Source organism: Artemia sp. Qi Xiang Cuo, chromosome 12 (assembly GCF_049724085.1).
Source record: "Artemia sp. Qi Xiang Cuo chromosome 12, ASM4972408v1, whole genome shotgun sequence".
Classification (NCBI taxonomy): domain Eukaryota; kingdom Metazoa; phylum Arthropoda; class Branchiopoda; order Anostraca; family Artemiidae; genus Artemia; species Artemia sp. Qi Xiang Cuo.
The window spans coordinates 10,640,013-10,784,191 of NC_142805.1; the positions used below are offsets into that span (position 1 = coordinate 10,640,013).

The 144,179-nt window shown below is 34.4% G+C and overlaps 1 protein-coding gene across 1 annotated transcript; it reads right to left on the reverse strand.

Moving 5' to 3' along the window:
• Positions 1–1,096: 1,096 nt before the first annotated feature.
• Positions 1,097–120,300, reverse strand: Chc (clathrin heavy chain). The gene is made up of 25 exons (XM_089098413.1): positions 120,089–120,300; positions 103,565–103,833; positions 98,833–98,994; positions 93,718–94,005; positions 90,773–90,949; positions 84,127–84,249; positions 78,411–78,599; positions 77,411–77,534; positions 70,309–70,505; positions 64,768–65,037; positions 59,287–59,433; positions 55,345–55,563; positions 49,714–49,979; positions 46,664–46,898; positions 41,202–41,531; positions 38,793–38,985; positions 34,139–34,401; positions 30,044–30,211; positions 27,230–27,397; positions 22,674–22,808; positions 17,302–17,448; positions 12,772–13,053; positions 8,922–9,119; positions 6,174–6,273; positions 1,097–2,543 (listed from the first exon to the last, which is right to left on the reverse strand). The coding sequence occupies exons 1-25, from the start codon at positions 120,246–120,248 to the stop codon at positions 2,437–2,439; spliced, it is 4,917 nt and encodes a 1,638-aa protein (XP_088954539.1). The 5' UTR covers positions 120,249–120,300; the 3' UTR covers positions 1,097–2,436.
• Positions 120,301–144,179: the final 23,879 nt, after the last annotated feature.

The window sequence follows — 144,179 nt, forward strand, 5'->3', positions numbered from 1 at the left end:
CTTACAATACGCAAAAACTTTAGATTTGGCAGAAGACATCAACACCTCCCCGCTTGTCCTGTAGTCCTTAACTTGGCAATACGAGACCCAACGATCAAGTGAACCTTGCTATTTCAAAACAATGCAGGGCCGACGCAGGGACCTCAGAAGTCAAGGAGCGTTATAAATCCAATTTCTTATTTACTTACCTCCCTGCCTAGCTATTACAACCACTAAGATTGGTAACAGAGGGAGTTTTAGTGGAGAAAAAGAGGAAGCACTTAACCAGGCGCAGAAATTCTAGGGTAAAATTTCAAATAAATTCTGAAGATACCTACTACTACTAGTTGCAACTCAACGCAGCACCAAGCCACCTGAGGCCAATACAGCTACACAAGCTCCCCTGTCCCAATAAATTTAAAGCCTCCCTCTTTAAACCCTTCCAGGAAGTTCCCATTCCCCTTAAGGCTTTCTTTATGATATTCTCCCACCCCAACCGCGGACGACCTGCTCTTCGTCTAGCCCTAGACCGGTTGGCCGAAAAGGACAATTTTTGGCGATGTGTCATCCTTCATCCGCAAAACGTGCCCTAACCATCTCAACCTTGCTCTCATTATAGTACTAGAAATCGAAATTGAACCACACTTTTCGTATGGCCTACTGTTTGAAATACACTCAGTCATCCGGGTATCCAGAACAATCCGTGGGTAATTTCTCTGGAAAACATCTAGCAAATCTTCATCGGTATTTCGGAGCACCCATGCTTCAGAACCATATTTGACCACTGTGATCATTCTAGCTTCAAAATTCTAATCTTGGTTTGAAGACTTATCCTCCAATTCCTTATTCAAACAAATAAAAAAAGAAAACCGAAAATCATATTTGAATAAATGCAAAATTTTGTTAACAAATGAAGATTATGTTAAAACTGACCCAAAAAATTTTGGGTGACAAAGGAGAGAGGGGGGGGGGGTGCTAATCTCCCCGGGAGCAAGAGAGGCCAGAACCGCCACTGGGTGGTAATATATATAAGTAGTACATGAAAATACACATAAGTAACTCTAGGCTCTCTTTATAACTTTGCTTTTCAAAAAGACTAAAACAAGAAAATTCAAAATACTTTTTTAATTATTTAATTAGCATAGTCTAATTCACATTTTCTAAACAGTGCAACTCATACCAATAAAAAGAAAACAAAAAAAAGGAATTTTCAATACCCTTATGAAGATGATTGTTTTAAGTCCAACTCACAGAAAAAGATAGTATGCTGGATAGCTAGGAATGATTAGATAATATAGAGAAAGTTTCTATAAGCCTGGCTTTAAAATTTCCTTACAATTTATTAATTACAGTAACTGCCTTTTCTCAAAACGCGCAGTAAAACAAATAAAAAAAGGATGTTCTATAAAAAAAAAATCTGGTTTTTTCATAAAACCCGGATTTTAAAAGTATTTATGGAAAGTAATATCATTTACCTTAAGACCAAATTTGATTTGGATTTTTAAGCTATAAATACTTTATGGTGTTACTATCTAAGAAGTGTCTGCGGAAACAATAGTAAAAGTATCCACAGTAATTTACATCTGTAATATTATATTGATGACAACTAGAAAAGGCTACCCCCCAAAAATAAATATAATAATAGCTGTTCCAAATATTTTCTTATATCATAGAAAGTAAATCTTTGAGTTATTCTTAAAAAATTATTCTTAACTCGAGAACATTGCAAGAACAGGTAATATGGTACCTGTTTATATTGGCAATTTCGAATTTGCTTATCGCTATTATGTAGCAAATAACGCTTGCAAGAAAAAGAAAGAGTAAAAACGGCAAAATAATATAACCTATAGTTTTTTTTATTAATAATAATAATGACTGTGGTAAAGATTACCCAAATAACTGATTTATATAAACAGACACAATGTAAACTAAAAAATCGATAACACGTTTATACGATATTATCGTGTAATATGATTTATCGATGTTATCGTATATATCGGTGTTAAAAAAAACCGATAATACGTTTTTTTGCATTAAAAACTAGATTTGTGAATCATTTCTTGAGACCAAAGCATAAAGAAGCTACATCTGTTGTCTAATTTTAACTCTAAGTTTTTTATTTCGTTACTATATTACACGTATTTCATAGAAAGAAAAAGAAGAGAAATGAATATGTGGTTAATAATAATTGTAGCGAAGGCCAACCAAATAAATAAAGTAACAAAAGAGCTTAGGACAAAACTGGAATGAATTCCTAGCTAACACCAAAGCCATCAAATTTTCAACAAAGAATTGCTCCCTTTCGAGATGAAGGAATAAACAACAGGTGATACCAACTAATATCCAATATTCACAAAATAATTTTTTTTGAACACAGAATCAACACTCATCAAAGATGAACACGAAGAACTCACGAAAAAAGAAAAATTACAAATTCACATTAAAGCAGTTCTTCAACTACATTCCATAGCCATATCCAGGGGCGTAGGTGTTGGGATATGCGGCTTGGGGATAACCAGGCGGCAACATACCAGCAGGACCAGAGGTTAGCATCAATTGGGGTTCTGAAATCAAAACATATCTCAAATGTGGCTAAAGAATTGATTAAAGCCTAATAGCATAGTATAGTATATTTGACACGAAAACCCCGCAGGGCCATGGCCACAAAAAAAATATATAATTAACAACTTACAAATACAAGTAATGGATTCAATTTAAACTTTTGATCAAAACGATTAAGGCACAGAAAACCATTCATAAACACTAATACATACAAAGTCATCACATAACATTCTCACGATTACCGCACCAGATTCTTAATACTTGTAAAACAACCATTTCTCAGCAATTTTCCACCCAAGGCTCATCCCCCTCATCCACTTTAAACATTTCTTTCCTCTAGAGTTTTAACTTTTCACACTTCCCCAGAAAATTCAATAATTATTTTCCCACTTTCCGCATTAAGCTAACCTTGTTTAATTTATATCGCTCATAATAAGGAGCGCAATCTAAGTTGCATAAGATGCGATCCACCGGAAACAGTTGTGACGGAATTAAAGAACTATACTTTGCCCGTCAGGCGTCAACCCAAAATCAATCCAATATTTCATCCCTTAGTTCTATGACTATCTACCATAGTTATGCCCTAGGAATGTATGGACGAAGGGATGATAGACTTACCTATCAACAAGTGAAATGACATCATTTTTTTGCAATCCTAAAAATGGCTTATTCCAGATTTGCCTCTCACACATCTTGGATTTTCTACAATTGTACCTATCTACCTTTAACTCAAATAAAATTTTCAATAAGTTTTAGTTTAATTTACTTTACTAAAGATGCCTGTTAACTCTTTTTAGTAGTTTAGCATTAACTATATTTAGTTACTTTTGCATCTCTAGTAGATAGTTTTAGTACACTTTCTTTGGTAAGCTTTTTAACTATCCTTAGAAAATATGTTTATTTTTAGTAGTTAGCAATCTTTAGTTAGATACCTATAACTATCTTTAGTATCATGCAGCTATAGTTTATTAGTTTAGTTTGTATCTTTAGACAGTGGTAACTATCTTCAGTACCTGTAATTAAATATCTTTAGTACTTTGTGTGGAGTAAAGATGATTCGCAGTAAGCGTTTTGTGCTGTTCCAGCTATTATATTAGAATAAATAAGTTAGGCTTTTAACAGCTTTTGTGTGGGGTCTGAAATTACTAAATTTTATTTATTAATGTATTTATTATTGATTTTTATTTATTAGTTTATAAATTTTAGTTATATATTAATTAATTTCATAATTATGTATAATAATCATAATTATACATTATTAAAATTATAGTCTGATTATTCAACAAAATGAGAAATAGGAAAAAATAAATTCTTGCAATGTTTCAAAATTTGACTATCTTGAGGTCTCATCGAAATTATAGCTTGAAAATCGACTCGAAACATGAAATTTCCATAGCTTCCATCTTAAACAACATTTTGCATATGTTAGAGGATCCGTTCACATATTAAGTAAAAATACCTTCAAATTCTTGTTTAGGGATTCCATAAAAAAAAGATATAAATTTGTACTTCAAAGGTGAGTCAACAAAGACGTGCACATGACAACATATGACTCATAATTAATCTACGTTCCTACACGAATAGTTAACCATTAGTAGGCTAATGTACTAGTAATTCAATAATTAGTAGACTAATGAGTACTAGACTGAGCAGTACGAGTTGAACAGCAATAGTCCCATAATTAAAAAAAAATTAGTAGCAAGAATACACTGGTCATAAGGGTTTTTAATGATACTCTCCCTCGTCAATAATTGCACATATTTATTTGTTTTAGTTTAATTATAATAAAAATAATTTGCTTTGGTACTGGTTAAGAAAGCGGTAAACACACGCAAGATAGATACTAAAAGAAAATAGTCAAACGGGTATCTTTCAATAGGTCGCAATACATAAATTGGATCGCAAACCGTGATTTGTCACTGCGTTTACAACTATTGTTTTTTGGGGTTTAGGGGAAAAAAGGTACCTAGGTTAGGTTACGTATTTAATACAGGCTATGCTTTACCCCCCCCCCCCCCCAAGTATACAAATATATAGCCCAAATTTGTTTTTTAACTATTATATTTTCATGCTATTTTGCTTTATTTCATTAGCATTAACCAAACTTAACTTATCGCGTATTTACCGCGTTCTTAACGAGTACCTTTGTTTTTTGCCCACTAACATTCAAGCACAGTAAAGAAAACACACATACAAAACAATATTAGATATAAAAACAACAATACAAGTAAAAATATTCTCACAAGCGAATGAAATGGACCTAACAGCACCCATATTATTCTTTCAATTTGTTTTGGATTTTAAAGTTTTTTTTTTAATTTGACCCTGTTTATATTATTCCAAGTTTTATTATCTATTAAAAGCTGACTTGATAGCCTTTGAGAGCCATAAACTGAATTTTCTTTTTATTTCCTTTTCTTTTGAATTTTATCTTGGTCTCCCGTACGTTAAAGGGGTTTCAGACCCCATTTCCAAAAAGCTAAGAAAAAATTACATTTAAACTTACTGTTGACCCAGAATAACTATCAGTTCCCAAATTTATTAATGTAAAGACTCTATCCCAATAGGTGAAAACTCTGATGTCTACAGAATTCCCTGCTCTTGTGGTCTTTGGTACATCGGAAAAACTGATCAGCGACTTACGGATACATTGACTCAGCACTCTACCTCAATTAATAACACCCTTAAAAAGCGGAAAAAAACAGAAAATTTTGACTCTGCCCTTGCAGAACACATATTTGAGTACCCAGGCCATACTATTTCATTTAACCGAGCTAGCCTAATCTCGCACGACAAAGCTATTGTCCAGCACTACAAAGAAGCTGTTGAAATTTTTAGGTCTAGCTTTGAACAGGGATTCAGGTGATTTAAGAATAAATGAGCCGTATTTCGGTTTCCTCAAAAGAGAAGCCGATACTTTAGTAGTCCTTGAACCACCTTGAACCTTGAACCACCTTCCAAATTACACATTGTAACAAGTCAACAACCCCTTAGGCCTCAAAGGCCATCCGCAAGAAATGCAATTGTTAAGATCAGAAATCAGGTGACCTAGTTTGCCGATTTATTTAATTGCTGTTTCGTTTGTTTCAGTGAATGAAATTTTCTCTTTTATTTCTTCAGTTGTTCGTTAGTATCCGCCGATGGCAGTTAAGAATTCTTGGATTTTGTGCAAATCGCGGATATTGGCGTGTAACTCCTTTCATGGTTGTGAGGTATTTGATTTTAATTCTTATAATTTTTTCTTTCATTGAATTTTATTTATCTCTTAATAATCTGGCTGGTTTTTCATTGATTTTGTTTACTTTCCGCGTTTGTTTTGTTTTTTTTCTTCGGCATTTTCCTTGTTTATATCATTTTGTTCGCGCTGAAGAAGAGAGGCGGTTGTTCTCTCGAAATATTCACTTTTTTTCTTCTTCAGTATTCTCATTTGGCCTTTAAAAAAACCCATTTATGATCGTTTTCCTTCTTTATGTTATGGCAGGCCAAGATGGTTCTAGAAATTATCTTTAGTTGTTTACAGTTTATTCAATAAGGAATTTTCATAATTTAGGTTTCTAGATCTTCCCATTTAAAAGATAATCTTTGAATGCTAGTTTTTGAACGTCTTATAACTCAAACATAAAAATACTTACGCATCATCATTGGTTTGACTTCTTCAGTAGCCTTTTCTTCCGTTCTTTGCGCCTCTAATTCTTCTAAACGCTCAACTTTCGCTGTATACTCTCTGATGGTCTAAAAATAAGAATTGTCTTACGTACGACCATAAGGTGTAAGAATATGCGGAAGGAAAACTAAAAAAATATTTTTAAGGTTTAGGTTCTTTCGAATAAAAACTTGTTAGTCATTTCCCTGCTGACACTTATTTGAGATCCTATATTATGACCGATGTATCTTTCACTGGCTGTTTTTGACAGTTACAATTCCCCGGGAAACATTCGCCTTTGCTCGCTGTTGGCGCTGCGTGGTTACCAACAGAAGATTTTATTTATTTCAGCGAATTTCAAAATTCAGCTAAATAGTCGGTGGTTTCACCACGCCACGTTCTCTCTGACAGTTGTATTTTTTTTTTCCGCTGATCCCTGATTGCAAAGCTAAATCGAGCAGCACTCCTTCTGACATCTACATTTGCTTGGCCACACAGACCACCGACAGCACATATTAACAATAGCCGTCAATGCATGTTCCTGGTAAGACATACCAGGCAATAGGATGAAGAGGGGAGGGTATCAGCAGCAAGCACCGGTACTAAGATGCAGCAGCAAGCACCGGTATTGTACGTACTCCCCGGTATTAAGATACCTATGAATAATGGGTAACAGGTGGGCGGTCCAGACACTTCCTTTATTTCTGTATATTATGTCAGAGTTGGCCGTGACTTCGGAGCTTGGGGGAATCTGTACCACATGTGTAACTAGCAAGACTGGTGGCACTGCATATGCAAAGTTCAACGAATGGTTTCACTTTAAGTGCGGTTAAATACTCTAAACAAACTACAGACCATAGACCTGCACCCTCTATACATGCTACCATTGTTGCGTCTCCAAAAGCGACCGGAAAACCCGCTAAGACAAATACTTTAATTACCAGTTCAGCGGGATCTAGCGGGCTTCCTCGCCCCCAAACAGGTAGTGTTCTCTCCAGGTTAGCAGAAAATTCTATGATCACTAGGCCCTTGTATCCTACTCCTGCCATTACGAACCTTAGTGATAGAGAAAAATCTGAACTTGATCCAGGTTCAAAACCCCGAGTAACACCCACTCCTGAAGTTGTAGCACAATTATTTGAAGCTAACAGAGTACAAACCAGAAATGACTTGCCAGCCATAGACTCGGCTTCATCCGTATTGTTGAAGACCCTTGGTCTCTCACTTGTTGAAGACCCTTGGTCAGTAAACTGTGGCATACCAGCGGGGGGAAGACCCACCTTTGGATGCCGCTCTTGCAAAGATGGCAAACATGGTGCACGCGCTGTAATAGATGCAAACCTAGTACTGGCTTTACGGAAACCGCCATATAGGTACTTTTCGTTCTCCTGTATCGCCTGCTACCAAGGTTCTCCCACATGCCTGAACAGCTAAACCAAAGTACCCAAGCCCCTGCTGTTGAAGTTGAATAAAGCCAAATTCCAAACGAACAAATAAACGCCCTTAGTCTGCTGTTTCTATCTTCGGGGAATTTACAGAAACTTTGTGGATAGCCCCTTACAGCACATATTTTCTATAGGGAAACCGCGGGAACGATAAGTGTATATTGGTCGACATAGAGCCTTGTCTAATTAACCGATGGAAAAAAGTGGTGCTCGGCACTTTCTTGTGAGAATGGTTGCAATTGTCCTACAAAATCGAAACCAACTTGTTCAGTCATGCGGAATAAAGTATTCGAATTCCAAGAAATACGCTGCGGAGCTCCTCAAGGCACAAAATTAGAGCCTCTGATCATTTTCATTGTTTTAAGGTCTATCCTAGCGCAAATACAAAGTCGCTACAAGTTTGCTAATTATCTGTCAAGCATATCATCCCGCATATAGAAAGCCTAATATAGGGAATCACTACTTCATCCATTCTTTCCCAGCTAAAGCATGATTTTGAAGGCATAATATTTGCCGTTAGCGAAACAAAGAGTCAGATTCTATGTGTTGGCTTCTTGAACATTCTCATTCCCTCCCAACAAGATATCGGACTTACCACTAAATATTGAATAAAAGTCCTAGGAGCGACTAAAAGAGCAACCTGAAATAGGATGTACACACACAAGTCTATCTTCCGAAAAACTTCTCTCTGTTTAAAGTAACTTGCATTTCTCATTCGCTACATCATCTAAATTTCCATCACGTGCTCTCTATAATGTATGTAGACTTTATGATAGGGCGAATTACACAACCTATGAGGACAGCCAGCAGACATTGAGGGATTAGAAGCTACCTAAACACCACTACTATCTAACATTGCGTCTTGGAAAAACATACCTAAGTTATGATTATGAATCATAAGCCAGTCGGCTAATGTTAGATATCTAATTAGATAGGCAATTTTTAATAAAATTAGACAGCTAAAATTAGACAAGCCTTTTTTTAAGTTCTCACTTCATCATGCCAATTCTTATGTCCTCCATTCCAAGAGGCATGAAACCAGTAACTATCGTCCTTTTTCCCGTGCTTCATGAAGCACTAAAATGATGGACTTCTTGAAAATGCTGTGTAAGGTTTTGATAGTTCATTTTTAGATTTCCTTCATTTTATCGTGTGTTATACTTTCTTGTTGTTTGACATCTACTACTAGCTGTGTGCTATTATGGTATTAAAAAGTATTTGCTTATTTAATTCAATACTACACATAGACCAAGCCACCGCAAAAATTGAATAGTAATCATGAATATATTCACCTGTATAAGATAAGGCATTGCAAGGTCAGTGATGCCGTTACGCCAAGCCAGTTCAAGGACAACGTCTGGTTTCAGCAAGTCGTAGCATTGGTACAGGCAGGCTGCAAAACACTCCTGATTCTCCGTCTCCAAAAACCAAGCTATCAATTCTTCAGCCAATTGGGAACTCTTCGACTCCGCAGCAAATTCCATAGCATCCTGTCAACAGACAACCAATTAACGTTTAAATATATATATATATATATATACATAAATTATGAATACCATCAAAAGATGTATTATTAATAAAACCTATTAAAGAAATACAAGGGGCTAAGTCATAATGAGGAGGTCACTCATTAAGGTTTTTGTACCCATTAAGTCATGAGGAGGAGGTCACTCATTAGGGTCTTTTATAGCCATTAAGTCATGAGGAGGTCACTCATTAGGGTCTTTTATAGCCATTAAGTCATGAGGAGGAGGTCACTCATTAAGGTCTTTTGTAGCCATTAAGTCATGAGGAGGAGGCCACTCATTAGGGTCTTTTGTAGCCATTAAGTAAGAGAGAAGTATGTACTTATATAACATACTTCATATTTTGAAAAGAAGCAGCATTAAAAAGCTGGAATCCCACCTCCCTTTATTGGCAATATAGCAAGACGTGTTCAGAGAAACACAAATATTTAAATATTTGATATTCCATGAAAAATTAAAAAAATGCAGGATCGACCCACATTTTCTTAGATAGTCTTTATAGTAAATATTTATTATTATTATTTAATAATTGACAATAATATAGTAAATATTACGATGAGTAATTATAATTAATAATAATTAATATAACAATAATTATAATAGTAATATATAAATAGCAATAGTACGTAATAATAATTAAGTAATAAGCAATAATAATTATTGCTTGATATTCTGTCATTCAATCCAATACCTAAACTTTACAAATTTTAATATATACATAAATAAATATTTAATATATGCAATATTTCTTAGATGAGTATCATTCTCGAGGCATTGTTGTACCAAACAGTAGTGTTACCTGCAGTATAACTCAGCTGAATAGATAAGATGAAAGAATAGATATGACTTTCAATATAAAAAAGAGACAGAGGCTACTATCGGTGAAATAGTCGAAACTAAATTAATTTCTTAAAATTAATTGCTAAATTAATTACTAAATTAATAAGCTAATTAATATAAAAAATTAATACAATTATATATAATATAATTAATATTTTTAAATTAATTAATATATTATAATTAATATAATTATATTAATTAATATAATTAAAAATTACTATAATAAAAAAAATAAATACTTAATTAATAAGCTTAAAATCAGCAAAGAGTTGATTAGTAGCAAAGTACTAGACGTGTAGTAGAAAAGAGTACATAGAGTTGATTGTTAATCAGTTGTGATTTTCCCTAATGATTGAAGACCTATTAAACTAGTAACTTTAACTCATCTCACTTGCAAAAACTGAGATACGTCTATGAGTAAAGACTTGGACACTGAAAATTATGATATTAACAGTAGCTAGATGTGGTTCTGAAACGTGGGAGTTTTGAAAGACCAAGGGGAATTTCCTGAATAATTGCCAGAGGAAATGTCTCAGGGTATTTTAAGATACCAGATTGACTTAATGCATGTCAAACAATAAGCCTGATGAAAAATATGAAAAAGTCCCTTTTTGCTTATTTTTTGGCTTCTTAGTTTCATTATTTTATCTCGCACATTGTAAACAAATGGGGAAAGGCAAATGTTTCCGCTTCTATAGTTTGTTTCTTGTGTCTACAACTGAAGAGAATAAGTTCTACAGTTTTTAATATTTCTATGTTCTTACATGTAAAATAAGCCTCTATTTTGCAATTTATTATAACAGTCGGAATAAGGTTTCCCAATATGAAGCCAAAAGAACTCCAATAATTTATTCTCGATAATTCTAGTAATTGCCAAAGAAATAGCGCAAGAGAGGCCAGAACTGCCACTGGTTCTATCCCACTTTTGCGTTACAACGAGAGACAGATTAGAGAATGACAGAGAAAATGATTAGAGACATAGAAACAGGAAAAGCTTTACGGATGAAGGATGACAAATTTACAAAGACTGTTCTTCTTGGCCATCCGCCTAGGGTCTAACAAAAAGCGGGTCGTTCCCAATGGATTGCGAAGAGTCCCCTTGGAGGAAACTGGGACATCAGGGCGGGGGGTAAAGGATGAACTTTTGAACAGATTGGGGTGAAGTTGGAGCCTTCGCAGGTGTGTTGGCCGCAAGCTGTTGATGAAGCAGTTAATTGTCACTATTAGCAATGATATTGCTAATAGTAACTCCCCAATAATAATGATAATATATAGCTAATAGTAATAATATAATAATATTATATAGCAATAATAATAATAGCTAATAGTTTTGGAACACCACTGCATCCGACTGAAAGATTTCACCGTCGTATCCTATATTCCTAAATTGAGGGAAAAAACAGGGAAGCATAAAAAAAAACACAACCTTAACGCCACATTTAAAAATTGAAAAAAATAATCAGAGGTTTTTCAACAGAGGCAAGGAAAAAACCAGCCCTAGTCTGGGTAGTAGTGTTTATGTAACTCTGCTTTGCCTTTGTTTCTTTATTGAAAGGACTTACCAGTAAGTAGGAGAAAGGATATCGGAACACAAATCTTTAATCGGCAGTCATGAAGCTATGCCAAAGCCCAAAATTTGTGTTCCACTTTCTCTCAACACGTCTATGATAAATCAGACCAGTTCATTTTATTTCATAATCCCCCCCCCCCCCCCATTATTATCCCCGTTAAAAAATGTCACACAATTTTCAGCAAGGAAGCTAAAATCAAAATGCGTATGCACAAAAAAGTCGTCCTTATTAGAGATACTGAAAGAACTAATTTAATCCCCATATTTAATGAACTTGTTAGGTCCGACTCAACGCATTTCCTTTTACAAAGGTATATTTCGCTGCCTAGTACTTGTATGATATACACCCTACCTAATGTTCTTTTAATTTGTTTCTCTGACACTCAATCCTAATGAAATATACCAAGTAAGATAAAAATATAATACTTTGGAAACAAATTTGGGCTTTATATTTGCACATTGGGTGGGGTGGGGTGGCGGGTCTGCATGCCTAATGTGTAAGGTACAATTATTCTGCATATTATGTAGTAAGAATTGCTTTTTAACTTCACTGTCCAAATACTTTACCCCCCCCCCTCCCTAATGTGCAAATGCATAGCCAAAATTATATTTTCCATCCATTCTGCCACTTCTCTTTGTCTTGTCTAACGCTGAGCTGGAAGAAACTAATGACAAAAAAAAAAAAAAAAAAAAAAAAAAAAAAAAAAAAAAAAAAAAACAAGTACCCGCAACCTAATAGGATTTCTGATAATACCATGCCTGGTAGGCGATTAGCGTTCAAACTAAATCTCAATTAGTAATAGGTAAGCTATGCTAATTCCACGCTATTAGCACGCAATTTTTATATGGTACTTTATGGAGGCTTAAAGGTAAATTGATCCTCCCAGGATCTGGATATAATATAATTAAAGTTATAGAAAATTTCATTACACATTATTTAAACAACCATTACTAATCAATCCATTAATCAATTACATTAATCACTTCAGTTGTCTATAAAAAATTATGGTAGTCTAGAACAAAAGTACAAGCCTTTTCTTTAGCTTGCTATACCAGTTTAATCAAGTATTATTGGAAATATTGTCCAAGAACCGATTATTTAGCCTATTTTCAGGTTTTCTAGAGTTTTTACATATTTATAATTTATTTTGATTATAGATTTATAAATTTAAATTATAATTTATATTAATTAAAATTTATAGCTACCTTAAAGAGTCTATCCTTTTTGCAGAGTTCAACACTCTGCTTCCATCTGTTATTGCCCTTATAAAGATAGGCAGCAATTCTTCTAAATTCAATCAATTCGTGCCTCTCCAATTTTTGGGCTAATGCAATTGTGTCGAAGTTATCAAACGCATCAATTGAAGCTCTTAAGCCTTGATAATCTTCTTCTTCGACAAGGAGTCCATTGAGGGCTTCATTGATTGCCTTGTTATTTAAACTCTGAACACTTCGCAAGTAGGGTTTGACAAGACGAAGATGGTTCACCTGCAAAATGGATGCAACTCAAATACAAGATCGACTACACTAATCAACGTGCTGCCAAAATGCTGCCAACGTACTGCTAATCAATTGCAAAAGGATTTCAAAAGTGATAAGAATAACGGTTTTTTTTAAGATAACTGAAGAAATTTTCCACTTGAACTGATACCTATCATTCAAACACCCTTCACACTAAATGCATCATTTTCCACGTTAAGTAGTTAATTTATGTTGTGTTAAGTATAACATCAGAAACTGAAGCAAAGGTTTTCACATTAGTTTAGCGTAAAAATTTGTAAAATCATCATAATCATCGGGCGAGATCATTATAATCATCATACACAATACTGTGAAATGGTGATGAAGAATCATGCTCATCAAGCATGAAAATTTTTCTAGAAAAACTTTATTAATTTACTTTCAAAATTTACTAAATTCAGAAAATAAACTGTTGCTACTATGTTGAGTTTTAAATAACATATGCAACGTAAAATTCCATAGATATAGATATATTTCTCACAAAAGCCCCATGAGCCATGGACAATACAAATACAACAAAACGCATAAAACAACAATAATTTCAAACACTTTTGAAAATAACACTACGACAGAAAACCCTCCCTATTTCTCATCCCCACACTCACAAAATTTCCCAAATTCCTAATTTCCGCCTTGCAACTACTTCCTATTTTATTTTCTAAACAACTTCTATCCATGACTTCCCTCCCAAAAATATCCCTTCTAAGTACCTCCAGTTCTTCACAATAACACATAAAATGTTCTCAATCTTCAGACTCCCCACACATCGGACAAGAGAAGGGACTACTCCGTACCTTAATCCTCCCTAAATACTTTCTTCTCCCCCAAGCAGCATAAAATTCTCCCTTACTAATAAGAACCATTTTAAAATATAATTTTGGAGCCCAAATTCTAGATATATTTCTTCTCTCCAGGTTTCTTTAGTTTTTCTGTATATTCCAAGAGATTACGACTTCACCCTGTCTTCTTGCCAAACCTGGATTTTTTGATATTGTAGCGCCTTTTCCACAGTTTTATGCTATCATTCTTGTTTCCACCCCTGTTCTAATTCCGTCATTCCACCAGCCTGATAACCCATATTTTTTTAGTATGCTGTTAATTTGCGCTGGACAATAATATTTTGTTTTGTCTCATTACATCTCATTGAAAGCATTTTTTGTTAACCGATAATGTGGCATAGCAATAATTTTTTCCCAATAACCTTCCATGCGTACTAACCGTTTTATTTCTTAAGCTAAAAAGACCCAGGTCACCCTTTATAACAATGCTATTAAACTTTTTATATAACCGTATTAATCTTTTAAAATAATGTAGCTGTTTTCTCTCCATTTCCATCCCCCCCCCCCCCCGGTATATATAGCTAGAATCTATACGCCAATGCTTACGTTACGGACAAAATTTGATTCATAAGATTACATAATGTAAAGCAGTCTAAGAGAAATTTTCTAAATAATTATAATTTTGTCACTTCCAATAATACCTATCCTTTAAACAGCATTCACACTAAGTGCATCATTTTCCACATTAAGCAATTAAGTTATGTTGCCTAAAGTATAAAATCAGAAACTGAAGCAAGTCCTTTCACACTAGTTTAGCGATAAGAATCCATAAAACCATCAAAATCAACGGGCGAAATCATCACGATGATCATAACGCAACTAGATAATAATTATGTCGCTTCCACTGATGCGTATCCTTTATACTGCATTCACACCAAGTGCGTCATTTCCCACACTAAGTGGTAAAGTCATGTTACATTAAAACATAACATTAGAATTAAGTTTATAATATAACATTAGAAACTGAAGCAAGTCCTTCCACAGTCCTTTAACGTAAAATCCCGAAAATTATCACACTCATTATAGACAACTGTATAAAAATTAAAACTGTGAAATGGAGACGAAGAATTTTTTCTTCGGCATTTTCCTTGATTATATTATTTTGTTCACGCTGAAGAAGGGAGAAGGTTGTTTTCTCGAAATATTCGCTTTGTTTGTTTCTTCAATATTTACGTATGGCCTTTAAAAGCCCCATTTTTGATCGTTTTCTTTCTTTATGTTATGGCAGGCCAAAATGGTTCTAGAAATTATCTTATTTGTTTATAGTTTATTCAATAAGGAATTTCATAATTTAGGTTTCTAGATCTTCCCGTTAAATAGGGATCTATTTAACCATCATTTATACTGCTTTTGGTTATTCCTTAACCTAATATAGGTTGGGAGAGAATAGTAAAAGGTGAAGACTTCAGCTGTACCGAAGATTTTCCAAGTAGAGAGAGGGGGGGGGGGCAAGAGTAGTCGTTTTCTTTTGCCGACGTTTGGCCAGCTATCATAGACAAAGCATGTTTTGGCCTATAAGAGGACAGAGCTGCAGACGAGTTCTTAATATATGTTAAATTGTGTTACCCACACTGACTAATATTGGTAGCTAGTGACGGCTAATGAAAAGAACAGGAGGGTCACAAGGGAAAATGTAATGGAACTTGAATTCCATGGATGGGAATAAAAACTGAAGCTCTGAAGATAATTTAGAGGAGGAGTATACGTGGCTGCGTTGGTCAAACATGTTCAATCATTTTATTATTTACATATACATGTATATATTTGACATAGGCCCATGGGAAGACAGGCTCGAGAAACTAGGCCTAGACAAAGATACAATAGCAAGACAGTAATAAGATAGATAAGACTTATTGTAAAAAGCCTGTGGGCCATAGCAACACATAATACATTCTAAAAACAAAGCTCAGGAAAAAAATACAACTTTAAATAATAAAAATCAAAAAAAGAAAAAAGAACAACAAAACGACAAAAAAAAACACACCAGGGTTCAACATTTTAACCAACAAACACTATATAATAAAATTCAAATCCTAAAAATAGTAACAGGCTATTTCCTCAAACATAGATTCCGTATATTTATTCCTTAAAGGAAAAAACTTATACAACTGTTTAATAGCACACGCGTTCCTCTCAGCCATCCGCTCAATTAACCAGCTTTCACTCCCAAAAACTCGTCCAAAACATTCATTCCGTAACTCAGATAGCGAGATAGCTCTTCACATTCGGATACAAAATGAAATAAGTTTTCATTCACACATTCCACATTGAGCAAAAATAAGGGCCAGCCGCCAGCCTAAATTTTCCCAAAAATTTCCTTCTCTCACCTAAATCCAAACTATCCCCTCTTACCAACAACAGATTCTTCAAGTCCTCTTTACTCAACCCAAATTTAAAGTAAACCTCCTCCCCAACCGTCTTTGGCTTGGGAGTAAAACCTCAAAGTTATAGATAGGTCCTTATGAGCTTGCCACTCTTGGATTTCTTGGCCATTTAAGGTTCGCTGGACTTCCTTCCATACTGACACGGTTTCACCCATAGGGCCTTTTCCTTTATTCCACATCTCCGAAAGTCCATGAAGGTCCAGTATTTTCTTATATCAATTTCTAAGTTCAGTATTTTCGAATATTAAAGTAGCAACTAGCCCAGGATCCATAACAATGTATATATATATATATATATATATATATATATATATATATATATATATATATATATATATATATATATATATATATATATATATATATATATATATATATATATATATATCAATCTTATTTATAAATATGATAATTGTGAGCATCCCAGCCTATTGACATTGACCGGGCTATTGACACAAACAGAGGGAATTTAGTTCTCTCAGTACTATACTTGCCAATGTAGATACTGTTTTTTTGTCGAGTGTTATAATTATGTAAATCTTGTGATTGGGAGAACAAACTTTGATTGAGGTAATATGGCGGTAATTTTTTAATGTTATAATTGAATTTGAAAAGAATTACCCCAAGATTAAATCGTTGAGAAACTGGAAGTATATCTAGATAAATATATAAAGTATATACTCAGGAAGCTTAGTGCTGAAATTAGTTGCTAGAAATAGTAAGTCTAAAGCTATACCCCCTATCTTGCGGGCTAGAATGGGCTTTAGAGGGGGCTAAGAATTAATAAGGCCTAAAACTATACTCACTATCTCTTGGGCTAAGGGCTAAAACTATACTCACTAACTTCAAGGGCTTTTAACCTTGTGATAATTAAAAAATAGCAAAATAAGCATGGATTTTTTCCCGTCCGGCCTGGAGGGGTGGGCGCACCTGTGTTGGTCAAAATAGTCATTTGAGTAGAGGTATAACAAAATGAGTCAAGATAAACATACCTTGGCGAAAAAGTTAACTGCTCTGGTGTGATCCATTCTCGGGGCCAAGACAAGAAGGAGGTCATTGAGGAGCAGAGGTTTGTGTTCAAGATAAAACTGAATTGCCTTGTAATAGAGTTCAATGTTGGCCACTTTCGTAACGACATCCTAGAAAATAAATATATAGCAGCGTGAATAATCACGTCCAGGGAAAACATCTTTATTAATCCATATTGAAATGTAATTAGAAATAAAAGAAATAAAACTCTTCGACAGTTGCCACTAAATTCATGCTTCAAATTATTTTTTTGACTTTTGTGACGCCCTGCTACGACAGCTCAACCCCACTCCCCCCTAAACACGAAAAAGGAGTTGAAATAAATAAAAGTGTAAAAATAAATAGTCTCAACTTTGCATATTGGGAGATTTTCCGCGAGGTGATTTTTTTTGGAGGGGGGGGGGATACGCCTAGCACCTAAAAATTAATGCTAGGAAGACTAAGTCGCTTAGAGTAGAAATAGGTGAAGGTGAAGATTGATCAAGGGGACAGCTTCATCCACCTGGGTAGTGTTGTTAGTAAAGATGGTGGGTGCACTGAAGATGCAAAGAGTAGAATTGACAAGGCATTTTCAGTCCGTTTTTTAGTTATTACTAAATAAAACAATCAAACACTCTTTTTCTTCTTTTTCTTGTATTAAACTGAGAAATATAATTTCTTAGACAATTTCAGTCTTCTCCCAAAGATAATACAATATAGTAAATGGGGAACGGAGGATTCAATGAATAGTTGAAGGATAACAAATTCATATGTGAACATTTTTCTTTTCAACACTTAGTATTATAAGTTATGTCACAGTTTCGTGGTAACAGGCAGAACATGTCAACTTTTTACAAAAAGAAAAAAAAATATAAAACTTGGATTCTTCTTTTAGTCAAGATTATAAATAAAGAAATCACAAACGACAAATACCAAAAAGACTGGGAAACACACAAAAGAACCAGATAAAATTTATAAAATGACCTATATACTACTAATGTCATTTATAGCGCAGCGTCTGACGACTTCACTATTAAAACAACTAATTTTAAGAAATTCGGGTATAATTATGTTTTCGTCACCCGTCCCTGCATTTTAAACCACACGAAAAGACAAGTATGCGCCAATCTGGGATATCACCAAAGTATGGGAATCACCAAACGCAAGATAGTACTTTTTCTTTTCCCCACCAGCACCATTTTCTGTTCTTTTAATCTCCAATACTCTTTGACAATGTTCAATAAATTACGATTTTTTTTCTCAATAGCGCCATTTTAAAAGAAAACTTTTAGAAGTATAAATACTAACAAAACTCAAAAAACAATTTTATCTCAAAATGTGCTTAAAAATAAAATAAAATTAAAAAGTGCACTCATACACAAAAAAATGAGACTTTAATCTTAGTTTCCAAATACACTAAGACGTAAAACATGAGCTTCTTTCCCTGCCACCCCAAAAGAACTGAATTTTTTTAAAGAAAAAATTACGACAACTGAGCAAAAATTAATCTGTATTTGAGGGAGAAACCCCCTGCTAACCACACCTCTTTCCTCTAAAATTAGAATTTGTGTTCTCGATTGTTTAACAATGACCGCTCAAGAAATGGAATAAACTGTTCAGTTTTGGCAAAACCAGCACCAGTTTCTGTTTTTCTAAGTTTCCAATATTCTTTGGCTTATGTGTTGAATAAATTACGTTTTTCTTTTTCTTGATAACGTCATTTTAAAGACATATAGAAATTAAAACATTAAGAAAACTCTAAATAACACTTTTTTCTCCAAATATACTTAACAATAAAGAAAATGTGTACTGATACACAAAGAATTGAGGATTCAAAATAGTTTCCAAAATAAAAGAAGTGAAACATAAGTTTATTTCCCTGCTACCCCAAAAGAACTGAAATTTTCAAAAGACAAAATCAAGGCAAGGGAAATTCACGACACATTTTATGAAAATTTAATGGCGAATTATTATGTCATGACTGACCCACGGTTTTGATGGGTTTTTTTTATTCATTTTTAAACCTGATTTTTCATTATTTAGTCTTCATTTTTAGTTTTCATCCTTAAGGCGATACGGTACTTTAAAGAATCGCCCTATCTCGTCCATCATAAACTTCTCTTTTTAGTTTTTGTGGGCAAGTGCGCATCTAGGATAATTAGGCAATGGGGGGGGGTAAATAAAAGACTTTAAAAGACGCATCAAAATTTGTTTATATAGAGTTGGACAAAAATTTCAATTTTACGGGTTGGACAAAAAATTTCTGGGAGAGGGGTTCAAACTCCAAACCCCCCCCCCCCTCCCTGGATACCGTCTTGTTTGTGGGAAAACTATTTAGAATTGATTGGACGATCTCACCATAACTTGTAGAACTTGAACAAGAGATCTGAATAAACGACAGAAAAATAAAAGTCGATACCTACATTCCCGGAAATCTAAAAAAGGCAATAATTTCTCCCGTTTTGTTCAGGAGATATTCATATTCAATAAAAGTTACATCATTAGTGAGTGTAAGTTTTGTTTTCCAATTAAAATGAACATAATTTTCTTTTTTAAAGTTCAGAAAAGAGAAGTCCCTAAAAAGGTTATTGCCCACCTTCTAAGAAAACGATAAAAAAACAACTCAAAAGAAATATCATTTGAGCAATTCGACAGCTTTGGGAGTTCCCTTTGGTGCCAACTGCTTTCATTAAAAACCTTACCAATACAGGGGACGTATTATTTACGCTGTGACAGCGCTTTGCTTAACAATTAGTAAAAGATTATATTTTTCTTTATTTTAAACCAGCTTCTCATTAGCCTTTCGAACTGTTGACACATTCAAGATCCATTTTCAAAATACTTTAGGGAAATAGCATGTAAATAATTTGGCGGCTTTGGGAGTTCCGTGTTATGCTGGGACAATTAATTTTTGGAGGCTTTGACTAATTGACTTTTTGAGACGTTCAGCCGAACGCTGAGGCTCACAAATTAATTTTTTAGGCATTAAATAGCCTTATAAAAATATATATTTTTCCTGATAGCAGAGAAAAAACTTTTTACTCACTCTTTTTTACATATTAAAATTAGAACTAAAATATACAGCACGGTTCTTGCGGGCACACCCTTTCATGTAGAAAAATGACAGCTTTTTAAAAAGGAAGAAAATTTATTCTTTTAGGAAATCTGTTTTCAAACATCAATTTGAAGTTTTTACTAAATATTTTTTTTTAGGAATTACACTATAATAACACGGGGGGGGGGGGGGTCACTACAACTTATTAGCGTATAAGATATTATTGTGTACCATGTACTATATCAGGGTTGCAGAGTATTTTTTTTCATTGTGGCCTGACGCAAATTTTTAAATCCTTTGCGACCCAATTTATTAAAAAAAAGTTTACTTGCAAAAAAAAGTCAAAACGAATTCAGTTATCTTTTTTTTCCAAAATTCGTGACACAAAGATAATTCCAACAATTGATAAGTAATTATTAAGTCTGTAAAAATTCACAATTGATTCAAAATGAAATAGTCGTTGATCCTACATATTTGTCCTTAGTATGGGGGATGCCGTTGTTTGTCACTACATAACAATTTCAAATTAGTAAGCAATGATAAAAAAATTTTAGAAATTTTTTTCTCTAGAATGAGTTCCTTGATGATAAGATACGTGGGATTTATGGCTGAATGTTTGTTCATATATATCACATCAGAAAGTTTTTCACCAGTATGAGTTCTCTTATGCTGAGTACGGTTAGATCTTTTACTGAATGTTTTTCCACATATATCACACTCGAAAGGTTTTTCTCCAGTATGAGTTCTTCGATGATTAGACAGAGTGGATTTTTGGCTGAATGTTTGTTCACATATGTCACATTGGAAGTCACTGCATAACAATTTCAAATTAGTAAGCCATGATGAAATTTTCTTTCCAAATTAGGGTCGACATCGAATCTGTTTTGTGAGACAGAAATTGTTCCATTGCTCAGAAGCTCCTTCCAGGAAAAACGTGATTAGAAATTCATTAATACTTTTCCGAACGCTCCATAGTTCACTTAATGAAACAGTATAAGCTATTTTTTTTTGGTCGTTTAAGATAGGGAAAACAAAACTTGAAATAGGAAAATTTTGCTCTCACGGAAAGTGTAAACGCGTCAGACCCCCACCCACTAATTGACATTCAATAAAAATATTAAAAAAATGTATTGAAAAAAATATATTGAAAGGAAATATTAAAAAAACGCATTGAAAAAAACTGTAAAAAATATATGCACGTTTTGAAACTACGATTAAATGATACATACAAAAAGGAGTCCGTCCTTAGTGGACTTAGTGAAATTAAATTCCTGCACAGAATACAGATAATTTTCCAAATTTTACTGGATTTAAAAGAGAGCAAAACAAAACAAACTTCCAGTTACTCAGCAACAAAGAGTAGTGCTGGGTGTCTACACAGATTATTCTATACAGTTGAAAATAAACTACGCTGAATATCAAAAGATTTCCTTTGAAATTATTTCAGAGTAAATTATTTTTTTTTTTAAATTATTTGATTCGAATTATTTTTTTAATTTAAACTTGATTTTTTAAATTTAGTTTAAATAATTTTTTAAGTGCCTAGAATTTACTCTTACATTTGCCTTTTGAAAACATAATAAGTTAACCTACTGTTGAAAGTCATAATTCTTACAATTAAATTAGCCAATCATCAAATCAATAGTATTTAAGAGCTAGCGAAAAAAAAAAAAAAAAAAAAAAAAAAAAAAAAAAAAAAAAAATGTTGGATTGAAGGACTAATATTCAAAGTTCGTGTTCGGCAAGGACAATACCACTAAAAAGGGAAAAAGTTGAAATTGCGTTAAGAAAAGGAGTGAAAATTTTACGCGCACTTACCGGGTTTCACACAAATGAGAAGATCATTAAAAACCTTAAAATCACCTTCACCCTAAGCCTCATTAGGTCATCATAATAACCAGGATGTTACTATGTAACCTACCAATAACTATAAATACCAGTTATTTTACCGGTAACAACCAGATTTCCCGAAAATGAGAAGACCATTACAAACCTTGAAGTGACCCTCACGCCAAGCCTCAGTAGGCCAGCATAGTAACTATGATGTTACTGTGTAACATCATAGTTACAAGCAATAACTATAAATACCAGTTACTTTACGGGTAACAATCAGATTTCCCGAAAATGAGAAGACAAGACCATTACAAAACCTTGAAGTGACCTTCACACCAAGCCTCAGTAGGCCATCATAGTAACTATGATGTTACTATGTAACATCATAGTTACAAGCAATTACTATAAATACCAGTTACTTTACCGGTAACAATCAGTTTTCCCGCAAATGAGAAGACCATAACTAACCTTGAAGTGACCTTCACGCCAAGCCTCAGTAGGATGAGCCATCATAGTAACGACAGCATTATCAAACTCTTCATATTTATCATAGAGAAAGACAAGCTCCGCCCACAAGTGAGCCTTCTCAGCAGCACGCAGAACCTAGAAGATACATTTAACCAATAAAGTGAGACCTTCAAATTAAGAAGTTAGAAATTACAAGAGATATCAATCAAAACATGAGTTTTTTTAAATGGCCCATTTAAGTGTTGTTTTCTTTATCTTTTTGTAAAGAAGAGAATATATACAATTATCTATTATTTCAGATTAGTTTTAAATTATACTAAATACAATAAAAATAACTACATTTTAAGCAAAAAAAAGGGCAAAAACAAGAGAAATGACAGTTTAATTAAATAAACAAGATAAAAAAATTAAACAGAATAACAAAATTTATGAAAAAAGACGGATATACTGACATAAATTCAAAAGAAATGAAATTGAATTCGAATATTTCGATTTAACATCCGGAATTTCTTTTTCCTCAATGAAAAACCCAATTTAAACAAAGAGAAAATAGAAGAATTAAAAGAGAAAGGACACAGAAAATATTTGAAGTACACAAGTGCTATATAAAAGAGAAGCCTACCTATGTGCTGTTTCCTTTATCATCTTTAAAGAAGAGACCCTAATAATTATTTCAGATAGTTGCACTCAATAACAATTAAAATATCAAAGAAAAACTTCATTTTAAGCGAATAAAAATGGTAAAAACAAGAGAAGCGGAAGTTTACTTAAGTAAGCGAGATCGATAGAATAAATAGAAGATAATAAACAATAAAATTAAGAAGTCTACATTATCGAGTCTGGTATTTGGTAAATATTTTTGTGATTATCAGTCGAATCTCCTCAAATAGATTTTTCTTTGCAAAAATCCTACCATACGTATGTGTTATGCTAGTACAATACACGATGTGCATGATTGGCAAGCAGAATATTTTAAAAATTGTCTTACCATAATGCGTAGTAGAGAAATATATGGGTAAAAAAAATCATCTTGTGAGGTTTTCAAGCAACTACATATGAAACAAGGCCGTATCAAGGATTTTTTTTGCGGGTGGGGGGGAGGGGGGTGTTGGGGAGAGCGAAGTTTACAAAAAAAATGAGTACTTGTGTTTTATAACCACCACACTCAAGTTCTATCGAGAAGTGAAGTTTGGTTAATGCTAATGAAACAACTGGTTTTTCAGACCATGAGGTGAAATTCATTCAGTTTACGAGTGTTGATAGGAAATAGTGCCTGACCATGGATGTTAAAATGACAATTTGGGATTTGCCAAGGACTGAAGATGAGGTAATTAGACTTTTCTAGGATAAGAAGGTGTTTCCCAAAACAAAACGGTAAGTTAATGGACACAGAGTGACTTTATACTCTTTCACGCGGCAGTAACGGCAGAAGACAGAGCTCATTTCAACACGATTCTTAATGACATTTCTGCGATCTGGGAGCATATTTCTTTGTTGTAGTTTTCATAATTTCGTTGATACATTATTATATTTTCATCATATTTTGTTTTATTTCATTAGCATTAGCCAAACCTCACTTCTCGACAGAACTTGAATATGGTGCCTATAAGACACAAGTACCAAAAACTGTTTACGTGCATTTTCATTACGCTTTTACGAGTCGGAGTATTTTTTTATTTTTTTATTGGAGGGGGGGGGTTCGAACCCCATATCCTCTTCACTAGACAAGGCCATGATATGAGGTTCTAACAAAATCTGGGATATTGGCTTGCACTGACCAGGGCTTATATTACTACCAAAAAAAGACACTTATAAGCATCAGTATATTCGGGTTACCATACTATAAAAAAATAAATAAAGAAAATAAAGACAAAAGTTTGTCAAAGAATGAAACACCTGCAGACAATAATATACCTTAACTGCAAACGAAAGGAATTCCATCAGAAATGGAGAACATAGGACAAATTCTGAAGCATTAGCCTTGAAGCATCTTTAATTTATTCATAGCTGACCTTGACTAGAAAAGAGCAAAGCTATTGCAATACCCAAAGTCTAATTTCATCATCTAAGGTACTGAAATAGTTCCCAACAGAAATGGTACATACAGAACCCAATTAAATAACAATAGTAGAATTTAAATGAACAGATGATTTAGTATAAATAACGCTAAATTACTAAATAGCGCTAAATAAACAATTAAAACAATGCGTGATGAACCTAAAACCTAGAGTTAAAACCACCAAAATCAGCTTTGTGGGTTCATGCTAGTTTTTAATATTTTTTTTGTGTGTGGGGGGGGGGGGGGGGGGGGGGTAATAGACATCAATCTATCCAAGGAAAATCACCTTGTGAGTATTGGCTTGAGACCAAGACATATGTGATCTCCAAGAAAGCACATTGTTCCCCACATAAGAATAATATCCATAAGCAGATACAAAGCTATGTTAATGATATATTTATTACCATCTAAGCAATTAATTTTCTAAGGGATAGCGTCATAGAGATGGCAACACCTTGATCGGTATTTTAGAACCCAATTGAAACGGTGCATTTTTATGAGTATAGCTAGAATCCAACTCAGGGGGGGGGGGCAGCGTGGCAAAGAGCTAGTGTTCCATAGCAGATTTCAACACCACCAGTGGGGACGTGTAATTTCGTGACAATGCTTCGAAATTGTTTTTACAACTTTTTTTAAAATTTTCAACTGGATGATGAACTGGCAATAAAATAGATTTTTATTGTGGGGAGGAGGGCGGGGGAGATAAAGAGATAATGTTCTAAAACACATTTTAGCACTACCAAAGGGGACGCGTAATTCCGTAACAATGTTTCGAAACTTGTACTTGTTTTCAATGGTATTAATGAACGGACAATGAAATAGGTTTTTCTCGTGGGGAGAGGGGAGGGATTAGACACAGCTCGTGGGGAGAGGGTAGACGCATCTCGTGGGGAGAGGGGAGGGATTAAACGCATCTCTTGGGGACAGGAGAGGGATTAGACGCAGATCGTGGGGAGAGGGGAGGGAGTAGACGCAGCTCGTGGGGAGAGGGGAGGGATTAGACGCATCTCTTGGGGAGAGGTGAGGGATTAGACGCAGCTCGTGGGGAGAGGGGAGGGATTAGACGCATCTCTTGGGGAGAGGGGATGGATTAGACACAGCTCGAGGGGAGGGATTAGACGCATCTCTTGGGGAGAGGAGAGGGATTAGACGCATCTCGTGGGGAGAGGGGAGGGATTAGACGCTTCTCTTGGGGAGAGGAGAGGGATTAGACGCAGCTCGTGGGGAGAGGGGAGGGATTAGACGCATCTCTTGGGGAGAGGGGAGGGATTAGACGCAGCTCGTGGGGAGAGGGGAGGGATTGGACGCATCTCTTGGGGAGAGGAGAGGGATTAGACGCAGCTCGTGGGGAGAGGGGCGGGATTAGACGCATCCTGTGGGGAGAGGGGAGGGATTAGACGCATCTCGTGGGGAGAGGAGATGGATTAGGCGCATCTCGTGGGGAGAGGGGAGGGATTAGACGCATCTCGTGGGAAGAGGGGAGGGATTAGACACATCTCGCGGGGAGAGGGGAGGGATAAGACGCAGCTCGTGGGGAGAGGGATTGGACAATCTCGTGGGGAGAGGGAAGAGATTAGACGCAAGGAAGCGTACAAGCTACCGGCCGATAAAAATTAGTTTTAATTTAAATAAAGGTAATCTGACTTCAAGTCTGCTTAAATTCAAGGAGAACATACCATGGAACACAAAATTAAAACATATCACAGTAAAGTGTACGCACTGAAGATTTTGAAATTTACTATTTGCATACAAGCGAAACAACCATCGTATTTATAACTGTCCCAAAATAGAAGATAATAATAAAGGAAGATAAATAAATAAAAAGAAGATAATTTGTTTTATCTTCTTTTTATCCAGGGGAGAGCTATTGCCGAACCCCCACTGACTTCCATGAGGCCTGTTTCAGTTACGAACCTGATAGGAAAGTAAGGACAGCAGGGATTTAATTGTGAATTAAGAGGATGGGAATGGGAGGCTATGGTTAAACTTGCCGAGGATCTGGAAGATCCAGTTAGGCGGCATAATAGGTAGATATTTTTGGAATGTTAATAAACTGAGGGGAAGGAGTCAATTTATTTTGATATTTAATCATATAAAATAAATAAATATAATATAATCAGTAATAAAATGAATATAATCAGTGAACCATTTACCCAAACCAACAAAAGAAACTTTACAATTTCATAAAGAAACATTAAAAAAGCAAAACAAAAAAAAACTTTCCGCTGTAAACAGCACATGTCAGCACGCATATTGGTAACACGTTATAGACAGCACACATATCTGGTTATAGGCATCACGTCGATAAGATGTGCCGATGAAAAGGCAGAATACTCGTAACAGATGTTGTTAATCTCTTTTTGAAACCCTCTTTTGGTGTATATATTTCGTTTGAAGTGCCATTTTATTTTATTTTTAAAGGACCCAATTTTGAGATTTAATGATCCTTAGCTTTATTTATATAGGCTTCGTTTCTCCAAATAATATGAAAACTCACCTTAGGAATATTCACTCGTGACCAAAACAGTTCCAGATGTTCTCTCATTTTCTCTGTTTTGTATAAAGAATAGAGGATTGCCAATTCGGTGAACATACCCATATGGGCACGCTCCAAACCCAAGGCAGCTTCAAGCAGCTGGATAAGTTCTTCAAAATGACCCAAGTCCTAAAAAAAATATGACAGAGTTAACAAAGACAAATTAAATCCAACCGAAGAAAATTCATCAACTTAATTAACCTATTCCATAAATTCAATCTAAATTATACAAAATATGTAGCCAAGTTGATGATAATTTGATTAGTTATACTAAATTTTAAAACGTATAAGAAAGAGAGAGAGAGAGAGAGAGGAGAGAGAGAGAGAGAGAGAGAGAGAGAGAGAGAGAGAGAGAGAGAGAGAGAGAGAGAGAGAGAGAGAGAGAGAATGAACAAAATGACTTTACATTGATAAATAATAGAATTTGATACATAAAATTCTTGGATATATGAAATGTGTTGAAGAGTATCCAATTAGTCGTGATTAAGAGCGAAAACAACGATACTACCAGGTAGCTGTGGAGTATTATTGAGCAATTTCTGAGACCACAATGGTTAAACATAGCAAAACGAGAAAAAATCGCAAGGAAGAGAAAACGAGGGTAATAACAACCAGTGAAAAAGAGAAGAAAACTATACAATTATTTCAGTCAAGACCTCCGCTAAACCGTCTTCAGTGTAGATTAAACTAATAAAAAATACAGATAAAAATCCACAGGACAATATAAAAAAGACAAACCTTAAAACAAACACTAAAATTAAAGAAAAAAAAACCCTTTCAAGTGTTGGCAGGGACTGGCTTTAAATATTACAACATTGAAACTTTATAATCTGGCTAAATCTAGTTTTGAAAAGAAAGTTTGTATTAAGTTTAATCTACCAGCTATAGTTTTATGTCGACGGATTCAACTTAGGGCGAATTGCCCTCCAATCCAGAGCAGGCAAAAGGCGTTTGATATAAAGAGAGGGGTTCCTCAAGGGCGGTATGCGTGTCTTCTCTTGAAGAGGATGGTGAAGATTAAGACCCTTTTCTCCAAAAGTAGCCTGGTGCTCTGATTTAAGGGGAAAATATTTACATGGGATTTGCTGCTTCCTGGTACTCCGTAAAGATCTTTTTTTGTTTTTGTTAAGCATTGAGCTTGTTGAAAACTGGAGGACATTATTGGCTGTTTTTACGTATACCTATACGATAAGATGATTATCTACTTATTGATTATTGTAATAGTTGTTTGTCAGGGCCCAGTGTCTTTTTTATATTACATATTTCGTTATTTGGATAGTTGCAATACCTTCCGTAAATAGCAACGTAAATAGTGCTGCAGTGATATTGTGCTATAGTGATGTAGTGCTATTGTGCTATATGTAGTGATACAGTACTGTAGTGCTATATGTAGTGCGTAGTGCTATTGTGGTTTAGTGCTATTGTGCTATAGTGCAATATGTTGTGCTGTAGTGCTATTGTGCTGTAGTGCTATATGTAGTGATGTAGTGCTATTGTGCTGTAGTGCTATATGTAGTGATGTAGTGCTATGGTACTATATGTAGTTTGGATAGTTGCAATACCTTCCGTAAATAGCAACGTAAATAGTGCTGCAGTGATATTGTGCTATAGTGATGTAGTGCTATTGTGCTATATGTAGTGATACAGTGCTGTAGTGCTATATGTAGTGCGTAGTGCTATTGTGGTTTAGTGCTATTGTGCTATAGTGCAATATGTTGTGCTGTAGTGCTATTGTGCTGTAGTGCTATATGTAGTGATGTAGTGCCATTGTGCTGTAGTGCTATATGTAGTGATGTAGTGCTATGGTACTATATGTAGTTTTATTGTGCTATAGTGCTGTAGTGCTATTGTGTAGTGCATATAAGCCCTTCCAAAGTTCCAAAAACGTCTTTAGTTTATTGGAAAGAAGTTGTCAAGATTTTAGAAAACAGTAGAATGGAGAAAAAGTTAAAGAAAGAAAAAGTCAAATAACAAAATAGAAAAAAATATTGTCAAATACTTTTCAGAATAATTACTAGTCCAAATACGCAAAGGCAAGCAAATTACACAAAACTCCTCACAATTATTAAACAATCACGATCTGTTCTGATATCCCAACTATTCTTTTTCGATTTTTGCATCCTCTTTCTGTTAAGCAATCTATTCTCTTTTCTTTTAATGTTTCTCTTTTTTTTTTTACTAATCTCTTTTAATTTTGTTTTCTCTTTCTGTTAAGTGACCTAATGTCTTTTTAACTATTTTCTTTTAATTTTTGCGCTCTTTTTCTGTTAAACTTTATATCTTATTGAACACGAAATTATGGATAGGATTAATATAATTTTGCTCTTATTATTTGTATTTCCTAAATTAAAATTTATTGATTCATTGGTACAATTTTTTTTTACACATTTTTAATACACTCGAATAGTAAAAGCGATAAATTGCGAAATATAATATTATTATAGTTATAATATTTATAGCTCGGGGCAACTATGATATAATTCTAAAAAAGTAGTTTTAGAATAGTTATAGAATTAATATTTATAACTTTTCATATCATGATTGTTCTATACTGTCTATTTAACACTGGGCTAAGTAATCAGAATCTCATAGTTTTCCAAACTGTCGACACAACAAAAGCGGCAACACTGAATTATCAATACCTAGAAAAATATTAAAAGCTTTGACAAGTCTCAGAATTACATATAATGTGGCTATTTTCTAGTTTTGTCCTTCTTTCTTTTTTAATTTTTTTCTATCTGGTTTTGGGTTTTTTAGTCTAGTCTTTTAGTTTACCTGGTAAAAGTTGATGAGATCTTCTAATTCATCAGCATGCACAACAATGTGCAGTCCACAGGATTGAGCCAATCGGAATTCCCCACTTTCCACACAGGCGAAGCAAACTTCCTTCCAAGTTTTAGTGCTGTTGGCCTTTCTGGCACTGTCCACTGCACCTTGATATTCCTGCAAGGAAAATAACACCATTATTATGTCTCCAAAAGATCAAAAAAAAAAAAAAATTGTAAAAAATTTTTTGTACCGACCAAAAAATTATGTGTAAAATACTTAAATAAAGAGGTAATTTCATCGCTCAATCCTAATGAAATAGACCAAAGTAGGAAAAAAAGGGGAAGTACCTAACGATTTTAGGAAGACCTTAATCAAGCCACTTAATAAGAAAGATTATAAAAGCTAGTGTGGTAATTATCGAGGCATTAGTCTGGTAATTGTAGGTAGTAAATTCCTTAGTATGATGATACTTTTTAGACTGAGAGATGCCGTAGACAAAGTTTTAAGAGAAGAGCAGTGCGGTTTTAGAAAAGGCAGAGGATGTGTCGACCAAATTTTCACTCTCCGGCTAATAATTGAGAAGTGCCTGAGTTGTCAAACACCTTTGGTTCTCAGTTTTATAGATTATGAGCAAGCGTTCGATTCTGTTGATAGAAGCCCTTTAGTAAAGGTTTTGTCCGTGTATGGTATACCAGACAAATACATTATTGTGATTAGTGCTGTGTACGAGAATAACACTGCTGCAGCTAAGGTAAGAAATGAGGTTAGCAGCTGATTTTGTATTAAATCGAGAGTAAAGCACGGTTGTGTTCTATCCACTTTTAAATGGATCATTTTGATGGACTTTGTCTTGAGGAGCACAGGAAAGGCAATGGGAGACCACGGAATCAAATGGGGATGAAAAAGTCTCCTCGACTTAGATTATGCTGATGATTTAAGCATCCTAGAAGAAAGTGCGAGCAAAATGAAAAAACTTTTAGAGGTTATGCGAGTTCAGGGTGCTAGAATAGGTTTGAAAATTCAAACTTACCTTGGTAGTATTATTAGTAAAGATGGTGGGAGCAGTGAAGATGTTAAAAGTAGAATAGCCAAGGATCAGGGTGTTTTTCACAGTTAAAAAAACTTTGGAAGTTATAACTGAATAGGAAGATAAGTCTGCAAACCAAAATTATAATATTAAAAGCTACAGTGATGACAGTGGTCAAATACGGCTCTGAAGCATGGGCGCTTCGAAAAGCGGATGAAGATTTGCTAGATGTTTTCCAGAGAATTGTTCTGGGTACCCGGATGACTGACCGAATTTCAAACAATAGGCTGTACGAAAAATGTGGTTCAATACCGCTCTCTAGGGCTATAATGAAGAAAGGTTGAGATGGCTAGGGCACGTTGTGCGGATGAAGGATGACAGATTGCCGAAGATTATTCTTTTCGGCCAACCGTCTAGGGCTAAACGGAAAGCAGGTCGTCCTCGTCTGGGGTGGGAGGACGTCATAAAGAAAGATTTAAAGGAAATGAGAACTTCTTGGGAGGATGTAAAAAGGGAGGATTTGAATAGATTGGGATGGAGGAGGAGCGTGCGTAGCTGTGTCAGCCTAAGGCGGCTTGGTGCTGCGGTGAGTTTTTGTTAGTTAGTTAGTTACCAGTAGTGCTCTCCGTAACCCTTAGACAAAATCACTTCAGTTTAGTCTTAGAGATCTAGTCTCAAATATTCAGAATGTTTAGTAATATTCTGAATATTGTAATATTCTCAATAAATTGAGACTTAGTATTGAAACATTTAGTCTCAATCACTTTCTTCTTTGCATAGTTGGTATGTTAATTTTTTGAATTCGCTTTTTTAGCGCTTTTTTTCCTACTAAATTGTGTCTTAATATCACCACCCTGACCAAACTGTCTCTGTACTTTTATTTGGTTTAATTCACAATAAATTCAGCAAGCTTTGTTTGTTTTCATCTTTTTTAACATTTTTAACCTTTTAGACATGTTGGGCTTAAAAAAAAAAAATATAAATTATGTTTTGCTAATTATTGACTCTAAGGTGCGAATTCGGCCCATCTGGGCTTGTGATAGCCATTCTTAGAATATAAATCTTATCTCCTCTAAGCCAAAATACTTGGAAATTTATGGGTATGTATTTTCTAGTCTTAATCAAAATTTTAAACGTTATTTTCACATTTTCTATTCATCTCAAATCCGAAACACACTTGGTGTTTTCTATCGATCGGGTTTTATTATGGCCGCTCTAAAATGATGTAGCATTTAAACACTGGGCGGTTAACATTCTACCAACGCCACATCAGGCAATCACAGGTCTGATCTAACAATTAATTCTAATTAACAATTCATTTTAACCAATGATTGAACATTAAGAGAAAAAATCCTTACATTGTGGCTGAGACACAGAAGATAGGTCATGAGGTGTCTGAAGCAAGCTGGAATCACTTTCTTACCTCCCGCGTAGCAAAACTGGTTTTGCTCCCTAATTTGATGTAATTCTTGAGATAAGTTGATTTTACGAAACAGTTGCCTGTTAAGCAGACACAAGTTGGGGCTAATTGTTCCGTATTTTTTCATTGAACAAAGCCTTTTTTTATTTTTATGAAAAATAATTGAAAAACGACAAATCCCCCCTACACATTGAAAAATACACCGTGTACTCCCCTGCCCCTTATATTCGTGTGAATTGACAACACGCCCAGAAAAAAAACGGGAGGGGGGGGGGGAAAGCAGTTAAAACAGAAGCTATTCTGAAAACCAATATATGGAAGTTTTCTTAATGTAAATGTATTCAAATTTTTTTAAAATAGTATTTGGTTTAGAACATATGAATTATATTAGAATTCATTTGTTAATTTATCATAAATAGGCTTTAATTTGTTTAGGGTCGAAAATGGAGGCTAATTTGGGCCTAACCACTCTGGGCTCTGGGAACTTCCTGATCAAATTATCTAGCTTTTTTTTTTCCTTTTGCAACTATCGTCTCCCTTCCCAGGAAAATAAATTCACTTATAACTTCCAGTTTTTTTAATGATATATTCTCTACAAACTCACTCTCTCAATGCAAACAAAACAGTGGTCGTCAGCTGACAGGACGATAAGTTTGCAAACATGTATTTAATCAAACAGGCCACCATTTCGGTGCAGATGATAAAAAAACAAAACAAAACAAAAAAACGGTCGGCGTTAAATAAACCAGTCTTTTATTTTACCATCCAATATGTAAGTCGCATTACCATCCTATTCACCTTTACTGATATGGCGGTAGAGGTGAAAAAAAAAAAAAAATCCCATTTGTGAAAACGTTAAGAGTGTGTTTTGGGCCTTATTTATATTTGGACTAGGCAGTGCAATATGGATACCGAGGGGGTGGCATACCCCCACCAAGTAATTAAAAATACTTAAAACTAAAGCTTTCTGGTTCCATTCTTGGCTAGGCTCCCCCTACCTCCCACGATGTAAACACGCCTCTATAAATGGAACCAATGAAAAAAGCCATTAAGATTTTTTTTTTTTTTTTATAGCTTTTTGAAGGAAATTTTTAGAACAATAAAACACAAAAGCGTCTTTTGTTTGTATAACCCTTAGTAAAAAAAAAAAAAAAAAAAAAAAAAAAAAAAAAAAAAACAGAAATAGAAGAAAACCATTCATCAAAGTTTAAATAAAAATTGTAACTGAATTTAATTTAATACAGTTTCTCGAGAGCTTCTCATCCATTGATATATAATTCCTACAACATAATGAAATTTCCCTCCCATATAGATTTTCAAATTTATTTTGATTTAGTGTCTCTCTATGATTTATTAATTGTGTTTGTTCACTTTCTTTTTTTACATTAGCGTCTTTATTTTCACCTTTTTTGGTATTAACTTGCTCTGTCTGCTTGTTTCTTTGCTTTTCAATTTTTTTCTCTTCTTTGTTTTGTTTTTCGGTTAACACAAGGTATGCTTTTGAGTCTAAGCTAAGTAACTGTTTATTTTTTTTTAAAATAAATAAATTGATTGATTGAAAGATAAAAAAAAGCTCAGCATATTTTTTGTTTCTAAATGACAATAGACTGTAATCTGAGGAAATTACTTATTAACTGTCGTGCAGGGCACTTACCTTCAAATGAACCAAAGTAATTGCCAGTCGAGCAAAGTTGGAAACATTGTTATACAACAGCTTGGCAGGCTCATACATTTTCTCATCGAAGCATCGATCACCGATCCGCTGCACATCGGCATGATTAGGCCCAGCAATAAACTCCTCCAAATCGGCAAATCTTCCTGTTTTGGCGTAGGCATATATCAGCTCTGATTCAATGTAGCTTTCGCGAGACTTCTTACGAGCCATCTGCAGATAACGTACCAAATCCTCCCAATGCCCTGCGATTTAATAAGCAAAATAAAATATAAAACTTTCTATCTGATCTTTGACCTTTTCCACCTACAAAACAGATTGTAAATTCACCATTTGGACTACAAAATATGGTGATCCACTGATGATCGAACTCATAAGAAATGTTATTTCCCTGGTTATTGAGATTGTAAATTCATACTCGAAAGGGTGAATTTGACAATCTTGCTGACAAACAGAATTGTGTTAATGGAATTTCAATTCTAAGGGATTCGTGGACTTCAATTCGTAATTCGACAATCCAGTTCATACACTTGTCTTGTTTTGAAACTCGAAATAATTTACACCTTATCAAATTCTCGACATTACCTTCAGAGAACTTTAGTTGACAAACATCACTTTTCATAATGAAGGTTTCCAAAAATTGCTCATCAAAGCATATGTCAAAGATTATGGGCAACTTATGAGAGTTGAAACTGACAAAAAAAAAAAACTACCAGCGCCATCTAACGTTTGGCAAATGTGTAATAATAACACTAATTAATTTAGTGTAATCGATAAAATTAGGTTAGTAATAAGTGTCTGATCTTACTTCCTGAAAAAAAGAAGTTCTTAGTTCCTGATCACAGAGCTTGAAGAAAAAAAATGCCTAAGTGTGACAAACGCTAGATGGTGTTAATAGTTTGTTTGTTTGTAAAATCTAGCACCAGTTCCCATTCTCATAAGTTGCCCATACTCTTTGGCATATATCAGAATAGGCTGTTGGATGTGAAACAAAGTTGATCAGTTGCAAGAGCTCCTAGTTGTGCCTTTTGGGTATCAGTATTGAGTACGACCTTTGGGAACAGTGGGAGGGAGGTCTCTATTAACAGGAAATCCAGAGGCAAGAGTTGGAGAGTTTCATGTGGCGCAAGCCCCATGGTCTGTAATCATGTAGACCAAAACGTGCACATGATTCTATTTTAACAAAATTGGATTGGGTGACAGGTTCACAAGCTTGGCTACTGTATGCTAAAGGGGAGCAAAAAACCCGAAAAAAAATCAGGTTATTTGGCTGATAATGATGAGTATTGGAACCAGAAAAAACAATTTTTTATACCTCCAAGAAACAAACAAACAATACCAATAAAAGCCACAAGGGCCATTGCTTGAAAAAAAAAAAAAATGTAAAAGCTGGCAGACTCTGCCGAAGAGGTTAGAAGACAATTTTCAAAAGGCAGGTACCTTTGAAATAGTTATCTAATTCAGGAGGTGGGATGAGGGTTAAAATCTAAGCCCCTTTCTTACGTTTCGTCGAATTGGTTAAATATTAAGTTTAATGCACTTGTGACAGGTACTTATTAAGCAGGGTAAAAGAGATGTGTCATATTAAGTCAGGCATTAAGTCGTGTCAGGTCTGACAGTACTTAACAATAAAAAAATACTACTTAGGGATCCAAGTATACTAATTTGAAAATCGAAAAGTGCAATCAGTAAGCCCACATTCATTGATGCAGGTCTGCAGAACAAAGTCACAGCACAAGAAAACTGTTCAAAAGCAGAGGTAGCAAAAAGAAAGCCTTAAAAAACTCGAACTACCTTTAAGGAGGTAGACTTTTTTTTTCTTTTTTCAAAAGACACAACAAACCGAACTGAGCACTTTTTTTGTTTTATTTTCTATTCTTTCATTTCTTCATCATTTGTTTATTTATATATCAAATTTTTGGTAAGCTAGCGGATAGAGAGCCATTAAAGCTAGCTTAAAAATTAGCCGCTCAGTATAGTTTAATGGCACTTGTTTAAAATCCAGTAAACAGTTTTATCAAATATGATAAAAATATAATAGTTTAGAAACAAATATGGGCTATATATTTGCACATTAGGGGGGAGAAGGTAAAGCATAGTATATATTAAAGACAGAACCTAACCTAGGTACCTTTTTTTGCCCATTTAATGCCAAAAAACAAAAGTCTAGATCTTTGACATGGAGTGACCGATACCTTACTGGGCAGCGAAAACCTGTTTTTCATATAGCATCTCTGAGATTTTGATGAGGTCTTTCTCGCGTGTTTACTGGATTCTAAAGAAGTACCATTTTAATATTTCTGTTTAAAACCATGCTCAACGTTCTATATGGTTTAAGATTTTCGGTTTTTTAGCACGTCTCCATGCCAAACCTTGTTGGAAAAGCCTTTCTAGATACATTTTTATGCGTATTAAATTGTTTACAAAACGAATATGTAATTACCAACCACAGGAAAGGAGCGAAAATGTTAAAAAGTTATAAGAAAGAAAAAAAAACCTTCTATGCCGATGGACTGAGTTTATGTGGTCAAGGCGGCACTTCAAGTATTGCCAAAACTAACAGTACCCCTTCTGTCCCTAAAATAATAACAAGAGAAGAGAAGGGGATTACAGGACAAAATTCTGAAAACTACGGCATATTCTGTATGATTTGTCTCTTATTTTCTTTTTTTAACACGCCCTTGTTCCAAATTTTCAATGATTTTTTTTAATAAGCACTTAAACAATTCTGATACGAACTAAATTATTCACACAAGTATTGTGCAAATTTAATGCATAGTATGTCAGCTTAAGACTAATTACTAGTAGTATTCCCCTGTTCAAAGTAACAACTAAACAAACGAATTCCTACGCTATCCCAATTCATTCCAATCCTGCCAAGAGTGGCCTAAGCGGGGAGTTTCGGTGGACCTGTTGCTCCCCGCTTAGAAATAAAGTAAATCAAGCTACTAAAGAAACAAGGGTCAATCCAAGGACAGATCAATCCATGGCTAATTGGAGGAAATACCAAGACAGATAGTCTGACTGAGAGGCACAGCTGGCATAAGCCTTTTTCAGGAATGTATAAAAATAATGTAATTTTTTCTTGTTGATAGATAGTTTATCATAGATAGTCAATGTATAAAAATGATGACATTTTTTCTTGTTGATAGATAGTTTATCATAGATAGTCAATGTATAAAAATAATGTCATTTTTTCTTGTTGATAGATAGTTTATCATAGATAGTCAATGTATAAAAATGATGTCATTTTTTCTTGTTGATAGATAGTTTATCATATATAGTCAATGTATAGAAATGATGTCATTTTTTCTTGTTGATAGATAGTTTATCATAGATAGTCACTGTATAAAAATGATGTAGTTTTTTCTTGTTGATAGATAATCTATCATCCATCCATCCATCTTGGGGTAGAACTAAGGTAGATAGTCATAGAACTTTAGGGACGATGGAGATTTATGGGTTGCCTCATGACGGACAATGTCGACTTCTCAGAGGTACAGCACAAAACTGATCTCATCTTTCAAAAAGTTACTAAATTATCATTATTTAAATGTCAAATATTAAATCCCGAAACTAAATTACAATTAAATAAAATATAAGATTATAATTAAGAAATTCAGAAAAAGAAATGGATTTTACCAAAGCCAAGATTCCAAGAAGTAATCAGTTGGAGAGCCATTTCTAGGGATTTTCAGACAGTAAAAATCAAATACCTAGAAGTCAAATTAAAAAACAACTGAACAAACTAATTCTTACACCATTCCAATTCTGGCAAGAGTGATCTAAGGGGAGAGTTTTGGTGGACCTGTTACCACAGTAAATCAAGCTACTGCAGAAACAAGGGTTAGACTCTTCAGAGATACTGCATAAAACTGATCTCATCTTTCAAAAAGTTACTAAATTATTTTCCCTACCTCCCTCATTATTTAAATATCAAATATTAAATCCCGGAACTAAATTACAATAAAATAAAATATAAATTACAATTAAGAAACTAAGAAAAAGAAACGGATTTTACCAAAGCCAAGTTTCAAAGAAGTAAGCAGTTGAAGAGCCATTTCTAGGGATTTTGAGACATTAAAAGTCAAATTCCTAGAAGTCAAATTCAAAAACAACTAAACAAAAAAAATTCCTACGCAATTCCAATTTACCATTTAATGTTTCAATCAAAGCTCTTTGAAATCTGATTTCGTTCACTTGGTTTAAAATTTGCTTAAAAATTATTGCCCTTATTATAAAAAAAAAAAAAAAAAAAAAAAAAAAAAAAAAAAAAAAAAAAAGTCTCATGCAGGAAAAATAGACCAAAAACAATGGAATTCTAAAGAATTTAGCCAATAATAACAAAATTCGGTCTTTCAACATACTTTTATGCTTTTTGGTGCAAATTGAAGTACTTAAAAAACTTCTTTTTTCGGTAAGCCAATCTGTTCTAACTAAACTAAAAATTCCATCTGAAAGCAATTTATTACATATTTTTCGATTTTTTTCGACTTTTCATATATATCCTCATACAAATAATTTATAGACACAAATAATCTATCAATACAAAACACACGACGCCAGCCTTCAAAGGGAACAAAGATAGAAGTAGGGGAGAAGATTAAGATAAAAGCGGGGAAAAAAGTGTTAATACCCGTTGAATGTGCAGTTTGAACCACATCCATATACACCGTTGGATCGTCTGCTTTGATAAAGGAGTCGATTGCCTCCTTAACTAAACCTTCGGTCAGCTGAGCACGGCCTAGCAGAGACCAAACAGCTGGTTCATTGCATCGTTCAGCAAATTCATAAGCTCGGTCCAAGTTACGAGTATGATCGATGAGCACCTGTAAATGTTAAGGATAATTCGAAAAGAATTTAAAACTGCATTATTGATAAACTATTATGAACTTTGCTTAGTACAACAACAAAAAAACTTCCAGGGTATGATGAGGGGTATATTCGACAGACCAGAAGACAATATGAGCATACTACTACTTCTACAATTACTACTTCTTCTTGTCAGAGTTTTATTCTGGGGGCAGGTACCTACATTGACCCCCCCCCCCCCGAAATGTTTGTTTGACTCGTAAAAACTTAACAAAAATGGATATAAACAAATTTTTTATGCGTTTTTTTAGTTTTTTTGTGTGTAAACCCCCCCCCCCCCCAAGTCAGCAGGAGAATTAAGTCAGTTTTGAATTTTTTAAAAGTGAAAACAGAAAACACAACTAAATGAAAAGAAAAAATGTAGAACAGAAAAATTAAAAACAGTAAAACAGAAAAATGTAGGTACCCATGTGAAAAATAAAGATTGGAATGCAATTGGCCGAAAAAACGATCAACCTAATAGAAAACGCTGATGAGTTCAGGCTATCTTTCGCTAAAAACATAATTTTTTTTCGCAATAAACCTTTACCATTAAGATTAACTGAAACCATACTTTAAATCATCAACTTTAAATGTCGATTTCCCGCTTGACAATTTTTTTTTTCATGAAGTGTTTTTAAATTAGCGATAACTATAGTCAATTTTCAATTAATTTGTCGTAAATTAGGGGGAAGGTGAATTTGTAAACAGCAAATAAAAAATTGGTCATTTTGCATTCTGTGTACAAAATGAATGTTTAAAATTATGATTTAAATAATCAACACTAACGTGATTAAAGATAGGTACATCATCTCTTCAGTAAAACATAATTAAGAATACTGTTCAGCCGAAACGCCCTAAAAAGATTGATGTGACGGCGCAGTGGTTTAGAACGTGTGCCCAATCTAAGGGCTGTCAGGTTCAGCTCTGATTGTCGCAAGGAAAGTTTATCAGCGTAAACATTTATCGAGGTAAATAATAATTTTTTACTTAGTTTTTACTTAATAATTATTGACTTCATTTTTTTAACTTGGTTGAACAGTATTTTTACAAAGCAAAAAATAGCATGTCATAGTATTTACCTTGTTTTTATTAATCAAAGGCAAGGTAGTTTTTTCACATGTCGGTATGTAAAGGTGGGTGGTACCTTTACTTCCTGGGAGGATGCAAAAGGAGGCTTTGAATAGATTGGGATGGAGGAGGAGGAGGTGTATCTGTGTCAGCCTCAGGCGGCTTGGTGCTACGAGGAGTTGTTAGTAGTAGAAGTAGTGGTAAGGACAAAGTAATTTTTTTTCACTTGTTAGCATTATTGTATCATCTACTTTTCTGACAAGATATCCTTCCAATGATGTATCTTATTACAGAACTGCCACAAATTACCGGGAAAATTGCTGCAGTATTGTTAATTTTCGATTAAGTTTGATAATTTTATTGTAAATAATTTGTTTTTTAAATTGAATTTAATGTATTTACTCGTTAGCAATGTAATTTATTCCGTTAAAGTAATATGACGTCATATTCCATGAAAAATGCTATAAATTATGTAGGAACCCAGAACTTTTGATGACAAAAAAAATTTTCAATTAATTTGTCGTAAATCGGGGGAAAGGTGAATTTATAAACAGTAAATATGCAATTGGTCATTTTTGCATTCTTTGTACTTAATGAATGTTTAAAATTATGATTTAATATCACCACTAAATAGATTAAAGAAAAGTACATCATGTCTTCAGTAAAACTTAAACGTGCGCGCAATCTAAAGGCTGTCATGTTCAACTTTGACCGTCCCAAGGATACTATTATCCTATTATCCAATACTATTATTGACCAATGCTATTATCCAATACTATTTGACCAATACAAATACTATTATCCAATAATTCGAATAATTTTTTACTTAGTTTTTACTAAATAATTATTGAGTTCATTTTTTTTAACTTGGTGAATACTTACTAGGCAAAAAATTAAAAACAAATTAAACACGAACTACAATTTTTTTTATATATACTAGATATCAGTTGAGAGATTTGTAAACAACCTAGTTTTGGCAAAAATGCAAATCTTTGCAAAGCTTGTCGAGCGTTCACAAACCTAATAATTTTTAGAGAATCTACCATATTATTACTACAAAACCTAAAAACTTCATGTAAAAACTAGAAAATAATGTCAAGAATTTTAAGCGTAAAAGTCCTACCTGAATAGCGGAGGTATTGACTTCAAATTTCTTAAAAATAGCAAACGCCTCTTCATAGAGCTGAGACTGAATGGCAATATTGGCAATGTCCGGTGCATCATAGTTCTCTAGCCGGTTGATGTATTCCATGACGCGAGTTCGATCTGCTTTGATTGCTGTTAAAATCAATAGATTTTGAAGATTGCGATGATCACTAAATGCTGAATTATCAAGCACAATTTTCTCTAGGAGCTCAATCAGCTCATTGGGTAAATCAGCCGTCATAAATGCCTTCACAGTTACAGATATGTCGTCAGGGTCTTGAGTTTCCGACAATGCTGTCTGTACAACCTGCAAAGAAGATGTTTATTTTTTTTATTAATAAATTATTCCTGACTTTTCATTAGATTGGCTGTCATAAATGCCTTCAGTTACCGACATAATGTCAGGATCTCGAGTTAGCTATCTTTAACCTTCTTAAGTATTTTCTTAAGTTTCTAAGTATTTTCTAAGTAGTTTCTTAAGTATTTTACAGGTGCATGACAAGCTCAATTATACATTAATTTACATAAAACCCAATTCAAACTTCGCTGGTACCTCACCGGAGGGGAGGAGGAGGCTTCTCCTGTCCCGTACGATGCAGATTCCATTTCCCCAACAAATTGCCAAACGAACAGCCACCTCCTCCAAATGCCAGGATAAAACTACTGTCGCATCGTACATAATTTCCATCCTGTGGTCGCAGGATGGAAACGACCACGCGGTTGCCCCAGAACAAGACGGTCCGATAGTCTACATAATTTCCTAAACAAGGCAAGAATAAGACCTGAAGATGCAACCGCGGCGGCTCAAGATCGGGTTTACTAGAGAAGGAAAGTGTCTGCTCTTGCGGCGCTGGCGCCAAGTCAGCAGGAGAATCAAGTCAAATAGGTCCATTCATACAATTCAACATAGGTTAATCACAAATGAGCTATTCGACTGATGACATTTAACCCAATTCTCCACAATTGTGGCATCAGTTTGAGATGTCGTTTAAATTTCATCTTAAAAGGAGGCTGAAAACCCAATAAATTTACATATGAAACAGAAGAAGTATGCAAACAAGCACAATGTAGACAATTTTCAAGGAACTTATCGCTAATCATTATTTCATGCTAGTCAGCGGTAAAACGTAACTTCCCCAGGAACCTCGAGAATTGGTACAACAAACATGGAGCGCTGATTGCTCATATAATGCCATGAAAGGATTTCCAATCTACATTATTAGAGGGCCATGACCCCTGAAACAGCCGGCACCCCATCTTACTGCTAACTTCTCAGCAGATAGGAAATTATGACACACCTTGTTTGACCCCGAATAAGGCGAGGATTTTTACTCGGTCTCGTTGGAGAAGTGAAGTAGCCTACATAACCTGCAGAAATAAGCAACTCACTCCACCACCAACCTTTTTGAGCAAGGGTAGGCATATTACAGCTTGTTGGAACCGAAATCACAGATTCGAGTCAGAAGAATAAGATTTTTAATCCATGTGATTGGAGGCAAAAAAAGGCTTGTTCAGACTAAACCCCCCTCCGTCTCCCCAATTTGTTTGCAGAAAGGAAAAAGTTACACTTTGTTTTCAGCAAAATCACATCCACATTTTAAATCTGTACTATTACAGGCTTGTAGTGGACATATTGCCGTGAACATCATCCTAGTCCTCCAGCCACTAACTTTCTAGTACTAGTACAAATATTCCGCATAGATATACCCAAACTCACACAGGGATTTCCAGCCAGCGTGATTGGAGACTCAGAGAAGGCCTGAAGCCACTCAAAATTTCCGGCTTTTTAGCACAAAGGTAGGCATGCCGCATCTTGTTTGAATCGTTACAATGCAAATATATAAAATCTGTAATGTTGGGTCCGTTGTACATTTAAACTCTGCTTTCAGTCTCCAGCTTTTTAGCAAAAACTTAGCCAGGTTGATCGAAAACGTGTAACTATTGGTAATCTATATGATTTTATATATTTTATATATATCTTATATTTTATATATTTTTATATTTTATATATTTTATATTTTATACATATTTTATACATATTTTATATATATTTTATATATATTTTATATATATTTTATATATATTTTATATATATTTTATATATATCTACAGTATTTGAGGCACAAAGACAGCCCCTACCCACCGCAGCTTCCGCAGCCCACCGGAACTTCCGCCTCTTTATAAAAACTTTTCAGCCTAAACGTAGGCACGTTACATGGTGGTAGAAGCAGAATAATGTAAGGATTTTCAGTCTGTATTAACGGAACACAAATCGAGAGCCTAGCTCTTACAAAGTCCCGCTTCTCCTGGCAAAGGGTTATATCTTTAACAGAATAGTTAGCATACTACAGCTTTTATGAAACAGAATAAAAAAGGACTTTCAATCTATATGATTGGAGAGATAAAGTGGACTGGAGCTCTTCCATCAACTCTCGTTTCCCAGTTACCAATTTAAGAGAAATCTGAACTTTATCCAAGTCTAAAACGTGCAAAATATTTTATTGGAATGATTTAAGGCCCAAGCTGGGCTTCAGGCCTTCCAGCTAACCTAGCCCTCTCTCTACCAATTTTCATCCGAAAATAAGGTATGTTCCTCCGAGTGTGAGGCAGAATGATATATCTATTTTAATCTGTATCAGTGGCAGTTCTGGCCTCTATTGTGCCCGGAGAAAAAAACCTGATTGCCCCCACTTGAATCCCACAAACTTTTTGGGTCAAACTTTAACAAAACTTTAATTTGTTAGGAAAATTATTTTCAAGTAATTAACTAATTAATAATTTATTGAAATTTTAATGAATTTTTGTTATTAATAATATTGAAATTTTGCGCTCCCAAAATTTCTGCGCCAGGGGCAAGTGCTCTGTCCTAAAACACCCTCTGATTTGTATGCTTCGAGGCATGAAGTGAAATGGTGGACCCTCCAGCATCATCCCCAACCGGCTTTCAGTTGAAAGACAAGTAGATTTTATTTCACAAATTAGCTTTGTTTCTTAAAATCGGCTTGAACGCTGCCCGAGCAGCACTCCACGCTGCCCGAGCAGCACTCCACGCTGCCCGAGCAGCATAACTGTTACAATTTATCTTGAAGACAAATTTAAAGCGGAGAGAAATTACCATGGCTAATGGTGGTATTGCCGCCCTTCAAAGTTTCAATAGTGCCACTTATAGTTTATTATATATATATATATATATATATATATATATATATATATATATATATATATATATATATATATATATATATATATATATATATATATATATATATATATATATAGAATATAATAATATTTATATTTTTAAGACGCTTTCAATTCCTCATCCCAGCACTAGCAAAATAAATATTGCTGAAGCTTCCTGTTTTTTGTTGTTGTTTTTTTCATACCCCTAATACTCTTAGACGTTTACTTAGACAATGACTTTAAACTCTATTCTCATTCATCTAAAACAATTAAATCTGCTAGCTTTCTGTAATAAATCTTTTTCTTATTAAAAGAATTAGTATTTCTACGATTAGTTTAAGAAATATTTTGTGGTTGTTACGTTCGACCCATTAGTAAGCTTGTCTCTCATTTGCCGTCCTTGCTTACCAAAAACCAGAAATATAAAATTTCGAATATTCAAAAAAAGGGTGTAAAAATATCTTTGGCTCTTCCTTTACTTCTTATGAAGGTCAAGACCAGCTTCATCTGGTTTCCTTGGAAACTTATTGGGGACTTCGGACTGAAATAACTTAAGTCCGAATTTCACCGTCACATTCGTCATTCCTACCAAGACAACTCGGCAACCACATACTACTACTACTACTACTAACAACTCATCGCAGCACCAAGCCGCCCGAGGTCAACACAGCTACGCACGCTCTCCTCCATCCCAATCTATTTAAAGCCTCCCTGTTTACACCCTTCCACGAAATTCCCATTACACGAAGTAAGGCAACCACATACCTAAGTAAATAACAACATTAATCATGTACACTTCACTGTAAAAATATCTTATTTACAAATGCTTGAAGATTTGCCACAATTTCACAACTAGTTCCCTTTTTGTTTTCTGCTTAAAATTTTGTATATTTTTCCATTTTTGAAAATATTCAGTTTATTTACATGTGATGTCACTTATCCTCACTAATCCTGCATTTTCAAGGGGTAAACAGGTTTTAACTTATACAGCGCCTAATCCAGATCGTTACAAGTAAAGATACTCTTAGCCTTTAACCTCATTAACGTCTCGTGGACCACTAGATAAGGAATAGGACTTATCTGATAAGTAATCATTATATACTTGAATGCACTATGAAGCTCCAGTATCTTATTTGTAACTTGGTAGCCATCAACTCATTTATTACGCTACCAGCCCCTGTGACCTTACAATTTGTCAATCCTTTTAGCTCCTCCCTTTCCTTTCTAGCTCCTCCTTACTAATAAATCTTCCTTAACTCCCACAATGTCTAAAAAACTCATTCTTTCCGATCTCTCTTGTATTTTGAACCCCTGTAGAACTTTTTTTCCAAGATGAAGTTAAGACGTGGAAATTGTTAAAGAGATAATTTCGGAGACCACACTGCCTTCTCCATGACGATAAATAAAATTTCTAATAGGGATAAAATCCTATTAATGGACACTGTTTCACCAACAGTGATGGAAATTTACAAAAAAATACCAGATATTTCGGTCACATATGCAGTGACCGTCATCATGACGGTCACTGCTACTGATGTTTTACTACATCCTACATATTAATCCTACTACATCTTACATTACTACATATTAAGCACTTCCAAGTTCAAAAGCATCTCTTCGAGATTAAGCACTCGCTCGAAGACATGATTTAATAATAAAATTTGGAAAAACGCCAATAGCAAACTAGAAATACCCATCTACTTTTCCACCGTCTGTACGGATCAGCGGAACTACTAGGCATCACAATAAACTACAACCTGTTAAGTGCCGTACGAACAAGTTCGTAAATTCCTTCGTGCCATATTTTTTAAGCATATTTAACAATTGACCTTTTTTTTATTCTCTATTTCCTTTGTAATTGTAAGAGTAGCATAAATTAGTGTTCTTTTTTTAGTACTGCGATAGCTATTTAACTAAAGCAATACGAAGAACTACAGTCCAGGAGCGGGTCCAGGATTTTTTTTAGAGGGGGGGGGGGCAAAACAGGTTGATCCGATAAAAAAATATTTTAGGGGGGAGGGCGCAAAATAGGTCGATTCAATAAACTTGCGTTAGGAGTAAGTTTAATTAACGCAAACTTGAGTTAATTAAGTAAATTACACTACTCTGAACTACGCTAGGGGAGGCGCCCACCTCGCCCCCCCCCCTGGATCCACCACTGCTACAGTCCTAGTACCGCTGAGAGCTAAAAGAATCTGTTCCCGATGATATATTCACCCTATTCATTATCAATTATGTGAGAAATAAATATAGTACCTGATCAATAAGCTGTCTTCTATATGGGTTGCTTTCCAGAAGAACTTCAGCCCATAGTTCAGGATCACGGCGCTTTACCAAGTATCTCGCTTCTGACTTGAACAAGGAATTTTCATTACAGACATTGATCAGCTCCATGTCGCACTTCCCACGCTCATATGCAACGCAGGCCAAGTGTGGATCACGTTTCTCACAATATTTGCCGACAATATGACTGTCATAGAACTGGTTTTCTCTATTTTGCAAAAAAGTAAAGAAGTAAATAAAAATAGAAACAAATTCATCATATAAAAATATACAAAAAAACAAAGAATAAGATAAATAGCTAAAATGATGTAGTTAAAACTTATTATCTTTTCCAAAATTACTTCGGTCATTACTTCGTTTACTTTTTCCTCAAATCGAATTACTTGCAAGCGATTTACTCGGAAAACATTGCGTAATTACATGTAGGAACATAATATACAGACGTTAAGCGTATGCTTGTTTGTAGAGGTAAGAAGTCCACCATCTATTTTTCAGTAAGAATATTCCATTTTTTGAAATTTTATCTTATCATTAACAATTACGTTATGTTTTCAAATGGAAAGCTTTAAGCTATTCTGCGGAACTCAGCGCAAACTAAAAATAATTACAATAGGTTGTTTAAACCCTATATGCATTCAAAATACGATGAGAAGCGAAAGAAGAAAGGAAAAGAAAAGATCTAACTGGAGACAACCACGCGTATGAACACAAATAAACAGAAATAGAAATTATAACTCGAAACACCTCACATCATAAAAGTTAATTTAGCAGAAAATCAGACCGAGCTCTCGATCTACTCCAGCCTTTGTTTTGAGTAATTTAAAAAATTAATTACCAAATCAGACCGAGCTCTCGATCTACTCCAGCCTTTGTTTTGAGTAATTTAAAAATTAATTACCAAATCAGACCGAGCTCTCGAACTACTCCAGCCTTTGTTTTGAATAATTTAAAAAATTAATTACCAAATCAGACCGAGCTCTCGATCTACTCCAGCCTTTGTTTTGAGTAATTTAAAAATTGCAATGTTTTTAGTAGATGCCTATTTCGGATCAAAATCGGAATACAAAAAAGATATTTGCACCAATTACGAAAACAAAAAATGAATTTGCTTCTTTTTTTAAATAAAAAAAAATGCCATATCAGAAAACGGGCGCGAACCAGAAAAAGAGACCTGACAAAACACAAAAGAGAGACCTAGTGCCACACAAAATTGACCTAGTGCCACACGAAAGAGGTCTAGTTCTACATGAAAGAGAAGAATATACACACACTACAGACAGATATACCTCCTTAATAAATTCCATGAGAATATCAGCAATTTTGATGCTCTTTCCATAATATACTTACGAATATATTTAAGGTTATTATCCTTGTGGATGTGAGTGTCAAGAATACCGTTTAGACATCGCAACCAACTATAAACCCGAAATAGGACAAGAATATAACAAACCTTGTGATCTTCAAAGAACATTTCGTTTAGTACCTAACTTACTATCAAAACACAAGGACATAAACAAGTTTTGAGAAATAACAGCTTGGAATTGCCAGGCTAGATGCAGCAGGGAATTGATCTCTGATTGGTAATACGCGACCCGGAGTTTGATTTCAGCTGCCAAAGGGCCAACAATTGCAGGGAGATCATGCATCGCCAAATAATCAAATAAGAAGAAAAATGTATATGTTGTTGGATAATTTGTGAAAAGGAACGAACAAATGACGGCAAAGAAATCACCAAATTCCCGAACATTATATTTTGTTTGAGAATATCTTCCTTAAAATTTTCGGATGTTTCCGCATCACCGATTGAGTGTACATATTGAGTAAGAGTGCATATTAAGTAAGAGATTGAGTGAGAGTACATATGTTGTTCCGCATATGTTGTTGGATGGATTATATGTTGTTGGAAGATTTGTGAAAAGGAACGAACAAATGACGGCAAAGATATTACCAAATTCAGCGAAAAAAAAAGAAATTATCACAAAGAGGTAGTAATTTTCAACCTTGTTCAATGATGTTCCCGAAAATTATATTTTGTTTGAGAATATCTTCCTTAAAATTTTTGGATGTTTCCGCATCACCGATATCTTATATCTTCAACCATTGTACTTTCAATCTCTTGCACCCTTAACATTGCGCATTTTGGCAGGATGCACAGACAGACAAAAAGAGACCAAAATTTAAGTAAATTATTTAGAAAACATAAAAACTTTTACTTCTGCAAACATTTTTGCACGTCTATCCAGGAAGTTATACATGTAGGAACTACACAAATGATAAGGTGACAAAACTTCTTCATGTCTCCAATTATTCATCATGGTTGCAACGGTACCTGCAACCTCCAGCAACATCCAGGAAGTTATACGTATAGGAACTACACAAATGATAAGGTGACAAAACTTCTTAATGCCTCCAATTATTCATCATGGTTGCAGCGGTACCTGCAACCTCCAGCAACATCCAGGAAGTTATACATATAGGAACTACGCAAATGATAAGGTGACAAAACTTCTTAATGCCTCCAATTATTCATCATGGTTGCAACGGTACCTGCAACCTCCAGCAACATCCAGGAAGTTATACATATAGGAACTACACAAATGATAAGGTGACAAAACTTCTTAATGCCTCCAATTCTTCATCATGGTTGCAACAGTAGCTGCAACCTCCAGCAACATCCAGGAAGTTATACGTGTAGGAACTACACAAATGATATAGTGACAAAACTTCTTCATGCCTCCAATTATTCATCATGGTTGCAACGGTAGCTGCAACCTAGTTAAGGACTAACCGCAGCCAATAGTAACAAAAAATTAGAAAACGCGTTAGAAACAACGTTTTTCACCCCCAAAGTTCTTAATAAGCCAAAACAGTGCTTAATCTAACATTAACCGACAAATAATTTAGCACTCACTCCGGGCTGAATTGCCGCAAGTTATACCATTGATCGAAAGCAGTTGCGTCATTTTACCATTTTTACGAAGGTGCCACTACTTACCATAATTAACAAAATAGAATTTACTTACTTCAAAAATCTCTCTGGATTATTGTTGCAATCGATGTAGATCTTAGCTAGAGCATTGTGAGTCGCTGGCTCAACAGAGCCTTCGTGAACACGAGCCTCCAACCATGGTAAAAGAAGCTTCATGCGGTTGCGCTTCTCAACTTCAGCAACAAGTTCATCTGTGGAGAACTGACCTCGGACAACGAAAATAAGGTTCTTGATTATATCTTCTGAGCAGTCGACGTCTAGAAGGCCACCAACAACAACGGGCAGCCGTGATGGATTTACCTGAAAAAGAACACGATTAGTAAACAAAGTTAGAACTTGAAAGAAATAATGTCAATATACGCTATATAAAACCAGAAATTTAGATAAAAGGACTTTGATGTTTCTCCATTGGGTTAATACACAAAAATTGTTAATGTGCGTATCAGACATGATAACAGTTAAACTTTAAATGTTTTGTCAAAATTGCTGATTTTAAAGGTGTGCCAAAGACATGTGCTTGGATTCTAAATAATAAAAAAAAATGGGTACATCGATACCAGTCACCTTTACCCTATACGGTTTCCGAAATTTTAAGGCTGTCTTTTACACAATAATAATCTATATTGTATTGGTTTACTGTAATTAAAGCTTAATAAAAATTCTTAGTTGTATAAATAAAACAGCAACTGAAACAACTGACGAATGTTGCCTAACACGAAAGGCTTCGTTCTGTATGGTTACAAAGTAGGGGTCAGCACCTTTTCTATTTCTGTTTTTAACTAACGTTTTCTGGAGAAAACTGAAAAAAAAAAAAAAAAAAACAGAAAAAAGGTAGCTGTTTTTCCCTACTGTTTCTGTTCCGTTTCTTTCGTACCATTTTTGCTGTCTCTTTTTCTTAGATCAATTTTCTTCATTTCCTTTGTTTTGATTACGATAAGCATCGTAACTCAGTCTAGCTATTCTTATTACATTTTCGATACTTGTCATCAAACAAATAGCGTTGATCTTACGTATTCTGAAGAAAAGATTTGCCCCTGTGAAAATCATTAGATCAACTAAAGGAGTCTTAATTGAATTTGCACCAATTGGTTGATCTTGGAAAGCCAATAGCTCTCCGAAGGAATTGGATACACTGACTGCAGCAACGATGATGCCTTTAGCTCGGAATTAAAAAATCTAGACCTTGACAGCCATAATGGGAACTCAGTACCTAGATCAAGCGGTCTCTAGTTAAGTATTGACGCTGGGAGCAGCACGAGTAAAAACACGAATGCGGGTTAGAATCCTGGAAGTGTCCTCTAAACCCCGTGATATTTTTGAAGCTACCTGCAAGACATATAATCTTAGTCCATCTATAACGAACGGCATGAATGTTCAATGGAACAGCACTCTTAGTATGATGACTTTTACTCTTACCATGATATAAACGTATTGTTCTCGAATAGAGCCACGACGCAACTCAGACGCTAAAATCAGGGAGCCAAAACATTGCAACAGTGAGTGGTCTATCTTGAAAGCTGTCATCGAGGTTCTTCGTCCGTTCAAACAGGCAGCTTGATAGCTAGTGTGTATAATTATGCTTCGGCAAGTAAAACTGTGCTGATGATCAACGCATTGCAGTTATTTTGTCAGACACCAAATTCCAGTATCATGGCTGAGTTATTAGCTGTTCAGCTAAGGAGAAATTTTTTTGCCTGTCCTAACTTTGATATAATACTCTTCACAAGAGCTGAGTTTTTGAACCCTGGAACTTATGAAATAAGCAGTCCATCTCCCCGCTTCTCCAGCAATTCATTCTGAGCAAAGAAGTGCAGAACAATTCGTTCACATCCAACAGATCTCAACGTCTTTTCATTTGGACATCACTCCTACTAAGGCAAAGACTAACCAAAATGGATCACAAGGGACCCCTGATCAAAAAGACAGTTTGTTTGCAAAATTTCGACACAATTGAGCTACAAATGAAATCTTCAGGGCAAAATGCGAACAATATAAGCAATTTAACTATTGCCCGGGGAGCAGCAAATATAATCAGGGCATATAAGGAGAGTTTCCTGTTTTCTGAGCAAGAGACAAAGATCAGGGAATAATAATTCTGATTCGCTAGAATTTTAGAACGACTACATTTACAGTTATCGGGAGCTAAGTGAAATTGCATACAGGCATTCTCTCAATGCCTGCAACTTCAGTATCGAGGGAGAGTACATTCAGCACTGCTGGGTACTTTACAGGAAAGCAGTGGTCACTAATGACTGCAAAAACACTGCAAAAAATGACTGCAAATTTCTTTAAATTTTAATTGCAGTTTTTTTGCTGCCTCTGTTTTCGCCAAAAACAAACAGCGTCACTTCTAATTTTCTCCATTCCAGAAAATACAATTAAAGACAAATTTAATGACTTTTGCCACCAATTTAATGAACGAAAGAGCTTTGCCACCAATTTAATGACTTTTGCCAAGAATTTAATGAACGAAAGAGCTTTGCCACTGATTTAATGACTACCAAAGTTTTTGCAGTCACAGAGTCAATCACGTGTCAAGTTTACCCAAGGACAGCGGAATTTAATGAACGAAAGAGCTTTGCCACAAATTTAATGACTTTTGCCACCAATTTAATGACTTTTGCCACCAATTTAATGAACGAAAGAGCTTTGCCACTGATTTAATGACTACCAAAGTTTTTGCAGTCACAGAGTCAATCACGTGTCAAGTTTACCCAAGGACAGCGGAATTTAATGAACGAAAGAGCTTTGCCACAAATTTAATGACTTTTGCCACCAATTTAATGACTTTTGCCACCAATTTAATGAACGAAAGAGCTTTGCCACCAATTTAATGACTACCAAAGTTTTTGCAGTCACAGAGTCAATCACGTGTCAAGTTTACCCAAGGACAGCGGAATTTAATGAACGAAAGAGCTTTGCCACAAATTTAATGACTTTTGCCACCAATTTAATGACTTTTGCCACCAATTTAATGAACGAAAGAGCTTTGCCACTGATTTAATGACTACCAAAGTTTTTGCAGTCACAGAGTGAACTTGCTAAAGAGTTCAGAAACTGAAGTGCTAAAATTATTGGGCCGTTTAGTTGAGAATTCAACGACATATTAAACTTCCTCTTGATTGTCAAAGCTGATTGTCGAACTGAATTAATTGCATATTTTATACAGTATTTGAGATGAGTAATTCAGCCTAAATTTTCAAATAGAAATGAGAATTATGGTAAATTTTGTTTTTAAACTTTGTTGCAAACAATTATCAAAGTAAACACGATAAGAAAAACGATATTAGCTTCCTGAATTTATATTAACATAATGATTCGTTTTATGTACAGAGATAATACTCAGATGACTTGGTAATTTCTGAAGTTGAAGAAGAAGTGGCACCGACATCTTCATAGAAAAATTTCATTTATTCTACGTTAAAGTCTTTCATTTCCTAACATTAACAAAAACCAGGGCGCGTAATATGAGGGCTCATCTTGATTTCGTCTTCAAAGGAGAGGTAATAAGGCGATTTGATACACTGCGTCTACTTGGAGTTAATTTCTCTTCAGATCTCTCATGGACTGGGCATCTCAGTAAAATTAGATCCTCTTGCAGCAAGAAGTTAGGAGTTATCGTAAGATGCAAAAGGACTAAGCTCTCAACCCAAAAACTTTAAATTTTGATTGTTCCAAACTTAGATTTTCCACTTAATATGGTATGTTTTTTGATGGCCAATTAATAAGCGATTAATGAGCAGCTCTTTTAGTGGAATAAGCACCAATCTCCTTGCCAAGCAGTCAAGCAGCCAAGCAGCCAAGCAGCTTTTGATTAAAAGTGTATATTCGGCCTGTTTCCCCTGAAACAGCTAAGAGTGAAAAGACAAACGACGGGGACAGTGTCCACTATTTCAATGAGTTAACACTGTGACGAATTGGTAGTACTAGTAGTAGTAAAAGTAGAATTTGTAAAATATAGCCTATATATTTTATATAGCCTATATATAAAATATAGCCTAGAAACCTGCTGCAAGGTAACTATTCAAAGACTATAATTAATTTTTAAGTGCCGAGGACAGTGAAAATGAAATCTAATTCTTTGAGTTCGTTACATGGAAACTTATACACCCAGCGGTTGGGATGGGAAGATGTCCAAAGGAAAGATTTAAGAGAATTGGGACCTTCCTGGGAGGGTGTAAAGAGAGGGGCTTTGAATAGATTGGGACGGAGGTGGAGCGTACATAGCTGTGTTAGCCTAAGGCAGCTTGGTGCTAAAGGGAGTTGTTAGTAGTAGTAGTATACTGCCATATATATTTTCAAAACTATGATAAATTAGAAATTGAAATTAAAAAAAAGCTCTCAAAATGCAGGCAAACAGTTTTTAGTAATAACTGGCGCCAGATTTGAAAATGATAAACGAGGGGGTGTGATTTTAGTAGCAAATAATAAGCTAAAAAATATGGCACCAAGCAGCTTTAAAAAATGTATCTTTCCTTTGAAGGTTTAGTTGTATTTAGGAATCAATTAGACTGCCATTAATTCAATTTTTTTTAACGGAAATAAACATTACTAATCGTTTTCTTAACTTATTCTAACGATTCAACATGACAACACTAATGAAAATATGGTGTTGTCCTAAAAATTCCACAATTGGAGAAAAACAAAGAAAAAATTGCGGTTTTAAGTACGATTAGATTTAAGATGGGTCCATGAAGCAAAAAATGTTTGCATTTTAATGTCCTTGGTACTTCGAGCATAAAAACTATAGAGCCTTTAAGGCTCTATATTAATTAATTTTCTAAAAAATCGATAAGTTTTTTTTTGCTCGGTGTGGGGTGGGGGGTATATTGTTTTCCGAGGAATATTTTTACGAAGAAAAAACTAAAAAGCCCATCATAAATTTGTTCCACGCATTTTGGTTTGTTCTTACAAGGTGGAAAACAAATACGGGGGAATGGGGGTTAAAACCCGGTACCCCCTCCCTCTGGATACGGCCTTTTTTCTGAGCACAAGATAAGAAATTGACGAATTAAATAACACTTTTTTATTAAAAAGTTTTTTTTTTCATTTACAGAGTAACTCTGAAAGACTTGTGTTTTGAAGTTTTGAGTTCCATTCTTAAACTTTGAAATGATGTTTAAGTTTTTTGTATAAATTTAGTGGCTCTGGGTAGTCAAAATTAGCTAATTCTTCTTAGGTCCTGGTTAGCAGAGTGATCAGATCTGTTCTCGGCCTGATCTGATTGGTATTCAGAAGAAAAAGGGAGGAGGAAAGGCTGGCTATGTGAATGTGTATTTGGGATGTGTATGTGTTTGTGACCAGACAGACTAGTCTTTCTTTGTGTTTCAGACTAGTCTTTCTCGTAGTCTTCCAGACAGACAGTTTGAACATAAAAGAACAAAATAAAACTCGCATTTGTTTCTCATTTAAGAAGTAACTGTGACTATGTTATTCCCAATTTTACATTCTAAGTTTATACTTTAAATGCTGTTTGAGCTTTTTGTATAAGTGTAGCGGGTATATTTTTGATATTACCGCCAAAAAGGGATCCCACCAACTGGTTCACAATACATTTTTTTTTTTAGTTAAACAGCTCCATCATCGCGAGCCAACAGAGGATTTTTAATAACAACTGGAACGACAGAGACAAGTCTATAAATTCGAATCATTGACAATTACTAACCTTTTGCACATAAATTTCAATATATTTTTGTAAATTGTTTCTGTAGAGATAAAGCACCAGGTCATGGACGAAATCGAAACGATCACAAACAATAATTAACGGCAGTTGGTCAGTAAGCTTGGCCTCTTTCAGGAAGTTTTTCACCCGCTCAGCATTGTAACAATTGGATTCTCTGCAAATCCTCTCAACTTCCTTGATTTGACCTGTCTTACAAGCCGCCTTGTAAAAGAAAAAAGAAATTACATTAATATGTAAAACTATTTTAACTAGTAAGACATATAATATATATATATATATATATATATATATATATATATATATATATATATACATATATATATTATAACCCATCAAAAATACAGAGCATGACGATGGAGCATAACAACAAGAAAGAAAACGAAAGAAAAACAACACATACAAAAAGAAGAGGAAATACATGCAAAATAAAACTCAATGAACCAAACAATTCAGAAAATTAAGCCACTCCAAAGGATGTAAACCTCTTCAAATGTATCATACAAATAAATAATACAATATAAAAAAAAAATAATAGTAACCAAGCAAAAAAAGAAAAAAAAGTAAACTAGCATTAAAACAAAAAATCCTTCCAAGGGTGGTTTGACGGATAATCCGTAAAATTGAATAAAAGCTTATCTGCAACATCAAGAGGATCTGGCAAGCTGTATCTCTCCCGCAGTCCACCATTCCTAGTCCAAGGAGGAACCCACATAAGGAACACTCAATAATTTAAAATAGGCCCTCCTAATAGTATCAATTGAATTAAAATCAACTTGATGGAAGTGATGAAAAACATGAGAGCCATGGCAAATTGGAGTAAAACCAAGACAAATAGTCTATGTGAGAGGCAAAGCTGGCGTAAGCCTTTTTCAGAATTGTATAAAAACGATGTCATTTCATTTGTTGATAGGTGGTCTATCATCGGTCCTAGGGCAGAACTAAGGTAGATAGGCATAGAGTAATAGTACATTGTACTTATAAATAAAATAAATATCATATATTGAATATAATACATCAATCCAAATAATAAGGTACAAATATAATAGAGAAAAAGAGAAAGAAAAGAGAAGTTACAACGCTTTCATTTTAAACAAATGGAAACAGGTTTTGACATTTTACACAAGACAGTGGATAAAAACAAAAACGCAAACATTAAATAATGTGAATATTTCGGCTTCACATTCAGAAGCCTTTATCAAAGGGGGAAAAATAGCCATTTCTTTTTATTTGTTGTTATTAAATGCTAGAAATATCAAAAATAAATTCATTGTCAATATTTCCATTTTTCTAAGGGAGGTTCTCTGGATAAAATATATTTTAGGCGAGCGCTCCTATGACAGACCACCTCACCAGTGACAAACGTCTTGTTTTACGCTTGACAACTTCTCATTACCACAGAATAATTTTTAAAAAGCAAAGAACACTTTTATTAGATTTTTGGAGAGAATTAACTAAATTGAAACCATCAGGATATATACAAAAAGCTGTTAGATAGCCTCGAAAAAATTTATTCGCAAGTAACAGCAGTAGCTTAAGTAACAGAAGTAAGGAATAACTTATAGAAGTAAATAAAAACAGTAACTAACGAAGAACTAAAGTAACTAAAAGTAAGTTACTTAGAAGCAACCAAAAAGCAAACAATACGTAACAGAAGTAACTTAAGGCCGACTCTCAGCGAGTTTAACTAATACCGAGATTCAGCTAGTTATAATTTGAACCGATCAGATTTTCATAGCATTTTCTGATTGGCTTAAATTCTCAAGAAATGTTTGTTTGACTTGTAAAAACGTAACAAAAACGGACATAAACAAATTTTATATGAGTTTTTTTTTTGTTTACCCCCCCCCCCCCTCGAAATTTTTTTTTTTTTTAGTAAAACCCCATCCGAAAAAAATTCTGGGTACGGCCTTGGAAATTCTTATAAAAAAATTCGATTGACTCTAATTAGTGCAAGCTAATTCCCTGTATTAGTAAAATCTCATTGTGAATGGGCCTTAAAGCCAACTAGATCCTACTGTTTCTCATGTGCTTTACAATTGTATAGTTTTCCCTGTTTGATAGGCAACTTTTTTCCTTTTTTTATTTCATTGTTTTTCTTGCCATGGATAAGTATATTGCTACTACCAAAGATGATCCCGTGATTTATTAACAAAACATAATTAGTCTTAACTAATTATAGTTAGCTTTCTGTGAGGACACTGAGTCAATCCTGCTATCATTACCGTACTCATTTGAAAACAGAGCTAAGAAACAGAAGTCGTTACATTTAGTAAGTAATGCCTTTAAATGTGTCAAAACGAATTTCCTTTACTTCCTACTTTGTTTGGAGGCCATTTCTGGGTATGGGGTCTATGTGCCAAGAATAACATTCTTTTACTTACAAATATGTTGGAAGAAGATGACTGGTATTTTCTTTCGACAGATTTTAGGATAACTTTACAGTAAAAAGTCTGAGATGACGATAAGCTTATAAATAAATTAATACAAATAATTAATAAATCTTTAAGAAAAATCGCTAACCATTGTTTTCACAGAAAATAAATATATTAAAAATGCTAGTTAAAGCTCGCTCGGTAAAAATTTGCCTTCGTGTCTTTTTTTATTTACTAAAAGGTTTCTAACTGTTTTAATTTTTCGATCCAATAATTTTCGATCGTTAAAGAAAACAATAGAACTTCATAAACATTGAACGAAGTTGTGGTTCGCGAACATAGGTTCAATAAACATAGGTTTACAAGGAACATAGGTTTATTTAGGTTCACTCGAGACGTAGTTTCTTCTCTCTCATTTGACTCCCCTGTCAAAGGAGAATAAACAAAGATTTTCAAACAAAACTTTAGAGCGCCTTTACTGACCTTTTTAATAAAAAAAAAGAAAAAAGATTAACAATGCTCCAGCTAGTACATCATTGAAAAATCGCATTGGCTCCAGTATCATTCTAACTCCCCCTCCCCATGCTCAATACCCTTGCAATATCTATAACAAAATCAGAAGTAGAGTAGATCAATCCACACACTAAAGGAGTCGATTGACTGTCAAATCTATTAATTCTATCAAAGAAATATAGGAAAAATATTACATTCGTAATATTTAATATTACATTGATAATGCAGTATCATATTACAGTGCAATATCAATATCATATTTAATATTACATTGAAAAATATTACATTGATACTGCAGTATCGATAACGATACTGCAGCATCTGTATCGATAGATGCAATAAATCTGCGGTACTTGTGTTTGCTTGAGCTTGCGTTTGGAGAAATATTTCAGTTTTAACAAGAAATTATGAAACTTCAGACAGGCACACAAGAGAAGGGGTTGGGGGTCCAGCACCACCCAAATTTCATGATTTTTAGGATTTTTAGAATTTTTAGGATTTTGTTGCTTATGTTCGTACAAATGCCAAGCACTTAGCCCGTTCTTTCATATTTTGGCGAATATGAAAGAACAAGTTTCCCAAATATGTGAAATACAATTTCATATATTTGTGAAATTGTATTTCACAATTTTTACCTATTGACCTATTGTTTCCTACAATAGGTCAATTTATAATTGACCTATTGGGAATTGGTCAATTTCCAAAATTGACCAATTTCCAAAACAAAAACAATTTTCCAAAGGGGATAGGGCCAAGACCCTAAATTAGAAAGTGCATTTTAAATTTTTTCTACTAGGGGTTACATCGGACGAATATTAGGGGGGAAGTCCCCCCTCCTTGAAATTTTGTCTGTTTGAATAATGTTAAAATTCAAATAGACAAGTTAGCTTTATGTCTTTTAGAAGTCGTCTATTTAGCTTCCGAAATAGAATCTCTTAGATGATTTGAATGAAGTGCTAAAACAAAACAAAAATACATAACAACCCAATTCAACCCATAACAACCCTGAAAATAGAAAACCAGTCAAAAGTGTACTTACTTGAATGTATTTAAAATGAACTTCTGGATCTTGGCTGAAGTTAACAATCGATCCAAGAAAATAGAAGAGACCCTCAAAGGATTTGAATGACTCGAATAACTCAATCAGAGCATTTGTACCAAGCTGCTCGTAATACTTTGTAGAAATCTATATACAAAAAAAGATTAACTTAACATCAAAAAATAAATGCCATTTTTGTTTATCATAAGTCACCCTTCACACCCCTAATTAGACTACTTTTCAGATCTAGATCAGGGCATAAAATATAATTTTTTTTTATATATACATTTATTTGCTATTAAAAATAGCGTAAAAACCCAATTCTTGTTGCTTAGAAAAAAATACATTTTTGATATTCAATTGAAAAAAAAAATAAAAAAAAAATAACCAGAACGGCCCTAATTCAAGAAAACTAAAGCGTTCTGGAGCGTGGACGCTCCGAAAAACAGAGGAAGATTTGTTAGATGTGGGTTAATCCCGCTTTCAAGGTCTGCAAAAAAAAGTGGGTCAATCCCGCTTTCAAGAGCTATAATTAGAAAAAGGTTGAGATGACTAGGACACGTTCTGCGGATGATAGATTGTCCAATATCGTCCTGGGGCCACCGTCTAGGGTCACCGTCCTAGGGCCGGCAACCGTCTAGGACCAAACAACAAGCAGGTCGCCCCCGAATGGAGTAGGAAGACGTAAGGAAAGATTTAAGGGAAATGGGAATTTCTTGTGAAGGTGTAAATAGGGAGGCTTTGAATATATTGGGATGGAGGAGTGGCGTGCGTAGCTGCATTGGCCCCAGGCGGCTGGGTTCTACTGTGAGTTGTTAGGTAGTATTAGTAAAGAAGTGAATCTTGGAAACAATAGGTCTTTGACCAGTGGGAAGCAAAATATGATGTACAACTAAACGGAAATTTCGCCTTATCATAAAAAACGTCTTCAGTGTGGAAAAGAAGAACGAATTTAAACCTTAAGAATTTTAAAGGAGAGAAAAAAAAAATCAAATAAAAAATTTAAATCAAGAGAGAATAAAACGAAACAATCAATATGTAAAATAACTTCACCATTTGAAAACAATGGAAACTTATCGCACATTTTTTTTTTTTTTTTTTTTTTTTTTTTTTTTTTTTTTTACGAAAAAGGAAATACAAAAAATGTATATTTTTTTAAACGTGCAAAATATATGATTATATACAAACAAGTGGAAACAACCTGGCATCACTGAAAATCTTAATGGTTTATTTAATACTTTCATACCTCATCTCTAATTTTCTAATGCCTTTAGATCACTCTTGATATATAAGCGAATATGTACCAAGCAGTTCGTAGTATGTATTAGCACTCTATATAAATAGTAACAAAAATAATAATAAACAATAATAATTACTAGTCAAAATAAGTGGTAAAATCAAGGAGTGAAAGGAAATTCGAGTTTCGAAGGATCCACAGGGCTCGAGTCACTATTTTCCCCTTCAAAATAAATTTAGTTTTGTCCCATTTTCACCAATACATGTTATTTCAAATGTTTTTTTTTCTCTTTTTTTTATACTTCCAATTGGTTGAAGACTTACCAAATTAGAACCATATTTAATAGGTGTTTCTTACTTAAAATTCGTATTTCAGGTAACCTAACAGTTACCAGCACCCAAAATGTGGAAATGACTGCAAATAAAGATGGCTTTATTTCTAGACCACAAAAATTCAAGAAAGATACGTCATTCTAAAGTGCAATTTGTGGAAAATTTTAAAATTTGTAAAATTAACAATATTTCTTTCTAATGTATTAATGCCTCAAAAGATTTGTTCACATGTAGGGTAAGGAGGGTAGGGGTTACATGTGGGGGATGGGGCTAATAATAAAAAAAATATAACTCTGTGTTATATTTAGAATAAGAAGCGTCCAGAAATTGAGAAAATTTTGGATTTCGGGGTGAACCTGAACCTAAACCTCCCCCTTTTCCCTGCATAACGCTCTATTCTCATTTAATCATTAACAGCATGGGCGTAGGGAGGGGGCCGGGGGGCAGCTGCCCCCCCTAGACCTTCAGATTTACATTAGATATGGCTGAAAAAGCAGATGGTTTGGAAAAAGCAGTTGATAAAACTCCATCACACTATCGACTGCCCCCCCCCCAGACAATATGCTGCCTACGCCCATGATTAACAGGCCAACCTTTAGGATTGCCCATAGAATTAAGAATAAGAGACGATAATTTTTAAACAATTATGTTCTGCATACACAAAAGATCTTATTTAACGTCAAACTAAATGGGGAATTCAGTAACTAAGAGGTAATTAGAGTTGAAAAGGATCCACAAGGCTATAGTCATTACTTCACTCCATAAAAATCTAAAAAATAAAAAATATTTTCCAACCAATAAAATTTCTTTTTTGGTTTCCTCCCGCTAACATTCAGTTGAGGACTATCTTCCTGCCAACTATTTTTAAAAGAGAAATACAAAAATTGTCATTGCAAAAGCATAATTTATTAGTATATACTAATAATTGAGCCATTCGGAAACTTATCTAGCCCAGACCATTTTTTACAGGGTTTGAAACATCATCTCTAAAGCGTTATATATATTTATATAATATTGGGGTATATATATAACGCTAACATATATATATATGTTATATATATATATATATATATATATATATATATATATATACTATATATATATATATATATATATATATATATATATATATATATATATATATATATATAACGCTAACATATATATATATATATATATATATATATATATATATATATATATATATATATATATATATATATATATATATATATATATATATATATATATATATATATATATATATATATATATATATATATATATATATATATATATATATATATATATATTACTCTTTGATAAATCTTGCAATAAGTTTTCACCCCAATGAGCTTAAAACGGTGGATTAATGAAGCTTGTAACATTACAGCTTGAGGGTGTCTACCTCTTCTACAAAACGTTTTTCTTTTCTTTTTTTTAATACTTATATTTTCCATATAGATATGAGATTTAGGCTAAAGTTAGCTGAGTAGGATGGGAGAGGTTTTGGAGGAGTCGGAACCCCATTAAAACGTGTTTTCAACAAAAATCAACGCATTTGCTAAATTTCAGCTCAATCAGGCCAAACGATGTGGGCAGAATATTGATTACACAGTACAATTTAAAAAAAGATTTAAAATAACCTAAAACAGGAGCTATGCTTGAAAAAAACTAAAGAGCTTAAGTAAAAAATTTAAGGAAATAAAATGAATAACAATTTATTACAAATAGACGTGATAAAAAAAAATAAGAGCTAATAATAACAAAAGGACGAAATAAAAACTGAAAAAAGAGAGAAAGATGGAAAAAAGATCATTAAACAGGACTAAGGTATAACAAAGGAAAGGCATATCAAGGTATCCCACCTTATACCTAAGGAGGTATAACAAAGAAGAGGGATGTCAAAGGAGAGGAAAAACTAAGATTTTAGGAGGTATGGCTTAAAGAGGTACAAAAAAGGAGAGGAGAAACTAATAATTTTGGAGGTATAATCTAAAGAGGTATAACAAAGAAGAGGGATGTCGAAGGAAAGGACAAACTAATAATTTAGGAGGGATAACCTAAGGAGTTATAACAAAGGAGAGGACAAACTAATAATTTAGGACGTATAACCTAAGGAAGTATAACTTAGGGAAGGAGTAAAAAAAATAAACAACCTGTATGGAGCAGAACAGATTCGGCGAAAAAAGAGCGACATTGATTTCGCAGAAATGGCTATAAAACAGCGGTTCAAAATAAAACAAAAAAAGGATCAGTGTCGATTGTAAAACAGATCGGCTTTCAGTAAACAGATTTAAGCTTTCAGTAAAGGTTTTTATTTTGTGCCAACCAGATAGAACATTGGTGGTACTCTTGGAAGCCACCTTCTTAGGATTAGAGAAAATTGCGCAGGTATTTGTCATAGTCTTCGCTTTAAGAGGGAAATCTCAGCATTCATACATCCACGCACAATGAATACAGAGGCTTCATCGATGCTCTATGCACCACAGATGGTACCGGAAGAATTAAGTTCTTCCGGTACCATAAGTAAATATGAAAAATCTGAAAATGTTCTAATATTATTATGACCATTGGACATCATTCCTGGAAACAGGGATTTTAAAGAAGCGAAAATGGAACTAAAAGAGAAGGGACCATATTGAAGAGCTCTAGTGTAGCCTACCATTATTATTATTAGTGATATATTTGATTAACTTTAACAAAAAGTTTAAATACAAGAATCAATATGATTCACCCAAAACCAAACGGTTGACTTGGGGTGAAACAGGTAAAAAAAAAAAAAAATTCATATATATAACGTCATTTAAATTCACTATAATAAGAAAGAAAGAAAAAAGAGAGAAAAAAAAGTAAATAAAGAATAATAATACTACAGGGCAGCAACTACATACCACATCCAAACTGTGGGGTCATATTCACAAACCAACAAACAATTACAACCTAATTTAAATTAAATCAAATCTCCTCTAAAACAAACAAAACTAAAATTCAAACTTACTTAATAATTTTTCTTTCAATTTTGCTTAAAAACCACTAAATTTTTCTAGTTTCTTCATATCATTATCCAAATTATTCCATAAATTTATACCCTTTATAACAAAAGAAAACGTGGACCTGGCAGACACTATAGGTGGAGTGTAATAATCATTTTTACTCCTAGTATTTTGGTTATGTATATTCCATCGGCTGTAAAACTAACCGTTAAAACACTCCGGCAGCTGCTTCATATTGTATCTATACATAACGCTAATCTATTAAAACTTTACATTGGGGCCCAACTTTACACTATACTCTAACCCTAATACAACAAATAATGTCGTTTTAGTCATGTTTATCAATTTAGGAGGACATACTGTCTGGAAATCTGTAAACATATCTGTCAATTTTGTCATCTCTCAATCTGTCAATTTTGACTAACAAGCTTCATAAAACCATCGCAAATTGTTTATATGCATTTTTTGTTGCTTTTTTATGAGTCTGACAAAAATTTCAGGGGTGGATGGGGGTTCAAACCCAGTAACCCCCACCCCGCTCCTGGCTACGGCCTCGATTTTAGCCGTTATCTTAGGTTGATTCTGAAATTTATAGAGCACCTTGAGATTCCTCTCCTACCCACCATTCCTCTCCTACCCAGTGATAACAGGTGCGAAGATTATCTTAAGATTGCAGATGTAAACTCATTTGTTAATTCAACTCTGAGGCCGGAAGTCCCTCCTGTCTGCCTCCCTGCCCTTCGAGAAAACTATATTCTGCAATTGATTTAATTATCTACTCTATTTAATTCCTAGCAATGAAAATGACTTTCTAGGTCCAAAAGAATTTCGAGTCGCAGCATTCTAAAACAACCCCAAATAACCAAAAAAAAAAATAAGATTATAACATTATTATCGTTTAGGTAAGAACATATACCTGGACACAGATCTGTAAATTTTGCCTGATATTTGCCGTGAGCATTGCCTTTAAGCATTCCAAAGAGTCTTCAACTGAGAGTGTTCCAAAATAGTTCAACAGCCAATCAGGATTCAGTAGATGTGTGTGAACAACTGCCCGTTTGATATCATATAAATCAGAGTAGTGTTCCAAGGCACGTTGGAGTAGGCCGGCCTTCTCACACAGCTGGGCAATGTGTGGTCGATCGTAATGAGTAAACATGTTATTCCCCAAAATGGCATCTGCTACCTACAATAACAATTAGATATAATCAATAAAGCAAATACTGTCATAACAAAGCTAACATGCTCATCAACGTAATTTGTTATGATGCAGGGGGGGGGTAACTGCTCCATCCAGACCTCAGTTTGTCCCGCCCCCCAGCTAAAATTTAGTTTCTGCAAAAATCTTGTCAAAACTAAATTAAGCCTGCATTATTCAAGCACCCACAGAAACAGGTTAGTTTTCAATGGTATATCTTTGCCTTAATGGTAATATATGGATCACTTTTCAGTTTTCACTGTCATTTTCACTTGATTTGAGAAAATTGGCTACAACTTTGCCCCCCCCCCCTCCCCAGTATTTAGACGAAATTACGCCACTGCTTATGATATTATTCTGAGCAAAAAAAATGAATCTCTTGATTTGAGAAAATTGGCTACAACTTTGCCATCCCTCCCCCCCCACTCCACAGGATTTTTGACGAAATTACATCACTGATGCTAGTGTCAAGACAAAACAAGGAATCAAATGCTACTTAAAGGACTTGATAGATTGTTATATCGAACCCCTGTTTCGGCCCTGTCAAAAGAACTGACCTAATAAGCCTTTCGAGCATGGACAAGGGTGAAGTATGCACTTGAAGAACAAAAAAAAATCCAAACAGAAAGGAATATCATATTGACTTGTTAATAACGTCATTATAATCGATGGAAACATACTGATCGATCAGAGTAAGTAAAAATGACTTTTCCTAAAATAGCAGGTGCTAACTTAAATGAAGCTGATCTATGGACTATAAAAAAATGAATAGACAAATTTAACAAAAAATCATAGCAAATAAGATGAACTTTATTTTAAAAATACAACTTTTTTTCATTAACGAAAAATTAATGAGTTTTTTTTAAGCAAAAAAAAAACCAAACTATTTGTCATCGTAAAATAAGACTATATTCACCATCTCCAGAAGCTTAAAACTCGCATGGGCAGGTCAAGCTACGTGAAATGAAGTGGCAAGTTGAGCTTCAAGGTCAACAAAGAAACATGTAAAATGATCAAATTAATGCTTAGAAGAACGGGGCAAGGAATGAGGGATGGACAATATGTAGTATTTAAAGTCTGGGGAGAAAGTCAGTTTTCTCGCTTTTCTGTATCTTATTTTTAATAAAAATACCAGAGAAAAAAGGTATTTGTGACGCAAAAACAGTAAAAAAAAATTTTTAATCTAGGTGGATCCCCCCCCCCCAACCAAATTGTCAGACCCAAGCATTGTGGTTGAAGTTGCTCTATCCTAGGTAATTCCCTGACAACACATGCCAAAATAAGCAGTTTAGTGCAGAAAACAAGAGGTGGGGGCGGGGGGGGGGGGGGGTAAACCAACAGAACTCCCGAGTAGGCAAGATGTTCTGGGAAGAACATAGATCATTCAATAGGTTTTATGCTTAGAGTTCTGAAGCTTTAATTTTACTCTCAATTTATTATTTCAATTACTATTATTTCATTATATGATTAGTTTAATATCAATTAATTTCTTAATTTTCAGATTAGGATACTGAAATTTTAAGTTAGTAACCACTGGAAGACCATTGAGTATCGAACACATCAACAAAGCAAAGGCAAAACTCCTCATCCCAAAGAAAAAAGAAATTATAAATAATTTATTATTTTCTAATAATAAATTAAAAAATTATTTCTATAGTTATTATAGAGCTAAAATTATTTTCTCCTCTTCGAATAATTTTCTTTCTTTCTTTTAGTAGTAAAACATTGGTTAAATTTTTGAGTGCTCCACTCCATTCCATTCAATTTGAAATAATATTATTCACTTTAAACATAACTATACTTTAGCACCATCACATTAATATTAAATTAGAATATAGGCACATCTAACGTAAGCACATAAACATTCCCGTAAATACACACTTAGACATAAAAACGAAACAGTTAACATTCTTTATATCCACTTTGTTATGAGCCATTAGGTCTAGCTGTAACAAGAAATAAATGGTTCACTAATTCAAAAACTACTACTAGTAGGAGAAGAATTCCCTCGTGCAGCGCGATAGCGCTGCTTAAGTAAAGAGCGATGTGGGCATAATATATTGTTTTGTTTTTTGACCAGGGCAATTCTTATAGAAAGAAATGTCATATGAATTTTAAAAAGAGCTCATGGAGGGCAACCAGCACCGGGGCTCACATCCGAGTGCGGCTTTTATGGCCGACTTTTACGAATTGCCATCGGACAGAATCTCGAAATATGATCCTGTTCCATGATTTGCGATTATGGACCCGTCAGATGTTCACATTATAAGGGTTTTCACATTATAAGACTCCAGTTTTTCTTCTGAAAAAGAATGTAACTTTTCAAGGCAGCTGGAAACTGTCTGAGAACTTTTTCTTTCTTTATGCATGTACAAGAGCACAGGCTTCTTTGGGAGGGTCCCTTGTACAAAAAACCTCTCAAAGAGAAAAATTTGTATAAAAACTTCCATGCCCAAGATTGTATACATTTTAATTAGTTTTAAGGGAACAACACACTATATACCTTAAATGTTTTGCTAGTACAGAGAACCTAAGATCGGGCCAAAAACTAAGATGTTCGGTATTGTGTAGACATTAATTAAAAAAATTTCCGACAAATACGTTTTTCAAAGAAAAGTAAAGGCCGTTTTAAACTTAAGCTCAGCAGATACAAATACCTGTTGAAATTCAAACTCAAAACGACCAGAAGATACTATTGTGGTGACAATAGTACCCATAGATTGTGTAGACATTTGACATTAGCATCCATGGGTTATCTCAGCACGTTAAACATTTTCTGTGCTTTCTAGGATGATTAGAGATTGGAAGAATCTTGACCAAAATATGCAAAAATTGGGGTTATTTCTCCATTTAAGAGTGTTATTAAGATTTCTTTTTAGTTCGCACGGCTTTTCGTTCCTTTTTCACTATTCGTACTATTTTTAGCATCTACTGATAAAACTTCATGAATCGAATAGTTATGTTTCTCGCTTAAAAACCTTACAATCCAAGCTACCGTGTTTTAAGCTACCGTGTTTAAGACTAGAAACCAAATAAAAACTGAGCTTTAAAACTTCATATGTTTTGACGGTGCAACAAACCTGTCTTTAAGACTAGAAACCAAATAAAAACTGAGCTTTAAAACTTCATATGTTTTGACGGTGCAACAAACCTGAGATCTCTGTTCATCGATTCCGATATTCGATCCTAAGTGGATATTAGCACGCTATTGGTTTGTTTCAAAAAGCTAGACATTTAATGTGCTTTCTAGGATGACCGGAGGTCGGAAGAATCTTGTCCAAAATATGGAAGAATTGGTGAGGTTTCTCCATTTAAGAGTGCTATTATGAGTTTTTTTTTTTTTGTTAGTTAGCATGGTTTTTCGTTCCTTTCTATAGGTATTACTATTTTTTGGCAACTACTAATCGAACTTCACCAATTAAATGGTTATGTTTTCTCGTTAAAAACATAACGTTCAGTTTAACGTCCAATTAAATGGTTATGTTTTCTCGTTAAAAACATAACGTTCAGTTTTATCAGACTAGAAATCAAATAAAATCTGATTTTTATAACCTTATGTGTTTTAATAGTTCAGCAAACCTGAGATATTCCGCTAAGGAATTGCTACACTTGGTAATCTACAGAAATTAGCATCCTATTTGGTAGTTTCAACACTCTCGACGTTTTCTCTGCCTCGTGGGAGGTCACAGGCAGGGGCGTCCTGAGGCTCATTTTATTGGGGGGGGGGGGGCAATCGTCGTAAATTTTACCGAATCGCTACCTCATTAATGCCGAATTTTCTGCAGAAATAACATTTTTTGCTAAATTTCGGCTTATTTTGCAAAATTTCTGCCAAAATTTTTGCCTTCGGCAAAAATTTTACCAAATGCCAAAAAATTTGGGGGGGGGGGCCCGGTCCTCCCCCCTCGGGACGCCCCTGGTCACAGGTTGAAACTATCTTAACCAAAATAAAAACTACTGGTGGTATTTTTTTTTAGAGATTTAATTACAGAATATTTTTTTACAAAAAATATAATTTTTAGTTATTTTTTTACAGATCTACTAATCAAACTTTACTAATTGTGAATGGGTTATACTTCTCCGTTTAAGACTAAAGTTGAAGAAATATTTCTGAGAATGATTACAAAATTAAGTTTGGTAATATTGTTCAAATGCTTTATTTGAAGTGCTGATTAGGAGGTGACCGCTAGATTAGTTCTATGGCGTTTCAGCTAATTAATACATTTTCGCCATCCACCTCAGACAAGTTCTATGTGTAGCAATAAAAGTTTTTTTTGCCGTCCTAATTGCGGTAATGAGGATTGATCGCGTCAAGTCTAAAATTATACCTTAAAACTGTGAACTTACACCTTATAAGTTCTCCGATAGCGCCGCTTATAGCGCTAAAGATTGTGTCAACTAGGCTAGCGCCGCCCTCAATTAATGGGAGAAAATAGAATATGTAGACATATAAATGTGGCCTCTTTTTTCTTGAGCTATCTGGAGATCCGATTCCCTGGGAACGTTACCTTGGAGATTTTGCGAACTAATTACCTGTTATTAGGCTAGATCCAGACATATAAAATGAAATAAACACAGATAAAAAAGCAATAGATTTATTGAACTTTCATATGTAGGTGAACAGCAGTGGGTCACTTCAAATGACAATAGTGATCACCGAGATACAACATGAAAGGATTACAAGGATCTTGCGCCAAAAATTCCGTCTAATCCGTCCTTATTCTACATAACGAATCTCCTTGAAATGTACTTCTACACCACTATCAGACGTAGCTCTTTAGTTTTGCGCTGTAAGAACTGGCTTATAATTGGCCCAAGTGGTCCAAGGATGCGAACCTTTCGTCCAATAAATTATTTTAAATATTTCTGATGATTCAAGCGTTCACACGGTTCTTACCATTTAAACTTCCTTAGAAATATTGTGCGTAGCATTTTTTTTGTTACTAATTATCTTAGCGAAATTCTACTGGCTAGCTTCGTTGCTTTACTTCATTGAGAATACAATGTCTCTTCGGGCTATTAAAGAATTTATAATCATGGAAGCGGTACTTATCCTCAATTATCGGACGTTTGATTTCTTGCCCAAGTCCTCTTTAGAATAAAATAATACTTTACTTTGAATATATAACATTTTGCTCCCGGTACATATGCTTCTCGGGAGGGCCCTTACATTGGTATTAACTTTTGTGTCTGAAAGTGTTGGTACTGACTTTTGTGTTTTTCTCAAAGTTATAAAAAAAAGTAAAAAAATATAAATACCTGTGGAGCGCTAAGAAGATTGATTTCTAGGAGGCGTGTTTGGAGAGGGCCCTCGGTAGGTCTGTTATTTTTCAAGGCTTCCAACAGAAATGCAGTACACTGAGGGATGAGGTTGTTCTCTAAGAAAATGTCTACCACTTGAGACACGTCGGCTAATGGCTCTTCGTCTTGTACTAACATCTGAGCAAAGGCTAAACCTAAAATGGCGAAAAAGAAATCAGCTTTAGCGAATTCCTAAATCTAAATTGGAGAAGACCTAAATTTTAGGTTTAGTTTTTTTAAGGTTTAAATTTTAGGGAAATCCTAAAATTTTAGGTTCACTTTTACCCTTTTATGTTAAAAAAGTCATAAACCTAAAATATTAGGTTTAGGATTCGGTATATCTGATTCCTTTTCTGTATTTTAGGTTTAATTTTAGCCTTTTATGCTAAACCTAAAATACAGAAAAGGAATCACATTTACCGAATCCTAAACCTAAAATGGACTAAATCTAAAATTTTTGGTTAGTTTTTTAGATTCAAATTTTAGGTTAATCCTGAAATTTTAGATTTAGTTTTAGCATTTCATGCTATACATTAAAATTGTGAAAAAGAATCGGATTTAGCGAGCTCCTAAATCTAAAATGGACTAAACCTAAAATTCTAGGTTTAGTTTTTAGGTTTAAATTATAGCTAAATCCTAAAATTTTAGGTGTAATTTTAGCATTTTATGCCAAACTTAAAATAGAGAAAAAGAAACAGATTGGCCGAATCTTAAACCTAAATTGGACAAGACCTAAAATTTTAGGTTTATTTTTTTAAGATTTAAATTTTAAGTGAACCCTAAAATTTTAGATTTAATTTTAACCTTTCATGCTAAACCTAAAATGGAGAAAAAGAATCATATTTATTGACTCCTAAACCTAAAATAGACTAAACCTAGAATTTTTTTTTTATAGATTTAAATCTTAGGTAAACCCTAAGATTTTAGGTTTAATTTTAGACCTTTTAGGCTAAGCCTAAAACGAGGAAAAACAATCGGATTTAGCAAGTCTGGAATAATTTACTCTCTCCATTACTGAGACCTGGTACGAGTCGTATGTCATTTTCCGAAAAGGCAGAACTGGAAACTTAATGAACGTGCAAATCACGATTAAAATGGTACTAGTTCCCTATAGATCTTGGCTTTTGGTAATCCACCTAGGGTCAAACGAAAATCAGGGTTCCCTTGAATGAGGCCATAAAAAAAGGATTTAATAGAAATAAAAACCTCACGTGAGGGAGCGAAGAGTGAAGCTATGAGCATGATAGTGTGAAGGATACGCGTGCGGAGCTGTTGCCCTCGGCCACTTGGCGTTGCGTTAAGTTGTCATCAGTAGTAGAAAGCACATGGTTCCTTCCAATTTCTTAGAGAAGAGGGTGCTTCTCAACAGAGGAGCACCCTTGTGCAGTGAAATGAAACTTCAATCTTATGTAGTTTATCCCATGAAAGCCGTCTCATACAATCAAGGCCGTATCCAGGGGGGGGGGGGGGGTGTTTTTGACCCCCCCCCCCCGAAATGTCTGTCTGACTCGTAAAAAAAGTAAACAAAATGAATATCAATTAATTTTTGATGCGTTTTTTTAAGTAAAAATACTAAAATGGCCTTTTCTATTGAAAAAAGAACCTCAAAATATAAAAAAAAAAAATGACACTTCTGAATAATTATCGAAAATCTCTTGCTAAGTTTCTTCCACATTGAGTTTTGATGCGTTTTTTTAAGTTTCTTTTTGTAACCCTCCCCCGAATTTTTTTTGTACCCCCCCCCCCTAAAAAAAAATCCTGGATACGGCCCTGCATACAATGTAGTAAAAGATATCTGTGGATGGAATACGCTTTCAAATGGATTTTTGATGCGTTTTTTTTAAGTTTCTTTTTGTAACCTTCCCCCCGAAATTTTTTTGTACCCCCCCCCCCCCAAAAAATCCTGGATACGGCCCTGCATACAATGTAGTAAAGATATCTGTGGATGGAATACAGGCTTGATTCATAGTTTTCATGCAGTAACTTAACCTAATAGATACTGCATATACAATATCATTTCAACGAAAATCTTCTGACATCCTGTTATAGAATCCAAAGAATTTTTTAACTTTCTTTTTGTAACCCTCCCCCGGAAATTTTTTTGTACCCCCCCCCCAAAAAAAAAACACTTCTGAATAATTACCAAAACCTCTTGCTAAGTTGCTTTCAAATTAAAAAATGTGTATTAATAACGCCATGAAAATACTACAATAGCCTTTTCCATTGAAAAGACCCTCAAAAATTTCAAAAAAGATGACACTTCAGAATAATTACCGAAAACCTCTTGCTAAGTTGCTTTCAAATGGAAAAGATTTGTATTGAAAATGCCATGAAAATACTAAAATGGCCTTTTCCATTGAAAAAAGACCCTCAAAAAAAAAATAATAATAAAAAAAAAAAATACACTTCTGAATAATTACCGAAACCTCTTGCTAAGTTGCTTTCAAATGTAAAAAAAATTTTATTGAAAATGCCATTAAAATAATAAAATGGCCTTTTCAATTGAAAAAAAGACCTTCAAAAAAAAAAAAAAAAAAAAAAAAATACACTTCTGAATAATTACCGAAACCTCTTGCTAAGTTGCTTTCAAATGGAAAAAAAATTGTATTGAAAATGCCATGAAAATACTAAAATGGCCTTTTCCATTGAAAAAAAGACCTTCAAAAAAAAAAAAAAAAAAAAAAAAAAAAAAAAAAAAAAAAAAAACTTCTGAATAATTACCGAAACATCTTGCTAAGTTGCTTTCAAATGGAAAAGATTTGTATTGAAAATGCCATGAAAATACTAAAATGGCCTTTTCCATTGAAAAAAGACCTTCAAAAAAAAAAAAAAAAAAAAAAAAAAAAAAAAAAAAAAACACTTCTGAATAATTACCGAAACATCTTGCTAAGTTGCTTTCAAATGGAAAAGATTTGTATTGAAAATGCCATGAAAATACTAAAATAGCCTTTTCCATTGAAAAAAGACCTTAAAAAAAAAAAAAAAAAAAAAAAAAAAAAAAAAAAAAACACTTCTGAATAATTACCGAAACATCTTGCTAAGTTGCTTTCAAATTAAAAAATGTGTATTAATAACGTCATGAACATACTACAATAGCCTTTTCCATTCAAAAGATTAACTTCTAAAAAAAGAATTTTTTTTTTCTAAAAAAAATTTAGAAAAAAAAATTACACTTCTGAATAATTACCGAAAACCTGTTGCTAAGTTGCTTTCAAAAGGAGGATATGTACGGAAATGTGGGTCTGGGTGAAGTGTGAAAGTACTTGATACTGTCTTTCAGGTTCAGGCTTTTTTTATTTACAAACTAAATACAGCTTCGATACGGGTATACCCGGCTGAGAGTCCATCTCGTATTACCAAAGAAAAGCAGCGTATTACAAAGCAGCGTATTACCACACAAGGCGCAGCAGCGATGACTTATAGAAACCACATTTCTTACAAATTATCAATCGTTCCATGGCTGCATTCATGGCTTGGAAAAACTAATCACAGAACATCTTACTGTTTTAGCCGCAGTTACTTTTGGCGTTTCTTTGGTTCAAATCATAGCCATCTTGTTTTCTATTTGCCTTTTGTTAAGTTAAAAAAAATTAAGGAGAATCCTTATTTATGTCTACACAATGTAATATTTGTCGTAAAAAAAATTCAAGATCCAGGTAGGGACAAGAAACTAAGGGAGCATGGACGCACCTCCTCCTTCAAATTCCACAATTAGAATTAGCACGCAAGCAACATCATAAAGACATGCTGGGCTTATTTGAAAATTAATTTTTATGTCTAAACGCTTTTTATAGATTCTACTTGACGTTATTTACTTGACAATGCAATAATAAAGCGCCATAATAGCAACCAAAAACTGCACTTGTTTTTTTTTTTTGTTTTTTTTTTATAGATTCCAAAACAAGGAATTTTTGAAAATCTAGGCTACGTCAAAACTATGTTAACTCAAGACTATCTGTCTTGGCCTTTTCTCCAATAAGTCATGGCTTGATGGCAACTTGATTTCAATTAAAATCAAGTTGCCATCAAGCTATGTCTAATTGGAAAAAAGGCCAAGAAAGATAGTCTGAGTGACAGGTAAATCTGGCATAAGCCTTTTTCAGAATTGTAAAAACATGATGTCACTTGATATTTCACTTCTAATATTAGTTTGAAAATTTTTATTTCAACCATATTTAACATAAAAAAGACAAGAAAATTTCAAGAAACGCCCAACGCACTTCCATAAGCAATATATTTCTGAATGTTGAGACAACAAATAATTTCAGACATCAAAAAATTCCGTGGTCAAATTAAAGGTTCTGATCCAATTTATTCATGAACAATTTAAGCTTGAAAAGTGTAACTCCTGGAAGACTCGTACACAATTTCTGAGACCACACTGCCTAATCATGACGAAACGAGAAAAAGCTGCTCGTTTCTCTCTTCGTTACGGCTTTTTATCGACTCACATAAAACGCTCCAATTGCAGCAAAGCATGTGTGACCTAAAAGGCTTAAGAACAGCTTAACTTAAAGTCTTAAGATGTACTTAAGTCTTTTGCGATTAGACTTATTTTAATTACATTTTACAAAAGGATCTCCTTGTTAGTAAATGACAAGGTAATATTAGGTATTTACAGTAGAGTGCTATAAAGTAAGGTAAAGGTAAAGTGAGGGCAGGGCCCGTTCTGGCCACTCTTACGTCAGGGCAAAATCTTGATCAGCCCCCCCCCCCCTCCCCTCATCTGTTCCCCGGATTTTCAGGCCGAATGTTAACCAAATACCCATTTAGTAACATTTTTTCAATTTATTAATTAATCAATTATTAGTATATTAATTTAATTATTATTTATTTTTGACTTTATTTTTATTTTATTAATTAATTTAAAATTTATTTTTTATTATTATTACCTTAATTTAACTATTCTTTATTTAATAGAGTAACACAAAACAATTATATTCTCCTCTCAATATTTCTTAGCTCCTTAGCCCTTGCCGTTAATCTGAAGCTGACTTCTTTTATATAACAAATGTAACGAAACTTATGCTTATTCTTCTTTATATGACAAGATATTCCCCGCGACTTAGGCAAAGTTCTAATATGTACAAATTTGAGCGATTTTAAAATCTCACAGAATCCGAATCAAATTCCATGAAGGTATGCGATAGAACAATTAAATAAGTACATAAATTTATTATAATAATTGAATATGACATAAAAATTCTGGAGGTTAAAAAGGAAGTCAAAACCCGAATTGCAAAATCCAAAAGACAAAACTTCACAATATGCGGAAGAGATAAAAGATTCCAGAGAGGGCAAAACTTTGAGTGAGGTAAAGTGACGGCAATGGCGGTTCTGGCCTCTCTTGCACCGGGAAAAAATCTTGATTAGCCCACCCCCATCTTTACCCAAAAATTTCATGCCAAAATTTTACAAAATTTGCATTTATAAAAAAAAAATTTTTTATTATTATGTTAATTAAACCATTATTATTATTATTATTCAATTTTTCTTCATTTTTGATTATTATTATCTTAATTTAATTATTATTTATTTCTATTTTTTAATCTATTTTATTAATTTATTAATTATTTTCATTTATTAACTATGCCCTCGACTTTATTTTAATAAAATAAAATTTCAAAAATTACAAAATGATTATTTATTTGAAATTTTGCTTAATAAAAAGTTGTGCGCGCCGGGGTTAAGTGCCCCATCTGCCCCACCCCCCTAAAACCACACTAAAGAAAGAGAAGGAAAGGTATACTAGCTGTTTGTCAGAGGAGTTTCAGGGCAATATTATTTTAGGGTACTTGTTTAATATACGGAACACACCCAATATATGAAGTTAGGTTAATCCTAATGAGATACAACCTTCATATAACCTTTAGTTTATTTGATTAGACATAGTTTCGCGCACCGATTTCAAGGTGCATTGCATAGTGAGCATAGTAACAAAGTAACTAAGCTAAAAAAAAAAAATAAAGAATCCAAGTTAGTCAAATGAAAAAGAAGTGTGAAAGAATTGCAGTTATATAAACTTTAGTTATATAAACCTTATATAATTATACAATTTGGGCTATATATTTGCACAAGAGGAGGGGGGTAAAGTATTTGGACAGCTAGCCTACCCCCCCCCCCTTAATGTGCAAATATATAGCCCAAATTATACCAAAGTCCAAAGCATTGTATCATCCGTCACTTGTCTCTGTGGCTATGAAACTGGTTTTCTGATATTTACACAGTTCTTGAGTGTCTTCCGTATAATTAACAAGTACCAATTTTAGGAATTTAACTTAGTATTTTAACCTTGTAGTAGCAGTGGCGTCTTGTTTTACCTGGATATTGTTTCTGTGCTCATATTATTTTGGGTATGCTTTGGGTATATACTAGGGTAGTTTTCATATGCAACTGCTATCTTAGAGCTACTGAAGCGAAGAGAACTTAGTAGTAATGTGTCAAACGTGACTCTGTATTAACAATATGGTTCAACCCTATTCAGTATATCCTCCAAGACAAACTGCAAGCTAAATACTACACTAACAAGTTAGAATGCAAGTGAACACTTTGATGTGAAGAAGACTTCACCACGACAACAGGAAAATACTGTGACTTCTTTGTACAGCATTTATCCTCATGTTGTCAGATATTTCCTTTTATTCAAACAGGCTGACCTGCTTGTGAAGCAGCACTTGTTACTTAGATTTCTTTGTTATTTTTTCTAAACATATTCTAAGGTATTTTTTTATTTATCTATAAGCATGTCTTATAATCATCTATATTATATTTATAAGCCAATCTTTGAAAAGAAGATACCTTATTTTTTCTAGGCCAACTAGAAGTGCCAAGAAACTACAAGATTAGGTAAGAACTAGCGGAGTGAGACCTATTATGTCCGATCTGTATATTAATATCCTCAATTTTACTTTTTTCTCGGTTTGATCTGATCTGTTCTCGGTCTGATCCGACCTGTTCTAGATCTGACCTGATCTATTTTCGGTCAGATCTGATCTGTTCTCGGTCTGATCTATAGTAGGTCTGATATATCAATATTCTCATATTAAAAGGTACAAGTTACCTTGTTCAGGATTTGCTCTCATGACACTACGCAAAAGGAAAACGTAATCGGGTGTATAGCCAACCTTCTTTGCATACAATACAATTTTCTGATACTGACCAGTCTCAGCAAAACACTGAATAACCTGGAATAAAACATGAAATTAAATAAATATTAATAAATATCCTTTAACTACAACACCCAGAGCCAGCTAGGGTAGCCTAGATCAGGGTTGCCAACTTGCACACTTTCTGTGTTAAATCCATTCTTTTTTAGTGGATACAGAAAAGTGAAAATCACTCTTTTTGAATGTCAGGTTTGTTTTCTTTAAATGTCAGCAGTTGGCATATTCCTCAAAAGAACATTTAACCCAAGGAAAAGGGTTGCCAACTTGTACTTTTTTCATATTAAGTGCACTCTTTTTACCTCAGAGGGGGGCGCAAACTAATGTGTAGACCAGTGATAGCAGCAGATGGAGTCAAGAGAATCTAATAAAAAAGGAAATCGAGCATCTGTGGAAAAAACGTCAGACTGAGAATAATAAAAAAAAATTTTTTGTTACAATGAAACTTTAGTTACTACCACGACCCACGAAAAAAAATAATAGCCCCACCCCTCGACAGAAAAACGGAAAAAATTAACCTCGTCACTATAGAATACCCAAGTAAGAAACTTCCATATAAAGGTGCTTCAACTCGGTTTTCATTGAATCCGTTGTGTTGTAAATCAGGGACGTAAGCAAAAGGAGGGACAAGAGCCCCCTCCCCTAAATCAATTTTTTTCAATTTTAAACTTTAATTTTGTAATTTATTTTTCGCTGTCATATTGAAAAAGTCCACCCGTTTTTAATCCTTATTCAATTTAAAATAGCACCTACTTAATTTGAGCCACTCAAAGTGTCTCAAATTAACTAGGAAACGCAAAATTTATTAGCATAATTAACTATTATTAAAATCATTAACATTATTATTAAAATTATCAATACAAACGAAGAAATGTCAAGCCCACAGATCCTACTAACCTTCATAGGAATATTAGCTCTGAGGTATACAGACAAAGCCAGAGTTGCATCAGATTGTTTGACCAAGTCTCCGAGCTCTTCGGAGCACTCGAGTTTCTCTTCCTTGAGCCATTTTTCAATAAGCTGCTTTCGTTGTTGAATGAGAACTGGTCGACAAAGTTCAAGAGATTCATGCCTGTTGAGTTGACCCTTAAAGACACAAAGAAGAAATTATAGTCTTAATGTACAAATCAAAGCAACGATTTAGCCCATGCTTCCACAATACTACGCATAATCAAAGAGGCAGCAACACACACAAACGATGTATATAGATGTATTGATAATTATTTGAGGGTAGATAGGGGAGGGATTTATGAGTGTAGATAATGCAAGAAGTCTTAACAAAAAACTTTAGGGACCTTCCTGGCACCAAAACAGGGACCAATGAGGACCTGGTTCAGCTGTTGCTAACAGCTGTATATAGCTGCAGAAGCTGCAACTTATAACTTAATGGACGTTTGAAAGTTCTTAAATTAATTTTTACAAATCATTTGCATATAATTTTAGCTGTGTTAAATCCATATTCCAATTCAATACACAGATTGCGGCTAAACTAAAATGTCAAACAATAGTCATATATATTGACAGGTACAGCCTATTGACTAAAAAAACAGGTAATGAATACGACATTGTTCTTTCCAATCCCTACCGGCGGTGCTGATGTCCGTTTCATGGCCCTTCAGCCAAGAAGCGCAATGGGGGGTTGTGGTAAGCTATCCTGTGATTTGACACACCCTCCCTATATATAGGGTATATAGGGTATAGGGTATATATAATAACCAGCGACACCAAGACCCAAGCCCCTGTCTTCTTGGATGAAAGATTTCAAGTCTAGCGCCCTAACCATTCGACTAGGATGGCTCAATATTGACAAAAACATTAATAAAAAGGGAACTTCCAGCTTATGTGTCCTCTAAACGTACTTTGACGCTAACAAAATGCATTCTTGGAAAACAAAAGTTAAACGAGAAGAGGGTGGACTCCATTAACAAAAAACTACTACTACTACTAGCAGCTCACTGCGGCACCCAGCCGCCTCAGGCAAAAACAGCTACGCACACTCCTCCTCTATCCCAGTCTATTCAAAGCCTCCCTCTTTACACTCTCCCAGGAAGTCCCCATTTCCCTTAAATCTTTCCTTACGACATCCTCCCACCTCAACAGGGTGTAACCTGCTTTAAGGCCCTAGACGGTTGACCAAAAAGGACAATCTTTGGCAATTTGTCATCTTTCATCCGCAGAACGTGCCCTAACCACTAACAAAAAAAAAAACAAATAGCAACAACGTTTATGAGAGAAAAACTAGCTTATGAACAACTAATCGGAACAAATTACAAAAAATAGAAAATCAAACTCTAGAAAGGTCATGCAGAACTTATGGTCTAAATTACAAACCAAGTAAGAAGCATATTAGGCGTGCACACAAGACGGGCCTCATTACTTATCAAATTAACTGTTCTTTTTATTTTTACTAAATCACAAATCATTACTTAAATAAACATTATCAATTCCTTTTTTGGTTTACTAACTTTTCTTTTCGTTTTATGTTTAGTTCCTTCAATTGCTCGGACGAAATAAGTTGTATTACTCATAGCTTCATTTACACATTCCGTTTATCACCCTTTGTCACTGTAACTTATTGGCTCGATTAACCATCAGAGACCAACAGGTGCAAACACACAGAAAATGGTTTATGCCTTGGAGTAGAGTTCGCTAAGGCGAGGAGTTTACATTAGTTGCGAATAGAATAGGGTATTTGGAAAATTGCCACGACCTAATATTGGTATCAATGACCTGAAGAAGCCAATCCCTAATATTAGTCTCAAGGATTTAAAGGAGCCACTCCCTTGGGAGAATGCAATTCCCTAAAATTGGTCTCAAAGACCTAAAAAAGTCACTCCCTTGGAAGAATGCAATTCCCTAAAATTGGTCTCAAAGACCTAAAGAAGCCACTCCCTTAGAAGAGTGCCACTCCCTAATATTGGTCTCAAGGACCTAAAGAAGTCACTCCCTTCAAAGAATGCCATTCCCTAATATTGGTCTCAAGGACCTAAAGAAGTCACTCCCTTGGAAGAATGCCACTCCCTAATATTGGTCTCAAGAACCTAAAGAAGCCACTCCTTTGGAAGAATGACACTCCCTAATATTGGTCTCAAGGATCTAAAGAATACCATTCCCTAATATTAGTCTCAAGGACCAAAAGAAGCCGTTCCCTAATATTGGTCTCAAGGACCTAAAGAAGCCACTCCCTAACAGTACTCTCAAGGACCTAAAGATGCCACTCCCTTGGAAGAATGCCACTCCTTAATATTGTTCTTAAGGACCATCCTAGAGGAAAAATCTGGATATAGATAAATCATAGACAATTAGTATAGACACAGATTATAAGTATTGTAGATAAATATACAAACTTGTACGATAGATACAAGAGGTAATCCTAGACAAAATAAAGTTTTTTACACAATAAACAAGCTTACAAACTACAAAAAAAATCCATAAAAAATTATGGCAGGTCAAAGACAACTTCAATATCTCACATTCCCTAAAATTACGCCCCTAAAATTACCGTAAATCTAAGAAAAAAGTCATGTACTTTGCCATGTGGAGTCTACCCATGGCAGCTATAGGAAGTCTTTTACACCCTCGTTGGTCGAGTGGTATAGAACAAATAGTAGTGGTTGTTGGATAGAACCGGTTTCTTAATCCACTTGAGCGCAGAAGGCAATAAACTTTTAAACACATGTAGGGATTTATTTTAACCCGTTTGCGACTAATGAAGGTGTAATACTTGTCACAGACCTACAACGCGTTTTTTCCTCCAGATTCTTGTTTTCAAAATACTTAAAATTATGAGCTAGTTTTTGGCAAATGATTCCTTATGGTTTTGTGAGCCATTTTTGAGCTACTGACCGTGTTGTTTTTAATAAGTACAATTAATTAATTATTATTTAGTCTCTTTTTTTAATTTTGTTGATGATTTTAACCAGTAAATACATATTTATTTGACGAGAATGGAAATTCTCCCATTTGAGCGCGCGATTAGTTGTTTTGAAATAAATCCTTAGGAAATACCTAAGTTCAAGTTCGAGCTTAAACTCGAACTAAATTTATTTTAGAATAAGGTTAGCAATACTAACTTTATTCAAACTCAAGTTGAAATCAAAATAGGAAATACCTGAATCCAAGGTAGTATCCAGGATTTTGTTTTATACATTTTTATTACGTTTTTTAAGTTGGAAAAACATTTCGGGGGGGGGGGGAGTCAAACTCCCTATTCGTCCCTGGATACGCCCTTGTATAAGTCATAAATAAAATAAGAAATAAAGTAGACAGGGGAAGCATTTCATTAAAACACCTTAAAAATGAGTTAATTAAAGTAATTGAAAAATTAAGATCTCCAATTGCCATACATTAAACAAGTCTAATTCCTTTAGAACGACTAAAATAAAAAGTCATCTTATTCACTTTTCATTTAGGAACGGTGATTACAAACCCCTCCCCGCAAATTTCCATCGAAAACAACACATCATAACGGGTTCAATGCGTTTCAATTGTCCCAACAGTTGCTGAAAATAGTAGATGGCAGAAACATAGTAGTTGACAAAGAAAAAAAAATTCTTCATAATTATTTTTTGGGAAAATATTTTCTACTATGAAAGTGCCTTCAAATTTTAAAATCGAGAATAGACTTAGAGTGAATTAAAAACTGTATAATAATTAATAACTAAACAATTGCGGAATGCAAAAAAAAACACGCAAATATGTCGAAATACCGGAATTTAACGAAGTTTTATTTAAAATCTTCGACTTCTATTCATCTCGCACTCAAAATCAATCGACAATTTACACCAAAAGCGTCTGAAATTGCTAGAAAAATTTAGAAATTATTTTAGAAAACATGTTAGTTCATAAAATTGTTTCTAAGATTTTTGTCAGGACGACAGGCAGGTTTAAGCTTTCCTAGACCTTTGGAGGATGCTCATTTGATCAGAAATTGAGAGTTTAGGTTCTATTTTTATAAGTCGAAAGTGATTAGACACCAATCAGTCCCTGTCTTAAAACTGTTTTTGATATCTGGTCCCTTTGTAACCCCTTAAGACATCTGACCAACATTTTGAGGTACCTATTTTGCATTTTATCTGTGGCTGCTCAATTTTGCGTGTGGGGGGCTTTTCATTGGAGAGAGAAATTTTCCAGGGGGAAATGCCGGCTCCCACGACAGACACAGAAGTATAATCAATAATTATATTCACGTATTATCATATAAAATTATATGATAACTTTAGAAGGCACAAACGGCGCAAATCTGGGAGTAAGATACGGCATTATTCTTCTTGTTTGGATTAATACGGAGACTCTTTCGTGTAATATCATCACCGGAATCAGATTCCGAGTCCTACTGTGTGTTGCTACAGCTGAATTCAAACTCTGCGTCCCGCTTTACCAAGCTGAGATCAAATCCACTGCCCTACTACAAGGCATTTTTATTCAGCTAGTCGATGATACACTTGCGACTGCACCTAGCACGTGTATGTATAATGAAAAAAAAAAGCATACAAAAAAAAGAAGAATTTGATTGAAAGTTTGATTACTTTTACTGCTTGTAAACGGAACTTAAAGAAACATGAACTTCTATAGGAGAAGTTATCTTTTTAAGCTAATTCTAACCAGTATAAAAAAAACCTTTGATTTTTTGTCTTGTTCTTGAGACTTATTAATTGTTCTTTCATGATTATTTTTTATTGTGTATTTTGTCTTTCTTTTTTCTAGTCTAATCAGACTTTTTCTGGATATTCTACTCTTTACATGTACTTTTTAGGTTTTAGATAAAATTGGGAAGAAAAGTGAAAGCTGGTCCAAATGAAAAATAAAATTTTGATAAAATAAAACTTAAAAAAAAAAACGCATCAAAGTTTTGTTTATATTCATTTTGTTACGTTTTTACGAGTCGGAAAAAGATTTCGTGGGAGGGGGTTCAAACCACCCAATCCCCCCCCCCTGGATACAGCCTTAAGACTTATTTTGAAAGAAAATCGGCTAGTTGAGATTTTTCGTCTTCTGAAGAAGTTTTATCATCAACAAACAGGACTCGGCAACACCTTGCAAATTAGCGTTGATTGCGTTGGGCCAGTTAGAACTTACGAGCCAAGAGCACAAGTTTCTTTTCCCATCAACGAACATCTCTTTTGATTTCAAAATATTCTCTACAAGTTCATTTTGCATACAGCTCTGCGTTCATCTTTCTCACTTTTTCTCTTTGTGTCCAGAAAAAAATTTCAAATTAACACTTTTGCGTTCATCTTTCTCACGTTCACTGCGTTCATTTTTCATACATCTTTCGTTCATCACTATAGGACATACATTATACTTGCTATTGTACTTGGTACGAGTATATATAATGAACAAAAAGGAGCATACAAAAGAAAAGAAGAATAGAAGAATAGAAAAGAAATAGAAGAATAGAAAAGAAAAGAAAAGAAGAAAAGCCTGATTACTTTAACTACTTTTAGGTGGAACTTAAAGTAACAGAAACTGATAAAGGCGAAGTTATATTTTTTAAACTATTCTAAACATTATAAAAAACTTTGACTTTTGTCCTTGTTTTTGAGACTTTAATTGTTGTTTCTTTATTACTTTTTTTTATTTCAGAAATTCTCTAGGAGTACATTTTTCATACCTGATCGAGTAGAATTCCAAAATATTGTAAAAGAGGTGATTGCCCAGGTCCCGCAGTGACTTGCTGAAATTTCTGGATAGTTCCAGGGGTACGGAGAAGTCCTCTCGGTGCATTGGCAGCCACCTAAAAAGTTTTCTCAATATAGTTTAAAAAATTATGCAATTTATTACAGTAGAATTATTCTGAATCACTATTATTTTTTATTATTCCTTAAACCAGGTTTTTAAATAAATTTTTTCCAATCTATACCAAGAAATATTGGAAAACAACGGCAATTGTCAAGACTAGGGGCTAATAATCATAATCGTAAAGCGTATTTCAGGAATACAAGGACAGGGTGTCTCCATATTGTTTTTTTTGTTTTGATGATTGTTTTTTTTTTTTTAGTGGTAGGGTTGTGTTATTTTTTTTTTTTTTACAAAAACCATGTCCCAGGCGACTGGCTAGATTTGTCAAACTATGAATCATGTTGGAAAATGAACAGCATTGCAGACCAGTTTTTTGCTAGAAAAGTTAATTGAAGCTGTTGGACATAAGCTGTAGAACTTACGATGCGAAAAAAGGTAATGTAAATTATACAAAATAAAATACATAATATAGTAATAGTATAATATCAGAAATAAACAATATAGTATAGTAAATTATTTAAATATTTAATTACATAAAGAAAATAATCATGATAGTTCATGGGCGTAGGGAGGGGGCAGGAGGGCAGCTGCCCCCCCCCCCCTAGACCTTAAAGTTTAAATTATATATGGCTGAAAAAGCAGTTGGTTGTAAAATCAGTTGCTAGAAGGCCCTCCATCACACTCTTAACTGCCTCCCCCCCTAGACAATATGCTGCCTACGCCCATGTGATAGTTCCAACTTGAGGTTCAAACAATGATAGTTCAAACATTTTGATGATAACTCCTTAGATAAGTCACTCAAATCTGTTCGCTAGGCTATTCTCAAAGGGAAGATCAGGGAGGCAGTGCCTTTTCAACCATACCTAACTCTAGTGAAATACGTAACTCAGACCAAGGGTTAACTCTTTTTTGCATTTTTAATTCGCTTTTTAATTTTGCGTTAAATTCACCGTTAAACTTTACGGAATAGTGAAGCCTTATCTGATTGTCTGTAGGGGAATATTTGAAGAAAACCTGGTCTTTGTTCTTAACCGCGATTTTGTGACCAGGACAGTTTGCTGCAAATATGTCCCTTACAAACAATCAAATTCTGAAAAACCTTACAAACAAAATTAAAAAAAAAAAAAAAAAGTAAAGAAGGCTCATCTCTGAAGACACACCAGAGGTCGTCATAGCTGTCATCAATCTTCACTTTTTCTTCCATTTTGTTATCATTCTCCTTTTATTTGTTGGCATGTTTGCTGACGCTGTCCAGTATCAGTTTGTATTGTATTGGAGCAGGGCAAATAGCCCAGAGCAATTCAGAAACCTACCCAGAACAGCAGTGGAAAATCCAAAATTCTTGGTTATTCGCTTGAACAATCCAAGCGACTTTTAGGATCTGACTGCAACACAAATGAAGCACAAACACCAGATAAGGATGGATATGAAAACCAACAATATTTCACAACGCTTCCTCTTCAAGATCCAGAAATATTCAAAAACCTTTTTTGGACTAAAATAAAACTGCATATTTAAACATCAAAAGTGAGCAGTTAATGGGAGAATACGGAAATCAGGTTGTGAAGGCCAAGAAGAAATCTTCCAGAGCCCACCAAAACAGTGTCTTCAGAAGCACCTTTTCTTCTAATTTTTCATCATTCTCCTTTTCGTTTTTTTGGCGCGTTTGCTGACTGTTTCCAGTAGCTGTTTGCCCACCAGAGGTCTTTGCAGCTGTCAGCATTCCTCACTTTTCCGTCTATCTTTTCATCATTCTCCTTTTTGTTTTTGGCGCGTTTGCTAACTTTTTCCAGTAGCTGTTTGCCCACCAGAGGTCTTTGCAGCTGTCAGCATTCCTCACTTTTCCGTCTATCTTTACATCATTCTCCTTTTTGTTTTTGGCGCGTTTGCTAACTTTTTCCAGTAGCTGTTTGCCCACCAGAGGTCTTTGCAGCTGTCAGCATTCCTCACTTTTCCGTCTATCTTTACATCATTCTCCTTTTTGTTTTTGGCGCGTTTTCTAACTTTTTCCAGTAGCTGTTTGCCCACCAGAGGTCTTTGCAGCTGTCAGCATTCCTCACTTTTCCGTCTATCTTTTCATCATTCTCCTTTTTGTTTTTTGGCACTTTTGCTGATTTTTTTTGGTAGCTGTTTGCCCACCAGAGGTCTTTGCAGCTGTCAGCATTCCTCACTTTTCCGTCTATCTTTTCATCATTTTCCTTTTTGTTTTTGGCGCGTTTGCTAACTTTTTCCAGTAGCTGTTTGCCCACCAGAGGTCTTCACAGCTGTCGTCATTCCTCACTTTTTCTTCTATTTTTATATCATTCTCCTTTTTATTCGTTGGCTCGTTTAATGACTTTTCCCAGTAGGTTTTGCTTGCCTCCCAGAGGGCTGCACCAGCAATAACTGCAGTAGGAATACCTACAAACCCGGAAGCTTTTATCACAAGTTCCATTTTTCTCTGTGATCAAATTCACACTTGTATGATTCCGATTTGAGCAAGCTTATATCCGGGTTGCAGCGGTAGCTAGCAACCTAGTAAGAGACGATCACGTCCAATGTTAAGAAATATAAAAACCCATAGTTCCTAAAAAAGGAGTCAGATCAAAACAAAAAGTACACCATTAGAACCGCCTTGTCCGAAACCCCTGTATTGTAAACTTTCTGTCCCTTGGCTTGATTATACTAGAGACGTCATAATTAGAGGATGATTTAATCATCTGGCATGACATCATGATCTGTTCACACAATGTGTTATCATAAGCTATGATTTATTTTCTATCTACAATGTCTTAAAATGTAAATATACAGAGTTTAGGGCTCAGCTTTTGAAGTTGCTGCGCCTCAGATTAGGGTATCAGTGCTATTTAAGGATATATATTTTAAAACCTTATTTCAGTCTCCCAATAAATAATTTCTATCTGGATAGTACTCGAATTCTAATCCTATTTTAGCTTTTCTTCATTCTTTTTAGTTGTCCATTGATTTGATCAGGCATAAGCTTTATTAGGTATAAACCTTATGTTAATAAGATTTTATGGGTAGGTATAAGATTTCTGTCTCCCATTAAACAATTTCTATCTGGATAGTACTCAAATTTCAATCCTGTTTCAGCTTTTCTTCTCCCTTTACAGTTGTCTATGGATTTTATTAGGTATAAGCCTTATCAGGATAAGGTTTTTATCAGGTATATTCTATCAGGTAGATTTTATCAGGTATCAGGTATATTCAATCAGGTATAAGATTTTATCAGGTATCAGGTATATTCAATCAGGTATAAGATTTTATCAGGTATCAGGTATATTCAATCAGGTATAAGATTTTATCAGGTATCAGGTATATTCAATCATTATAAGATTTTATCAGGTATCAGGTATATTCAATCAGGTATAAGATTTTATCAGGTAGTCGACCTGTTCGTGGCAATGGATTATATCTAAGGAGCGACTCGGCCCAATCGTAACCGAAACTCTAAAAAAAAAGAATTTTTATAACAGTAGATACATCAAAAGAATTGGATTTTTATCATGATTCCAAATATATAAAATTTGTTAAGGTTTATGTTACCCATAAAAAGGTACGAACTTAAGAAAATTTGTCTAATTTTCGAAGCAGGGGGAGAAATCCCCCAAAAGACCAGCAATATTAATGGAAATCGCACCATCACTTTTAGCAGAATCAGAAAACCATGTTGAAGAGGTTTCAAACTCCTATCTACAAAAATGTGGAATTTTGTATTTTCGCCAGGGGAAAGATCACAGATAGGTGTTTATTTATTGTTTTTTTTTTCGATGGTCCTAGCTATTGAATGATATCGAACGAATGGTCCTAGAAGATCGGGAGAGGGCTTATTCGACCAGAAATTCAAGTTCTAGTGTTCTTTTTAAGTGACCAAAATTATTGGAGGGCAACTAGCCCCTCTCGCACGCCCTTTTTCCCTAAAGACCCAATAAAAATTTTGAAATAGCTATTTGATTCAGCATAGTTGTAAGGCCAAATAACTATGCACGTGTTAACGCCACTGCCCCCAGTAGCTGGAAAAAGGGCTCTAAGTTATGCAATTTTCCCCGTTGTCCACATATTGTATTTGTTATTGGGGTATATATATATATATATATATATATATATATATATATATATATATATATATATATATATATATATATATATATATATATTTTTTTTTTTTTTTGGGGGGGGGGAAATTAAGTGACGGATGCTGAATGCTTAGTGAATATAATACCAAAATATTTTGGCTGATTCATGATTTGGATGGGGAGACCAGTTCTCTTTTTAAAATAGGTACGTGTATATTTATTGAGGAAATAATTTTAAATCACGTCGCTTTGTTCCTTTAAAGCTACTTACTATTTTCCCAGAGAATTACTTTTGATTTTGAAGTGAACGGTAACAGATAAGTCGCGAAGACAGAAATCTAGCAGCGGATGTACCCATTAGCCATAACAGTATGGTACAAACGCCACGACCAATTCCTTTTAAGAGGAGATTTAGGAAGAAGGGGGTCGTAAACATCTCTTTACAAGTACATTTGCCGAAAGGAGGGCTGAAAACCTTAACCGGATTTGGTAGTAAAATATTGATATTCATTCATGAGGATAGCATTCAATTGATCAAACATGATATGCTTATGAGGATGGCAAGAATGTTACCCCTCTGACACCATGACTGCGACTGTTGACTAAACTTTACCAGTAAAGTTTGCAAGCCAGTATAGTAAATAGGCCAATAAAAATACGCCCATATCCCCCCCCCCCCGTCCTTTCCACAGAGACTGGAGAACAACAAAAAGTATAACTACAGGTTCATGTCTTATTTTCCAACCAACTTTGTTTAGGGTTAGGAGTCCCTGATTGGCAAATGTACTTTTAAAGGGAATTTAATGATCCCCTTCTTCCTGCATCTCCCATAATTGGAATTGATACTGGTGTATACAACCATACTGTTATTGTTAATTGGTTGCTAATTTGGGTGTTTGTTAATTGATTAATTGAATTGTTAATTGGTTGTCAATTTTGCAACATCAGTTGCTAAATTTAAGCCTTCGCGCTTTACCATGCACTTAAACGATTTTGCGGTTAAATCAAAAATATTTCTCTAGAACAAAAGTTAAATAGCTTTCCAAAAAACGGACAAGATTTAAAATTATTTCGAGCATTAGGAGTGTCAAAATAGCACTAAAAGAAATCTGGGAATTTCCAGAACAGTTCCAGTGTCTTTTTTGACAGTATTTAAGTTAAAATATATTAAATAGCATTTGAATAAAACATTCATTTATTTAGATAAAGTAATTAAAATTTATTTTAATAAAGTAAATTAAAAGAGCAATTAAATTAAATAGAATCAAATTTAGTTAACTTAAACAAAATTATACACTTAAAAAATTAGATAAATATTAAAAATTAAATAAAAATATGAGTAATTTAATATTAAATGTATGTTTTGGTTCAATTAAAGCTAAAATTTCTGCTTTGGATAATCTGTTACGGATCTGCACGTTCACAAGAACTAATTCTGAGCAAATTAAAAAAAAATTGCTTAAAAAAGGGGCATATTATGAACATAATTGTATACAGGAAATCGTATAGCTCTGGGACATAAGAAAATGTACAGATTGTAATTCTACTGATACGTTGAGCTAAAAAGGGGCTAATGCACATACATTAAAAGAAGATTTTTCTTTAAATTTCTAGTTTTTGACCAGAAAAAAAAGATGTATTATCGTATTACCCTTCCATATTAAAAAGCGAACTTCCCTTCCATTGTTTTATTTTCGCAAGGAAATAACAATGTTCCTTATTTATAGAGAAATATACCCCGTGTTTGCAAAACAAGATTAATTATTACTTATTATTAATTTTCCCCGTTTGTGAAAATTAATATAGTGAGCACATATTTCTTAAGAGCTGGCATTAGGGGGTGTAAATAATATGCTATATTCAGAACAAACTTATTTATGTCCGGTTTTCACTCAAAGGTTTTTTGTAATTTTTTCTTTTTTTTTTGTTTGCTTGTGGAATTTCGTGTTATGCACTTTGGAAAAAGTTGTACTCCATTTTTTAAACTTTTCAATCGTCCTACTATTTGTATATATAAAATGTGATCGATAGAGTAAAATGAAACAAAATAAAATACAAATATAATAAATAAAACTACAACATAAAACTGATTCCAAGGCATCTAAACATGTGAAACAGTTCATGGAAACGAGCTGGAAGGAGCAACTCGGCTAAATAGCAACCGAAACTATAAATAACAGAATTTTGATATCAATATATACATATAAAAAGTTGAGTTTTTATGTTCATTCCAAACATATAAGATTCATTAATTTAGTGTTACGCATCAAAACTTACGAGCAAAATTTTTTTTTGTAATCTTTATCATTTTTATTTTATTAATTTAATACATTTAATTTAATACATTAATTTAATACATTAATTTAATACATATTAACTTATTTTAATACATTTTATTTACTCTTGATTATAAAGCCGACAATTAAATAGTAAGAAACCTACCTTAGCAGCTTCAGCATATTGTCCAGAGGCATAGAGGTTGTTGAATTTCCTGACAATAAGTTCTTCTGCTCCAGGCAAGTTGTTACGCACCGCTATTCGTAAAGCCAAATCCGTATTATTCAAGACATTTGTCACATAGGGAACAATGTTGTCTTCATCTACAGTAACGGATAAAACCTAGGCGCAAAGAAAATATAAATTTGACATTTATTATTCGTAAAATCTTATAATTCGTATAATTCATAAAATCTTATAATTCGTACATTTCATAAAATATTCGGTGGATAAAATGGTATTTGGTGCTGCATTAATGTATATATTACTTAAATGTAGGTAAACAGGAACGACGGACTTTTTAGGCCAAATATTTTCTCCGTTGGTAGATCCAGTTTAAGAGCGATCCCATCTTCCGTTGCAATAAGTTTATAAAAACCAAAAAAAAAAAAAAAACGCGCGTAATTTCATGGCATTAGCGGTGTCCGTGATAAATTATAACGTTAAAAGCTTAATAACCAAACTTTTGCTTCAAGTTCTTAATATGGTTTTGTTTCCCAGTAACTCAATCCAATATTTCCTGGTACACACAAATAGTTCTAATAAATATTTATATATATATATATATATATATATATATATATATATATATATATATATATATATATATATATACATACTAATTTGTAGCTTTAAAAGGTGCCACATTTCCAGATATTAGATCTAATGAACATTGAATCAAATGATCTTTTGTTCGATACAATCTCAGAAAACAAGCAAAAATTGCGAGGTACCAGAAATTGTGTTGAAGAGAGGGGATGGCTGGGGATCTCTATTGAAAATAAGTTATGTTCTCATATCAGCTTTTCCCATCTTTTCTGGAATAAAGAGACCTTTAAACCAAACTTGGAGAAGATAGATTCCCTGCTAGATGGGGGTTTACATAAAATTCGCTAAATCACTTTTTTCTCTGTTGAATTGATGTCCCCTGAGTGTTTACTAAATGACATATGGTAGTCTCCCAGGCCTTAGGTATGGTCTCTTTCTAATCTCATATGCTGTTTGGGAATTGATCTCTTTTTGGCTCTTGCTCATATAGTATTATTATTTTTTGTATCCCCAGGTATCCTTGGCCATGGGGTCTTTCAAGAGGGAATAAGAGTATTGTGATTCCAAATTGTAGTTACTGTTAAATAAAACTCTGAGCTCCGAACTACACTAATTTTGCCAATTACACTAGCTAAACTGAAAAATGCAAGGAAACGCCACTGACTGAATGGTGTTATTTTTTTGTCCCTACAAAATAATGCTTTACCCTTGTTGGATGGTCTACCAGCCCAGCGTTTGGTACAAATCACTTTTGAATAGTGTCGGAATACTAAAATTTTGTAAAAAAGGAAATCATGGCTAGGAGCTGTGTTCCTTATTTTCTTCATATACCCCACACAAATCTCCTCAACGGTTCAGGTGGGGAGACAAAAGAACTACATTTTTAGGCTATTAATTGTGAATCATACCTGGCGATATCCTACGAACCAATCTGAGGAGATTCTCCCTCCTTTATACAGACAAGACGTTTTTTTTTCTATTATAAAGGATTCTTATTATCCGTTTTTCTTTCTTATTATGGTCAGAAAAATAGCATTGACTTGTGCTCCCATACACTTTTTCCAGCCTCAGCATATAGAGGATGATCAAAGGATGATGGATGAGAGTAAGTAAGTGTGTTGCTACACGGCCCTGCAGTGTGTTTCTACACCATGGTTCGATCTCCGGGTCGCTTATTATCAAGCTAAGTTCAAACCCACTGCGCCACTACCGGCACAAGTGCCATTCATGCAGGTGGTCACACAACAAAGCCCCTTAAACCCAATTTCAATAGGATTATTAATTCTAATTCTCGACAAATGTTAATACGGTATTTTTGCAATATGTTACATCCACACAGGCATATGAAAATGATGGAATCTACTGAACTCCTATCCCAATACTACTTGTATAACGAAACCAGAAAAACTTGCATTATCAATTGAGCTTCTACTCTCTGATCAATTTATCCCGGCAAATCACAACTCTCCATTAGAATTCTTAGTTAGGCTAAAATTGTTAAAGCGCTGCTTACAAGGACCTGTTTGTCAAACATGACGAATAGCAATGTTTAAGTCAAAAATATTAATTGATACTTATTTATGATTCTTCAGCCCCCTTTCCCATAAGAAGACATAAAATTTTGAAAGTAAAAAATTTGAAAATTAAAATTCTTTTGAAAAAAAAAAAAAAATCAGACATTTCTCAAACCCTCGATAGAAACCATTTTACGAGCACCTTTCAAAAAAATTATACTATTATAAATATAAATTATATTTATATAAATAAATATCAATTACAATTACAATATATATTAATATAACACATTATTTTGTATATATATATATATATATATATATATATATATATATATATATATTGTAGCAAATAATCAAATAATGTATAATTATATACATAATTAAACATAAGGTACTTGTATGATGTACCTACTACCAATCAAGTTGTTCATGCATTGACGCACTGTAAACCGGTTTCTTATAGTAAACCGAAAATATATAGTTTGAGCTATATTTTGCACATCAGGGGGGGGGGTTAAAGTATTTGGACAGTGTGAAGTCAGAAAACAATTCTTGCTTCGTAATATGCAGAATAATTGTACCTAACACATTTTTCATGCAGACCCGCTTCACTTTACCCCGCTTCCCCCTAGTGTACAAATATTTAGCCAAATTTTTTTGTAAAGTATTCTATTTTTATCACACTTAGGTATGTTTTATCAGGATTAACCTAACTTTAATTCTTGAGTGGTAGTGGGTATATTATGCAAGTACCAATTATAATTTATATATATTATAAAATATATATAACCCTTTTTGAGATACAACAAAGAGATTCATGCAAACCTGTCCTTTCCTATTCACACCAATGATACCAGAAGAACCTTCATGTTGAGCAGTGACGAAAATAGTTTCAGAACTAATTCTATTCATGTAGATACAGGTTCCAGTTTCGATGTCGTACAAATGAATATAGCCATATTTAGTTATTAAATAAATGACATCATATTTAGGGGAAATCTGCATGGCAACAGGGAAGTCGTTGGCTGCTTCTGGGGGAAAAAATACATCCACGGCTTTCTTTGGGAATGGTTGATTCCCTGTAGGTGGCGTCCCAACTTCGATAATGTGAAGCTACAAATAAAAATAAATATAAGGGGTTCTTTAAATTACAGAAAAATAAAATATCATGGATGGGGAATTCCCCAAAAGAATCATCCATGGTCAAGGACAAACACTCCACAACTGCATGAGTTCAATGTATATAATACATTCATCATTTTCGATATATAATATACGATAGATATTCTATATTATTAGAATCTTATTTTATTTATTATATATTTTAATTATTATATATTATATATATTATATATATATATATATATATATATATATTATAATATATATATATATATATATATATATATATATATATATATATATATATATATATATATATATATATATATTCAATTAATGCAATATATTTGTATAAAACAATTCAACAAATACAATATTAAGGTTAGTTTCAATTTTTAAGTTAGTTAATATAACAATATTAATTCCACGTTAGCTTCAACGAATAAAATATATACATTAGATTCAAAGAATACAACATATTCACAAACATAAATAAATGGGTCATAAGCATATTTTCCCGAACCAGTGTGCTCCCTTGATAGCTTAAAATTCTTGTGTAACCCAAATTATAACTATTTTTGCAATAAATAAATCTTACCGAAAACAGATGAAGATTATATACAACCCCAAAAATATATGAGGTTAACACACAGAAAATATAAAGCCAGAGCCTTTTAGAAGCATAGATAGATACAAATCGGAGCCTCTGCTCCATGGTGAATTCTAATAAGCTTTTTTTTCAAAATAAGGTCAACTGAACAACTTCTCTCATAAGATAAAAACTGAATACCAGTATCCTTTCGTGATTTTGTGAGCCGTTTGAAGAAACTCAAAAGGCATTCTGTAACAGAATGTACATTTTGCGGGAAAGTGGAAAATGCTGAAAGACAATATTCCTTCTTAATTTTACTATTATTTAATACCAATTGTTTTTACATTGAAGGTTTTCGTAGGCATCAAAGATATAAAACGTAATACAGATGTAAACAGCTTCATTGTTTTACGTAACTATCTGAGTTAATCTTTAAGAAAACTGATTTTTTGAATATCTTACTAATCTAATGAAACTAAGAGAGGAAAGGAAATAACAAAACAAAAAATAAAATCAAAAAAGGTGAAAAAACGAGGATTTTGTCAGACAGTGGCAAAACATGAAGAAGAAGAAATAACCAAATATTTCGACAAGGACTTCCGCCGAGTCGTTCTCAGTGTAAAAAAAAAAAAAAAAATAAAATCGAACCTTTCGAAGTTTACCTTTGGCGAAGTTTTTGTTGTGGCGGTTTTAATAAAAAAAAAATCAGTAAAAAAAAAGCCACTACTGAAATGCCACTCACTAGCGGATGCAGGATTTTGAGAAAGAATTTGAGACTAGAATTTTAATCCTTTTTTTCTTTTGTTATAGACAATATATACTAGACAATAACACCCAAATTTGAGTATAATGGCACAGCATTACAGCCAAAGGTTGATATTCCTTTGATATAGGCTACGACACATTCCAAAAAATATAAATAATATTCGTGCAAAATTAAATCAGCTCTCAATGGAAGGAACAGACACCAGTGGCGTAATTTCGTCAAAATCCTTGAAGGGGGGGGGGGGGAGGGGTAGAGTTGGAGCCAATTTTCCCAAATCAAGTGAAATAGAAAATGAAAATGAGCCATATATTATCATAAAGGCAAAGATGTACTAAAAAAAACTGATCTATTTCTCTCGATACTTGAATTATACAGACTTATGTTACTTTTGACAAGATTTTTTTTTACAAAAACTAAATTTCAGCTGGAGGGGGGGGGCAAATCTGGATCTGAAGGGGGCAGTTGCCCCCCCCCCCTGTCCCATAGCAAATTATGCCCCCTGACAGACAACCTATCCCGGTGTTACTGATATCGCAATATTTCTATAGTGAACACCTATACGTAAGCCGATAACAATGAAATATATGTGCATTTATAAATGAAATGGATATTAGCTTGACCAATAAACTATATTCGCTACCCTAAGTTTCCTTCAATTAATCACTCAATTAATGCAAAAACAAAAAGTTAGACAAAATGGAAGTTGGATCATGATTATCATGATTTTACGTCACCAGAGCAAATATTTTACCGTTAACAAGTATGACTAACGAAGGTTCCGGAAGTAAAAACAATCCAATGAAATAAGCTTGGCACCATTTCCAGTTTTTAAACAAAATTTGGATATTACAAAGAAAGCAACTTCAACAGGTGAAAACACAGCTACAATATCATACAGGAAGCGGGATTCAAGCCTCTAATATCCAGTTTTGTGGCTGTTTTCTACAAGACTTTCCTTGAGGAGGGAGGGGAGCCTCTGAGTCATACTACGGGGCAAGAGTTGCATTCTTATTCAGCAATTGCTAAAACATGAGGCTCTAATATTGAATTTCAGTTTGTACCATTGTTATCATTTTAATTGCCACTGTCACCAGAGCCAACCATCTTCAGCCAAACTGGATGGAGTCCAGTGGTGATTCTGGTCTCTCTTGTGCCCAGGGCAAAATTTTGATTAACCCCCCTCCCCTCTGTCCCCCCCTAACTTTTCAGGTCAATCTTAACAAAAGTATTTTCAATTTATTAAATATTTTAGCTATTTTTATTTAGTAATTATTATTACTAAATTATTTTTTATTTAATTTATTTTATCTACTAACTAATAATTTATTAATTATTTTCATTTATTAACTGCGCCCTCGGCTTTATTTTAATAAAGATAAAATTTCAAAAATTACAAAATGATTAAAACCGCTAGATTATTTACTTGAAATTTTGCGCCCTAAAATTTTGGTGCCCGGGGCAATTGCCCCCTCTGTACCCCCTAAAACTGCCCCCGAAGCTGTCACGTCCAAAGAGGTTACTTAACACTCATTGGTACTTACTAGGGTTAGTTGGTCCAACCCTGTCTCAGTCTGCATTCACAGATTGTGCCGAAAAAATATCACGCGAACATATCAGTTCCTCCTTTCACAGAAGAAAAACAGAAAACAATTACTGCACTGTCACTTGAGAACTCAAGGCCATATAATACCTTAAAGGTCCACCGTATCTCGTCCATTATACTTTCTTAGCTGCAACGGCCAAACTGTTTTGAGTTTATTTATCGGTCTATTCGTAACTTTATAGCTTGGACAAGAGACCCGAATAAAATATAAAAGACTATAGGACAAACACACGCATTACAAACAATCTTAGAACTTTCCAAGAAATCTTAGAACAAAAACCATTCAACTTTTTGCACTGGTGCAAAACCGTCTTGTTCCGGTGCAAAACCGTTTTGCACCGGAGACAAAGATATTCAGTTTTAACTTTTTGCTTTAATTTAATTTAACTTTTTGCTCCGGTGCAACACCCTTTTGCACCGGAGACAGATATTCAGTTTTAACTTTTTGCTTTAAATTAATTTAACTTTAATTTAACTTTTTGCTCCGGAGAAAAACCGTTTTACACCGGAGACAGAGATATCCATTTTAACTTTTTGCTCTGGTGCAACACCCTTTTGCACCGGAGACAGATATTCAGTTTTAACTTTTTGCTTTAAATTAATTTAACTTTAATTTAACTTTTTGCTCCGGAGAAAAACCGTTTTACACCGGAGACAGAGATATCCATTTTAACTTTGTGCTCTGGTGCAACACCCTTTTGCACCGGAGACAGATATTCAGTTTTAACTTTTTGCTTTAAATTAATTTAACTTTAATTTAACTTTTTGCTCCGGAGAAAAACCGTTTTACACCGGAGACAGAGATATCCATTTTAATGAAACTAACATCATCAGAAAGTATAAATTTTAATAAGTTTTGGTGTTTTGATTAAATGGATCAGAACTTTCTTTTTAATCAAATAGTTCATGATAACGAACTGTTAGTAAGAAGAGACGCCTACTAAAATTCTAAAAAAAACAAAATTTTGATACCAATAGACATACCAAAAGAATTGGCTTATTACGCTGATTCCAAATATACAAGTATCACTAAGTTTATTGTTACCCATCAAAGGCTAAAAGCCTGATAAAAATTTTCCTGATTTTCGAATAAGAGGGGAAACAGTCCCTAAAAGTCAAAGAACCTTAATGAAAATCACACCATCAGATTCAGTATATCAAAGAACTCTACTATAGAGGTTTCAAGCCCCTATCAGCAAAAATGTGAAATGTGTTATTTTTTTGCCAGAAGAAACTCCACGGACGAGTTTATTTGTTTGTTTGTTCTTCCAGGGGTGATCGTACCAACTCAAAAATTGGGCTGCCAAGTTGCCCTCCAAAAATTGGATGGCAACTAGACCCCCTCCGACGCCCCTTATTTTCCCCCAAGTCGTCCGATCAAAATTCTGAGATACCCATTTTGGACTCATATATATATAATATTCAAGTGCTGAATATAATATTCAGATCTGTAGTTTTTCGATTATTTTTATATCTTAAGTTGAATGGTAATTTTATCCGATATAAAATCGATAAATTATTTATATAATATTGGATAAAAAAGTATTAATATAATAATTTTCGCAATGCTTAGGGTCTGTACGAAGAAGTGGTTGGAAACAGGATCTGCTCACTAAGATCTAATACCTTATAAATTGCCCAAGAGCCTATAAAGTTTCATTTGAATACCCTTAGTCGCTCCCAATTGCTTCAAACAATTGCCTCGAAAGGAACACCTTAAGGAAAGAGCATCCTTTGAAGCTTTGTTGTTTCAACTCTCTTTATTGTCAATAGCTTAAGAACAATTTGCTTACAAAAGTTGATCTATAAAAAACGTCCTACGAAACTTGATTTGAAAAGAAAAAATTAACTTCTTACCTTACCACCAGCAGCTGACCGAACAGCAAAACAGAAAGTAGTCGATGGTAAGGGATTGCCATCCATTTTAAACTGAGCAAAAGCAGCAGCATGACCTTCAATTGGCTGGCTTACCTTCCTCTCAACTGAATACAGCTGCATTGCACCTACAACTCGGTTTTGCTGCAATATAAAGAAAATTGTAATACAAATCGTATTGCGATTACCTAAGTATTGCGATTACGTAATACGTAATCGCAATACAAAACAAATCGTTATTCTACGCTACCAATTTTTAGTTATTCTACGCTACACTTATACTACGATAATTATATGTTTCATTTCTTCTTCTTTCTTCTGTATATAAGAAACGGTATAGGAAACGCAGACTGTTGCTTTATTTTATTTTTTTGTGAACTGCAGGTATCAATCCCCGGCTGCACCAAGACCCACCAACTTCAACATTTATTCGGCACCCTAAACGGCAGAAATGGCTCTAAAGCCGTTACTGCCTCGTGAGGCACAGGCCTCACCGTTGAGGCAAGGCAATATTTTGATGGGTCATGGGCAGGACGCGCCCCCTTCGGCTAGACTATACTTCAAAGCCCTATTTTTGAAAAAAAAATATGTTGTCATGCGAATGATGTCAAATTCATACGCATTTCAAGAGCAAAAAATGCATAAAAGTTGCATAATTGGATACAAAAAATTTGCATAAAATTGCATAAAAGTTGCATAATTGTATAAAACAAATTGCATAAAAGTTGCATAATTGCATAAAAAAAGTTGCATAAAATTACATAAAAGTTGCATAATTACATAAAAAAATTGCATAAAATTGCATAAAAGTTGCATAAAAAAAATTGCATAAAAGTTGCATAACTGCATAAAAAAATTGCATAAAATTGCATAAAAGTTGCATAATTGCATAAAAAATTGCATAAAAGTTGCATAATTGCATAAAAGTTGCATACAAAAATTGCATAAAAGTTCAGACAATTTTTTCACTAGTATAAAACATGCCTAGAGAACGAACCGAAAAAAAAACAGGTTGATGGCCTTTTAAGCTTCCTTCAAGCGAATACACGTTACAATGCGAATAACAAAATTTAAATATCACGAGATATAAATGTTAAACGATAGCGCAAATTCCTATACTCTTCATTAAAGATTTTTGGGACCAATCAGCCGCACAACTTTCTTCGTGACTCCGCCTTCGCATAAACAATGATACATTTTCAGCGAATAATGATTGGATTATGAGAGACTTATCGCTCTGACGTATTGGTAACTTCCTTTCCGCGCGCTGTGATGTGTCCCTTTTCTAAATTAAAATTGTCGCTACCGTTTAATGTTTATACTGTGTTTAGAACTATAATTTTTTTAAAAGTAAGGAAAGAGACTAGGGTAACAGTATAGTTTCTTTGTAAATCTGAGATAATATTTTCATTTACCCAATAAAGGCTACATGGGTCGAAAAAAATATTCTGACAATTAATTCTGAAATGTTCAAGTAAGCAGTTAATTGTATTACAACTTCAGCAGTGAACAATCACGCAGTGTAACTGAACTCACACAAAATTACTAGCGATGTTCATAGGCTATAGATTCAGATGCTACAACAACAATACCCACAACAAGTCTTAACAGAACAGAAATTTCGCTCATAAGTATCAACGGAAAGTAGACCTCGCAGTTCAGCTTAAAAAATCAAAGTTATTAATAAAGTATTAGTTAATTAATATAATGAAAATAAATTAAAATTAAAAAATATCAAATAATAATAACAAAACAAAATATAAAAATAATAATCACATAATAAATTATTAATTACTAAAAAAATAATTAAATTAAGATCATAAAAATAAATAATTAATTAATTAACAAATATAACTAATTTTGTTAATAAATAAAATGTTTGTTCAAAATTGTGTTGAAGTTTTGAGGGGATAGCGGGGAGGGCTCTAAATCAAGATTCTACCCCCGGGCGCCAGAGAGGCCAGAACCGCAATTGAATAGCAATCTCTCTGTTTTTCTCTTTGGTTAAAGGTTACAGAATAAGTCAGAGTCAGAGAGTCATGAACATTACGACCTAGCTCACCTTCGAGTACCATTCGAAGCTTATGGCCTTTGAGTTCCTATGAAATTTACGTTTAGTCACGTTTATTAGTTACGTTTAATCACGTAAGGAGCGACCCGGCTCAATCCGTGATCTTTCAAGAAAGATCACGGATGCGTTTTTATTTTTTTTTTTTTTCCCAGGGGTGATCGTATTGACCCAGTCGCCGTATCCTAGGATCACTTTACAATGCTTTCGTAGTCCAGCATTTGCTCGCTCTTTCGCCTTTTTGGCAGCTTTTCACTCGGAGTGATATTGCTAATAACAGAAAGTGTTTTTACAAATATGTGATATATGGTAACTTCGTCGGCTGCTCCGTTAGACTAGCAGCAACACTGTATCGACCAGATATGGAATCACTAGCCTCTTAGAAGCCATCCAGAGAAGAGCTGAGTCGTTCCGAAAGCAGCTAAATTTCGATTCTACTTTTCCTGAATGTATTTCTATAGGCTTGTCAATGGTAAAGGGTGAGTTTATTTTCATTGTGTCTTGTTTTTTGTTGTTTTTTTTCCTACTCCGTCAATTGTTTGCTTTTGTACATTATGATGGTCGAAAAAAATTTATTATTATCTTTATTGTAACTAATAATTAGATAACTAATAACTGATGTTCAATAGTAACACTATGTTTAGTTTATGTACCCGCCCAATCACAAGTAAATAAAATTTATATATTTAATTATATAAGTATTTATATACTTGTATAATATATTTTATATTATATAACTATATATAATATATCATAATACAATATATAAGTGTATATATATAAAAAGTATATATAATACATTTTATATATTATATAGTATGATATAATATATATTATAATAAATTTATATAGGTATAATAAAATTTACAAAATTTATGTTGTAAAAAAAAAAAAAAAAAAACTGAATTAGTAATCAAAAATTCATCATGTCGTCCAGGTCAACAGGTTAAAATGTGATTATGTTAAAAGGCTTTAGACGGAGACGATTTTAGGGGAGGGACAGACGAAGCACTTCGTCTGTCCAAAAGCTTCAAACAAGGGACAAAATTTTAAGGACAAAAGCTTCAAACAAATAATAATCCTACGGTTATAATCATTTGTAATTTTTGAAATTTTATTTTTATTACAATAAAGTAGAGGGTGCAGTTAATACATTAAAATAATTAATAAACTAACAAAATAAAAATAAATTAAAATAATAGCATAATAATAAAAAAAATTAATTGGAATAATTAACAATAATTCAAAAAATGAATTAAAAGTTAAGTAATAAATTGAAAATAGTTCTATTAATAAATGAAATTGTTTGTTGAATTTGATCTGGAAATTTGGTGGGAGACATGAGGGGTACTATTCAAGATATTTTGCCCCGGACGCAAGAGAGGCCAGAATCACCACTGGTGAGTTGTAATGAACAGATTTTCCGACTAGATATATTAATATTGTCTTTTATTTTAGCGTCAAAAACCTTGATCGAAAATTGACTTTTTCGTTGTTTTTTTTTTTCAAGATTCGCACCAAAACAAGTTCTTTGATGTTATCTTGGAAATACTAATTTTAAAACTATTCAAACATATTTTCTCTGACTCATCTAAAACTCTGAAAAACATGGATTCATAATGTTAATAATCATATGTCACAACATCATGACTGGTAAATACTATCCTTGACAATGGTAAAATGATCCAAATTTCTGATTATGAAGACGTATTGGCAGGCCATGTGTTTGATATGCCTAATTAGTCAGGTGTGTAAAGGGGTTGTCATTTCCACCCAACCATAAACGTTCAGATTTTAGCCATATTCCCAACAATTTGTTATATTTTAAGGAGTATTTCTAATCCAGTTTTTTTACAATTTTTTACGGTTTTTTTTTTACAGACAAATTCCCCGGAAATAAATAACTATGTATATACTTATAAATGACGAACAAATAATGCTGGATATGTGATCGAATCATCTGGACTTTTGTACCTTTTTCCACTGTCTAATTAAAAGGATTTATCCCCATTTGAAAGCTTATTTGTTAGTCATGGAAAGGCAGTGTCGTCTAAGAAAACAACATCTAATTAAAGGCGTTACGTCGAAAATACGGTACTCTAGCACTAAACGGACTCTTTTATATACGGCAATGCAAACCAGTCACGAAATAGACCGAGACGCGTGATGAAAAACAGGTTTACGCTGCCTTCTGGGATATAAACAAAGGCAAGAACTGTATTTAAATTGTTATTTTTGGGGGTTTAGGGGGAGAAAAGGGTACCTAGGTTAGGTTACGTATTTATTATATGGTATGCTTTGCCCCCCCCCCTAATGTGCAAATATATAGCCCAAATTTGTTTTCTAAATTATTAGGCTATATATTCATCCTATTTTATTTTATTTCATTAGCATTAACCGAACTAGCACTATATAAAAGAATACATTTAGTAAAAGAGCACAAAAAATACCTATAAATGACAGAGGCATTAATTATGAAAAATATCAATAATTTTTACAAGCATAAAAAATTATTAATTCTCAAATTACTCCAGTCCTTTTTAGGACTACGTACATTATCCTAAACAAAAAACAATTAATGGAATCCCTAATTATTGCCTAATTAAAGGAATCCCTAACAGAAGAAGAAGAAGCACGTTCCCTTACCTGTGCAGTGATTCCAATCAATAAGAGCCATTGAAGCTTCTCATCGGCGCGATAATTAATAATTTGGCATCCATTCAAGGAAGCATGTCGATCGAACATTTTAATTGGCTGAGAATCGCCTTCCATCGACCAGTGATAAACCGCAGTTTCGGTGACAATGGCTATAGTGTTGACTGTCACCCATTTCCAAAAAATCACCTCTTCTGTCATATTATGTTGCTTCATTCGGGATTTAATTTCTATGTTGAAGATTTGCAATGTTTTTTGTGCTAGAATAAGATAGATACTATAATAGCCATGAACCGTAAGTCGGTTCCAGATGTCATGTCATTAGCAATTTGTTATTACCTACAGTCTGTGGGGAGAAATAACAACAAAATTAGCCCCTAAGATACATATAATACTCGAGAACAAAAGAGATGAGACACTGAAGTCAGTTCTTAACTTGAAGCAGTGCAAATTATGGAATTTTTTTCTGGAAGACACCCATAGTCCAAGCAATTGACCCTATATGCGGTTCCATGACTAATTTGAACTAAAAGGCCTTAGACAAAAACAATAGCAAATAAGTGCTATATTATGTCATTGTACTTATTGGCGGCGATGTCGAATTGGCAAAGAGGTAGTTAGGATTTCTTGTTAAGATTGCTAGTGTAAAGTATTTGGAACGTAAATTCGAGAAGGCTTTTTCCGGTGTCTCGTTTCTTAGAGATTTGGCCATGTATATGTCAACGAGAACAGTCCAGGGGGGCTTTTGGGACTAAAGCTAGTCTTGGGAAAGGGGTCCGTTCCCAGGCATGGTTGAACAACCAATAGCTGGAACTTCCGTTCCAGGAAAATTACATTCTCGGCTCATTTTCTAAAGGCAGTCCATCTCTCGCCTTCGTCGCATCTAGTTGTTCTTGTGCTACCTTATTTTCTCTATGTGTATTCTCACGTTATTTAATAAAGACCATGTACCAACGTTTATCGTCTATCTTTGGAATTTACGGAAACCATTACATCTGCCAATTATAAAAGGGCATATAGAAAGAACCTAAATAGAGGTTTACACTAGAATAGAAAAGTGATAATCTTATATAATATTGGAGCATTCCAAAATTACTAATACGACAAGCCCGATTATTTGTTCTTGGCGTTTCATGAACCGTAAATGACGCCTTGGTTAGTAGGATTGGGAGCTGGCGTCCCCTCCCCCGAAAAATTCCCCCCACACAAAATTGAGCAGCCAAAGGAAGTACTAAATTGATACCTCAAAATGTCGATCAAATGTCCTAAGGGGTAACAAAAGGACACGATATCAAAAACAGTTTTAGGACAGGGGCTAGTTGATCTCCAATCACTTTCGACTTATAAAAGAGTACTAGAACACTCAATTTCCAATAAAATGTGCATTATCCAAAGTTTTTACGACCACGAGGGAGAGGTGGCCCCCCCCCCCCTATACGGAATAAATTCTGCTAACTCTGGAGTTAAGTGTTACTCTTTACTTTCATAATAACGGCGTAGACCAGATATTTTCAGAAATCAAATGGGGTTAAATATCAATTTCTACCTCCATCCCCCTTCTTCTTTAGAACTAATTCTGTATCTATCTAAAGGCTCGATGAGAGTGTATGATGTTTTGGTATTAAAATACACCCTTTGAGACATCTGATCCCTCCCAAAACAATAAAAAGGGCACGGGAAAGGGGTGGTTGTGCTCTCTAATCACTTTTGAACCTTAAAAAGGGCACTGGAACTTTCGATTTCCGATTGAATGAGATCCATTCAAAGCTTATACGACCACTCTTCACATAAAAACCCTTATACCTTAACGACAAGGAACTTGCATAGCTTGCAGCCCTTGCCCTGGGGACTGGAAGAAGGTTGTCAAACCTGGAGGCATGGTTATTTGACCTTTGAACTATTTTGAACAAAATGGCTATCTCAAATTTTGATCAGATGGTTTTAGGGAAAATGGTGTTGGTGGTGGCTTGTTGCCATCCAATGGCTTTTGACTCTTAAAAGGGGCACTAGAACTTCTAATTTTCAATCGAATAAGCACCTTTCGAAGTTTATACGACCACCTCTTCCCTATGAAGCGCCTATGGGGAAAAAATGCATTAAACCCTTGTGGCTCTTTACTATGGACAACCCAATAACATTGCCTCTGACTTAAATAGGTGAGTAGAACTTTCAATTTCCCTTGTAATAAAAATCCGAAAATATCTATGGGTAATATGGGGGAGAATAAGATTACCACGGGGATGAAACAGCCAGAACCAAATGGGGTTACTAGTTGAAACGGTCTGGATTATTTGTCAAACAAGATACACCTGCTAACCGTGGAAAATGCAGGATTGCTAAGCATAAATAATGTCATACATAAACAAAAAAATCATTCTTTCAAAATGAAAAAATTGTGAAATTATATGAAGAAAGACAGTATTTTTGGAATGAGACAACCCTTCAGGGATAAGTAAATAAGCTGGTGGAGTAGGCGGTGTACTCCACGTTTAGAGTCAAGTGCACGTCATAATCTTGTTATTCGCCTAGTTGCCTATAGCGTTTCAGTTGACAAAGTTGCCGGATAAGTATTTGTTGTTATCTTTAATAGATTACACCCAGGGAACTTAATATTAAGCAGGTAAGTCGGATAAGGGATGGTCGACCACACTCAAAGTTACGCTCTCAAAAACTTTCATTTATCAGTATGAGTGTGTTCATTATCAATCATTTATATTACCTTCAGGCTAAACCGTGATTCCCAACGTGGGTCACAGGCCCTACCGGCGGGTAGGGCCCTATAGGCTATAGGGTAGGCTATAGCAATATATTGATGGGTCATGGGCAGGACATGGACCCTTCGACTGACTATGCTTTAGAGCTTTTAATTTTGAAAAAAAAAATTTGATGCGAATGACGTCACATTCAAATACATTTAAAGAGTAAAAGATACACGATAGTATTGCAATGACATTATATATAAGGTGTAGAGTATATTTATTAGGATAAAATATGCCCGAGGACGACTCAAAAAAAGATACCAAGTTAAGCTTACTTTAAGCTTTTAAGCTTAAAGTAATCTTAAAGCTTAAAGCTTAAAGGACCTTTTAAGCTTACTTTAGGTGAATTAATTTAAAAAAACTTTCCATAAATAAGTTTTTCAAAGAAAAGTAAAGAGCTCCAATAAACCAAAAATTAGCAAAAATAAAGTTAGATAATCTTCCATTCGGAAAACTACCACTAATCACCATCAATGAACTAATGGACAATCCCCATGCCTTCTCAAGACCATAGCCCATATAGCTCATCAGAACTTTTAGTTTTGAAAAAAAAAACATTTTTCGTGGGAACATTCAGGTGCATTTGCAAATTCAGGTGCAAAATCAGGTGCATTCACATTCAGGTGCATTTAAAGAGCAAAAAAGATATATGATATGATAGCATTATCATATGATAAAGTATTATCATAGCATTATCATATGATAGTATTATCATATGATAGTATTATCAAAAGATAAAGATATATGATAGTATTGCATCGTGATTTTTAAATTTTGTTATTCAAAATTTTACGTGCATTCACCTGAAGGAAGCTTAAAAGGCCACAGTGGTGCCAATTAGGACGGGGGGACAGGGGACAAGCCCCCTATATTTGGAAAAAGAGCTTGTTATTTCTACTTAATAGCTATTACGTATTTTAGCTATATGGTATATTGAACTAGCGAGACTGACTTACCGGTCGCTTGTGTTGTTCAGCTCCATGCTTTGTTTTTTTTTAAATCACAATTGCGATGCCGTTGTACATTGTACAAAAGGTGTTGTATTTAGACAATAAATTTCAGAAGTATGAAATATGCGTGGAGGACGACTCAAAAAAAGATAATTAATAAAAAGAGTCAATGGTCTCTTAAGTTTTATTCAGTTGTATATACGTAATTCGGATAATTAAATTCAAATATCACATGGGGAGGGGGGGATCAGGATTTTAGAAATGCCTGAGTGGACCATGGTTGTCAGTTGGGAACCCCTGGTCTAGAATAAAGGATATCAAAAAAACTAACCACGAGACCATATATAATGTATAAAAGAGCAAACAATCCCTTCTGCGCTTCAGAAGTGAAAATTGTTTATCATCTGTTTTCTTTGAATTGAATTAATAACAAATACTAAATTGCAATTATGATCATAAGTTCTAGAACACAGTGCCCCATTCTATCATAGTAATCAAAAATTACAATTATTATACCAACAAACAAATTATTTATATATTCTATATTATTCTAAATAATTATTTTTATAATAAAAAATTCTTAATTATTTATATAAATATAAATAATAAATTATTTCTATAAATATAAATAATACATTATTTCTATATTTTAAATCATTTTACATTCCAAGCAAAACTCTTAAGCCTCGTTGACAATAGTGAAAAGAAAAATTATTTTCCCTAATCAGATGATGGACTTTTTCTGTTTTTCACAAAATTCGTGGTAACGAACAGTAAGTAAGGCTCAAATCCCTGGCTCAAAAGTAACCGAAATTCTAAAAAATGGAATTTTGATTCCAATAGATACATCAAAAGAATCAAAATTTTATGCTGATTTCAAATATACAAGTTTCATCAAGTTTACCAATCAAATTACGCGTCTGAGAAAATTTGCCTGATTTTCGAAAAAAAGGGGGAAACACTCCCTAAAATTCATAGAACCTGAGTGAAAATCCCAGCATCAGATTCAGCGTATCAGAGGACCCAACCATAGAGGTGTCAAGCTCCTATCTCCAAAAATCTGGAGTTTTGTGTTTTTTGCCAGAAGAAAGATCACGGATGTGTGTTAATTTGTTTTTTTTGTTTTTTTTTTTTACCCCAGGGGTGATCGTATCGACCCAGAGGTCCTAGAATATCGCGGGAGAGCTCATTCAAACGAAACTTAAAAGTTCTAGGGCCTTTTTTAAGGGACCAAAAAATGGAGGGCAACTAGGCCCCCTCCCACGCTCATTTTTTCTCAAAGTCACCCGATCACAATTTTGAGATAGCCATTATGTTCAGCATGGTCGAAAAATATAATGACTATGTCTTTGAGGATGACTTAATACCCCACAGTCCCCGGGGGAAGGGCTGCAAGTTATGAACTTTGCCCAATATTTACATATAGTATTGGTAATTTTTTCTGGTAGTGAGGGGGGGGGGGTCGGAGGTTACATGGGATGACCTTACAATGGAGGAAGTTTTCATGGGGGAAAGGACATTGCAATACAGGGGGTGCCGAATTTTCCAGCATTATTTAAAAAAAAACCTTCAAAAATTAAATTAAAAAAAACAAGTTTTTCAACTGAAAGTAAGGAGTAACATCAAAACTTAAAAACGAACAAAGATTATTACGTATATGATTGGGTTTTCCCCCTAGTCAATACCTCGCTCTTTACGCTAAAGTTTGTTTAGTACTTTCATAAGAGCTATTTATTAAAATTAAGCGTAACACAAAATTCGAACTTAAGCGTAAAGAGCGAGGTATTGACTAGGGGAGCAAACCCCCTAATATACGCATTAAAAATGTATGAATATAGAAGTTCGTTACGTAAATAAAATTGAACAACTTTCGAGAAAGCATTTAGCCAAAAAAAAGTGAGATTAATATGCAAATTTCGTTTTAATTATTCATGTACTGTGAACCAAAATCAAAAACGGGATTAACTCAAAAACGTTCAGAAATTAAATTAAAAAAACAATTTTTTTTAAATGAAAGTAAGGAGCGACATTAAAACTTAAAACGAACAGAAATTATTCTGTATATGAAAGGGGATGTGCCCTCTTCAACGCCTCGCTCTTTACGCTACAGTTTGACTCTTTCTCACAAATCTATTTTTTAGAATGGTTCTTCATCGGCATTACATTAACATGTTTAATGGGCAGAGTCACGCTGCCTAATAAGGAGGAAGTGGACACTATTTTTTTTACGAAGGTACTTTATAGGGAAGAACCTTTCGTAGAAACTTCGGATGGGGTTCATTCGATTGGAAACTGAAAGTTCTAGTGCCCTTTTTAAGTCAACAATGATTGAAAGACGTCAGCTCTCCTCCCACGTAACTTTTCCCCCCAAGATATTTGATCAAAAATTTACAGTGTTTTAAAGTGCAAATTATGTTCTGCTGTTTAAGGGTGCGGGGGCTGTCAGCCGTACTTCTTTTAGTTTCTGTTCGTTTTAAGTTCGACTCGGATATGTATTGCAATTTCTGATCGCTTTGGGTTCCATATATTTATTGGTAGTGATTTATGGTAGTTTTGCGCATGAACAATTATTCAACGTTATTTCTGCTCATCTTTGATTTAATGTAGTAGCTATTATACTTTTTGTTGAAAAACGTCCTTAGTGGAAAACTTTTCTTATATTTAATTTGTGCAGCTATATGTACTACTTCATTCAACACTGAAAGTACGTATTCCCTCACTTATTATAAAACTATACACATCTTTAAGTTTAGCCTTGGAAAAGAAGCCGCGCAAGGGAATATAAAAGGCATTCCATTTAGCGAAAAACAAAATGTTTTTTTACTTCTTTTGACACCTATTTTCCAATATTATTAAAAAAAAAATTACCCCCTCTCTCTTATAAGCTTGAACTGTAAATTCTACATATCCTCTAAGGTTTTAATATTAAAGTTGAATTTTTTCTTGCTGTTTGTCTCATTAGCCTAGTAGTAACAGCGTGCACATATTGCCTTTTGGTCAACTGATCTTCCACCTTGTCATTCCCTCAAAGTTCCAACTGTCGATAATGAGATACTCCCGTTCGTCAACCTGAATCCACATAGTGTGTTTTGATTTAAGTTCAATGCTTCCTTCAACTTTCTGTGAAAGAAAATTGTGATCCTAGGAGACATCCCCATTTTTGGACCAATCAACCATGCTCAACAAAATGACTGCCTCAAAATTATTATTGGACGTCTGTGGGAGAATAAGAGGTGTGAGGGGGGGGGGGCTGTTTGCCCCGTATCACGGTTGACTCTTAAAAATGTCACTAGATCTTTGGTAAATGATATTTTCGATATTAAAACACAAAATTTAATTAGCTCTTGCGTCCCGTTTTTTAAAAATTAAGTCACCTCTGTTTCAAATCTACGGCATGGGAATGGCAAAAAAAACAACATTCAACAATCTTAAAAAAAATTGCACATGACAAAAGTAGTAAATGTTTTCAAATAAGTTCAGTATTGCTTTTATCTTATGCCCTTGGAATAATATAAAACAAAACCCTAGCATTAAAAAGAAAATTAATTTCCGATTAACCGTAAAAACTCATGTCCTTCGAAGTTTTTAGTGTTTTTCAATGTATGCAAAACAAACGCGATCGACCTATCCCGGGGGGGGGGCAACCTATGTCGCATGGCTGCCGTATCCAAAACAAAGACATTCGAAGTTCAAGCGAATCCTCATAGAAATCTTAGTCACTTGCAATCCAGGAGATTCAAATAATTAGTCTGTGATGCACCTAAGCTGCTTTCTCTGTTTGACGAGAACATTATTTCAAAATTAAAACTCCAAATTCTTAAATACATAAGAGTTTAATTTCTAGAATAAACTTTAAACATTTCTACAGAAAGACAAGTTGAAGATGAACTTTGCAATTTGCAATAGATCCGAAATGTAAACCCGCTTTCTTTTGTGTAATTTTGTCATATATTTTCAAATAGAACAGGTTGTACGAGATCAGCATTGATGTTCCGCTATGAAAAATTCTGATTGGCTCAAATGAACGCTAGCTATTTCTCGGTATTAGGAAAATTGTATAGTGAATCTGCTTCAGAAATATTTACTACACAAAACACATCCCATTTCGGGGACTTATACACCACTGCCAAGTGGAAACAGGAGAGACGAATTTGAATTTCCATTAACGTTAGAACATTCCAAAAATGTAACATTGCTGAATTTTAGTGGCAAAACAAAAACTATTAGCATAAGATATTCAACATAAATGAGAAGCCCCCTCCCGGAGGTTTGTTTTTATTGTTATTTTTTGACGAGAGTACCCCTAAACAATTTATAAACCGTTTCAAATTAAGATATCAAATTCTTAACTACATCGAATTCAAGTCCCTTAAGCAAATAAACAGTTCGTGGTAACGAACTGTAAGCAAGGAGCGACCCGGCTCAATAGCAACCGAAACTATAAAAAACGGAATTTTGACACCAATAATTATATCGAAATAATTGGGTTATTATGCTGATTCCAAATATATATGTTTAATAAGTTTTGTCCTGAGAATATATACCTGACTTTCGAATAAAGGAGTGAACATAGAATCTGAATGAAAATCCCACCATCAAATTCAGCGTATCAGAGAACCCTACTGTAGAGGTTTCAAGCTCCTACCTGCTAAAATGAGGTGAAAATGACAGGTGAAAATGATATTTTGTATTTTTTGCCAGAAGAAAGATTACGGATGCGTGTTTTTTTTTTTTTTCAGGGATGATCATATCGACCAAGTGGGTCTAAAACATCAGGCGAGGACTCATTCTAACGGAAATTAAAAGTTCTAGTGGCCTTTTTAAGTGACCAAAGAAATCGAGGGCAACTAGGCCACCTCCCACGCCACTTTCCCCCAAAATAATGTGATCAAAATTTTTTTAGATGACTATTTTGTCCAGCATAGTTGAAAGGCCCAATAACTATGTCTTTGGAGATAACATGGCCCCCAACAGCCCCTGGGGCAATGTTTTTAAGTTATAAAATTTGCCCATTGTTTACGTATAGTATTTGTTATTGGGACGCATGCATTTTTCAGGTGGGGAGAAGACGAATTTTCTTCCGAGGGGATTTTGCAACGGGGACAATATATAAGCTGGGGGGGGGGGTTCTTCTCTTCAACACCTTGCTCTTTACGCTAAAGTTTAAATTTCATCCCAATTCTTCAAAAACGACTCCTGAAAGACTAGAGTCGTTTAATTAGAATAATAAGTAACTTTTTCAAAAGGGCCAAAAAACTTTAGCGTGAAGAGCGAGGTGTTGAGGAGGAGGAAATCCCCCTCATATACGTAATAAATTCTTTTCGTTTTAACTTTTAATGTTGCTCCTTACTTTGAGCTGAAATAACTTGTTTTTTTTTTTATTTAATTTTTAACTTGGACGGTTCATGTAAACCCATAGATATTTAAGATAAACTTTTGAATAGATTCAAGGGATTGAGGAGCTTTTCATTGACCTGAGCTTTGGACAATATTTCTGAACTATTTTTTGGGGAAAGCATAAAAACCACTCAATGTGCTTACCAAAAACTATACACAGACTTTTTCTTTTTGGCACAAAACTGTTACCAGAAAAAGCGGAAATGGAGAACAGCTTAAACATGCCAATAAAATCATTCTTCGACATACAAATGTAAGTAAGGTATTCGGCATGAATTAAACATACATCATTATAGAGTAGTTACATGACACCGTTGGAATCGATCTAAAAAAATCGGCCCGAAAAGTAATAAATTAAAGACATCAAGAATAAGTGTTATAACCAAAAGTTTAACCTTTCAACATCTCACGGGTTGATTATTTCTACCGCAAATTTCCACACGACTAAGAGGCGTGAACAGGTATCAATTACCGGAATGCAAGAGGAACATCCATAATCAGACGTTCAGATTAATTAAGGACTTTTAGAAAAGTCAATTTGAAGTATCACCAAAAAAATACTATAGAACTACATATATTCCCTTGTTTTGTCCTTTGGAAAAAGCCAAAGTAGTTTTCTTTTCCCCTCTTGGAAGAATAAAAATCAATGCCAAAGAGGAGCATCAGCTAACTTCGAAGCCAAAAAGACCCGAAGAATGGAGTCCAAGTGCTTTCTGCCGAAGAAGAAGAATGCTGAATGAGTGTTTAAAAGTTAAATGTACAAAAATTAACAATATATATATATATATATATATATATATATATATATATATATATATATATATATATATATATATATATATATATATATATATATATATATATATATATATATATATATATATATATATATATATATATATATATATATATATATATATATATATATATATATATATATATATATATATATATATATATATATATATATATATATATATATATATATATATATATATATATATATATATATATATATATATATATATATATATATATATATATATATATATATATATATATATATATATATATATATATATATATATATATATAGTGATATATATATAGTATATATGTATATATATATATATATATATATATACGCACACACACACACACACACACACGCGCGCGCGCGCGCGCGCGCGCGCGCGCGCGCGCGCGCGCGCACATATATATATATATATATATACATATATATACATATACTATATATATATATATATATATATATATATATATATATATATACACACACACACACACACACACACACACACACACACACACACACACACACACACACACACACACACACACACACACACATATATAAAAAAACATACAAATAAAAAAAAAAAAAACATATATATATATATATATATATATATATATATATATATATATATATATATATATATATAGAACCGGTTTATATACATGGATTTTCTTTGTCGCTTTTCTTCTAACCCGCAGACAATATGAGCCTTTTCTTGATGTCATGGCGTCACCACAGGTTTGATAGAGCCATCTTGGGAAAAATACCAATCCTTTCTTAAAGCTGTGACCTATTTAGATACTTCTTGTGGCCAGAAATCTCAATTTGCCAATTTTAAGAAGAAAAAACTATATAGCCGATTTCAAGGCCGGGCCCCGGCAAGGCTACACGACAGGCTTGTGTATATTGATTCTCATAGTCACTTATGTTGTAACCGCAGACAATGTCAGCCTCTTCTTGATGTCACGGCGTCACCATAGGTCCGATAGGACCACCATGAGAATAAAACAAATTCTTCCTTAAAGTTGTGACCTTTTTACATCATTTTAGTTGCCAAAAACGTCAATATGCCAGTTAATGAAAAAACCATGTAGCCGATATTTAAGACAAATGAGGTTTTACCCCTTGCGCGGCCTTAGTTAAGACAATTGTTCGGCACCAATTCGACACCACAATTTTTGGTACTATCTTTTCTTTATGGGCAGAAACAGTACAGAAATTTTGAGTAGAACACCTTCTACATCAGTAGTCTTTTCGCAACTGAGGAAGAGGCTGTTGAGGCAAACAGATGTTCCCTCAAAGACAAAAATTCAGATTCGCAAACCAACCATCCACTCTATACTACTACACGGTTGCTGGAAGTGAGTTATAAAAGCAGCAGATGTCCATATTCTAAATGGGATCGATCACTCTCACCTTAGAAAAATTATTTTTTTATACCATTCCCTTCTCTTCTCCATAAACAATAAATGGATCTCGTGTGAAAAATTCGTTACGAAATATAGGGTCTTTATGTACGGTCCTAGCTGCACCCACGAGGAAATTCCAGTACAAAAGGGTATCCATCCAGACAGTTAAAAAATAACTAAGAATTTACCTATTTCTATTCTAAGCCCTCCCTCCCGAAGAGAATTCTATGTACAGACTCTGTAGACTGACCCAACATCTAATGACCATCTCTCCCTAAGGTCCGGACAAGTGTGAAACCCATGGGCTAAGTATATAGATATTTATTTATTATGGGCTAAGTATGTAGATATTTATTTATTATGGGCTAAGTATGTAGATATTTATTTATTATGGTCTAAGTATGTAGATGTTTATTTATATTTGGGCTAAGTATATAGATATTTATTTATTATTGGATAAGTATGTAGATATTTATTTATTATGGGCTAAGTATGTAGATATTTATTTATTATGGGATAAGTATTTAGATATTTATTTATTATGGTCTAAGTATGTAGATGTTTATTTATATTTGGGCTAAGTATATAGATATTTATTTATTATGGGCTAAGTATGTAGATATTTATTTATTATGGGCTAAGTATGTAGATATTTATTTATTATGGGCTAAGTATGTAGATGTTTATTTATATTTGGGCTAAGTATATAGATATTTATTTATTATGGGCTAAGTATGTAGATGTTTATTTATTATGGGCTAAGTATGTAGATATTTATTTATTATGGGCTAAGTATGTAGATATTTATTTATTATGGTCTAAGTATGTAGATGTTTATTTATATTTGGGCTAAGTATATAGATATTTATTTATTATGGGCTAAGTATGTAGATATTTATTTATTATGGGCTAAGTATGTAGATATTTATTTATTATGGGCTAAGTATGTAGATATTTATTTATTATGGGCTAAGTATGTAGATATTTATTTATTATGGTCTAAGTAAGTAGATGTTTATTTATATTTGGGCTAAGTATATAGATATTTATTTATTATGGGCTAAGTATGTAGATATTTATTTATTATGGGCTAAGTATGTAGATATTTATTTATTATGGGCTAAGTATGTAGATATTTATTTATTATGGGCTAAGTATGTAGATATTTATTTATTATGGTCTAAGTAAGTAGATGTTTATTTAGATAAGATATTTAAATAAATAGATCTTGGTTTCCAACATCCTTTGCCAGTAAAAGTAGAGGTCTCCCAGTATATTTACATGTCTCTTTTCCCCTTATATTTAAATTAGCTGATATCTTTTGTGATAGCCAACAACAGCACCCTCTCATGGATTAAAATTTATAATATCTTTGATGCTTAAAATTTCTTTCACACTTTGTTTGTTACTGAACTCGGAATTCTCGTCTTTTTTTGTTCCGCTTCAAAATCTATTCGCCCTGTTTGTTTACTAGCGCTGTCGCGTTGTAAATATAAATATGTAAATATACTGGTCTCCCAGTATATTTACATGTCTCTTTTCCCCTTTCTTTAGAGTTTTGTTGTTAAATGTTAGATTCTTGTAACTCAATGTTGGCAGGCAAACGATAAATATAAAAAAAAAATGTAAACCTTTGTTTCATATCGTTACTTCGGGAAATTGTTGACACCTAATGAGCAAGACTCGATTGAAAGTGGAGAACTTTCCACCCACTAGAGAACTAATAAACTTGTCTTGCCCAATGGAAACAACCAAAAAAGCCAATTTATTATATAGGCTAAACTAAGCAACAAAATTGTCGATATTGAAGACAAATGTTAAAATAGCCCTTTGCTTTCAATTTTCCGATCCAAGCACTTTAAGAATTAAAGGGCGTTTTTTGGAAAACTGGATTAAAAAATGTAATTTTGGTTTTCATATAACTCACTTCCTTGAAGCTCAAACCCCTATAGATCCCCTTTGCTTCTCCTTGGTAACTGGACAATGGTATTTTTAATTCTCTTCCTTTTATTTCTTTTTATTTTCAAGGCTCCAGGGGCTAAGTTTCTCTCTTTGTTGAAGCTTTTGTTATTCTTTACATACGTTTTGCCAGTTATTATTAATGTTACGAATATTATTATTTTTGTGCTGTTAGCTTTACTGTAAATTATTATTTATATTTCCATTATTATTCATATTATCATGTCTATCTCTTACTTTCACAATCACATTATTTAAGTTACGTTTTTACTAGACCTAGTATTTCGAGTTTTTTCTCTCCTCAGGCCTAGTATATACATCTCCATTATTTTAAATAAAACACGCTTGAATAATAAAAGCCTGTAACATTGCAGTGTGACTGTCTTAAATCAAAACTAAAAAAATATCTTAAGAAAATACAAAATTATCTACATAAGAATTATCACGGATTTCAACCAAAGTTGGTATTTGAGGAGTTCTGAGACTCTAAATTATCAATTCGATGCTAACGCTACAATACAGAACGGTCAAAAATCAATACATATGTCACACACAATGTTTGACTTACTAAAGTTAGTATAAATAATTTTCTAGATTGTTGACTACAAATCTAAAACTAATTTTACAATATAAATGTCCAATATCAAAAAACAACAACAATCAAAAGACAACAGAAGACAACAATCCATCTAATAGAGTTGTTGAAAGGGCCAAGTCTTTGAAATACCTTAGGATCATTATTGATAAAAGTGCCCTATTTAAGCAATTTGTAACTTAAATTATTAAAATGCTGACAAGAAACTAATGCATAATGAAGAGCCTCCAAAGTTATTTCCTCAAATTCTTGTTCGTCTTTATTCATATTTTATCCTCCCATATATACTTTTGTATTCAAGTACTTGAGTCTCAACTTAATCATCCATTCTTAAACCACCAAGGATTTTACAAAATAATTCGGAACTTGTTTAGAATCCGGGCAACATGCGAGAAGAACCGAATATAGAATCTCAAAGATGCTATTGAAGAACAGGTTTCCGCTGCCTAGTGAGGCATTGCTCACTCTATGAAAAATGTTTAAAGTTTAGTTTTTTGGGGTTAAAGGGGCAAAAAATGTACCTATGGTAGGTTAGGTTACGTATTTAATATATGCTATGCTTTAACCCCACCACCTAATGTGCAAATATATGGCCCAAATTTGTTTCTGAACTATTATATTTTTATCATACTTTGTTTCATTTCATCAGCATTAACGAAACTTCACTTCTCGCGTGTTCCCCGGATACTAAACATGTACCAATAATTGAACAAGCTTAGGACTTTTCCAATTTTTGATTTTCGAATTTAGGCGCTATATTTTTCCAGTCCAATCCAAATATGCCATATTCAATAGGGGTTATTGTTTGATATTTTGGAGAAGGCCCTTGCCATTCCCTCGGCGAACTCAACCCCCTTTTTTCAAGCTTCCTGAGGACAATGAATATATGTATACAAGAAAGCAGGTTGAAATCTAAGAATCATAAACAATGAAACTACAGCAGAAATGACTCACGGCGAAATCACGGGCGAATGCGGAGTCATGACGAAAGGTGTGCGACTGGTGTGTCCCAAAAACCTTTAATGGAGAGTATAGCAATTTTCCATACTGTATACTATTAATGCTGTGCTCTAACTGAACCGAAACTGAACTTTTTTAGGGTATTCTTAATTGTTTTATTTTATGCAAAACAGCTAAATAAAAGTTCAAATAGGGATAAATCCTTTTAATAGGCGGTGATAATTTCACCAAAAATACTAGATATTTCGGTCACATATGCAGTGCATAGCATCAGTTATACATGTCACATATGTATTAGTAGTAATGCTAAATAAAACAATTAAAAACAATAATATATATACAAAATAAAATAACAACATCTTGTTTAATAACCTTATTCTTTTCATAGCAGTTCCGGAAGCGAGTCTCCTTGACCTTCCTGGTTCCGGTTCGTTAGCATTATTTGAACTAAAAATTGGACACAGGTGAACCGCATTGGGTGAAATAAACTTTACTCTATCTGACTTCGTAAATAGAGTTCAAACCAAATTCAACTATGTCTCTATTTAAAGTCATGTTTTTGAAAAATAGCTCAGGGTGCATTTTAAAATTGACGCGTAAAACATTTTAAACACACATATTCGTTGAAGCATACTGAATAAACTTAAAAGCTGAATAATTTATGATGGATAGACTCCATTCTGTAAAGACTGAAATTTCTGTAATATATCTAGACTTGACCAAACGCTCTGGCTCGGCAGTGTCGAGGGGAGCAAGCATCAGTGACATCAGTCACCTAAAGAGTGGTCTGTCCTGGGGAAGGATTAAAGCTTTGTTAGGGTTAATGCTCTGAATCAAGGATGACTTCTGCCTATCTTGTGTATGGTCTATCTCTGAGGTTTTTGTAGTTGGATCAAAACCAAAAATGATTCGGGCAGTTTAGATGCTCATGCAAAGCCGATTATTATACAAATGCAGCGAGTGACACTCGAGTTGCTCCGACAGGTAATTTAAAGAACTGGAGGATCTCTAAGTTTCGTACCCTGTCAAACCATCTAACACATTATTTTGCGGCAGTGTTTCGTCTGAACAGAGTCTACATTCATCAGCCACGTCTAAGTAGTATCATCTGCATAACATTAGATTCCGAGGCAGAGTGGATGCGTACTTTTGTGAGATTGCCTATATGAGATTTGTAAAATTTTGTTCTCAGAACACGTTCAAAGACAGCATTTGCCAGTACCGTCCTTGCTGATATCTCTGCATCTGAATTTGCATTTGAGCAGACAATTAAACCAAGGTAAGTGAACTGCTTGACTATTTCAAGATTACTATGGGCTGAATGGTGCCTTTCCCACAAACATTACACCGCCAAGCCCATCTCACTTCTAATTTGAAAAAGGCTAGGAGGGCTGACCATTTAAAATCACAGTGCTTTTGGTGTTATTGTAGAACTGTTTCAACAGACTGACAATTAAATATTGATATATTTTTTAGATTTTTTTTACCTAGTATTTTAAAACCCATGACAGCAAATACCCCAATTAGTTTTCAATTAATAAGTAAATCGTCTTTCATAATGTTGCCATTATTTACAAGAACTATCAAAAAACGTCTGGTAGATGAATAAATATGGTTTAGCCCGAAAAGGTAAAAATAGTCAATCAGTTTTTATTAAATCAGATACCTTTAAGAGCAATGACTTTGCTTTTAGGATTCATAATTGCTGAATCAGCTGCAATTGGTCTTCTAATGGGGTTTGTTGGGTCCGCCATATCAATGATAACAACCTGATTACCAGCTTCACCGACTTTTTCTCGAACACAAATAAATTTATCTGACTCCATTGTAAGATTGGCAAAGCCAATATTTGCTGGTTGGATCCCTGCATTTGTGAGCTATAAAAAAAGCACATAAACATTTAGTTAAATAGGAGGTTGGGAGGAGTCTTGTCGAGTTCAGATAAAAGGACTATTCAGGAAAATCTAGGCCCGTGATTCCCAATGTAGGGCATGGCAATATTTCAGTGGGTCATGTGCAAGACATGCACCCTTTGACTAACTATTTTCTAGAACGAAAAAAGAACAAAAAAAAAAAAAAAAAAACATTTAAAAATTAAACACTTGAAAATTACCACTTTTCGTAAAAAAAAAAAATATAAATAAACATAAATGACTAGATAAAAAAGACCGTTGAGAAGGCGAGGGAAAAAACAGGTCCCAACCGATTTCAGGGCATGCCCCACCAAATTATTTCTAAAATTCTGATGCCCCCCTTGTGGTATTTAAATTTCCTAATGCATATTTTTATATTTATTTACCTGAAGAAAGTTTAAAGGGCCATTAACTTGGCATCTATTTTATTGTCGTCCTCTAGGCTTTTTTATATTAATGAAACATATTGTCTGAACACAACACTTTTAATAGGCTCCATTGCAACTGAACCCTTGTGTAACTGACCCCAGGTGCAAATGAGCCCGTGTGTTACTAAAACTCCATGTAACTGAACCCCCATGCAGCTGAACACATGTGCAACTGAAACCTCAACCAACTGAATCCTCATGCAACTGAATCCTTGTGGAATTGAACCCCGATTTAACTGAACCCTTGTCAAACTCAAACCCAGTTTAACTGAACCTTTATGCAACTGAATCCTCAGGCAACTTAAACCCCGTTTGATTGAACACTCGTGCAACTGAGCCCCATAAAAGTTAACCCTCGTGCAACTCAACTCCCCCTTCAATTCAACCTTCATTAAAACTCAATATTTGTGCAACTCAACCATATTCAGCTCACAATTCTTTTAACTCAACCACCGTGTAATTTAATCCTTGTGAAACTTAAACCCAATTTGTTTCAACCCGTATTCTACTCACCTTCTGTATACTTGAATAGAGCAATTATTAATTTCGCCGTGCACGAAAAGATGCACACAAGCATCATCCCAAAAGAGAAACGTTTTCAATGGCTACAAGTGACAGAAAAGTTGCAATCGCGGCTCTGCTGGTTCTTTATCTTTGGTCCAAATTAGTTTAGTTTGCCCAAATGGGTAATATAAGTTAGAAACTCCAAACACAGCAAGAAGCATATTTTGGGTTTCTAATCAGTACAAGTTCAAAATTATTCTTAGGCCTTGTGCTGAGTTCACTGAAACCATGCTTAATTTAAATATGGGTGAGTTACATAAGGGTTAAAGTCAAAAGAAGTGTCATTTAAACGGGGGTCCAGTTGAACAAGGGTTTTAGTTAAATGGTGTTGAATTGTACAGGGATTCAGTCAAAGGAGGGCTCAGTTAAACGGGGCTAAGTTGCATAGGGTCTAGTTAAATGGGGGTTCAGTTGCACAAGGGTTCAGTCATATAGAGTAGAGCTGGACAGGGGTCTAGTTGCGCAAGAGTTCAGTTAAATAGGGCTAAGTTGCATGTGGGTCAAGTTAAGTGGGGCTGAGTTGCACAAAAGCTGAGATACATTGATTCAGTTACACTCACACCTCTTTTATACTATGTATAACATCGTTGCAACACTATCATGTTTTTTGTGCTCTTTAAATGCATTTGAATGTGACGTCATTCCCATGAATAACGTTTTTTTAAGGCTCTGAAGTAAAGTCAAAGGGTTCAGTCAAATATGGTAGAGCTGCACAGGGGTCTAGTTGCACGAGGGTTCAATTAAATAGGGCTACGTTGCACAAGGGTTCAGTTAAATAGTGCTAAGTTACAAGTGGGTCAAGTTAAATGGGGTTGAGTTGCACAAAAGCTGAGTTACATTGATTCAGTCATACTCAAACCTCTTTAATACTACGAATAACATCATTGCAACACTATGATGTTTTTTGTGCTCTTTAAATGCATTTGAATGTGACGTCATTCACATGAATAATATTTTTTTTTTCTTTAAAGGCTCTAAAGTAAAGTCAAAGGGTTCGGTCAAATAGAGTGGAGTTACACAGGGGTCTAGTTGCACGAGGACTCAGTTAAATAGGGCTAAGTTGCACAAGGGTTCAGTTAAATAGGGCTAAGTTGAATGTGGGTCAAGTTAAGTGGGGCTGAGTTGCACAAAAGCTGAGATACATTGATTCAGTTACACTCACACCTCTTTTATACTATGTATAACATCGTTGCAACACTATCATGTTTTTTGTGCTCTTTAAATGCATTTGAATGTGACGTCATTCCCATGAATAACGTTTTTTTAAGGCTCTGAAGTAAAGTCAAAGGGTTCAGTCAAATATGGTAGAGCTGCACAGGGGTCTAGTTGCACGAGGGTTCAATTAAATAGGGCTACGTTGCACAAGGGTTCAGTTAAGTAGTGCTATGTTACAAGTGGGTCAAGTTAAATGGGGTTGAGTTGCACAAAAGCTGAGTTACATTGATTCAGTCATACTTAAACCTCTTTAATACTACGTATAACATCATTGCAACACTATGATGTCTTTTGTGCTCTTTAAATGCATTTGAACGTGACGTCATTCACATGAATAATGTTTTTTTTTCTTTAAAGGCTCTAAAGTAAAGTCAAAGAGTTCGGTCAAATAGAGTGGAGTTACACAGGGGTCTAGTTGCCCGAGGACTCAGTTAAATAGGGCTAAGTTGCACAAGGGTTCAGTTAAATAGGGCTAAGTTACATGTGGATCAAGTTATATGGGGTTGCGTTGCACAGAAGCTGAGTTACATTGGTTTCAGTTACACTCATACCTCTTTAATACTATGTATAACATCATTCCAATTTGTTTGACTGTAGTTCGGGTGACATCTCCTCCTTGGGTGAGCGATTGCTTCAATTTGAAAATAACCCAATAGATTTTCTTAGCTTGATTAATAATTCAGTAGGTCAGTCTAATAAATCACCACTAAATCCCCATTTTTCAGTTAGTAGTAAGTATGTATCAGATTTTGATCGAGTATCCAAACGAGAAGGTAGTTTCTCTGTGCTTTAGCTTAATGTACAGGGTCTTTGTTCTTCATTTGATGAGTTGAAAAAAATAGTGCGTAGTGGCCACCCTGATTTTATTGGTCTTTGTGAGACTTTCCTTGATTCGAAAAATGAATCTCTTTTGCATCTCTCGGGGTACAAGATGGAATGTTTAAATCGAAGTAGTATAGCAAGAGGTGTCCATGCTGCTTATGTTTCGGAATGTCCTTCGTACTCTGTTAGTCATGAACTCTCAAAAAATGTACGAGGAATTTTTGAATCCATGTTTGCCCAGATTAAAGCACATGCTTAAAGTTTGACTTTTGGCAATATACATGGGTCTCTTTGTGGGTCTGTCTCCTCTTTCCTTGATATTGTTCCGGAGGTTTTGGAAACAATCCAACTTCATTCATGTGAATTTGTTATTATGGGTGACTTCAACCTTAATTTGTGTGACCGGAGGTCATCCTCGTCCTTGGATTTTCTTTCAACAATGCTCGCTTGTGGAACATTACCTTTTGCATGCATTCCAACTCTCATTACTAACACAACTGCTTCTTTGCTTGATAATATTTTTTCATTGTTGACCTTGGTGCAAAATTTTGTGTTGACGAGTGATATCTCAGACCATTTTCCTGTTTTTTCGACGTGTGATTTTTCTAATGCGCTGCAAAGGACGAACCAAGGAACTCGTTTTTCCTCTTTAAAATTTAATGATCAGGGTTTTACACCTTCTTAGGTCACGGATGGTGGGTTGTTTGTGGAGTATTTCTGAAAACGAATCTGATATAGATTCTTTGTTTAATTCGTATTATGATTCTTTGAAAGAAGCTACCTTGGATACATGTGTTGCGTCCCAGTCGAATCCGGCATCAAAAAGAACAACCCCTTTGAATCCTTGGATGACTCCGGGACTCCTTAAAAGTTGGAGGAAGAAAAATAATCTTTGGAAGGCTTACAGGTTCTCTAAGCCATCTTCTCGTGATTCTTGACTTCAACTTTTCAAAGCTTATAGAAGTTTACAATTCGCTTTGCCAAAGGGCCAAATCGTTATTTTATTACAGAAAATTCTCTGCATGTGGTAAAGACATTAGGAAGACATGGCAAGTAATCAATTCTGCTATCAGGGTACCTTCTCTGCCTCCTTCTGCCCCTTTAAGTATTGTGATGGAAGGCGAAAATGTAGAGAGTGAGCTAAAAATTCAAGATGCGTTTACTTCCTATTTTGCTAATATCGGCAAAACTACAGCCTCTTCTGTAAGTCCTTCTTCTTTTCTACCCGACTCTCTACCTAGGTCTTACATTGGACCGCCTTGTCCTAAATCAATGGCATTGGAACCTGCCTCTGAAGCTGAAATAGCCAGAACTGCCAATGGTTTGAGGGGTTCTTTATCTTCTGGCCCAGACCGTATTCCGACTAAGGTTGTAAAGTTCATTCTTCCTGTCATCATTTCTGCCCTCACTAGACTTATCAATCTTCCCTTTGAAAATGGTGTTTTCCCAAGTGCTTTAAAGCGTGCTCTCGTTATCATTCTTTTTAAAGGTGGATCAAGGAATGATCCTGCAAATTATCGTCCCATATCCCTTTTATCAGTGTTTAGTAAAAGATTTGAAAAAGCTATGTTTTCTCTACTTCTTAATTTTCTTAATTCTAAACACTTTTTTCATGATTTTCAGTTTAGTTTTAGGGCGAAGCAGTCAACTGAGCATGCATGCGCAACTCTTTTGAATTATTTACATTCAGTTCTTGACTCTGGTCTGATATCTGCTGCTCTTTTTCTCGCTGTACAAAAGCATTCAACTCATTAACACACAAGATTCTTCTTTGGAAACTGTCCCATATTGGTATAAGAGACAATGCTTCTTCTTGGTTTCTATCATATTTATCTGGTATCCCTTCGGGAATAGAGTTTGGCGTTCCACAAGGATCTATTATTGAGCCGATACTCTTTTTAATATACGTCAATGATCTTATTAATGCAATTCAAAATTTAAAACCTATCATTTGCTGTCGGCTTTGTCAACCAGCAACCATCACTAATCGTGACAGGAGTTCGTCCTTACCGGATGCACTTATTGCTTCTGCTGATGACAGTAATCTTGGCACAGCCGGTAGAACTGAGTCTAATCTTCGTTGAAAGATAAATGCAATTTTTGAAAGAGTTATCCAATGGTTTGATGTAAATTATTTTACCTTAAATGTTGGGAAGTCTATTTTTTCTTATCTTTTTCCGAAGCTCAAAAAATTGCCCTCAACCAAGTAGACTATTCGCATCAATAGGCTTCCTAGGTCAACCTAGGAATCGGCATACTTAATTTATTAGCATCCCTTTAGAAAAGGATCATTCTTTCGGGTATTCGATTGTTCAGCTTAAAATGAAAGTTTCCAATAATCTTGGAATCCTTAGAAAGCTCACACATATTTTCAGGGTCAATTCTTTGAATCTTGTTCTACAGCCTAGTTCAGTCTTATGTTGAATATTGTTCTGTTATTTGGATGTCAACTTTTTCCTCGTCGCTGAAACCAATTTCGAAACCTTGTGATAAAGCAAGAACTCTTATTCAGGAAACTAGCCAATCTGCACTTAAACCCTTGCTTGATTTGAATTATCTGTATTTTTTTCTTGTTCTTCTTTCATTTTTTTACAGTTGTATGGCCATCTTCCTGCTCCCCTCTGTAATAATATATCTTTCGTTTCTGATCAATCGACTTATCATCTCCGCACTTCCAGCAATTTACAGATTCTTCATACTCCATCAGTGAGGTCTGACTTCAACCCTTTGACAACTTGCAACAGGATTTGGAACACGTTCCCTGTGTCTGCACGAAGCTGCCAGTAGTTTGGTATGTTCAAAAATTATGTTAGAGATTTTCTAGCTAGTAATTAAGTTTTTTTCCGGTTTCCCTTGGAGTTGATGTCTCTGGATTGGGTTGGATGTTTATTTGAGTTGGTGAATTCATGTGTTATCCCCTGCCTAGCTTGTCATTCTGGGGAATATTAAGGTGGGCAACTGGATCTTCTTTTTTTTTTGTATTTTGTTTGTGTTTGTGTTTTTTTGTATTATATTTTTTTTTTGTATTGGTATTTTTTTTCTCCCCTGTTCTTTCCCGGCCTTGGAGCCTTAAGGGGGAGATTTTGTTGATGTAGTTTTTGTTTTTGATTTTTATTGTTAAATAAAGAACTCACTCACTCAACACTACCATGTTTTTGTGCTCTCTAAATGCATTTTAATGTGACGCCGTTCAAATAAATAATGTTTTTTTTAAGACTCTAAAGTAAAGCCAAAGGATTCAGTCAAAACGGTGGAGCTGGACAAGGGTCTAGTTGCACGAGGGTTCAGTTAAATAGGGCTAAGTTGCACAAGGGTTCATTTAAATAGGGCTAAGATGCATGTGGGTCAAGTTAAATGGGGTTGAGTTGCACAAAAGCTGAGTTAAATTGATTCAGTTACACTCACACCTCTTTAATACTATGTATAACATCATTGAATGTGACGTCATTCACATGAATTATTTTTTTTTAACAAAGGCTCAAAAGTATAGTCAGCTGAAGGGTTTACATCCTGCCCATGACCCCCCCCCCCCACATATTGTGATGCCCCACTGGTCGGGCATTTGCCCCAAGCTGGGAATCACAGCTCTAGAGCCTTAATTTTGGAAAAGAACATTTTTCATGCAAATGACATTACCTTCATATGCATTTAAAGAGCAAACAAGATACATGATAGTACTGCAATGATGTCATGAATACAACTTACGTTTGTTGATTTTAAATCTATTAGTCCCTATTTCACCAGTTTATAATATGCTCTAGATAGATCTCAACTTGTCCTGTCAATGACCTTATACTTGAAAATAAAAGTATTACCCCATGGAATGCAAAATCCTTTAATCTGGACAATAAAACCATCATTGTTCTTCCCATAATTCAACTACAGATGACACTTTACAAGCTCTTGAGTATTAGTTTATGAGTGGGGCCATCGAATTAGTACCTGTACTTCTACCAACAAGTGAACTGCGGGCATTTAAAGCTCACAGAGCCATTGGTCTTATATAATCAACCATCAGCAACGGAAAACTACCATTTACCAAAAATTGACACTGCTTTGGTCTATCCCCATCTGGAATATGGCATGACTACCATGTTAACCAATTTTATTGGGGATTTTAATTTGCCCAAGGACGTCCAAACAAAGGCCACCAAACTAGTAATACACCTAAAATTCTATTCAATTCCTCTGTAAAGTGTCTTGGCCATTCCCATTCCTTGGCATATGATGTTTGAATAACCTTCAAAACACTAAAAACATTTTACTTCTGAGAAGTTTTTTTCCTTTCATCTTTTTTTTGTACAATATATCTAATCTTTTTATTTTTATGTTTTATGCATTTTACATTATTTTTCTTTCTGAATTATTGAGTAAGTGACATGTGTTTTCCCCCTCCTTTATATGTTAAGGAGCCTTTGGGGGATTAGCACAGTGTATTGCACAGTGCTTGCATATTTCATTATGGACAATTTTTATCCCATTGAATCTTTCCTTATCAAGATCATTTAAAATTGCTTTAACTTCAAACACAGAGAAAAAAAGGCAACATAATTTAAATTTAAAAACTTTTGATTTTCCTAATTTTCCACCCCCTATTCCCCCTCCCCCTTTGTTTCAACTATGATTGAAGGTAACTCCAAAACGCTTCAAAGCACACCAATTCCACAAATGTCTGCAATGATTTTTATTAAATTGTTCAATACCAACGTAGAATAGCTTATTTTAAAAAAAAAAACTGCATTTGTGACACCATTGAGAAGTTTGAAACTGGGCTTGACATGAGTCTAATCAACCATCCAATTTGTCCTTTTTTACAAGATATTCCTGCATGAATTCTACATGTTCCTGAACCTTATCTCACAGATGAGACATTTCAGGAATGAAGAAGGTTTAAATATATTATTTTTCCTTCATGGTTCCTAGTTTAGGCCATATTTGGACAGAAGATGAAACAACAACAGCTGAAAAGGAGGTTTCCTTGACAATTTCTTGAGTATTCAATAGACTATTGTGTACAATTAATTTTGATAAACATTTATATGTTAACAGGATAACTTACAGGAACAGTGCCTCTTACTAGGATATCATATCCTGTTATGGCGATCTCTAATTTTGGCACAACATAGTTCACCTAGTGCACAAAGTCATATCACTTGTGTGTGTTATGTATTATGAATAAACACTTCTTTCTGTAGATGTTTGTCAAGAGAGTTTTTTTAAGCTGTTTAGAGTTCGTGCCGACACTACTTCTTCGGGTAATGAGTTCTAGTCTTTAACTGCTCTAACTGACCAGAAAGAAGATCTCTGTCTAGTTGATGCTGTTTGTTTCTGGATTTTGGCAGAATGACCACTAGTATAGACATTAGTCTGACTACAGAAAAATTTGTCAAACTTAGTTCTATCTAGATCCTTTCTCGATTTGAAAGTCTGGATCAGGCCCCTCTTTTTCTTCTATAGTTTAGGCTTGGCGGCTTCATTTGTTTCAGGCGCTCTTCATTTCTTTTAGTCCAGGGAGTTGTTTGGTAGCACATCTCTGCACCTTTTCGATTTTGATAGTGTCGCCACTGTATGAGGGGCCCCAGACTATGTTTCCATACTCAATGGTTGGTTGCAAAAGGGCTTTGTAGAGTCTGGCGAAGGTTTTAGTGTCTAAATGCCAGAAAGACCGCCTGATTAGACCAGCCAGCTTGCTTGCCTTATTTGCAATGAGATCTGTTTGTTGGTGGAATTTTAGCCCCAAGTCTATAAAGATCCCCAAGTCTCTTTCATAATCAGTGTGTGATATGAATGAGACAGTGTTTGTTGTTGCTAATGTGAGGGTGTCATCAATGTTTTTTGGCTTGGGTCCAATCCATAATGTCTTGCACTTTTTAGCATTGAAGCTTAATCCTAGGCTCTCAAGATTGCTATTCAACTTGTTAATGTCACTCTGCAGGAAGGTTATATCTTCTTGTTTTGCCACTGGCCTGAAAAGTTTTCTGTCATCTGCAAAGAGCTTGACGCTGCTGGTGATACCTTCAGTTATGTTATTTATGTGGAGGATGAAGAGTAGTGGCCCTATTACACTCCCCAGGACAATGCCACTTGGTACACTAGCTTTTGATGACAATTGTCAAGTAGAAAGGAAGATATCCACAAAATCATCTGTTCACTTATACCGAAGGTACGAAGTCGTAAGAGCAGGGTGCTATGAGGGACTTTGTCAAAAGCCTTTTTTACGTCAAACAGAACCACCAGAATACTCAGACCACTTTCCAGGTTAGGAACAAATCAAGAATATTTTCTTTTTGGCCATCTCTGGAACGTTTTGGCTCTTGGATTAATTGGGATAGGTGGTACTCATTTGGCATTCATTATTACTAGCACACTGTGAAAAGTCCTCTCTTTACTAATACCATGTTTAATTATTAGGTATAACCATGTCATAAAGCAATTGGCTATAGCCTAAAAAAATGATCCTTATAACCATTGGTTCTAAACAAGGATATTCAAATTCCATAGAAAAATGGTTGTAGCTAAGGAAAAACTAAAGGTTTGTGTCAAAAAAAAAAAAAAAAAATTTAGTAGTTGATGAATAGATTTCAATAGCATGTACATGTAACTAAATATTAAAAGTCTGAATCAAACCTTAGCTAATCTAATAATTGGGTTACACTAAAAAAAAAAAAAAAAAAAAAAAAAAGACAAAATTTAATGTTTCTTATAAGGGGGTTTATAATCTAACTAATCTTAGTTTCCACTTATTGTGCAGTTGACAACAAAAAGTGAATCAGTCACTGCTCAAGTTGTAAAGTAAAGCAAGGGCAAAACCTTTATAAACAAACACCTCAAAGGACAATTTGTGGGGAGGGGACTGACAGCCATAGCTGCCAGCCAGACAAAAGCAATATGCAAGAAAAGACGTAGAACTAAATTATTTTTATAAAAGAAATCAAAATAAGATTAATAAATTTAATTTATTTTTACCATTAAAATTTAGACCACTTCATCATTAGAATGACACCATTGTTCAAATAAATAATCTAGGAAGAATCCAAAACACAATTTTGTTTCATAATGCTAACATAATTTTTGTAGCCTAAAAATGCATATTTAGCAATCCCCATTAACGTATATGAGCTGACAAGAAAAAATTGTGGTATGGTTGTGAACTAATTGCTAACAACTTGGGCCCTGACTAACACTTGCAACTTGGTTTTGTTTTTTTCTCTCTTTATTATTACTTATTTTATTATTTTGCTTACATTTTCTGCAAATTAGTTTAGATAAAATTAGTTTTGCATATTAGTTTATATGAACTATAATTACCACAGTTGATGTGGACTAATGATTTTGTCATTAAAAAAAAAAAAATACTGGTAAGATTAAGTATTTTCAGTGGTAAAATTAAAATGTGAACAACTTTAGGCAGCTTTTAAGTATTCAATAAACAAACAAATGAGTGTTTTCAAATGCCAAGCTCCGCTTCTTCACCCCCCCCCCCCTCTCTCTCTCTCTCTCTCTATCTCCAGTACTAGGAATTTTAATTAACTTAAAAAAAAAAATATTGTGACAAACTACCATTCAATCAAAGAGTAGCTGAGGTGAGCTGAAGAAAATCAGTTTAAAAAGTGAAAAATAACACACATTCTGGTTTGTCCCTAGTGCATTATGCTCCTAAATGTAAAATCTATTATAAAACCAAAGAGGATAGTTTCGACCTTGAATTGTCTAAATCTTCTTAATATTTGAATATTCTAACTATATACAACATAAATAAAATTAAATACAAGGATTGTAAACCCAAACTTTAAGCATGAGGCTAAACTTGAAAAATACTGCCCAATGTGTGACACAAGATCTTAAAGCTAAAACAAAGTATCTGAATAATATATAGAATATATCTGAATCCTCAACCAGGAAACAAAGGCATCCAGGCAAGACAGTTATCATAGGCAGCGCGCTAGCGCTGCCTAAGTAAAGAACGATGTGGGCACAATGTGTGTTTTTTTTTTCTTCTTCAGTCGGGCACTTCGTATCGAAGGAGTTGTCGTAAAAACTTTGAAAAGGGCTCATTCGATTGGAAATTGGAGTGGCTAGTGCCCTTTTTAATAGTCAAAAGTGATTGGAGGGCACCTAGCCCCCCCCCACGCCCATCCTTCCCCCAAACACACCCAATGAAAATTTTGAGATAGCCATTTTATTCAGCGTAGTTGATTTCCAGATAGAAAATATGATTTTGAGGATAACACTACCCCACAACCCTAGGGGCAAAGGTTTTAAGTTATGCCCTGAGGGCATATAAGAACAATGTTGGCACAATGTACTATGTATTATTTTTTTCCTTTAGAGCAGGGCACTACATATGAAAGGGGTCGTCGTAGAAACTTCAAAAGGGGCATATTCGATTGGAAATTGAGAGTTCTAGTGCCCTTTTTAATAGTCGAAAGTGATTGGAGGGCAACTAGCCCCCCCCCCCCCACATGCCCAACATTCCCCCCAACACATCCAATCAAAATTTTGAGATAGCTAATTTGTTCAGCGTAGTTGATTTCCAGATAGAAAATATGTTTTTGAGGAGGACACTCCCCCACAACCCTCAGGGCAAGGGTTTTAAGTTATGCCCTGGGGGCACATAAGGTTTTTTATAGAAGGCAATGTCGTAAAACTTCAAAACGGTCTCATTCGATTGGAAATTTAAAGGGCTAGTGCACTTTTCAATAGTCAAAAGTGATTGGAGGGCACCTAGCCCCCCCCCCCCACCCATCAGTTCCCCAAACACATCCAATCAAAATTTTGAGATAACCATTTTCTTCAACGTTGGTGATTTCCAGATAGAAAATATATTTTTGAGGAGGACACTCCCCCACAACCCTCGGGGCTTGGGTTGTAAGTTATGCCCTGGGGGCATATAAGGTTTTTAAAGAAGGCGTTGTCGTAGAAACTTCAAAAAAAGCTCATTCAATTGGAAATTCAAAAGGCTAGTGCCCTTTTTAATAGTCAAAAGTGATTGGAGGGCAACTAGCCCCCCCCCACACGCCCATCATTCCCCCAAACACATCCAATAAAAGTTTTGAGATAGCCATTTCGTTCAGCGTAGTTGATTTCCAGATAGAAAATATATTTTTGAGGAGGACACTCACCCACAACCCCCTGGGCAAGGATTATAAGTTATGCCCTGGGGCATATAAGGTTTTTTATTGAAATGTTTGTCGTAGAAACTTGAAAAAGGGCTCATTCTATTTGAAATTCAAAGGGATAGTAGCCTTTTTAATAGTCGAAAGTGATTTGAAGGCAACTACTCCCCCTATCTCGCCCACCTTTTCCCCAAACGCATCCAATCAAAATTTTTAGATAGCCATTTTATTCAACGTAGTTGAAAGTTTTGGAAATAAAGTCTTTAAGGATGACAACCCCTCCCCCCAAAGCCCTCAGAGCAAGGGTTGTAAGTTGTTCCCTGGGGCATATATAGTTTTTATTGCAAGCGTTGTTGTAGAAACTTCAAAAGGGCTCATTCAATTGGAAATTGAAAGGGCTAGTGCCTTTTTTAATAGTTGAAAGTGATTGGATAGCACTAACGCCACTCTCACGCCCACTATTTTCGAAAACACATCCAATCAAAATTTTGAGATATCCATTTTGTTCAACGTAGTTGAACGTTCTGGAAATTAGGTCTTTTAGGATGATAACCCCCTAAGAGCCTTCAGTGCAAGAGTTGTAAGTTATGCCCTGGGGGCATATATGGTGTATATAGAAAGTTGTTGTATAAATCATAGGCAGCACGATCGCGCTGCCTAAGTAAGAGTGGGGACACTCGAGAACGAGACAAGAAACGGGGACTAAGTAAAGGGGAGGACACTCCCCCACAACCTTCAGGCCAAGGGTTTTAAGTTATGCCCAGGGGGCATATAAGATCTATGTTGGCACAATGTATTGTTTATTAATGTTTTCCTTTATAACAGGGCACTTCATATCAAAGAAGTTGTTGTAGAAACTTCAAAAAGCGCTCATTCAATTGGAAATTGGAGTGGCTTGTGCCCTTTTTAATAGTCGAAACTGATTGGAAGGCAACTAACACCCCTCTCACTCCCACCATTTACCCAAACACATCCAATCAGAATTTTGAGATAGCCATGTTGTTTAACGTAGTTGAAAGTTCTGGAAATTCGATCTTAGAGGTTTACAACCACCCTAACAGACCTTAGGGTAAGGGTTGTAATTTATGCCCTGGGAGCATATAAGGTGTTTATAGAAAGCGTTGTTGTTTCCAAAAGGGCTCATTCGATTGGAAATCGAAAGGCATAGTGCCCTTTTTAATAGTCAAACGTGATTGGAAGGCTTGACATTTTTATAGTAAAGATCAAAGTGGGTATAATGTATTATTTTTTGTTGTTGTTTAGACCAGGGCACTTTGTATCAAAGGAGTTGTCGTGGGAACTTCAAAAAGGGCTCATTTGATTGAAAATAGAAAGGGCTGATGTCCTTTTTAATAGTCAAAAGTGATTTGAGGGCAACTAATCCACCTTCCACTCCCACCCTCCCATTTCTGCTCTTAAAATTTAACCAAATCCAAAGAGTGTAAGTGTATCCAAGCTATCAAAGAAAGTAAACAGATTTTTTTTGCAAATGGTATCAAGTTTTCCATTTCAGGTCAACTAGAGGAGGTATGAAACTAAATTAAACAGTACTATTTGTGTCTAGATTTTTGTGAAAAGATGGGTGTATGTTATTAAAAATTGATGAAAATTTTTCTCCAGCATACAAATAACAGGCCAAACTATAAAGTCTTGAAAAACGAAAAGATTTAAAGTGTTATTTTCTTTTTCCCTGAAAAGATTATGTCAATATAAAATAAACAGAAATTAATTTAAAAACTTTTTCCACAAAAAGTTTTTCAAAGTAAAGTAAAGAACTCCATGAAACAAAAAATGAGCAAAAATAAAATCAAATAATCTACCAAGCGTGAAACTACCACAAATCAACATTGATAAATAAATGAAACCCAAAATGAACAGAAATTACAATAAAAAACCGAGTCAAACTCAAAATGAGCAGAAATTAACATAAGTTGGGCACAAACCCCCTATGCCTTCCCAAGACCAGAACAAAATTTGCACTTTACTGAAAAAAATATAAATGTTTTACTTTTAAACTTTAATAAATCAAATAATTTTAACATTGTGATTACTAAATATCAGTATATGTATATTAAACTGACAATGGTTGTCCAATAGTACTTGCTCTGGCATGACTGTGGCTTCATTCAATTCTGTCAAAACTGCTTGTGGTGATTGGTTTTTGGTGCATGGGACTGTTGATCTGAGGTTTCTGCTCATCAGCAATTGGGATGGGGGCCAGACCATCAACTGGGGTGTTCCTGTACTCTAGCAGTGCCAGCTCAAAATTGTTTCCAGCAATATTGGTTTTCCTTAGGATATGTTTGGCCATCTGTACAAACCTTTCTGCCAATCTGTTTGATTGGGGGAAATGTGGTCAGAGATATTTCCCAATCTGATATGAATTTTTAGAAGATGGATGATGTGAATTGTGGGCTGTCGTTGGTAATGAGCATATGGGGAATTCCTTTTGTGGAATATTTTTCCTTTTGTTGGGCATTTGTGGGAAGGTGAATAATCCCCTCCACAGAAATAGCATTGTCTTACTGGTGGGGCATGGTTTGATTTCTTTGCCCTCTTGACAAAATCCACTTCATGCTTTATGCATGTTTCTTGATAAGCTTGGCTGCCACATGTATCAGGCTGTGACATTGTCCTGAGCTGCACCTGGGTTTCTATATGTGTTTGCACTATAGTAATTGCTTGTGACAGACTTAGATTTGAACCTGCTTAGAGTAGTTTCTCTATGACTTTTGCTGAAGAGACACCACATACAAGTCAGTTTCTTACCATTTCATCTCTCATGGCTGTTGTGGAATATGTGCATTCACAAGCCAAAAGATTCAAATCAGTTATGTATTAATCCACTGCTTCACCATCTTGTTGATCACGTTTATGAAAGAGATATCTTTGAAACACTGTATTGCACTGAGGGAGGAAATATTCACTGAACTTGTCCATGTAGGGTTCATTATTCATATAAAATACCTTCTGGACCCCTTTAACCAGACTAGTAAATTTACCCACTGCAAATTTACTAAATGTTGTTTTGTTAAATTTTCAATAGGTAGGCTATAGACCTGTCCACTGGGGGATCCAGGGGGGTGTGCCCCCCCCCCCTAGCATAGTCTAAAGTAGTGTAAATTACTTAATTAACTTAAGTTTGCATTAATTAAACTTGCTGCTAAGGAGTATACCCAATGGATAATATTTAAAAATGTCTATTCTATAGAATGTAAAAATAATATCCAGCCATACTTAGTTATTGCCAAAATTAAGCTTGCTAGCCAAATACAATAAAGCATAAGAGCCAACTTAGTATCTCTAACTAGGTGGATAATACTTTAACTTAATGCTTCTGATATATAAATATATCTAACTAGACAGATAAGTAAATTCTTCATGCAAACTAGTGATAATATCCAACTAGTCAGATAATTTTTTCTCTTAAACATAGCATGAACATCTAACTAGGTGGATAACACTTTGTCCAAGCCCTTCTGATAATAATCCAAATAAGTAGTTAAGTAACTTCTTGCCTAGTTAAATATATATCAGAAGATCTAAGACTCAGCATTATCCACCTAGTTATGTATTCTTGCTCTGCCTAAGAGAAACAATTTATCTGGCTAGTTGGATATTATCCCAAAACTCCATAGCCTAATGGAATATACTTATTCTCCTAGTTGGATCATAGGCAGCGCGCTAGTGCTGCCTAAGTAAAGAACAATGTGGGCACAATGTGTTTTTTTTCCTCTTCTTCAGTTGGGCACTTTGTATCAAAGAAGTTGTCATAGAAACTTTGAAAAGCGCTCATTCGATTGGAAATTTGAGTGGCTTTTAATAGTCAAAAGTGATTGGAGGGCAACTAGCTCCCCCCCCCCCACGCCCATAATTCCCCCAAACACATCCTATCAAAATTTTGAGATAGCCATTTTGTTCAGCGTAGTTGATTTCCAGATAGAGAATATGTTTTTGAGGAAGAAACTCCCCAACAACCATTGGGGCAAGGGTTTTAAGTTATGCCCTGAGGGCATATAAGAACAATGTTGGCACAATGTGCTATGAATTATTTTTTTCCCTTTAGAGCAGGGCACTTCATATGGAAGGGGTTGTTGTAGAAACTTCAAAAGGGGCTCATTTTATTGGAAACTAAGAGTTCTAGTGCCCTTTTTAATAGTTGAAAGTGATTGGAGGGCAACTAACCCCCCCGCCCCCCATGCCCATCATTCCCCCAAACACATCCAATCAAAATTTTGAGATAGCCATTTTGTTCAGCATAGTTGATTTCCAGATAGAAAATATATTTTTGACAAGGACACTCCCTCACAATCCTCAGGGCAAGGTTTTTAAGTTATCCCCTGGGGCATAAAAGGTTTTTATAGAAGGCGTTGTTGTAAAAACTTCAAAAAAGGCTCATTTGATTGGAAATTCAAAGGGCTAGTGCCCTTTTCATTATTCAAAAGTGATTGGAGGGCAACTAGCCCCCCCCACACCCATCATTTCCCCAAACACATCCAATCAAAATTTTAAGATAGCCATTTTATTTGGTGTAGTTGATTTCCAGATAGAAAATATGTTTTTGAGGAGGACACTCCCCCACAACCCTCAGGGCAAGGATTATGTTATGCCCTGGGGGCATATTAGGTTTTTATTGAAATCTTTGTTGTAGAAACTTAAAAAAGGGCTCATTCGATTTGAAATTCAAAGGATAGTACCCTTTTTAATAGTCTAAAGTGATTTGAGGGCAACTAACCCCCCTCTCACGCCCACCTTTTCCCCAAACACATCCAATCAAAATTTTTAGATAGCCATTTTATTCAACATAGTTGAAAGTTTTGGAAATTAGGTCTTTAAGGATAACAACCCCTCCCCCACAGCCCTGAGGGCAAGCGTTATAAGTTATGCCTTGGGGGCATATAAGATTTTTAAATAAGGCATTGTTGTAGAAACTTCAAAAAAAGCTCCTTAGTTTGGAAATTCAAAGGGCTAGTGCCCCTTTTAATAGTCGAAGGTGATTGGAGGGCAACTAGCCCCCCCTCCCCACGGCCACCCAAATACATCCAATAAAAAGTTTGAGATAACCATTTTGTTCAGCATAGTTGATTTTCCGGATAAAAAATATATTTTTGAGGAGGACAGTCCGCCAAAACCCTCAGGGCAAGGATTGTGTTATGCCTTGGGGGCGTATAAGGTTTTTTATTGAAATGTTTGTTGTAGAAACTTAAAATAGGGCTCATTCGATTTGAAATTCAAAGGGATAGTACCCTTTTTAATAGTCGAAAGTGATTTGAAGGCAACTAACCCCCCTATCACGCCCACCTTTTCCCCAAACACATCCAATCAAAACTTTTAGATAGCCATTTTATTCAACATAGTTGAAAGTTTTGGAAATTAAGTCTTTAAGGATAACAACCCCTCCCCCACAGCCCTGAGGGCAAGGGTTTTAAGTTATGCCTAGGGGGCATATAAGATTTTTAAAGAAGGCATTGTTGTAGAAACTTCAAAAAAAAATCCTTTGATTGGAAATTCAAAGGGCTAGTGCCCTTTTTAATGGTTGAAAGTGATTGGAGGGCAACTAGCCCCCCCCCCATTCCCATTATTCCCCCTCACCCACCCAATCAAAATTTTGAGCTAGCCATTTTGTTTAGCCTTATAGATTTACAAATAGATAAGATATTTTTGAGGAGGAAACTCCCCTACTACCCACAGGGCAAGGATTTTAATTTATGCCCTGGGGGCATATTAGGTTTTTTTGAAATCTTTGTTGTAGAAACTTAAAACAGGGCTCATTCGATTTGAAATTCAAAGGGATAGTACCCTTTTTAATAGTCAAAAGTGATTTGAGGGCAACTAACCCCCCTCTCACACCCACCTTTTCCCCAAACACATCCAATCAAAATTTTTAGATATCCATTTTATTCAACATAGTTGAAAGTTTTGGAAATTAGGTCTTTGAGGATAACAACCCCTCCCCCACAGCCCTGAGGGCAAGCGTTATAAGTTATGCCCTGGGGCATATAAAGTTTTTATTGAAAGCATTGTTGTAGAAACTTCAAAAGGGCTCATGCAATTGGAAATTGAAAGGGCTAGTGCCTTTTTTAATAGTTGAAAGTGATTGGATAGCAACTAAATTAGGTCTTTTAGGATGATAATCCCCTCAGAGCCCTCAGTGCAAGGGTTGTAAGTTATGCCCTGGGGGCATATAAGGTGTTTATAGAAAGCATTGTTGTTTCCAAAAGGGCTCATTTGATTGGAAATTGAAAGGCCTAGTGCCCTTTTTATTAGTCAAAAGTGATTGGAAGGCTTGACATTTTTACAGTAAAGATCAAAGTGGGCATAATGTATTATTTTGTTGTTGTTGTTGTTGTTTAGACCAGAATACTTTGTATCAAAGGAATTGTTGTGGAAACTTCAAAAAGGGTTCATTTGATTGAAAATAGAAAGGGCTGATGCCCTTTTTAATAGTCAAAAGTGATTTGGGGGCAACTAATCTCCCTTCCATCCCCATCCTCCCATTTCTGCTTTTAAAATTTAACCAAATCAAAATAGCGTAAATGTATCCAAGCTATCAAAGAAAGTAAACAGATTTTTTTTGCAAATGGTATCAAGTTTTCCATTTCAGGTCAACTAGAAGAGGTATAAAACGAAATTAAACAGTACTTTTTGTGTCCAGATTTTTAAAAGGTTGTATGTTGTTAAAAATTGCTAAAAATTTTCTCCAGCATAGAAATAGCATGCCAAACTATAAAGTCTTAAAAAATGAAAGATTTAAAGCATTTTTTTCTTTTTCCCTGAAAAGACTATGTCAATATAAAACAAACAGAAATTAATTTAAAAAACTTTTTCCACAAAATAAGTTTTTCAAAGAAAAGTAAAGCACTCCATTAAACAAAAAATGAGCAAGAATCAAATCAAATAAACTACCAAGCGTGAAACTATGGTACCACAAATCAGCATTGATAAATAAATGAAAACCAAAACAAATAGAAATTACAATAAATAACCAAGTCAAACTCAAAACAAGCAGAAATTAACATAAGTTGGGATCAAAACCCCTGTGCCTTCCCAAGGCCAGAACAAAATTTGCACTTTACTGAAAAAAATATAAATGTTTTTACTAAAAATAACTTTAATAAATCAAATAATTTTAACATTTTGATTACTAAATATCAGTATATGTATATTAAACTGACAATGCACATTCATTTGTATTTTTTCAGTAAAGTGCAAATTTTGTTCTAGCCTTGGATAAAAGTAAGCTACATTATTATTCAACTAGTTAGATGTTCATGCTGTGCCTATGAGAAATGAATTATCTGGCTAGTTGGATATTAACCCCAAACTGCTTAGAGAGTCTTCTTATCTGCCTAGTTGGATATATATCAGAAACACTAAGCTACATTATTATCCAACTAGGTAGATATTCTCTCTGCCTAAGAGAAAAATTTATCTGGCTATTTGGATATTAACCCCAAACTGCTTAGAGAGTCTTCTTATCTGCCTAGTTGGATATTAACCCAAAACTGCTTAGAGAATCTTCTTATCTGCTGATTTGGATATATATCCAAAACACAAAGCATGTTATTATCCAACTAGGTAGATATTCTGTATATTGTATAGACAGTCAAATATTCAGGTAGGTAAAGGTGTAAGAGTCTTAGAAATGTTCTTATCTGTCTAGCATGATATTTTATCTTGATACTAAGTATAGTTGGATAATAGAATGATATTACATTCCATAGAATGTAATTTTTTAAGAATATCCATTGGGCACCTTCCCTGCTACTAACACAAGTTTATTGGATCAACCTATTTTGCCGCCCCCCCCCCTAATTTTTTTTATTTCATCAACCTATTTTGCCCCCCCCCCCCCCCTAAAAAAATCCTGGATCCACCCTTGGACCTGTTAATCAACTTTTTAAGACCTAGAAATCAGAAGTGTTAACATAGAGGTTTGGTAATAGGGCCTACCTTCCCAGTATGTGTTTTGGTAAATTCTTACCAAACCATATTATTGAGTTAGGTATAAATTGAATACACCATTTGATGCCTTTTTTGGTAAAATTCTACTTTAGCTACTTTATGCCATCTTGGAATGGGTTTAGGTTAGGAAAATGATACTTTCAGGTATGGGTCTACAGGCCAAAGAATGTCCTGGGAAGGTATTTTGAAGTACCTGTTGGTAAAATTCTACTTTAGTTACTTTTGGCTATCTTGGAAAGGGGTTGGGTTAGGAAAATGATACTTTCAGGGATGGATGTACATGCTAAGGTTTGTCCCGGGAAGGTACTTTGAAGTACCTGCCTCCACTCATCCCCCCCTCTATATAATGGTAAATTACTGCATATTACTAGTTGTTTTTAACTCCTATTTCATCCTATATTACTTTCATAAATATAAATCACTGCTTACCTTACACAACTTCTGCTTTTAACTTTGTTCATTAAAATATATTCCAAAATCCTATTTAAATCCTAAGCCATTTAATTTTCAACCCATGCCGACTTTCTTTATGGTATATGAAACCAGGTTTGTTGTGATGTCACACTTGTCTTATCAGAAACCCTTACCCTTAAGGGTAGCAGGCACATGCCAAACAACTCTGTTGATAAGACCATTTAAACTGTATTAATTAGGGAAATGATTTGACAAGAGAGACCAGTAAAAATAACCTAATCCTTTTTAGAGGACAAATTATGTCATGGGAAGATGTTTTGAAATTCCCCTTCCATCCAAACTTAAAATTTTCTAAAATTCTACTTTAGAAGCCTTTAAAATATTTCTAAAGCAATAAAACATACAGTACTAAAACATCATAATAGACTTCAGAGGACACGTTATATCATGGGAAGATGTTTTTTAAATCCCCCTTCCCCCCAACCTCAAAATTTTCGATAATTCTAATATAGGAGATTTTAAAATATTTTAAATATTTCTAAAGCGGTACTACCTAGAAAGCAACAGACATCAGAATCTACTTTAGAGGACAATTTATGTTAAGGGAAGAGGTTTTTGAAATCCTCCCTCCCCCAAAACTCAAAATTATCTAAAATTCTAATTTAGAATCTTTTAAAATATTTTAAATATTTCTAAAGCGCTACAACATACAGCGCTAGAAATATCAGAATCAACTTTAGAGGACAAGCTGTGTCTTGGGAAGATGTTTCTGAAATCCCCCTTCCCCCCAAACTCAAAATTCTCCAAAATTCTACTTTAGAAGCTTTTAAAATATTTCTAAAGCACTAATACATAGAGTGCTAAAAACATCAGAATCGACTTCAGAGGACACGTTATATCATGGGAAGAGGTTTTTAAAATCCCCCTTCCCCCCAAACTAAAAATTTTCTAAAACTCTACTTTAGAAGCTTTTAAAATATTTCTAAAGTACTAAAAGATACAGTGCTGAAAACATCAAAATCGACTTCAGAGAACACGTTATATCACAGGAAGTAGTTTTTAAAATCCCCTTCCCCCAAACTAAAAATTTTCTAAAATTTTACTTTAGGAGCTTTTTAAATATTTCTAAAGCGCTAAGACATAGAGTGCTAAAAACATCAGAATCGACTTCAGAGGACACGTTATTTCACGGGAAGAGGTTTTAAAATCCCCTTCCCCCAAACTCAAGATTTTTTAAAATTTTACTTTAGGATCTTTTTAAATATTTCTAAAGCGCTAAGACATAAGAGTGCTAAAAACATCGAAATCGACTTCAGAGGACACGTTAAATCACAGGAAGAGGTTTTGAAAATCCTCCTTCCCCCAAACTCAAAAATTTCCAAAATTCTACTTTAGAAGCTTTTAAAATATTTCTAAAGCACTAATAGAAAGAGCTCTACAAATATCAGACTCAACTTCAAAGGACAAATTTTGTTATGGGAAGATGTTTTTGAAATTCCCCTTCCCCCCAAACTAAAAATTTTCTAAAACTCTACTTTAGGAGCTTTTTAAATATTTCTAAAACACTAAGACATAGAGTGCTAAAAACATCAGAATCGAATTCAGAGGACACGTTATATCACGGGAAAAGCTTTTAAAATCCCCCTTCCCCCTAAACTCAAAATTTTCCAAAATTCTACTTTAGAAGCTTTTTTAAATATATCTAAAGCGCTAAGACAGAGAGCACTACACACATCAGAATGAACTTTAGAGGAAAAACTATACTGTGAGTAGGTGTTTTTGAAATCCCCCGTACCTCCAAACTCCAAATTTTCAAAAAATCTAGTTTAGAAGCTTTTAAAATAATTTTAAAGCACTAATAGATAGAGTGTTAAAAACATCAGAATCAACTTCAGAGGACACGGTATATCACGGGAAGAGGCTTTTAAAATCCCCCTTCCCCCAAAACTCAAAATTTTCTAAAATTCTACTTTAGGAGCTTTTTATATATTTCTAAAGCGCTAAGACATAGAGCACTACAAACATCAGAATCATCTTTAGAGGACAAATTATATTATGGGACGATGTTTTTGAAATCCCCCTTCCCCCCAAACCCAAAATTTTCTAAAATTCTACTTTAGAAGCTTTTAAAATATTTCTAAAGCACTAATAGATAGAGTCTTAAAAACATCAGAATCGACTTCAGAGGACACGGTATATCGTGGGAAAAGGTTTTGAAAATCCCCTTCCCCCCAAACTCAAAATTTTCTAAAATTCTACTTTAGAAGTTTTTAAAATTTTTCTAAAGTGCTAAAACAGAGAGCGATAAAGAAATCAAAATCATCTTCAGATGATAAACTATATCATCGGAAGATGTGCTTGAAATCCCCCTTTCCCTAAAACTAAAAAATTTCCACACTTTTACTCTAGGAGCTTTTTAGTAACTTTAGAAGCTTAAAATATTTCTGAAGTACTAAAACATAGAGTGCTCAAGACATCAGAATTGTCTTCAGAGGACAAACTATATTATGGTAAGATATTTTTAAAATCCCCGTTCACAAACCCAAAAAATTTAACAAAAGTCGACTCTAGTATCATTAAAAATGTTTACGTAGCAATATGTGAGCTGTTGCTTAACTGCTCGAACCTATTTTCTAATGACAAATTATTATCTAGGAAGTTTTTTTTATAATCCCCCTTCCCCCAAACTCAACTAATTACAAAATTTTGTTTTCAGTAGCTTTTAAAATATTTCTAAAGCGCTAAGACATAGAGTGCTACAAACATCAGAATCAACTGTAGAGGATAAATTATGTTATGGGAAGATGTTTTTGAAATCCCCCTTCCCCCAAACTCAAAATTTTCTAAAATTCTACTTTAGGAGCTTTTTAAATATTTCTAAAGCACTAAGACATAGAGTGCTAGAAAATTTTGAGTTTGGGGGTAATAGGGGATTTTCAAAACCTCTTCCCGTGATATACCGAGTCCTCTGAAGTCAATTCTGATGTTTTTAGCACTCTATCTCTTAGTGCTTTAGAAATATTTAAAAAGCTCCTAAAGTAGAATTTTAGAAAATTTTGATTTTGGGGGGAGGGGAGATTTCAAAAATATCTTCCCATAATATAATTTGTCCTCTAAAGATGATTCTGATGTTTGTAGTGCTCTATGTCTTAGCGCTTTAGAAATATTTAAAAAGCTTATAAAGTAGAATTTTAGACAATTTTGAGTTTGGGGGGAAGGGGGATTTTCAAAACCTCTTCCCGTGATATAACGTGTCCTCTGAAGTTGATTCTGATGTTTTTAGCACTCTATCTTTTAGTGCTTTAGAAATATTTTGAAAG

Excerpts from the sequence above, each read along its gene's own strand:
- Chc (XM_089098413.1), bottom strand. The coding sequence starts at position 120,248 with ATGGAGTCAGATAAATTTATTTGTGTTCGAGAAAAAGTCGGTGAAGCT. Across the intron at positions 77,535-78,410 it reads GAGCTAATATTCCTATGAAG|GTTATTCAGTGTTTTGCTGA; the intron begins GTTAGTAGGATC and ends GTTTTATTCCAG. Across the intron at positions 22,809-27,229 it reads CACGAGTGAATATTCCTAAG|GTTCTGCGTGCTGCTGAGAA; the intron begins GTGAGTTTTCAT and ends TGTATCTTCTAG.